General features: G+C 32.4%; 11 protein-coding genes and 2 long non-coding RNA genes across 23 annotated transcripts; 6 read left to right on the forward strand and 7 right to left on the reverse strand.

The window, feature by feature from the left end:
- The first annotated feature begins 255 nt into the window (after positions 1-255).
- LOC103501852 (uncharacterized) lies at positions 256-2,643 on the forward strand. 2 transcript variants are annotated; one of them, XR_007822644.1, is made up of 3 exons: positions 256-296; positions 766-799; positions 1,879-2,643. It is a non-coding gene; the product is annotated as an uncharacterized LOC103501852 (long non-coding RNA). The 2 variants fall into 2 exon arrangements; XR_007822643.1 differs by lacking the exon at positions 256-296 and adding an exon at positions 393-679.
- A 3,731-nt stretch (positions 2,644-6,374) lies between these two features.
- Positions 6,375-9,437, forward strand: LOC103501777 (uncharacterized). Of its 2 annotated transcripts, XM_051087973.1 has the most exons (4): positions 6,375-6,897; positions 7,347-8,592; positions 8,740-9,047; positions 9,153-9,437. In XM_051087973.1, exons 1-4 carry the CDS (start codon positions 6,841-6,843, stop codon positions 9,216-9,218), a joined length of 1,677 nt encoding a protein of 558 aa, XP_050943930.1. In that variant the 5' UTR covers positions 6,375-6,840; the 3' UTR covers positions 9,219-9,437. The 2 variants fall into 2 exon arrangements, with proteins under 2 accessions (XP_050943930.1, XP_008463691.2); XM_008465469.3 differs by having other exon boundaries at positions 7,347-9,047.
- A 301-nt stretch (positions 9,438-9,738) lies between these two features.
- On the reverse strand, positions 9,739-15,665 carry LOC103501776 (uncharacterized). 2 transcript variants are annotated; one of them, XM_008465465.3, is made up of 8 exons: positions 15,209-15,665; positions 14,943-15,026; positions 14,110-14,250; positions 13,497-13,562; positions 12,361-12,528; positions 10,922-11,209; positions 10,481-10,681; positions 9,739-10,122 (listed from the first exon to the last, which is right to left on the reverse strand). In XM_008465465.3, the coding sequence occupies exons 1-7, from the start codon at positions 15,455-15,457 to the stop codon at positions 10,568-10,570; spliced, it is 1,110 nt and encodes a 369-aa protein (XP_008463687.2). In that variant the 5' UTR covers positions 15,458-15,665; the 3' UTR covers positions 9,739-10,122; positions 10,481-10,567. The 2 variants fall into 2 exon arrangements, with proteins under 2 accessions (XP_008463687.2, XP_008463688.2); XM_008465466.3 differs by lacking the exon at positions 13,497-13,562.
- A 920-nt stretch (positions 15,666-16,585) lies between these two features.
- LOC127150337 (uncharacterized) lies at positions 16,586-22,639 on the reverse strand. 4 transcript variants are annotated; one of them, XR_007822647.1, is made up of 7 exons: positions 20,271-22,639; positions 19,074-19,257; positions 18,795-18,953; positions 18,491-18,716; positions 17,973-18,411; positions 17,431-17,766; positions 16,586-17,331 (listed from the first exon to the last, which is right to left on the reverse strand). It is a non-coding gene; the product is annotated as an uncharacterized LOC127150337 (long non-coding RNA). The 4 variants fall into 4 exon arrangements; XR_007822648.1 differs by having other exon boundaries at positions 18,920-18,953; positions 20,271-22,638; XR_007822646.1 differs by having other exon boundaries at positions 18,491-18,953.
- A 1,565-nt stretch (positions 22,640-24,204) lies between these two features.
- LOC103501773 (PRA1 family protein H) lies at positions 24,205-26,967 on the forward strand. 2 transcript variants are annotated; one of them, XM_008465464.3, is made up of 5 exons: positions 24,205-24,454; positions 24,540-24,969; positions 25,475-25,611; positions 26,332-26,403; positions 26,480-26,967. In XM_008465464.3, the coding sequence occupies exons 2-5, from the start codon at positions 24,542-24,544 to the stop codon at positions 26,548-26,550; spliced, it is 708 nt and encodes a 235-aa protein (XP_008463686.2). In that variant the 5' UTR covers positions 24,205-24,454; positions 24,540-24,541; the 3' UTR covers positions 26,551-26,967. The 2 variants fall into 2 exon arrangements, with proteins under 2 accessions (XP_008463686.2, XP_008463685.2); XM_008465463.3 differs by having other exon boundaries at positions 24,206-24,969.
- Positions 26,968-27,615: 648 nt separating this feature from the next.
- On the reverse strand, positions 27,616-43,216 carry LOC103501772 (uncharacterized). Of its 4 annotated transcripts, none has more exons than XM_008465458.3 (21): positions 42,942-43,216; positions 42,265-42,560; positions 41,538-41,594; positions 38,084-38,111; positions 37,889-38,011; positions 34,284-34,395; positions 34,018-34,055; positions 33,872-33,925; positions 33,391-33,459; positions 33,118-33,234; positions 32,940-33,008; positions 32,223-32,302; positions 31,818-31,946; positions 31,460-31,709; positions 30,902-30,994; positions 30,653-30,820; positions 30,113-30,240; positions 29,902-30,034; positions 28,631-28,755; positions 28,381-28,560; positions 27,616-27,922 (listed from the first exon to the last, which is right to left on the reverse strand). In XM_008465458.3, exons 2-21 carry the CDS (start codon positions 42,357-42,359, stop codon positions 27,883-27,885), a joined length of 2,088 nt encoding a protein of 695 aa, XP_008463680.2. In that variant the 5' UTR covers positions 42,360-42,560; positions 42,942-43,216; the 3' UTR covers positions 27,616-27,882. The 4 variants fall into 4 exon arrangements, with proteins under 4 accessions (XP_008463680.2, XP_008463683.2, XP_050943931.1 ...); XM_008465461.3 differs by lacking the exon at positions 42,942-43,216 and adding an exon at positions 38,211-38,562 and having other exon boundaries at positions 42,265-42,332; XM_051087974.1 differs by lacking the exon at positions 42,942-43,216 and adding an exon at positions 38,211-38,562 and having other exon boundaries at positions 37,889-38,022; positions 42,265-42,332.
- A 12,414-nt stretch (positions 43,217-55,630) lies between these two features.
- On the forward strand, positions 55,631-58,267 carry LOC103501770 (protein RICE SALT SENSITIVE 3-like). The gene is made up of 7 exons (XM_008465457.3): positions 55,631-56,150; positions 56,240-56,290; positions 56,387-56,515; positions 56,680-56,785; positions 56,957-56,998; positions 57,089-57,145; positions 57,323-58,267. The coding sequence occupies exons 1-7, from the start codon at positions 56,020-56,022 to the stop codon at positions 58,061-58,063; spliced, it is 1,257 nt and encodes a 418-aa protein (XP_008463679.2). The 5' UTR covers positions 55,631-56,019; the 3' UTR covers positions 58,064-58,267.
- A 3,849-nt stretch (positions 58,268-62,116) lies between these two features.
- Positions 62,117-63,145, reverse strand: LOC103501769 (probable membrane-associated kinase regulator 1). The gene has a single exon (XM_008465456.3). The coding sequence runs from the start codon at positions 63,051-63,053 to the stop codon at positions 62,274-62,276; it is 780 nt and encodes a 259-aa protein (XP_008463678.1). The 5' UTR covers positions 63,054-63,145; the 3' UTR covers positions 62,117-62,273.
- A 3,367-nt stretch (positions 63,146-66,512) lies between these two features.
- LOC103501768 (probable galactinol--sucrose galactosyltransferase 1) lies at positions 66,513-71,913 on the reverse strand. Its single transcript, XM_051087975.1, has 13 exons — positions 71,232-71,913; positions 70,865-71,115; positions 70,492-70,582; positions 69,245-69,293; positions 68,988-69,079; positions 68,791-68,898; positions 68,574-68,708; positions 68,078-68,488; positions 67,850-67,991; positions 67,696-67,763; positions 67,458-67,592; positions 67,155-67,372; positions 66,513-67,070 (listed from the first exon to the last, which is right to left on the reverse strand). The coding sequence occupies exons 1-13, from the start codon at positions 71,660-71,662 to the stop codon at positions 66,700-66,702; spliced, it is 2,502 nt and encodes an 833-aa protein (XP_050943932.1). The 5' UTR covers positions 71,663-71,913; the 3' UTR covers positions 66,513-66,699.
- Positions 71,914-86,473: 14,560 nt separating this feature from the next.
- LOC103501767 (probable protein phosphatase 2C 39) lies at positions 86,474-89,585 on the forward strand. Its single transcript, XM_008465451.3, has 5 exons — positions 86,474-87,164; positions 88,075-88,323; positions 88,439-88,715; positions 88,885-89,039; positions 89,193-89,585. The coding sequence occupies exons 1-5, from the start codon at positions 87,132-87,134 to the stop codon at positions 89,328-89,330; spliced, it is 852 nt and encodes a 283-aa protein (XP_008463673.2). The 5' UTR covers positions 86,474-87,131; the 3' UTR covers positions 89,331-89,585.
- A 100-nt stretch (positions 89,586-89,685) lies between these two features.
- On the reverse strand, positions 89,686-90,905 carry LOC103501851 (squamosa promoter-binding protein 1-like). The gene is made up of 2 exons (XM_051087976.1): positions 90,211-90,905; positions 89,686-90,097 (listed from the first exon to the last, which is right to left on the reverse strand). The coding sequence occupies exons 1-2, from the start codon at positions 90,573-90,575 to the stop codon at positions 89,854-89,856; spliced, it is 609 nt and encodes a 202-aa protein (XP_050943933.1). The 5' UTR covers positions 90,576-90,905; the 3' UTR covers positions 89,686-89,853.
- Positions 90,906-97,858: 6,953 nt separating this feature from the next.
- Positions 97,859-100,891, reverse strand: LOC127150338 (uncharacterized). Its single transcript, XM_051087977.1, has 3 exons — positions 100,725-100,891; positions 99,793-100,000; positions 97,859-98,108 (listed from the first exon to the last, which is right to left on the reverse strand). The coding sequence occupies exons 1-3, from the start codon at positions 100,842-100,844 to the stop codon at positions 98,092-98,094; spliced, it is 345 nt and encodes a 114-aa protein (XP_050943934.1). The 5' UTR covers positions 100,845-100,891; the 3' UTR covers positions 97,859-98,091.
- A 40,752-nt stretch (positions 100,892-141,643) lies between these two features.
- On the forward strand, positions 141,644-142,636 carry LOC103501766 (uncharacterized). Its single transcript, XM_017047582.1, has one exon. It carries the CDS (start codon positions 141,644-141,646, stop codon positions 142,634-142,636), a length of 993 nt encoding a protein of 330 aa, XP_016903071.1.
- The last annotated feature ends 1,543 nt before the right edge of the window (positions 142,637-144,179 follow it).

The following is a 144,179-nucleotide window of genomic DNA, read 5'->3' on the forward strand; positions in this document are numbered from 1 at the left end:
CACTTGTGCTTGGCTTCATTGTTCGACTATTTGTATTATCTCTTTTCGTAGGCACTTTTTTTATCACTCTCCTTTCTCTTTCCATTTTTTGGATGTACTTTCCACGTTTTCCTTTATTATATTGATGTTTGTTGCAGTGTATTACTTCCCTCTCTTTTTTTGGTTTGTGTTCATTAAAGGCATCATAACTTCCCCCATCTTCCCCTATATATATACTACCTTTTCTCTTTTGATTTACCACTTCTACTTGCGTTTGGCTGCATTCTTCTCTCTATTCATATATTCTCCTTGGTTAGGTAATTTTTTTTCTCATTCTCCTTTTAATCTGCCTTCTTTGTATGTACTTGCTATGTTTTCCTCTATTTTATTCATGTTCTCCTTATATGCTTTTGTCCTCCTTTGTCATTTCCTTGGCTGTTTCTAATGTACTAGCATTGTCCATCTCGTTGTTTGTTATTTTCTATTTACGCGCATTCTTATTATTCGTATATCTTCCGTGTTTTTTCCATTGTCATTGATGTTTCAAAAACCATGAAATTCTATTAATTGTTTTGAATGGATTTCAAAAGAGGCTACCAATTTGTTAAAAAAATTTGCATTTTCTTATTCTTTCCATGTTAGTTATTAATGGCTTTACACATTCAATGTTCATTTGAGGTCGTATTGGTTGTCAAAGAAGGTATGTATACGTAATATTCTTTCTATTCTTTTGTTCCTTATCGTGTATTATGTAGAAATCTACCTAATGTTGTTTATGTTATGCAGGACGTCCCCATTCACGAAGATACTCTTTTAAGAGGTACTATTGTAATGATCGTTTGTAGGTCTTTTTTCGTTATTTTGATATTTTATGGTTAGTTAGCGTGAAGATTGTAATTTATTTTATATTGTTACAAACTTCTATTTTAGTTTTGCAATTTTTCTTTTAATGGGTTTTGTAATTTTATTAGTGCACATTTTGTTGAACAATTTTATTATGCTTCAGTATATGCACTATTTATTTTCAAAAAGTTGTTTACCTATTTTTTGATATGCACGATCAATTTATGTTTTTCGAAAACTACTATCTCCATACTATGAATTTAACAACTATGAATAAAATTAGTGTAACAATATTGAATGTACATATAACACAATAATCTTAACGCTGTATTGTTAAAATTAATTCACGTAAAATCCTGTAAATGACAAGTCATACCATGTTAAAAAATGAAACAAATAAAATTGCAATATGAATAAATAAATAAACTTTACACATGTTAGTTCTTCTTAATTATTTCATAGCATAAAACAAATATATAAAATGAATGTTCACATTCTAAAATTGAACCCTAATCTATTATTTTAATTTGTTTGAAACAAGTTTTTAGTGTAATTGTTTTCATTTGTTTCTACTAGTTTTCATAAACTCCATGAATCAAACATTTTCACAAGTTTAAAAGAAATATCTTCACAGTTCATTGTAATTGTTTTATTGTGAAAAAAATATTGCATTCATTATCAAATTTAATTGTATAACTATTTTAACAAATCTCGCCCGTAGGTTTTTTAGATAATTTAAAGTAAGGTAATTTCATTGAAACACAATTTAGTATAACTTTTCATACAATGTTCAAAATAACTTGTAACCAAGATAAGTTATTTGTTTTCGAGAAGGATTTTTACAATTATTCTAAACTCAATGAGTAGAAGTAAAAATGAAGCACTTTATATGTACTAAACAACAAATTGTTTTTTGATACATGATGAAACCTGTGTTGCCATGGTTTTCACATTATTCGTTTTGAAATATTTGTTCGTATCTTCCATATACTAACTTTATGTGCACTGTATATGGTCATTGTAATAACATAGTTAGTTAAATCTTTTTTACGACAGTTTAGGTAATTTCAAATGGATCAACAAACCCTTCTTGGAGTCCATTCACAATGGCCTAACGTCAGATGCTCTTCACGTTAGAGGCACTAATAAACGACAATAAGCATCTCCTACAGATACCGTACAATACAAAGTATAGAATTAGGTAGCTTGCATATTTTTGGATGATACACGAATCTGATCTTGTGTGTCGCGAAGGCACTCGCATGGACAGGCGAACATTCACAATTCTATGCCACTTACTTAGGACTGTAGCTGGTCTTTCATCGATAGAGATCATTGTCGATGTTGAGGAAATGATTGTGATGTTCTTGAGACCACAACCAAGTGGTCTCACTAGCATGAAGAATTAGCTGAAGCAATGTTCACAAAATGACAGTTCCGTAACGCTTAGCTAAAATGCATTTAAAATTAGAACCCATCGGTTGTATGCCAATTTAAATGACCTTTACTCCGTATTTTTTTTCATATGTAATGTAACCGTGCATACTTTACATAAATTATATGTCATAATATTGTTTCCCAGTCGTTTCAGTTTTGTAAATGTCGAAATGTAAAATTACTAACTGGTTTTATGTATTTTTTTTTGTCTTTTGTCGTTTGTCATTCTCAGTATGTCAACCTCGTCCCGTGCCCCGAAGCATGTATAGACTAAGGAGGAGGAGGACATTCTTGTAGAGTGTTTAGTGGACTTGGTGTCCATGGGATGATGAAAATCCGACAATGGTACGTTTTAGCCAGGTTACCTAGCCCAATTGGTAGCATGATGGCCGAAAAATTATTTGCATGTCGTGTCTGCGCTGTTGGGTTTTATGTCCTAAAACTCGTAGATAGTAAATATAATCAATTGATCATTATTAATAAAGTGTTTTATTATTATAATTTCAATAAGTGTTATTGATTATATTATTAGTTTTGTCTTAATAACCTAAATCCAATAAAGTAACATCCTAAGTTGTTTGATGAGTCTTGAACAGTATGTAGAGACATATGGGGATCAATGTTCAAGATCAGCTTAAAGGGTCTATAGTATAGGGTTAAGGTTCGATACCTTATCCTGTTAACACTATGGATACGGCTCACTTTGTATTTGATAAAAACACATTGATCTAATGCTTTCATGTATGCGACATGCAAGTGAGGGTATCCTATGCAATGAGTTTGCATAAGACTGGACCACGATCTAGTAATCACTAGATGTAATTCCGTTAACTAGTTGGATTTCTATTTCATTAGGATGACCTAGGTGACTTAGTCTTAATCTTGAGTGTATTATGAACTCCTGTTTGCGTTGGATTGTCCTTTGATTTGTACGGGTGAGAGTGGCCAGATTGCCGACTCAATATGCTTATCAATTTGGGGACAAGACAGAGTGGGGAGCTGGGAACATAATCACACAAGATGGAATTCACTCCTTCCTACCTTTAGGGTAAGTAGATAAGTGTTCCCTTAAATAATGTCTCCGAGACTTGAACAAAGGGTCCTACCCTCTCTATGGCACGAGAGGGGTTTTCTGTTTAGTGGTTGGACCATAAACATGTTGTTCATTAGAGGAGCATTAGTATTTAAGGACTAGAAGTAACCTAGGGGTAAAATGGTAATTTGACCCAGCTGGTGTTATGAACACTTGTGGAGAACTAACTTACTGGTATTAGTCTATATTCATGGATATAGAAATATATCTATAGTGAGAAGAGTTCAACTGTGAGTCTTTAGTAGAGTGTATACACAGTTAACGAATATTAATTAATGTGGTTAATGAGTTTAACTAATTAATCTCATATCGTTGTAGCTTCTAATCTGTAGGTCCATTAGGTCCCCTTCCTAGCTCATAAAGAATAATGAGATTTATTTATATTGGTTGTAATTTGAAATGTTTAAATTTACTTTGGGAATTAATATAATGTATATTAATACATTATAATATAAAGTTTATATTTTAATTAAACTTTATTATATAAATTTAATTTTGGATATGATTCAAAATTAAATTACGAGAGAATAAATTTTTTGAATGAGTTCAAATATTAGTTTAATGTGAATTAGATTCATATTAAAACTATAGGTTAAAATTTAATGTGTATGTGATACATATTAAAACTATAGATTATAAGAGAAATTTATATTTGAATATGATTCAAATTTTGGATTAAATTAAATATAAGATATTTAATTTAGAAATTAATTAATTGGAGAATTAATTAATAGTTTAGTTTAATTTGGTTTAATTAAATTTGATTTAATTAAATTAATTAAATTAAAATTATAAGTTATGCGAGAGATATTCATTTAAATATGATTTAAATAAAATATTAATTAAATATGATTTAATTAATTAATTAATTAATTAATAATTTTATTAATTATTTTAATATATATTAATTTAATATTTATTTATTAAATTAATAAGGAATGTGAGTGGTTTTCCCACGTTCTCATTTGTTCTCTCTAACTTCCCTCTTCTTCCGTCTGAAGAAGAGAGAGTTCTTAGCGTAACAAAAACACAGAAGGCGTTCTGTGATTTTTTTTAAGAAAAAAAGGATCATCACATTCTCTCTGGAAAAATTCCCTCAATCCAATTTTGGTTCCCACAAACCATCTCAATCAGATAATAGGAAGATATCCAAGTGGTGATGCCCAAATTGGTGATTGGTAGATTCAGAGTCGCCAACGAGCGTAAGTTATTCTTCTCTATATTTTTCTTGAAAGCATGCTTAGCCATATAAATTAATTTTATAATTTTGCAATGTATTGATATTTTTTAATGTTCCAATTAAAATTGGGTTTATGTAATTCTTCCGCTGTAAAAGGGTTTTCATCCCTTCAGATTTGACATGCCAGATGGGAACGAGGCATTCCCATCCATGTACAGCCAGGGGATCGACATGTCCCAGGAGGAAGTATGCGCATCACAACCTTCTCGCGCATCAGAGGGTAGGACCGAATCGAGCGGATCGAAGAGGAAGAGGGGAAGCCAGCAAGAGGGCGAGATTGAAGTCATACATATGGCCCTCGAGCGTACGAACGACCAACTCAAGACGATTGTGGAGTGGTCTGCATGCGCCCTTGCCAATGATGACCATGTGGGCCCACAAATTTTTACGCTGGAACTAACTAGTTTGGATAGGGCGTTGTTGCAAAGACACTTGTTCTCTCATATGGACGATATGTGGGATTTCATACAGATGCCTAATGATGAGAGGGAGACCTTTTGCCGAGTCCTCCTACGAGACATCTCTAGATAGTTTATGTCCCTACTTCACTAGCTTGCTTGTTATTTTGTTACTTCACTTGAACTATGTTATTGACTGTTATTTGTTTTCCTATTTTAGAAAACTTTTTTTTTTTGCATGTATAGTACTTGTTTATGCATATGTTTTATTTTTCTCCCTTCTACGTCCCTTCAATTCGGTTAAAAGTATTTCTTTTAAATTAAGACAAATAGTAACAGTTTAAGCAATATGACGTTTAAGTGGTACGTAATAAGTAATTTAATTAATGAATACAAATATGGACGCATGCGTTAGACCACGTAATTAAATATATTAAAAGTAAATGTATGATGCTATTGCTATTACAAATACGCAATAATTAGTTTATATTTGTAAAAAATGACTTAAAATAAAATTCGTAATATTTGTTAACAAATTATTTCGAAATTGGACAACTGTGTTTACTAATTTAATAATATCAGACAGAAAAAAAATTTGCAATAAGATCGACGCTTTCGTAAGAAAAAAATGCAATAATAATTTCTTTCGTATATCTACAATGTGAATTAAAAAAAAAATACTAAATAAAAAAAAATATTCATAATCCAACCCACGTAACCCTTCCCCAAACACATCTTATCATAAAATTCCTATCAACCTACCCACATAACTCTTCCCTTCAAATACATCTTATTCATAACACTATCATAACCATTCCCACACAACCCTTCTCCCAAACACCTCTTATCATAAAAATACATTTCTAAACCCTTCCCCCAAACAATGGTTATGATAAAACTAGGTTTATCATAACACTTAACCCTTCCATAACTCAACCATTTCCCAAAATGCACCCTAAAATATAACTAAATTACTGTTACTTTAGCGATGAAGTTGACCTTACTTAAGTTAGAAAAATCTTGAGTAGGACAAATATCTTTTTTAGAAAGCGCATTTTCGAGAAGATGATAACCAACGTCTCAAAATTGTTTCATCTTCTAACTTAAATAATTAATGGAGTGAGCTATAATAGTCCACTAAACTTTAAATATAACCGAGGTGTTTGAAATTATTTATAACCTATAATTATTATATTATTATTTCGATCTCTCATTATTAAAAACATATTATCATAACTTATCTATAAGAAATAGACTATTATATCATATAAACTAAAATAACCAATTTGATATTCAAAATGCTATAGGGATTGTTCATTGATCCATAGTGGAATAGGGATGTAATGTGATGTAACCCAAACTCCAGGGTTGGATTGAGCATTTGGACACAGTTGTAACAGGAATTATTTTTCTTACCATTTTTACACTTTATGGGTGCATTTTCTCGTTGTCTTCTATCCTTATGCATTTCAATACCCTCTCTAATTCAAATTAATCATAACTCCTATCTCTTCATAAGCTCCATAAATTCGAAAAGGAGCATTCATGTAAAAAAAGGAGATATGGTGTGGTTTAGTGACCAAAGCGAGAAAGTACAAAGGTTAAGGAGCGAATGGAAAGATCTTTAGACAAATTGTGAAGGAAGGACAGACCTCCAGTTTACGATGAGATCCTCCCGCAAAACAGAGCAAACCCTGCATTAACCAACCTCCATTTTCTTCGCTCAATTTCAATTTCTCAACCCTAATTCCCACATTCAAAATCGATTCTTTTTCTGTAATCTGTTTTGCCCTTTTCTTTTTGTTATCTGTTTTTCGTTCTCGGGGGTGGATTTTGCAGGTTAAATCCAGATGGGAAAAGCCTCTTCTTCTCGCAAGAAGGAGCGTTCCAAGACTTCTTCATCCCAGGTACCTTGTTTTTCATCCCTCGCTCGCTGATTGTTTCTTTTTCTTGATATCTCAATTGGGTCTTGGCTTTATTTCATTTCTCCCCTCTTTTGCTGGATGTTCTGTTTGGTCGCTGTGTAAATGTTCATTGATTAGGCTGTAATTTGCCATAGCATTTGACGAATATGTCTGGGTATGCTTCTCTTAGTCGATTTACATGCTTGAATTTTAAGTTTGGGTGAAGGAGTTTCTCCTTCGTCTTTCACTTTCTTAGTAATTTTCTGTTTTCTCTCGGTTGACAACTGGAAATTGTAATGTTCGTATTGTGGTTGCGGGTAAAATATGGATGTTTTCTCCCTCTTTTCCCCCTTTTGCCTCATATAAGTTTGCTTTGATGCCGATGCGAATTTCTTTTGCATCCGTTCTCTTTTTTTTTTTTGTGTTTTATTTTTTTGGGTGGAACCATGAAGAGAAGTAGGAGAAAGAGTAAGAGTAGTAGGAAATTGAAGTCCAAGAAGCAGCGGTATCGCCACGATTCTCCCTCTTGCTCTGACACTGATTTTGAAAGTTCAACTTCAGTGCCTTCTTCTAGCTCGGAGGATGACAAAAAAGTGAGAAGATCTCGATCCAAGACGCGGAAGAATGTGAAGCCTAGTAAAAAGAGATTCAAAAAGCAATCTCATGATCGTCAAAGTAGGGAATGCTCTCCTAATCCCAGAAAGAGGAAGCATTCAAAGAGAAATGACCGACGTGAGGTGAATAAGGCCAACAAAAAGAAGCGTAGAAGAGATGTGAGCGTTGGTCATAGTGACTCTTTGAGCTGCTCAACTTGTGGAAATGGGACTACAACCAGCAATGAGAGTGAAGTTGTTAGGCGTAGGGGCAGGTTTGCAAAGAGGAAAGGAAATATGCGAAAGACCGGAAGTGGTAGATACATGTCGAAGAGTCGTTCACCATGCTCTTTACATAGTGAAGGTAGTGATTATCAGAATGAGGTTGATGATGACAGTTATGTTGAAAAGAACTTTAGACGACTAAGATCCATAATTGTTGTAGTAGGGGAGGAAAATAAATTAAAGACGTTTGTTGGGAATGAACAACAAGAAGAAGTCACTAATCAGCTTAGTGATGACCACCCTTCTTCTGGAGAGATGGATAGTAAGGATGCGACGGGTAAAAGAGGATTAGACTATGTTGTAACAAAAGAGGCACTGGTAGTAGAAAATGAAAAGGAAGTGGATGTGCCTAACTATAGGAACTCTATGGTTGTAAAGGATGGTGGAGTTCAAAATGAAGGTAGCAACAAAAACCATGGAGGAGTAACTAATGATCATTCTTCAGATGAAATAAAGAATGGATGTTCTGATAATACTGACAGCATAAATTGTATTGATTTAGAGTCAATGTTACGGCAGAGAGCTTTGGAAAACCTTAGAAAGTTTAAAGGGGCTTCCCCAAGGAATGTGGAAACTATTGCTAATTGCAAAGTTGACCATAATAATGCTGCTAAGCAATTGCGTTCTCCTGTCTCTGACTCAGTTCATGTGACATCTCCTAAGAATAATGCTGAGATAAATAGCAAACGGTTCTCTAGACAGGGTGGAGGGAATGCGATAAATTCAATGATACTTAAGGAGAATGGTGTTAAATCTATGGATGCAATAGATTCAGCAGTTGCAACTATGCATGATCCTGTCTATTCTTCACAGAATCTGGGTAAGATTTCCAATGGAAGCAATGGTATGAATGAACAGAAGCAGGATATCTCTTCATTAGACCAGGAGGTTATAAATGATAATATTTGCCAGAAGGCAGATGCAGATATTTGTTCTACAACTAACAGAAGCAATTTGGTTATTGCAGCTTTGAGGCCTGAGCCAAAAGTTGATTCTCTTATAAAGCAGACATCTGCTGCTCAGGAATCTGTCCAAACAAAGCCATCCATATCTGACGTTGGTGTAGGCGAGACTGCTCAAACTCAGACCCAAATGAGGAATAACGATGATCTAAATATTCGTAATGGTTTAGGTTCTTCAGCTTACGAGCCTTCTTCTTCCCTTAATTCTATTTCAGGAGAAGATAGCTTGAATATGTCCAATCAAGAGAGTGGAGAAAGCTCACAGTTTGAACAGAAAACCATGTCTGTGATGCGGGGTGGTGAAATGGTGCAGGTGAGGATATTGAAATACCGACCAACTTTATATGTTCAGCAGTGAGTCTAATGATGGTAGTTTATTAAAAACTTCTAAGCATGGATCGATAATTATTCATTTCAGGTGAACTACAAGGTTTACATTCCAAAGAGAGCTCCCGCTTTGACTAGGAGGCAACTCAAGCGGTAACATTTTTGCAGCCATATAGGAAGATCCTGTTGCTTGCCATTGAAAAGATTGTAAAGTTCTGGAAGTGATTGATCATTCACTTTCTATGCCAAGGATCTATAGTCCTTAAAATATGAACAATAATTAGTGCGGTCAATTGTTAATATTTGTCTCTTGACATTTCCATCACAATGTTCCAAATGATTTTTTGATCAAAGGGGATTCCCTCGTGTTTACAAAGCCTTCTCTTGTAGTTTCGATTGTTATGACAAGCCTGGTATAGGTTAGTTTATGATCATTATTATTTTCACATTCTATTCTCTATCATGTTAGAGCAAATAAACAAAATCCTCTAGGTGGTGACTCTTAAGTATTAGTGTGAAATATCGAGATTGGTCCCTGAATATTTTTCTCTCCTTAGAATCCTAAGCAGACATAATTCTTCAGTTAACTTGTGAACTAAACATTGCCTTAAAACTTAAGCAACTTACCGAGAATCTCTCCATTGTTTAAAAAGAGTGTAGAAACTGGGACAAGGAAGTTTCAAGTCAGAAAAGATCGAACTTAGGTAGGTGGCATTCTATACAAAGTTTTCATTCAGCGTTACTATTTTAGTTTCAGTGAAAGTACTAAATAAATTATTTTTGCAAATACCAATTTTAAACACTTGACGACTACATTAAGTTACAAGTACAACATGGCTAAGACTAAAAGCACAAATTTTCTTGTCCTCATTTCGCCGTGCACTATGAATATGATTCTGTTGTTGAAGCATGGGAGGAGCTAGATCATCTTCTTCATAACTTCACATGATATTTCAGCTTTCAGAAGGAATAGTTGATTGCAGAATTTGGCACTTCGAACAAAATTTGGTTGTTGCCTGATCCTTGGAGCCTCATGAGAGTGAGTACAATAAGAAAATTTCCTGCAAGCATTGAAAACAGTGATGGCAAAATTCTTTACCTCTGCTAGTAACAAGAAAGTACTTGAAAAGAAAACATCATTTCTAGCTTAATGAGATAGTCTATTATTCCACATTCAGATTCCATGAAAGTGATTTCGAATGTCTGACGGGCCTACCTTGTTTCATAACTTCCTACAGTCCTAATACACGTACGAAGGACCGAATAAGGGAGGAAAGAAGGAACGCCCTTGGTTCATCTTAAATGTAAAATATGATGAAAATTTCTAGCACTTCCTAACAATAAATTATCCAATTATATTCATTTCATTAAACTCTCCATTGTAAAATTAGCGAGGCCAGTAGAAATTGCATGACTTACCCGATAATTACTAGGTTTCGTTGTGATGCTGCTTCATCAAATTAGTCATTATTCTGTGAAGGTTCTGGAAATATCTGAGTGAGACTATCATCTGCCAGAAAGCAGCCTTTTCTTTTTGCCACTCACACAAGCCCAATCATCCATAGTTGACACTGATATGCCTTCCAAGTACTGTGAATATCGTTCTATAATAGCTGGAACCTGTTAATGTACAAGAGCATAGCCCACTCAAACAATGTGTTTCCAGTAGGTTTCTGTATCCAATCGGACTAATTCCACACAATCACACACACACCTAGCATTAACGATTAACTGAGCAAATGTTACCCAGTAGAAAAAATTGTTTCACAAGCAGACCCTCAATCAAATTAGTGACTGGATTGGTACTTTACCAAGCTAAAATTTGTATTTTTGACCAATAATTCTAGTCCAAGAAGATACCTGCTCGGATAGAATACCAGAGAGAGCAACGACTGCCTCAGGTTTGGCATAAGAGACAACATAATCAGCCAAATCTAGCAGAGGATTTTGAAGTATATTAGCAATGACAATATCGAAGTTCTCCTTTCCAGAGATATATGTTTCACAATCTTTGTATTCTGCAAGATCACTAGGAACCAGATGAAGTTGCAATTTTTCAGGTTCTATATTATTCAGAGCAGCATTTTTGTGTCCAGATTCAATTGCCTGTGGGTCTACATCGATTCCAACAGAAAAGGCAGCCCCAAACTGCAATTGCAATCGTACATCAAGTTAAATGATCAACATCATTGGCTTAATAATATGTCACTTCGAGTTGAGGTGTGAACATAATAGAATCATGTTGGATGGAGAGAAACATAACAGGTAGCTCTAGATGTGTACAGACGTTAGTAAATGCATAAAAATGTAACCGAGGGGTAGCTTCTTGCTAATTAGGTGAATACCATGGTATTTTAGTGGATTTTCTTTAGTCCCCTCTTTTGCCTAGATAACCACTGTATCAGAACACTCGAGGGAAATTCTGTAGTTTTCTTTTTTTTTTTTAATAAAACAAGAAACCAAGTTTTCATAAAGAGAAATGAAAGAATGTACAAGTCAAACAGAAAACAATCCTACCAACAAAACAAACGTAGAGTAATTACAAGAATAACAAGCTGATAATAACAAGGAGTTCGATTACTGGATGCCTATGAAGATGAGTTAAAACTAACCAGACTTCCAAAGCTACATATCAAACCTTTCATACACTCTAAAGATTCTACTGTTACTCTTGCCAAATGTCCACAAAATGGTGGAAAAACAAGTCTGACACAAAACTCTTTCTCGCAAGGAGGGTTCAAATTCAATCTGAAAGAACACCCACTGTTATGAGCCATGTCCATTATCTACCCCCAAATGTTTTGAAAAACGTCCAAAGGGAGAAAGCCAACAGATAATACCACAGAAGATTGACTAGATCCTCCCTCCTGTTCCCTACAAAGAACTGAACATTATGGCTGCACAAAAAAGAGTCTTAACCCTGAGTTTTCCCTTTCATGCAAAACTTGTTAGGCAAAGAATTCCACTGTCCAAGGAATTTTAACCTTCTAAAGAGAGAAAATAGTGGCTCCTTGAAGGGAGGAGGGGCACAAAAGATATGGAAAAAAGAACTACAAGAGAATCCCAAGGAAATCTAAAAACTAGATCCTTTCTTCCAGGGTCATAATATGGTTGGAGATGATAGAAAGGAGGCCGAAAACATGAAAATTCTGTAGTTACGTAGATTTATTTACTAGCAATCTTCTTTAGAAGGATTCCAAGCCAGCTTAGTCCTTTTCTCCCATAAAAATCATGAAGAGCACCACGTGGTATTGGTATATGTTTTAAGAATGTTGGTTGAAATATTGTGGAAATTGTACCTTCAGTGATGCAATTGCAAGAACGCCAGTTCCTGTGCCATAGTCCAAGAAATATTCCCCTCCTTTCACTAAGCTGTGCAGTAGTTGTAGACACAACTTTGTAGTTGGGTGTTCCCCCGTTCCAAATGCCAGTCCAGGATGTAGAATAATATTTGTCGCATGGATATCCTGTACAAATAACGGAATGCGTAATTCTATTAGGATAGTATCAAAGAATCATACGTACTTTTTTCCTATTTCCAATCAAAGTTTGAAGTTTCTTTGTGATCAAAGGCTGAAATTCTATCCTAAAAGACTGGTTGAACCGTTGAAGGACATAGCTAACTGCTATAACACTACATGCAGTTTCTAAGTGCAGCTCAATTTGCTCATGAAAATTCTCTCTTTATGCTAAACATTGATTATAAAGTAAACACGATCTCACTCTCTAATATAAGGCTATCAGCTATTCTTTTGATCAAGGAAGACATAGAATTTGAATATTTATGAAGTAAACAAGATCGCAATACATTTTCTTTGAAATCTGTGAGTGTCCAAGACAGCTTAAGTGCACCTCGACTATTCTTAGGAGACAACCTACCTGATCCTACAACAATTTGGTACCAAAACCACCATAGAATGTACTCATTCCCCCTAAGTCTTTTATTAAAGCCATGACCTATATTGACCACTAGGTCAACAAGATGATTTCCGTGTACCTTCCATGCCCCTAGTATGAGCTCAAAAAACATGCCCCTGGTATGAACTCAAAAGAGAAATATACACACATTATTATCTGAAATTTTATAATGAAAGTTTGGTTAATATTGCAAGTAGAGACAAAGAACAAACACAAGTTTTGCGTGGAAACCTTAGTTTAGGGAGAAAAACCACGTCGCAAATTTTTCTTATTATTTTCTTATATCACTGGTGATATAGGGAAGCATTAATTTATAGGCAATAGAAGCCTAATTAAAATAATAAAACATAATTAGGGCAACATAGAAGACTAAAAAACCCTTGGGCTTTCAACATACAATAACCCCGCTAATTCTAATAATTAAAAATTAAGAAAAAAAAAACTGCAATTTAAGATTGATAAATATATGGACAGACAAGTGTGGAAAGCTTGAAAGAGAATGTTTAGATCATTATACCGAGGGAGTTGTCCACTCAGGCACTATCCAAAGTCCCTCCATAACCTTAACTGGCTTAAACGATTCCTGTAATTCAAGAAAGATATTATATTTACGTAGTAACTAAATTTAGAATGTCGAGCTTCATCACCACATGTGGAAGATGGAACATCTACCTTAAAAGAGTGCAGTGTTTTTTAAGAAAAAGGGGGAAATTTTGGACACTAACATTCAATATCTACGTTTCCACCCGAAGCATTAATATGTGATAGAAATGTAGATAATTATCCAACATTCCTATCAAAATTTAATCACGATACCAGGATTACTGAGCAAGCGAAATCAAGCAGGTAGACATCTCATACAATCTGTTCTACTCCTGAGCACTAAATATCACACTCCTAATTGTCACAATGATAAAAATCTCCCTTAGCTACTCATTGAAAGTTATTACAGTTAAGATCCAACTCAAAAATGATAGATTTTTCCTAAACTGGAAATAGACAATCATGTTCACAATGACATAACAGCTATAAGACTTGGTGAGCTTTGCTCATGGTCTAGAATCATGTTACATTCCAGCAATGTGCAGCCAAGTGTTACCATTAAAAAGAACAGACAGGTAAAAAAAAACCTGGGATTTCTTTAACCAATCATGTTGGTCACCAATTGTAACTTCGTAGAAAGGTAACTCCTTCAAGCCTACAGAATCAGCCGCATATGAGATGCATTTGCTTACATCTTGACCATCGAGGAATATTGAGTCAACATATATCTGCACAAAGCAAATTAGTCATTACATTTTGATCGCCAGGAACATAGTATCAACATATTTATCTAAATTACTCTTTCTACACATCCACTTCTATTTACCAACACAGCATCGTTTTCAGCATCACATGGACAAGAAAGAGGCAGAGACAGATATTCTTGAGACCTGAGTGTAACATTTTTTTTTTACACAATGGAAACACGATTTTTCATTGAAATAGTGAAATGAGTCAATTGCTCTAGGTACAAGATATGAAATGAAGCAAAAAGAATCAACAAACGAAAATAAAATGGCATAGACAATTAAAAGAGCATATAAAGTTGTGCGGACTTATCTGGAAAGGAATTCAGGAAGAGCATAATCATCAATCAAATACAAAAAATTCTATAGAAATTTACTGAATTGAGATTTGTTACACTTGTAGTTACATATGAATCACTATAATATGCATTTAGTTTTATCTACTTTGAGATCAACTTTTCTATATGTAAACCTCTGTTTTGTCCTACAACACTGTCTAGTTCACATACTTTGTTTCAAAACCTTTGTTTTTCTTTCCTTTCAGTTCCATATCATTTAAGAGTCTCTACGGTAATCAAAATTGTAAACATTCCAAATCAAGTAACAGGTAGAGAGATCCATATACCACTCAAAATTAGAGGGAAAAAAAACCCAATTAAGGATAAGAACCCCACCTCTTGAGACCTCCCACATGCACAGTCTTCATCAACACTAGTAGAGCTCGCACCAAAACTTAGCAGAGCTTCTGAAAGCAAATCCTGCATATCAGAAAAACAAAAATGTCAAAATATTTCCTCTTTACATTGCAACAGTAATCCAGCAAGCCCCCCCCCCCCCCCCCCCCCATTTGTTCCACATTTTCCATGATCTTGCATTGAATCAACGGTTTCAAGTTGTAGTTGAATTTTTGGTAAACTAAAAAATTGAAATAAAAGCTCACCACGATATCTTTCCCGCACCGAATGCGTACAGATAGGTATTTTGCAGAGTCGTAATGGGCAGGAGAAGTGGAGGAAGAAGAAGAGAAGTGTGAAATAAGTGAAGGGGAAATGAGGAGCTGACGTCTTTTGTGGATGGTAGAAGAGAAGGGGGAAATGAGAGGAGGAGAGAGAGGAAATTTGGGAATGCGATTGGCCGAGGCGAAACAGTGGGAAAAGGTTTTGAGGTATTTTCCGGCGTTGGCCGCCATTGATTTTGTCTCTGTGCCGCTGTCGTTTTGGAGGTAAAAGATGAACGGCCACTGTGCTCAGCCTCACTTGTAAATTTTGTAAAATGTAATCTTCCGGCGGTTTTCATTTTATACGGGATTTTTGAAAAGTTTCGATTTTTTACTCGTAGAAAACAAAAATGGAAATGATACAATTCTAAGCACTCTTTTCAATACAAGAATGGTTGGATGAGGATGCAAGCTGTCATCTTTTGTTAACTTAACTCCTTTTTTGTGATAAATTTTTTGAGAATGTTTGGAGGGAAGGGTTAGATTAGGAAAGAATTAGTATTCGGATAAAATTAGTTCATCATAAATCTTGTTTGAGGGAAGAGTTTAGAAACTTAGTTTTATGATAAGTGGTGTTTGAGAGAAGAGTTATGACAGTGTTATTAATAAGATGTGTTTGGAGTAAAGATTACGTAGCTAGGTTTATGAAGAATTTATGATAAAATATGTCTAGGGAAAGGCTATGCAGAGTTATGAATATTTTTTTCTTATGAATTTTTTTTTTTAATTCACATTGTACATATACTAAAAAACATATAATTGCATATTATTGTTTTATTACGAAAGCGTCCATAATTCTTATTGCATATCATTTTTTCCATGTCTAATGTTATTTAATTAGTAAATATTGTTGACCAATTTCTAACTAATTTGTTAACAAATTGTACTAATTTTATTCTAAGTCATTTTTTAGAAATAAAAACTAGTTATTGCGTATTTGTAATTAGCGATAGCGTCGAACATTTGTTTTATTTCGAAAGCGTCAAAAAATTCTTATTGCATATTTTTTTCCATGTGTACTGTTATTAAATTAGTAAATACAGTTAACCAATTTCAAAATAATTTGTTAACAAATTCTATTAATTTTATTCTAAGTCATTTTTTACAATATAAAGCTAGTTATTGCGTTTTTGTAATTAGCGATAGGTACATTTTTTTTTAACATCTTTCATTATGTACTCTAACGTATACATCCATATTTATATTCTTGAATTCAATTACTTATTACGTAGCACTTGAACATCATATTCTTCGAATTGTTCACTCACATACACCTTACAGATTGCCTTAATTTGAACCAAACTTTATAAACCGACCGTAGAACATTAAAAAAAACGTATGCATAAATGAGTAGAAATCATAACACATGGAAGTATCGTAAATACACCAAAAAAAAGTTTGATAAAATAGAATTACAAAGAACAGTAAAAAACATAATCCAAGTAAAGTAAGAAAAGATGAAGTAAGCCAACCAAAGGACATAAACTATCTTGAGACGTCTCGTAGGAGGACTCTACGAAAGCCCTTCCTCTCTTCGTCAGTCATCTCTACAAAATCGCGCATGTCGTCCATATGAGACATGAGTTGCCTTTGGCACAACGCTCTGTCCAAACTGCTTAGGTTAGGCATCTCACATAATAGACGTAAGAATTCATGGCGAACAAAGGTGTCATTAGCAAGTGCACGCGTAGGCCACTTGACAATGGTCCTGAGTTGGTCATTCATACACTCTAGGGCCATATGTATCACCTCAAGCTCACCTCCCGCTAGCTTCTCCTCTTTCTCTAGAGTCGCTCGATCCAGGCCTACCATCTGACGCGCGAGAAGGTTGTGATGCGCGTACATCCTCCTAGGACATATCAATCCCCTAGCTGTACATGGATGAGAACTCCATATCGTTTCCATCCAACATGTCAAATCCCTTATACCCGACAAGCTCGTTAGACCCGACGTCGGCGAACGTCTCTACAAAAGGGACCCGTCGTCCTATCTCATCCGAACACATATGCAAGTTCGTCGTAATATGGAAATGGTTTGTTAAAGAGGCCCTTCGCTGCAGGATGCAACTGCATAAAAAACAGGACCACTTCAAACTATTGATACGAAAAATGTAAAGTAAATGTAACCTGCACAAGTATTGTTACATTTTGTATGGTTTTTTTTACCCTAACCCAGTTCTCGAAGACTTCCTTCTTCACAATGATGTACTTTACGTGATCGTTCCATTTGAACCCACTATACGTTGGCTCCTACATTTCTGCGATGGCCTAGAAGGTCTGCTTAAGTGTCTTAATTCTGCAGTCTATTACAGTGGTTGCTCGGACACAACATCCAGCAACTTTTCACCCATCATGCAGACAAGTTGGGCCAGGTAACCTGGTCGAAACGTACCATTGTTGGACTTCCATGTACCGATGGATACCAACTCCACTAAATACTCGACTAGAGTGTCCTCCTCTTTCGTCCATACATGTTTGGGGGCACGGGATGAGGTTGTCATACTGAAAATGACAAATGAAAACAAATACATGAAACACTTTAGCAAAATGCCAAACAATATTAGGACTTATAATTTCTATTTTCCAATTCATGTAAAGCATGCACACATACATTCGATATTCAAAATAAAGAGTACATGTCATTTAAATTGTCATACAACCCAGGGGTTCTAATTTAAATTTGTTTTATCTATGCGTTACGCAACTACCATTCATTGAACATTGCTTCAGCTAGTTCGTCCCACCACTAAGACAACTCGTTTGTGGTCTCAATGTACTGAACGTCGTTTCCTGCAGTGGTCACCACGTTTGTGAAATCTGCCTCGTCAACCTCATTTATGTCTTTGCAATTTTTCATTTCTCCATTTATCAAATTGTGCAATAGGCAACATGCTAGGATGGTGTGACATTGCACTTGAAGAGGATAGTATGACTTCCCACAAAGTATTGTCCATCGACCCTTCAGAAGACAGAACGCGTGCTCAATCACATTCTTTGCTGATGAGTGTTTCATATTGAAGTATTTCTTTGCAATGGTTGGGGCATTTCCAGCGCTACGCTACTCTTGCAAGTGGTACCTCTGGCCTCTATATGAGGCGAGAAATCCCTCCGCGCTTGGATAATCCGCATTGCACAGATAGTAATATCCTATTACGAGAACTAATGGTTTATGCGTGTTCAATATGGAATTTTAAAACGACGTGATGAGATTAAAAATTGTAAATACCCTTTGGCACTTGCAGTCCGTTTGGTCGTGCAAGCGCATCCCAGAGAATCCACGAGTCTGCTATGGATCCTTCCCTATCGACCAGTACGTATACTAAATTTCCTTTTGTGTCACATACGCTTAGTACATTTATGGCAATTTCTCCCTTACGTGTTCTGAACGTAGGGCGATCGATTGCGGACACGTTCACCTTTATGTATGTCTTGTCCAACGTCCCAAAGCAATTCTATAGTTTTATACAAACGAGCATACATTAGTGGGTTGTACTGATAGGTGACATACAGATGACTTCGACTACCCACACCTCGAAACACCTTTAGTGTGGATCCGTGCAGTTGTTTGTTACTAGCATCGGTTTCTTTATCAATTCATCGGGGAATTATACCACAACTAACAAGACGAGGTTGAAATGCCGCAATATAGTCTTACCGGATCGTACGAATTCCCTTTGAATAATGTCGTTCTTAACGTCGTGGACAAAAACATGCAAGAACATGACAGTCATTTCCTTAACATCGATATTTTCTGTCGACGAAAGGTAAGTGACAATCCTAAGTAAATAACATAGAATAAAAATGTTCACCTGTCCATTCGCGTGCTTTGTCGGCACACTAAATCAGACTCGTGTATCATGCGAAAATACTAAAGCTGTCTAACTTTATGCCTAGTATTGTACAGTGTTAGAAGCATCTGACATTGGGCCAGTGTGAACGGAGTTAGGGCTCCAAGAAGGGCTTGTCGATCCATTTCGAATAACCTAAAATTTCCTAAAAATTATTTAGTAAGTCTGTTAGTATAATGTCGATATACATTGTGAAAAAATCTCTATTCAGTATAAAGTTAGTATATAGAGGCTACTTACAACTATCTAAAAAAACAAATTTTAAAATGATGCACTTGTGTATTACATGTCATGTTTGAAAGAATAAACATAATTTGTTTTTCTTTTGAAAAATTGTTTACTTTTATTGAGAAACTATCGAAAATAAAAATTGTAAAAACAAATGAAAAATGTTTGCTTTACTTAGTCATTTATTTTAACATAAGACAAATAAGTTATTTGAAACCTTGTTTTAAGAGGGTGTAGCAGTTAAATTTAAAAAAAAAATGTAACTATAGTTCTACAAGTATGTGTCATAGTGAATTAACTATTTTAAAAATAGAATGTGCTATAATTACTACTTTACTATGTTTTTAATAAGTTTAATTTTCTTCACAACTTAGGACAATTAGTTAAACAGGTTTTAGAATGTGGTGAAATTTGAAGTGAATTACGTCTTAAATGTAGTTAATTTAATTACTTGGACAACTTAGGGACATATTTTAGAAACGACCATTTCAAACTTTTTAACTTAAAAAAAATGTGAAGTTCTCATTTCTATTATGTTTCAATCAGAGAAATTCACATTTTACGCCTATGATTGTTATTATGAGGTATTAGGAAAGTTTTTTGTAAAAAAATTTGTAGTAAAATAATTTGTTAAACTAAAGTGAGTCGTACTAGTGAAAATCTTCACATTGGGATGGTAATTTTTTAAAGAAAATGTATTGGCCGTGGATGTCAAAAAAGGAAACAAATTTCAAACTTTGTAAGCGTAGGATAAAACAAAATAATAAGAAATTTATTAAATAGATGAAATGTCCATAGAAAAAAATTACAAAATTACAAAATCGATAGTTTGTACGCTACAAATTGAAATAAATTACATAATTTTAATTGTAATAAAACAAAAGCAATAGAAATGGAACTTTGAATCTACAAACAATTAATTCGTAGTACCTCTTACAAGGTAGGATGTTCGCGGACATTCTACATAAAAAAGTAAAGAAGTTACGAATCGACAAACATCGAAAATAGGAAAAGTATTTTAAATGCAGCAGAAATGAAGAAAAAAAACAGAAAAGGAACAATTACATACCTTGTGCATAGAAGAAAGGACCCGAAATAAAGATTCAAAGATGTGCGTTAAAAAAAATACAAACATAAAAATAGTGTGTTAAAAAGAATACAAACATAAAAATAATTTTTCGAAATAGATGTTAAGCAACCTCAAAGTTTAGAAATCGGTTCGATAAGTTGAACCAGATTTCATTGTTGTGGAAACATCAATTATGAAGGAAGAAAAACAAACAACAAAGCATGAGGAGCCAAAGTAGAAGGTACAAAATGCCGCAAGACATGAAAGAAAATGAATAGCAATAAGTAAAGTTATCTAACATTAAGAGGAGATTCATAATGGTCAAAACATCACTGAAAAATAAGTAAGGTACAGTAATATGTAAATAAACATACATTAGAAGGAAAAAAAAGTACATAACATAGTAGCAAATCGGTAAGGTACATTTATATGGAAAGAAACATACATTAGGAGAGAAGGAAAGAAATCTTTTTACATAGACAGAAGAATTGTATAAGGAAATATGTAAATATGGAATGTACTTAGAAAAAAAGACAGAAACATACGTGAGAAAACACTAAAACATACGTGAGTACCAAAAAAGAAATATGGAATGTATGTAAGAAAACAAGGCAGAAACATACGTGAGAAAACAAGGTAGAAACATACATTAGAGACAAAAGTATGGAAAGCTTAGAAGCATTTACCTACGAAATGAGAAATTTTCAAAATAAAGGAAGAAGACAACCAATGACAAATCAAGTGGTAAATGAAAGGAGGAACTTGGGTTTATATAGGGAGAGATGAGGGAGTAAATAATGACATAAATGACCACACCAAAAAAGGAAGAGAGCATCTCTGCAAAATCAGGCTAAAGGATAAGTCCAAGCATAGTCAAAGGTAGATATTGGAAGCTACACAAAAAGTACGGTGAGAAAAGATAACTCAATATGTTGAAGGGACAAAACAATCTGCAAAGAAATGGTTTTTTCCCAAAGATATTAATGACTAAACTAAACTTGGAAAAAAAAATATTTTGATGACAGTGAAGCAGAGAATTCATAATTTTGAGACCAAAAAAAGTATATGTACAAAGGACCGAATCATCCCAACAGAAACAATACGAAAAATCACTTTGTCAAGTGCATAGATAAAAGATTAATCACAACAATATAAACCGAAATCAATACACAAAAATACAAAATAAATTAGTCAACGAAAATGTACCGAAATCAGTAAACCAAAGTAGAAACGAAATTAATGAATGGAATACATCTGAAATTAGTAGAAATAAATCGGTGAATCGAAAAGTAATGAAATCAGTGAATGGAAATCAACCACAAAATGTATGAGATGTAACATAAAGATTCATATGTATGTGCAAACAGATAAAGATCTACTCATCATCGACTTGTGTTTGAAAATAATAGGATTCAAACAGAAGAATAACTCCCTACCATACTCGACTTAGACCCATTGCCACCCAAGACCAAGAAGCACCTATTCTACATCACTGAACGGAAACCCGAAATGCCAAGTTTAACACTGAGCGGCAAAGGGGTTAGATCGAGCGGCAAGAAAAACATTCAATGGGAAAAACGCACATGCATGTTCACGGAGAACAGGCAAAAAAGAGAAAACTGAAAGAAATTTGGAGGCAGCGCCGATGGAGGGTCGCCTTCAACAAACTACCATTCGTTTTCGTGGAGTGAGAGAGAATGTAGATCGGCCTTGGGCATCACTGTAGGAAACCCATTTTCCATGTAAATGGGGAAATGGATTTTTCGGCGAAAAAATTCATACCGACCGAACTTCCCTTCAACGAATCAATGCAAAACGAAAATGGAAGAGAATAGGGAGAAGTAGAAACACAGAAATTGAAAGTGGAAGAAGAAGAGATAAAAATTTTCAACACGGATTGAGGGAAGAGTGAAATACGGGTTGAAGGGAAACAAATTGGAGGGGTTTTCAACAAAAAGAATCAACGGAAATTTCAACAAATTGACACAAAACAAAGATGGAAGAGAATAGAGAGAAGAAGAAACCACATAAATTGGAAGTGGAAGAAGAAAAGAATCCAAAATTTCAACACAGATTGAGGGCAGAGTGAAACACGGGTTGAAGGGAAAGAAATGGAAGGGGTTTTCGGCAGAGTGGAGATGAATAGGGTAGGGATAAAACGGAAATTACAAAAACCCTAAAACAAGGGTTTCCATAATCCTTGGACCCAAATGGGGGTTCGGGTTGTGATAAGCCAACCGCACAGTGATTACCCTAATCCCAAACAGCTACTTGAGTTTGGATTGATTTAAGAAAAAAATATATTATTTTTATTTAAACTTTTTTAAAAAAAAATTGTTGAAAATGTACTTAAAAATCTATTTTGAGTGGCTTTCTAACACTATAGTTTTTTTCAAAATAATTTATTTTAAAATTAAACATCTAAACAGACAATTAGTTAGATCAATCATTTGGTGCATGTGTTAGGATCGATTTTTTTAGCAGCCATTGTTAAAATCAATTTTTTCAACTTAGGAAGTCACATTTTAATATAACTTTAACCACTTGTAATTTAATATTTGATAATTATACTTTTCAACATGGTTTTCATATCACAAAAATCAATTTTAAATGATTAAAGGTCGAGTTATTGAATAACCTCCGGATACAAAGGTTAGGACTCAAGAAATGGAATATGAACATGTTTAAAAGTGGTTTTGTAAATGGAAAAAGTGACTTTAGTTATTGAAAAATCATGGGGTTTTTGTAAGGTTGACACTTTTAGAGGTTGTTTATATGATTGATGACCCACCTCTCGTAAAGATGATATATTATAAACTTTTGCTTACGTGATAACTCATTATTCCATTTTGTTAAGGTATTAAAAATGAATATCGCAATAGAGATGGTTATTGTGATGGGGCTACATGGTCACCCCTAGAATGTTTCTTGTGTTTTCTTTTTTTTCTTTTCTTTTCTTTTTCTTCGTATTTTGTTAAATTTGTCTAAAAAATGAATATCCCAACAAGAATGATCTCATCGCAATAGGATGATACATAAATCATCTCTAACATGATACGTTAAATAAAAAATAGAATAGTAAGTTATTGCGTAAACAAAATGTTATAAATACTAACTTTGTAAAGGGCGAGACATCAATCATAAAAACCATGTTGAGAGGGTCATTCGTACAAAAACCTCATAGAATCATTTTTAACATTTTGTTAGTATTTGGTTGTGTTAAAAAAGGATAACCAATGAATGTGTTTATTTGAGATGCTTGCAAAGGATCATAAAATTAACTAACTAATGTGTTTCTTTAATCAAAATGTTAGCTCACAAGGTTGGTGTGAATGTTGTTTAACAATCTTGGGACTTGAAGAGAATCAAACTCAAAAAACTCCTCAATGATTGTGATGGTAAAATCTGTATGACATGGTTCTTCATTCTAGCTAATCAAACTCCATCTAATTGGTTTCTTAGTTTTGTTTGAAGTTTTACATAGTATCACTATTCAATTTTTAAGCATTATTCAAACGCGATCTCTAGCCATACGTAATTATGCTTTATTATTGTTAGTGTCATAGACCCTTTCTTGACATTAATGTTAGGACATTTACTTTTATATTTCATCATTAATCAAACCACCACGTAATAGTATTAGAAGATATCAAAATATAGACATTAAACAACTTGTTTCAACCTTTTCAAATCCACCAATGTAGTTAATCAATCAACGTCTTCAGAATTGGATGTTGAATAGTTCAATTTGTTCTAATTTTATAAAGAGGAACATTGAGTTAGTCTTTGTCTCGTCATGCTTCATTAGTTACCAACACTTCTCTACGTCAGTTTTCTAGTTCTATATTGCAGTGGAATAAAGGGGGAAAAAAAAACTTTTTTGGGTCAAAAGAACCCAATTTCCCGGAGTCCGGGGCCCGCCGGGATCGTTAACGGTGGCGCTGATGATTTGATTGGCGAGAAGGAGGATAAAGCGATGTACCCACCTTCATCTCGACAACAAAACAAACACAACAATCTCAAATCAACAATCTTCAATCACAAGGCAATTACATTCAGCCTTTTTATATAACCCTTTTGTCTCTTTTGATTCTGAATTCGTTTTTGTTGTGTTGTGTTGTTGCGATTAGGAATGAGTTTCTCATCCAACCCACTTTCCCTCAGCGTTCCAGACGCCGCTTTCGATTCATGGCTTCGCGATTCCGGTTACCTTGAAATTCTCGATCAGCGGACCTCTGACCTCCACCGTCATTCCTCTGCCGCTCCCCCCACCAGACCCACCCCTACCGCTGCAGCTCCTTTAGCCACAGGTTTCTTCATCTCCCTCTTCTCTCGCATCGCGACCCTTCTCTCCATTTTTACTCTAAACCCATTTTCCAAGCTCTCTGCTGCTGATTTTTCTGGCCCGACTCCTTCCTGGACTTCTGGGTTTGTTGGGTTTTTTGAGTCCTACTCATTTCCTTCGTCGCCGGCTCAAGCTCGTCTTAGAGTCCACGAGAACGCCAAACGCTATGCTCGCAATTACGCTTCACTATTTGTTCTCTTCTTTGTCTGCACGCTGTATGTTCTTCTCTTTCTCTTGTTAATTGTGTCTATTGATGGGCTGTTCGCTGCGGATTCTGGCTTGACGTTGAAGTTGTTGTATTTCCTGGAGGTTGTGAATTGGGTTCTGTTTGGTTTTACTTGATGTGGATGGGAAGAGTACGAGTACATCCATTTGTTTAGCGTTTTGATTAAGTTATCAGGATGGGTTTAGTGATTTGGTTTGATTTTTGAAGCTTGTGGGGCTTAAAACTTTTGGAGCCTAATCGATTGCTGATCCCAATGTGAAACATATAGAAAGAATCGCTTGCATTCCTTTTGTGGATTTAAATGGTTTGACTGAACAGGGAACCACTGTTATTGTTGTTGGCGATTAAACTAGAATACTACTCTATTTATATATTCGTGTTCCTTTATCTGGGATGAATGAGCGTTTGCATGGAAATAAAAGATGTTGGCTAGAGATTTGTGACCTTTATTTTACCAATTTCTTAACTTTGAACTCTCGTGTGGATGATTGCAGGTACCAGATGCCTCTTGCCCTCCTTGGACTGATATCATGTTTAGCACTTTGGGATATTGTTAAATTTTGTTGTGATAGGTGGGGATTAGACAAATATCCTGTTCTTTGGCAGTGTTTGGTTCGCATTGCTCAATGTGGTATGTTACTGACGTTTTAAAACCGTGTTTATTTACACACCTGAGAGGTTCCTCCCAATTGTTTCCTTTAAGCATGTATTAATTAATTCGTATTCTGTTTCATTGTGGCATTTTCACATAGAGAACTTCGGTTGAAAAATGATATCGGTATAGATACAGATCACTATAGCATAGATCATCAGTGTAGATGTAGAGTTTAGATCTCAAATTGAAAGCATACCAACACATTCGATTTTTCTTTCTTTCTTTTTTTTACTAGCTTTTTTTATGCGGTCAGTGAGATATACACTGTAGTTCCTGCTTGTTGAATGGTTATTGTTTTGCATGTTCCATTTGGTTACAGATTTCAAGCCTTAAGGCTATTGTTTTCTCAATTTGAGATGACTTTGGATTGATAACTTTTGCGTAGTTGTCCTTAGTTCTTGTAATGGAGCCAAGCTAATAAGTTGACCAAGTGTGTAGCAAAGCCTAATTCCTGCCTGTTTGATGCTGGAAAAGTTTTACTTGGTACTACAAATGCCTTTTGGAATCTTTGGAATTTTTCAAAACCCTTCTTTTTGAGATAACTCTTTGGGATTATTGGACTTTAAAATTCGGATCCTGCTGTATGCATTTATTCGTTGTTTTCATGTAAATTACCATCCGTGAGTTCTGTTTGGACTGCTGTTGTTATTTAATTACATAGCATCTTAAATACATAACAAGTATAATGTTTTGCAGCGACTGCTATCATCCTTTTATTTTCCAACTTTCAAATGGCAATCTTCTGTGCCCTTGGCATTGGATATACAGGTGACTTCAGAATTCTAGGCCATGTTATAGAGTTCATTATCATTAGTTGTTCTTATCACCTTTGAAATCTTGGCAGGTATGATTTTGCATGCTGCATTTCGGAAGCTGACTCCCACCAAGCCCCCATCTACCATAAGTCGAAAATAAACTGTTACAGGCAATGGTATTCGTCCTCCTATACATAAGTTATGTTCAAGCAAGCCTAATGCAAGGTACCAACATCTGATTCAAAGACGAAAAGTTCTGGTAATGCTGATCGCAGACTTGAAAGCATGACTGATGTACCTCAGCAGTCACCGTGCCCTTGCTTGAAAATTCATATTATGGTGTGGGCACGGTGACCATCGTATTGCCCAAGAGTTTCATCTTCCTTTGTTAGAGGCTAGAAACAAGTAGCAAGTCAAGCTCAAATCTCGTTTAGTACTTTGTTCATTAGTTAATGAAATTAAGTATGGTTATTTTGTACTACACGATACTTAGTTCCAGCTTATGATTTGTACCACAAAGTTAGCATCTTGTGCTTTACATTTTCTATTAACGAGAGTTTATCAGATTTCAGATGAAGTACAGAAAGCTCTAATTTTTCATCAATCCTTATCCATTCTGTGTACTTTGAACGTTATCCTTTTGATAAAGGATGTAATTGAAAACCTCAGTTTTTTTTCAGTTATGCACCTTCCTTTTATTAAAGATGGCTTAAGGTTAAGCAAGAAGGATTTACAACACTTGTGATAAAGGATATTTTAAGGTTAATAGTTTCTAATTCCCAACACAGCTTGAGATAAAATGTCAAAATGTCAAGATGCAAGTGGGTGTATCAAGTCAACATTGTTCATGGTTTATAGATTAATTATTGGGTACTCTACAACATGACAGTTATGACACTAGTTAATAGTTAATAGTCATAGAAAATTGATTTTGGCTTAATTTTGTTTAACAGCATTTAGGCTTATGTAAGGGTAATAATAGTAGTACAAAATTCTTATGTCACGATTTTAAGGTATAGATTCATACTTTCTTCAAAGTTTGTTGTCGTTTTTCTTTTTTCTTTTAAAAAAAAAATTCAAACATTTATCTATCAAATGAAACCCAACATTCAAGTTCATTTACCGTCCAATTATCAATTATTAGTTATGATAGCAATTATTATCTTAAAAGTGAGTGGTTGGATCTCTCACCTAAAATATTGAGAGAGAAAAATACATCGACAAATGTTCAAAATTCAAACCCTCCTATAAACAGCATTTCAGTAGAAATTATTCATCAATCTCAGGTATTAATAATATTACAAATGTCAATGCAATGAATAGCAAGCACCCGTATTCAAAGAAATGCTGCTAGCAAAACAAAAATTTCATAAGGAAAAATCACAATTAATAATTAATACACCATTTCTTACAACGACGTATGTACATCAACTCAAATAATGCACTGTCAAGAATAAAAAATATCAAACAAATACACAAATTTTCTCCCCTTTTAAGCTGGACTCAGATCCCTTGACACCTGACCTTGCCATCTGATCAACAAACCAATTTGCAATTTAGCTCAAGGGCATTTGGCATTTACTCAGAAACAATGTCTGATGTCTGCCTTCAAAGAATTTAGAGAGAAAAAAAGAGTTTCAAACATTCTATTCCTATCCCTTAATTTTCTAATGTGTAGTCACTCCACAATAACTAAATTTCATATGAAAACTTCGTGCCTTCGTTCTTCCAGAATTTTCTTTAACAGATACATATAAAAAATTTATCTCATGTCACGTTTCTAGATTTTGTCAAGTTTTCTCTATGCTGGGAATTCTAAGTGTCCAAACAAGTGCGTGAACATGGACGAGGCTAAAAGAGATGGGTGGTTATGGATGAGCTGATGTTCCCCTAGCCTAATAATAGCAGACAAAAGTGGTGCTTCAACCAATTTGCGTGGAACCAAGTACTTCCTACCACTTGATACAAAAAGGCATTTCATAAAACAAACCTGGAGAGTAAAAATCTAGCAAGCGAGCTCAAATTAGAATTTGAATGAAGTTCCCTGTTCGGTAGCTTTTTGCTATTATCAGAATCTGTGACATTTTGTGTATCTTCAGGAACGGTCTTTGCCTTATTGAATAAGCGAGTTGCCAAGTCTTGTAAATCCTTCAGTGAAGATTCCTTGGAACTGCAGAAATGTTTCTCTGAGTAAATTTTGAGAACTTAAGGGAGTAGGTTAGGAAAGTAAAATAACTGACCTGGCCAATTTCTGGAGCAACTTAGTGGCAAGAACCTCGCATGATCCAGGTTTTAGGTGTTCCATATTTATAAGTGCATTAATTACAGTCCGAGAAGGTGATCCTTCCGAATCATCTGCAACTACCTGAGCAGGTTGCACTTTTAGCACATTGTACTAAGAAAATAAATGTCATAAAATGAACAGAAAAAAATATTGTTCCCGTTAGTAATCACTCTGACAGGATGATGTGCAAAGGAATCAAATCTGAAGCCCGTGAGATATGGTAAATGCATCACGAAAGGCCTATCTGAGATGAGAATATTGAGGCCCACGGATAAGAAGAAAAAGAAGGAGATGAAGAGAGAGAGAGAGAGAGAGAGAGAGAGAGAGAGAGTTGGGTAAGTACCTCGTCATGAAGTCGGTTAGCTAATTTGGGACAGAGTAAAAAGAGTAAGTTTATTAAGTAGAGGGATATCTAATCGTAGCAGGAGGGAGGTTGGATACCAATGAAGTGGCAAGGATCGAAATGATGGAAGACTCGAACTTTCTCCTCCGAACATTGTATTTCTGTTTCATATATTGTTAGTAAATGAAATTTTAAGTAGAACAGCTCTCTCATTGGTATCGGAGCAGTTTGACACCTGGGAATCGTTACTATGGAGAATGTAGAAGCAACATTGGAAGAAAAAATCACTTGGATCCAATCCCTTTGGAACAGCAGCTCAAACAGAGGAGAAAGATAGCATGATCACTGAAGAAGTAAGTCGAGCTAGTGTAAGAGTGCATTGCAGATTTTTTTTTATGAACAATTTGACTCAGATAGAACCAAAGGTGACGCAAAAGGGTAGGCAGTTGCGCATACATTGGCTGCTGCATAGGAAGAGAATTTTTTGGAGGCACGTTTAGGAGGAATAAGCCACCGTGTTTCTTCTTTTTGTTGGAAGCAAAAAACCAATTAACAGTATAGAAACTCTAGCAAAGACGTAGTAACAAAGGATCGGTCAAACAGGGAAAGGGAAAAATATGGTAAGCGTTAGCAATTGTGCCAATGCCAAAGAGTAGCAAGTAGTAACGGCTTTTCTTCACTCCCCCCAAAGCAAGGGCGATTTGACGTCTAACTCCCACTTCCTAATATAACGGGATAAAACAGATACCAAGATAGCAAGATGGAAACATTTCACAGAAGTATCATGCAGCTGTTGCAGTTACCATTAATCCAGACAAATTATTTGAAGGAAAAAAAAACAATCAATACAATGAACTTATGAACTCAATTCGGCTTCGACTTACCTCTTTCAAGGATGACATAAATAAAACCGATAACGGTGCAGAAGACAATGCTATTTTTGCACTTTCTTCCTCATCAAGTGATAGAGATGGTTTTACCAATGCTCTTGGCGCATCAAAGAATTCACGAGAATGCCTGGAGAAATTACAGATGTCAGGCACCAGACCAACATTCTGTGGAGCATAATTCATTCTGGCAATTACTTAGATGTACCTTGAAGAGTCAGAGCTACTCACTGTTTGCTCTGTTCTTCTATTTTCCTTCCTGTCGTTGAGTTTATTGATAGCTGATCTATCCCTTGCATTAGATTTCTTCAATCCTGCTTGTATTGCAGCCTTTGCCTACAACCATCAAATTGCAAATGAGTAGTAGTTGGACAGCACTAGAACATATTTTGATTTCTGGTAGTATGGAACCAACGAATTATTATTATGTAGGAGATACATTTAAATTCTACTATAAACCCAAAATTCTAAATAAAATGAGTGAGGATTCCAATCCTAAGTCATGTTAAAACTTCAACAAAAATTACTTATAAAAGGTGTATTTAAAAAGAGAAGATACTATGTCATGTTGAAATCTAACCTCCATGCCCCTCCTAGGATAACAAAACAACATTCATCCCAATCTTAAAATGCATGTCCCCGACTGAATTTAAAATGAACTAAAAAATAAGTGGCAATATAATAAAACTAACAGTAACTGCTACATTGAATCGTGATAAGAGCACAAATCAGAAGACTTAAAAGCAACCTCCGCAAGGTTTGATGCACTATCTTCGGGAGAAAAGCTTGAAGTCCTTTCTTGAATTCCCATTCTGGATTTTGGAGTCTGAGGAGAACCAGAATCATCACGTTGACCACGCATAACAACAGTACCACTAAAAGATGTGTCCTCAAAATATCCTTGTGCACTTCCAGACTGCATCACATGATTTAATTTCATAAACAAATATGTATCTCAAAACGATCAAGAGCATCACTATACTTAAGATAATTCTACCGGACTGCTTTCATTGTGAAATTGAGTAGATGCTTGAGATCCCCTCGGAGACCGGATCACAACGGTTCCTGAACCACTTACAGATAGCTCTTCCTGGAAGTTGTTCATGGAAATAAAATAAATAAATTAGTAGTAGAAAAAGAAAAGGTAAGAGAACATTAACTTCAACCAATTTTCGAACTACCATAAAGATAAATACAGCCATAATATTTGATTGAGTCATGCCGTTGTGGTTATTAAATCTTTTTGCAGGTTTCCGTAATAAACGTGGCTGCAATAGCTAGGATAATCTAGAACTTCTGGAACAAGTGTCTTTGAAGCCTTGCTATTGCAGTCAAATTTACTCTGTAAACCTCTAAACTTGCTCAATTTTTCTTATAAAAAAGGAGGTATCATTTAAGTCAAATCGTCAAGATGCACTAGTTTGCAAACTTCTAGGACAAGAGAAAGTCATTGAAGTCACAAGGATTGTTCTAATAATCTAGTTGATTGACAAGCTATCACGTGTGATTGTAAAAAGTAGTTGTAGCTAAGAGAAATGGAGTGAGGAAAATTTACATCTTCACTAGCATCTCCCATACTGTATGAATCTCTGGTGTTTTCTGATTCGTCGCGTGATGCATATCCAGACACAGCTAGCCAGTTACCACTCTCTGCAACTCTACTAGGTGCACCCTGACCATAAGGAATTTCTGGTTTTCTTTCCCTAATTTGAGGTGGTTTTACTACACTTCGAACAGTACCTGTACTATGTGGTCCCCCAATACTAAAGTCCCATCCAGCATTCTTTGGAGCTTTACTCTGGTTGCTGCAATTTTAGGTAGTCAGAATGCAACCCAGCTCAATGAGTTAGCATCAACAACTTTTGGGGTGTTCTTTTAACAGGAAACTGAGCTATATATTTGGTTTTACCCACCTGGCACGAACAGTTTCCTCCCTCACATTTCTTGATACTTTCACAGTGTCTGTCGTTTCACCCATAGCTCTAGAACCATTTGTTGGTGTTTCTGCATCTTCTTCCTTTATTTGGTACTTTGGGCGCTCTCTATCAATATCAACAAATAAGATAACTGATAAATCACCTTATACAAAGACATTTATACTATTTAGCTTTTCGATTCTTCAGACACATTAACACATAAATGTAGGAACGGTGTACAAATTAGGAAATAATTCACAAACTCAAAAGGAACACCAAATTCCATATCCATGCTTAGGGCTGAGAACAAGTAAAGATGAAAGAGAAAAAGAACGACAACATGAGAGCACAATTATTAGAAAACTAGCACTAAAGTAACAGAATTCGAGTGTCCTGACAAACCTTATTCTCTCCAGAAGCCTAGGACTCTTCCTGGCATTCTTAATGAATCGGTGCTTCAGAAGCTCTTTGGCACTAGGTCTCTAGTAGAAAGATAGAGACGTATTAAACCGATTTGCAAACAAAAACTGAAAATATACCAAACAGATATAGATATATCCGCACATCATAAAAATCATAACTTCAAAAGGGCAGGACACATGAACAATCTGAATGCTTGCATCAAGTTTGAACAAGAAACAATCACAAATAAATAACACATGAATAGAAGGAAGAGTGTGAACATTAGAGAGAACAAATAAAAGATGAATTACCAGGAAATGAAATAATCAATTTAAATCCCGTGAACCTTAATAATAACCCTAAGCATGCCCCAACTTTTCATACCTTTAACGAATTCTGGGTGCTCACTTTTAACTTTCAAGTAGCTGCCTCATTTCTTATATTGACTCTTAAAAAAATATTTTTAAAAAAGAAAAAAGGGGAAGAAGAAGAAACTGTGAATCCCAACCGTGATCAACCAATTGCAACATATCGACCTACCAAATAAGCACTGTAGGAAAGTACCTGAAAATCACTATACAGATGCTCACTGCATCATTCATGCTCTCTTTTCACAGAAACAATAATTTGCGGCCCGCAACCATTTGAATTTCAACAACATAAAAGAATTCAACTAAAACATGGAACCAGAGCTCAGGAGAAGAACAATGCTTTTACCTCAGCAGGTATTTTCTTCAGACATAGTGACACTAATTCTTTCATTGGCCGAGAAAAATGTTCATCCAACTGCTCATACATAAAGCTAATATGTCACAGGAAATAACAATGCACCACTTCATACTTGGAGTTCAATGTCTGTCATTAAAAGTGTCCAATATAGAGTTGTTAAGTGAACCTGAGGTGGATTTTCCCGAGGTATGATAAAAAGAACTCTCATGGGATGAAGATCAGCAAGTGGAGGCTCCCCTTTTGCCATTTCAATAGCAGTGATTCCTAGAGACCAGATGTCTGCCTGCACAAGTAAAATGTGATAGGATTGCAATGCTTGCTCTAGATTTGAGATTCGTAAACATAGTGAACACAGAATCAAGTATTGAGAAGTGTGGTTATCTTAAAACCAATCAAAACTATCAAAATGCTAAAAACAAACATGGCACTGAGTAAATACCTTTTCATTATATCCTTCAGAGTTCTGAATTACCTCTGGCGCCATCCAGAATGGAGTTCCTACAAATGTCTGTGGTCAAGAAATCAGTGGTAGGCAGGCGATACAAAATTCAGAAGATCTCATCCATTGGCATTAGAAGACGAGTTAAGAAAAAAAGTTCCTCCAGAATAATAATAATTCAGCAAAAATTTGCACATTAGAAATCAACAAGAAAGCAATTGTTTACAAGTAAAATTTTGAGAACAGAAAGCATTAACCAAAAGGCAAAAACTGCCATATTACTTTAAAAAATGATTATTTAAAAAAAATTATGGATCTAACAAAGGAAGGATAGCAGGAGATGAAAACTTCTCCCCGACAACCAGAGCTGACTAAGGGTGTTAAAATGTCCAGTTGAGCAAAAGTTTCAAAATTTCAAAAGACGTGGGGAAAAGAACAAAATAAAAATGAACAAAGTCTAATATTTCACGTCTTACTCTACCTTTCTCCTTGATATTGTCCTTGTTAACTGAGCAGAAACACCAAAATCTGCAACCTATAGGGATTAAACTGTTAGCCTTTTAAAGAAAAAACCAGCAAATTCTTAACTTAATCAAGCCCACACGGCCTTATGCCAGAAAATCCTACCTTAACATCACCATTTTCACTCAGTAAAATGTTTGCCGCTGCAAAGCAAAAGTACAATATTTCATTAGAATAACATAGAAATGAAATTCATTTATAGGAGTTGCCTATTGACTCTGTAAACTCCACTCCACTTATTTTTCTCTTCCATTTTCCCCTTGCAGGAGAGGTGGGAGGCTAGGAGTGGGCAATGTCACCATCTTCATGGATGATATGAACTAAGTAGTTAACTTGTACAAATTCATTGAGTTATGAAGAAGAACGATAACCTTTAATGTCCCTGTGGATTTTTCCCTCGGTGTGCAAATAATCAATTGCATGCAGCAAATCCCGTAGAATGCATGCAATTGACATTTCATCGAGCGGTGGCCCAGACTGAAGCTGCAGAACCAAGCGTTTGTTGTAAGTTTATACAAAAAGTTCGCCAAAATATTTGAAGTTCTTGCAATAAATACATGGTATAACGAATTAAATATCAAATACAAACATTACTATATTGACAGAGGAGAAGAACGAAATAAACTTTTACACTCATTGTAGAGAAATTTCTTTAACACTCATAGTAGTGTTTCCAAGAAAATTTTGATGGATTGCAATTATATAGAAGCATCGAGCACGCCAAGAAGAATTTCTAACCTACCATATTTCTTTAGAGGTGCTCAAAAAACCTAATGACCTAGTCCCCAGGGGCAGCCCTGTTGGCTAAAGCTCGCGGTCTCCCTGTAGCACCAAAGTGTTTGGACCTCAGGAAGAGTGTGGACTTTTTCTAAGAAAACTAATACCCCAAACGATTAAGTCAAATCAACCAAAACTCTATGGGTGGTGTTGGGATCAAATAGATTGAAACATTAAGAATTAATTTGGTTTATGGACACTTCCAATATTAATGTGGGTTAAACTAAATTCACCCGAACTTCTTATTAATTAGAAAGATATCAGTTTTACTCGCAAAAAATAACATAGCCACGTATTTGTTACTTTTATTTCATTCCTAAGTAAATAAATGCTCAACCCAAACGTTTCATGATTTGGTTTCCTGATCATACCATCCATCTAGTTGGGTATTTTAGCTGGCCAAACTTGCTATTCAAATAGTTGGGTTGAGTCTACAAAGTCTCTTTAAGTCACCCTAAACCATTTATATCTAGTTCATATTTCATAAGATCAACCCAGCGAACGGAACTTGTTTTTTACTGCTTCTCATTAGATATTAGGGATTTCTTCCATGTTAAAGAAATATATGACAATTACATTATTTTTACATACGTCAGAAATTTGAACTCTAGAAGGAAATTCCAAACCAACTCTAAGCTTTGCCAGTAGGGCTTTCATTGGTGGACATATGCCAGTTATCTTAAACAGAGGTAGTTTTACAGTCACAAATTTAGTAATCTCATTTGTTTAGCTGGCAGGTTATTGGGCGCCCTGTGAATCAGGGAGGGTTAGAGATTGGTAACTTAAGGCTGTGTAACAAAGCCTTGTTGGTTAAGTGGCTTTGGCATTTTTTCCCTTGAACCCAAATCTTTGTGGCATAAGATCATTGTGAGCAAGCATTGGTCAGCTCCCTTTGAGTGGGTGGCAAAAGGGTCAAACGCACACATTGTACTCCCTGAAAGGACATCTCTCTTGGGATTCCCTCTTTCTTTCCTTGGGTTAGATGCACTGTGGAGGATGGTAAGGAGGCGTTTTTTAGGGAAGATCAATGAGATGGGGATAGCCCCCTTTGTTCTGTCTATCTCCTCATCTTTATCATCTATCCTCTCTTAAAAATCATTCAATCTTTGATTTTCTGGTTTGGGCAGAGAACTCAGTGTCTTTTTCTATTGGGTTCCGTCGTAACTTATCCAATAGGGAAACAACAGAAGTGACCTCTCCTCTTTTCTTGCTCAACATGTGTGACTTTAGGGAGGGGAGGAGAGATGTTCGTGTTTGAAAGCTCTATCCTTTGGAAGGCTTCTCTTGTAAATCTTTCTTCACGTTGTTGTTAGACCCCTCCCCTGGTGTTGCGTAGGTTTTTGGTGGGATAAAGATACCAAAGAAAATCTAGTTCTTTATTTGGTAGGTTTTGTTAGGTCGTATGAAAAACTTGAATAGGCTTGCTAAGAAAATGCCTACGCTTATGGAACCGTCCTGCTGTATTCTCTGCTGGAAGGTGAAGGAGGACCTGGACCATCTGGTTTGGGACTGTTAGCATGTGAGGTTTGTGTGGTCTTGTTTCTCTCAGGAGTTCAATTTTCCGGTTGCTGGTCAGAGAAGGATCCAAGCTATAATCGAGGAGTCTCTTCCATCCGCATTTCAAAAAGGAAGGCCGACTTTTGTGGCTTGCCAAGTGTGCGTTGTGGTTTGGGATATTTGGGGTGAAAGGAACGAGAAAGTTTTTAAAGGTTTATAGAAGAGTGCATCTCATGTTTGGTCCTTAGTAAGGTTTTGTGTTTCTCTTTGGGATTCGGTTCCAAAGTTTTTTGTAATTATTCCCTTGGTAACATGTTACTAAGTTGGAATCCTTTTTGGTGGAGGGCTTGTTTTTTTCGATGACTTGTGTTTTTGCCTGCCCTTGTATTCTTTCATTCTTTCTCAATGAAAGTTGTCTATTTCTATTAAAAAAATCATATTTGTAGTGTTTCAAAGTCCAAGGTTCTTTAGAAGGCTCACACTCATTGCTCAAGTTTTCTTCTCTTCGCTCTCTTTTATTAAGACGTTGTCTAGACTCTAGACTAACTAATATACTTCTAAATTTGTTCCCCATGACAATTGCCTTGTTTTACAACATATAATATTATGAAATGTAGAGGACATTACCATCTCTGATGGGTTGTTGATGTAAGAAGACTAAGGGTTAATTGGGTAATTAGGTAATATTCTGGGTTAATTCCATTTTTACCCCCACTTGTAATAGAACCCTATAAATAGGAGTCTTCTCCTCTTGTATGAAGCACATTATTCATTCTAATAAAAGACCCACAATCTTGGTTCTTGGAGGATTTCTCCTTGAGGTTACTTAGGCTACGTCCACAATCTGCCTACCTATATAGCATTTAGGTGTTAAGGAAATTAATTCCTTGGTAGGAGGCTATTATGAATTGAACTCATGACCTCTTAGTTAGTTATTGAGACCGTCTCCTTTTTTACCACCAGACCAACCCATGACAGTTAAAAAAACTTTTGGTTCCTCAACTTCATGAAAGTAACAATTTAGTCCTTAAACTTTCATGGATGACGATTTAGTCACTATACTTTCAATTGTATCAATTTAATTTCTGTAATTTACACTTTTTAGCAATTTAGTCCCCATCGTGAAATTTATTGTTAAGATCTAACAAATTTCTTACACATAGATCAATAAACTGACCCAAAATCAAATTTATTTACAAACTGTAAAGAATAAGTTAATTTAGTAACCAATTGTTACAATTTTCAATGTATAGGAATTAAATTATTATTTATTAAGTTTTGGGGCTAAAGTTTGAAAATTTGAAAATTCAACAACTAAATTAATTGCCAAAGTTAGAGGACTAAATTGTACTTCTATGAAAGATTAAGAACCGAAAGTGTTTTTTAACCATAAAACTGAAACCATCTATAAGTTATGCTAAAGTTTCTCCAAAGAAATGTGATCTGCTATGGATGTATTGGGGCTGGATAAGACTACTTATGTGGGAATTGATTTTTCTGGCTGGATTGGATATTTCTAGTTAGGTATAGGAGCTTTAGTGTTGAGTTTGAACACTTCATTATTTGATTTTGTAGCCATTTTTTGGTACTTGCATCCTCTAAATTTGGGCAATTTTATAGCCCAATTTTAGATGTTATATACATTAAATTTTGTGTAGTTTTGTATTAGGTGAGGAGCAGAAAGCAAAATACAAACTCTTACCAGATCTGCAACAGAGCCACCAGCCATATATTCCATTATTATCCATAATTTCGTCTGGTGTAGATAAGAACCATAGTACTCAGTAATGTAGGGTGATCGACATTGTGACAAAACAGAAATTTCCTGGCACAAAACTGAGGTAGATTAGCACCTAAGCATTCACCTAATTCAATTTACTCAGCAGTTAATTTATACCTTTTGAATATCCTCAATTTCATCCTCACTGCAGAAGAAAGAAAAACAAGTTTAATAATATTGCAGAAAAGAAAGTCCACATAACATTGACAGCTTAGGACTAAAAAAGGAATAATTGAAAAGGTACCCATTACTAAAGTGTTTTCTCAACTACTCTCTAGGAGGACATCCTTTCAAGAAGGAAAACAAGACTCTTCGCGAGAACTTCATCAGAGCCTTTGGCTAGAATGTAAGCCAATAAAGCAATAGAAGAATCTTTCCAGATAAGGAGTGTTTTTTATAGATTTTTTGATGCTATAGTCCATATGGCTTTCTTGATGTAAATTCTCTACCCCTTTCCGTCACTACAGCTTTTCTTCCCTCCTTTCAAAATTGGATAGGCCTTCTGTATATATGTTCCTTTGGGGTTTCCTCTATTTTCGAAATATGTAATTTCACAACATCAATGAAATTGTTTCTTTTCCGGACCCGGAAAAAAACTGAAATGGAGATATGGAGATATGGAAGAAGAATCATTTCATCGCATAAAGAGTTCCAGTTCAAGGATATTAAATGAATCAAGAGTAAAAAAATACAGCATTTAAGTAGGCTACACATATTTATAGTAAAAGTGTTGCACATGCAAGATACTGTAACATTGAGAACACAGAAATATTTTGTGGATAATAAAGTCGCCCCTGACAGTATTAACAATTCGCATAAAGTTTCGTCAACAATAGCTAATTTCAAGCAAACTGACATATAAGATTACGAGAAGAACAAAGTTACGGTGGTGGAGCATGGTCAATGGTTTCATGGGGCAATTTCCCAGTCAAATCCCTTTTGATCCATCTTTCCCCATCTTCTCCGATGGACAAAGCTATCTATAAAACCCTTTGGAAGACCGGCAGCCTAAGGAGAGTCAACATTTTGTTTTGGATTATGGAGTTTGGTCTACTAAACTGATCCCTGACCCTGATCATCCAAAGGAAATTCCCCAACGAGTGCTCGTTACCTTCGATGTGCCCTCTATGCCTAAAGGACAGTGAGGATTTATTACATCTATTCATATCATGTCCCTACTCCTTTAATTGCTGGAAAAGTATTTTCTCTATCCTTAAAGTGGATTGGGCATTCGACGGATCCTTAAGTTCCAATGTTTTTCAGTTGTTGAGGGGCCCATTTGCTGCCAGAGAAACCAACACTAATTTGGATAAACATGGCAAAAGCTCTGTTGGCAGAAATATGGTTTGAGCGAATCAGAGCATTTTTCACGACAAAGGAAGGGGTTGGTTTGATACTTTGGACACATCAAATAGGAACGCAGCAGCCTGGTGCTCTTTGAATGTAGAATTCAAGAATTATTCAATTCAAGATATATGTCTAAACTGGTCAGCTTTCATCCATCAACCACTTTAATGGGGGCTAATTTCATGCTATCCTCAAAAGACTCAAGCCTCAGAATCTTTACATCTTTCGCTGCTGCTGCTTTTAGAGGATTCCTGACCAGCTCTGCTATCTATAGAAATTTTCGTATTTGGGGACCTTTGAGGTTGTATCTCCCCCGTAATTTTCTTTGTTAATTGGGGGCCTTTTTGTTTGTGTTATTTCCCCTGTGGTCTTTCTTTTCTTGCTGTTTTGTTTTGTTTTCGTTTTCCTATGGCTGTATGTCTTCTGATCTATATGGTACCTATGTGTTCTCTTTTTGTTTATGGGATATGACGATGGTGCTATGGAGTGTCAACCTAATTGAAATGTCTAAGTGCACCTCCTAATCCTCTGTTTCTAATTTTATTTTTTGGCTTCTCTATTATTCTCATTGTATAATTCTCTTGTATTACGAGTTTTATAATAATAAAGAAACTTGTCTCCGTTTTAAAAAAAATTATGAGAAATCTTCTCCACAAGTTGCCTCACCACATCAACATGGCAAAGTATAACACAACGATGAAAATGAACATAGAATGTTGTTACTTCATTCTGGGCACTTCCAGGAGCGGCATGGCTCTTCCTAACAAGACTACGTTCTTTCCCATACAATATTTTTGTGAACACCCTTACAAAGAGAAAAAGAAAATCCGTGGGCATGGCATTATAGGGTGTTCTTGTGGAAGATTTATGGTGTGTTTGGATTACATTTTCAAGTGTTTAATTTAAAAAATAAGTTATTTTTTTAAAAAAAATAGAATGTTTGGAAGCCACTCAAAATAGTCTTTTATGTGTTTTTTAAACAATTTTCACAAAAATGAGTTTAAACAAAAATGATTTTCTTGAAAAATATTTTTCCCTTAAGTCAATCCAAATGGACCCTTAGGTACACCGGGATAACCATTTTTCAATCATTTAACACCTTTTTGAACTCCAACCTTTAGTAGCCTATATTGGTGTAAACACAAGCTTCTTCCACGACAGTCCTAATATTCTTTTAGTCAAGAGGAAGATACTTTTCTGATTCCAACTGGCTTGGGATTTCTCTTATTTTGAAATTTCATTTATCAATGAAATATAAGTACCCTTTAAAAGAAAATAGTCATTGCAAATGCTTGGGGGAGCCTAAAAGGTATGATCATATCACTGATGATCTTGCAGTGACTAATAATGTTTTTCTATTAAAAAAAAAACCTTAACTTTCATTGAGAAAAAAGGAAAAAATACAATGGCATAATAAAGAGGAAAAACCCACAAAATAGAGTCAACCACAAAAGGGGGATCTAGTCAAGAGAAATAATACCAAGCAACTATAAGGAACGAGCCTAAAAACAGAGATACAAAGAGTAACAAAAGAATCTAACAAGTGGCCACACATTGACAAAAGAACTCTTACACCCCCTAAAGATTCTATTGTTTCTCTCTCCCCAAATCCCCCACAAGATTCTAAGACCAACAATTTGTTGTCAGAAGTATAAATCATCATAGTCTGATTATGACACATGGAAACCACCAAGTACATAGAAAGAAATATCGGAAAGATCTAACGTACCGATGCAACACTGACCAATTGGAAAAAATAAATAGTCGTTTAAAGACCAGAAGATAAATAAATGAGGATTGAGGACTTAACAATTCCTAATTTTACATTAGTAAACTTTCATTAAATAATGAACTCACAAACGAAAATCAGTGGTTTTCCACTCAAAAAAAATCTTTTATCTTAAGAAATGAAAAGTGGAATATTTAGAGAAAATAACCGGAGTTAGCAATTGACTGGTTCGGATCCGGATCTTGAACTTAGAGACCTTCACAATCAAACACTATTAACACGCATGAAGGTCAGACTTTTCGTTATTGGAAGGTTCACGTAGCAAAGAATGTGGTAAAACTTTAGGCCACACTACCATTTTAATTATTATGTTTTTTTTAATCAAACCAAAATTAGGGCAGTTCATCATGTTCTTCATCATTGAGACAAGAGAGCTCTGAATTTGAGTTTCAACATGATTATCAGTGAAAAATATAAAGCAATCTATGTACTTACGATTCTTCCAAATCAATAACTTTGATAGCAACTTCTTTGTTAAGCTCCTTGTCAAACCTGCAAATGCAGAAAGGCGTCAGGAAACTATATCAACGAGTGGTTCCTGTTCATTTTCTGATTGATTGCATAACAAAAAAGCCTTGGTAACACACTCCCATCCAAAAAAAAAGGACTGAAGACCGGCACCTTAGGTCGCAGAAAGGTTTCTTCAACTTTAAATGAATTTGTTTTTTTATATATGAGATTTTAACCGAAATAAAAAGTTAAAATGATGCAGCTAAGAAGTATAAACCGGCACCTCAGTATCAAATATTTGTTAGCACAATAGGATAAACTATGCATGACACACCACTATACCTTCAACTTATTAAGCATAATACAAAAGTGGGCTAAAAATTGTATATTTGGAGGGCATAAATTCATAATGCGTGAATACTTTTTTTACGCATATATCTTCTCAAATGTATGTTATTATCATTTTCCCCTGCCTTGTCCTTGTTTTAGGTTTTTTTTTCAATGACGTGTGTCCATATCCATATCCTTGTTTCTTAGTGACATAACATGGAAGTGCATACTGATCCAAATCCACGCTAGTTCAAAGATCACTCACACATAACCATGCTGACTCACCAGTCATTTATTTAATTGATAAGCACACCAAAAGATCAAGGGTGTAACAGATTTCACTGCACTGAATCATATAAATAGTAAAAGAATTGAAGCTTACCCCTTGTAGACATCACCAAAAGATCCTCTTCCAATAAGCTCCAAAGAACTAAATCTTGCTGCCACTGCCTCTGCTATACTCGCCACATCAGACATTTCGTTCTAGCAATCTTTTTCACTTTTCACCGACTTTGCACACACTAGATTGCCAAACTAAACCACAATTTAAGAGCAACTCAACCATCTCATCTCCAGATTTCCCTCATTTTTTGTAAGAAACAATCCAACCAGCAACCTCAAATCCACGACCAAAGTATTTGTCTTTACCAATCCCAGCAGCAGCCACGAATATCAAATCTGGAATGGCATTGGCAAACACCAAAAAAATACAAAATTATCCGTACCAACCAAAACCCATGAATTTGACAACAAAACAGAATCCAAATTCATGAAAACAACAATTGATATAAACATGAGATAATGCGCAGCAGCCCTTGGACCCGAAGTAAAGCAAGTGGGTGTCAACATAAGACATATGATGGGTTGGAGGAAGTAAGATACGCAATGGCGACAGGCTAACATAATGAGAAACACTAGAAAGGGGCAAAAAAAAAAAAAAAAAAAAAAGTCAACATCGAAAGTGAAACAACAACAAAGAAGTGGCTTCCAAATGGGGTGTCCAATTAATGAAATTGAATTAAAATCCATTTGTTGACAGATTGAGATTCGGAGACTTACCCAAGAATGACGATTCAAAATAACATTAGGATGAACTGATTTCTTCTGAACAATAACACCATAGATCTCTTCCTCCTTTGCAACTCCAATAAAGAAGGCTTCCTGAGAGCCTCGAAATCAAGAAAGAATTTTTGTTGTTCTAATGGAACTTCCCTTCGCTCTTCTCTCTCTCTCTTTTTTATTTTTTTTTTTCTTTTTCTTTTTCTTTCTTTATCGCACTTCGCAATAATTCTACAAGGAGGCTTTCACTTTGAACTGAGACCCCGAGATTTGGACAAAAAATTAAATTGAGAAAATTGGATGACATGACTGAACCAAAACGCACCGTTTCCTTAAAATAAATGTTAAATCTTCCCCTCAAACACCAATTGGATTCGAACCCTAACCTCTTGATCGATAATATATATAATAATTGATACCAAGAATCGTATATATTTTATGTTTTTGGAGGTGTTGTTCGTGTTGATGTGATATATTAAGTATTAACCCAAAACTATTATTGTATTATTAGGTTAGGTGCACATTATTTCCTTTTAAACATGATTGTTTTTGGAGGAAATGGAAAGGATTTGCAATGAGAACTTAATGTATAGATAGATAAATAAAAGAGGCATTATTTGCAATTATACTTGCTTGGAAGAAAATAAAAGCACTATGTTAGGATGTTTATTAATTTTACATAAATGCATTTATTTTTTTACCACCATTACTACTGCAATTATTCAAGAGTGGCCCAAATAGGAAATTGAAAAAGTTTTGGGTCAGTTTCAAGATATTAAGAAAATTAATGGGCCTTAATAAGCCACCCATTAAATTCATTATTTTGGTATAAGTTAGGCCCGATCAAAAAATGGCCCAATAATAAAACCTTGGGAAATTGGGATGAACAAAACTGAAAAATAGCAAACAAATGTTTCTTTTTTTTTTGCATTTTTTGTATGCATTGTTTATATAAGAATCCTAGATTCTTAAGTTTTGATTTATTTGACGTTTATTTAGTTGATTTTACAACTTGTTATATTTGAAAATATCTCGGAGAGGTGTCTTTTTTTTAGCTTTTTTGGAACATGTTTGATAGAGAGTATGAAAACATAAATTCAAAAACAATGGATTCCATAAAAGTAAAGTTGGTATTTTATGTTTTCACACATGTGTTTTCTGACCAATCAAATTTTGGATTATAGTTTAAATGTATTTATAATATGTATTTATAAATCATAAAACTAGTTTTACTTATTCATTCAGATTTAATGAGATGTTAATAATTTATTTATAAATATAATTTATATTTAAAAAGTTGATTGTTAAACTGTAACTTTAGTTAATATTGTTTGGAGAAAGTTAGAGTTTAGAGTTCTTATGATTTGATAACCTCTATAAAAGTCTGAGTAATATTATTTTTGATGATTTTATCAAACCAAAGAACTAAATTGTAGTTATATACCATAAAGACTAAACTATCCTATCATTTAAAGACCATAAGTACCAAATTTGTAGTCACCTAAAAATTTATACAATCATTATTTTACATTATTTTAGAATTTACAATATATTATATAATACATATTATATTTTTAAAAATGGATCGAGTTTATTACACGACAACTGCATTTCTAAATATTTTTATAGGTATTTAATATAACCATGCCTCTTAAAACGTAAAATTCAAATTTTGAATACTTTGAAACATAAAAAAAAAAAAATTGTTTTAAAAATTTATACTGTTTAAATCATATAATTCGAAAACAAATTTTAGAAATAGAATCTGAATCATTTATCAAACGCATACATGTTGAACTCGATAAGTTTAGAAACATCAAACAAAATTTGAATTCTTTATCAGACATATTCTCAATAATTAACTTTATTTTTCAAAACAAATATTTGAGTTATTAATCGACGGTGAAAAATACAAACAAGTACTTTTTTTATAACTATTTTCTTATAAGTGTAACTATAGATGACGTGTCAAATATTTTGTTTGTTTTTAATTTTTGCGCACATCTTTAAGACTTTAGGTACAATTAAAATAGGAATTTATATATATAGATAAATGAATGAGATTATTAAACTAAAACGTTCACGTGTATTCTTTACCCTTTTCACATGTTTCATTATGTTTAGTCAAAAAAGGAAAGTCATGCATCTACTTCTACTTCATTTTGTAATATATTATATGTTTCTTCAATCCATTTTTCAAACACAATTCATGAATTCAACTTCAATTTGTTTGATTGCTAATGTTTCGATTTCAAATTATAGTTTTAAAACGAGTTTCATTTTAATTTTAATTTTCCATTTCGATTTGAAAAAGATTGTAATTCATATCTTTTTAAAATCGAAATAAATCAAAGTAAAAATACACATATATATATATAGTACGAATAAAAGCAACAATCTTTTAAAAAAAGGTTGACAAGATAATTTAAATGTAAAAGTTTAATATATAGAATTATAAGGGTTTAAACACGTGTTCACAAGCCAAATGATTGACCTAAAGATACAACAAAAAATTTGGAAATTTATTCATACATTTGATTTCAATTACAATTTCACCTAACTTGTCGTTCCAACTAGCTAGCTTCTCTATAATGTTTTCTATGCAAGACGGTTTAACCTTCGACATATAATTGAGATGGGTAGGTGAACACCTATCATTTGTTTGAATGCACTAACGATTGAAGAGGTTTATTACATTATTATTCGTGTAACGTCAAATTTCTTACTTTGTTATTTGTGTTAATTTATATTTCTCATCTCGTTATTCACATCAACTCTTACTCTTATGATTAATCTCTCCTATAAAATAACTATCAACTCAACTCCCCTAAAATAAATGCAACCAAACACCCCCAGTAAAATTTATGTTACACACCAAATTTTGGAAAATGTTTACTCCATATGTTTTCTCATTGGATTACAAACATTCAAAGATTTGTATCATCAACGCAACCCTGAGTTTTGGAGGGAGACGTGAATGAATTAATACTTATCTGCACGAGCAGATTTAGCATATGCCCAAGGACGAACCCCCCTTTAACTTTATTGTCTTTATATAATATATATAAAGAAAACTACTAAATTATTAATATTTATCATTAGTTTAGTAGTTACTCTAACTGTCAGTCCCCTTCCTACCCAGGTTCAAATCCCACCCTTATCTGTATGCGAGAAATCATGAGAACATAAATGTATGATTAAGAAAGATACTTAAGGTTATTATCTATACCAACAAAATGCGTTTAATTTGGACGAACTTCTTAATATTTTTTTAGGAAATATGTGACTAATGACAAAGACATGTCGAGAGAATTCATGTGGTTTGTGGAGACCAACTTCCATTCTTGGAAGCATTTAAGACAACTAAGGATAATGATGTCAAATTGCAACGAGAGGAGAGGCATCGACTTTCGTTGTTGAAGCTTTACAACTTTTTTTTCTTTTAAAAAACATCCATGATTCTATAAAGAAGGTCCAACTTTGTAATTATTTCAATTTTTTGTTTTCAAAATTATATTTTTAAATTTTTGTTTATTAAAAACAAAAACTATATATATTTGATAATTAATTTTGTTTTATTCTTTTTTAAAAAAAACTTAATTATTTAAAAGCTTCTTTTTTTTTTATTATTTTCAATTCTTTGTTCGTAATTTTAAAAACAAGTTTCTGGTTTAAAAAATAAAAAATTAAATTAGTTACCAAATAAATTTATTTTTTAAAAACAAAATTAAAAAGAAAAAAAAAACCCAAATAGATTACCGAACAAGTAATAAACTATTCAAATTTGGTTTATTTTGTTTTCTTAATAACTTATTTGTAAATTTATAAATACTAAATATATAAATCAATACTTAATTGGTTTTTGTTTTAAAATAGCATACATGTGTGTGAAAATGAAATGAGATGTTTTTCTCAAAGATTGTTTGGGACTTTTATTATTATTGAGTGAAATCTTTTTTCTTGATAAAAGCTTTAATCTCATAATGATATGATAGAGACTAAAAATCTTCATAGAATCCTAAAAGAAGATTGCACATTCAACCTTGCATTGTCTTATTCATACAATACAAAATACTAACTCCTCAACTAAAAGTCATCTCAATTGCTAACAGTTTCAAAATTATCTATCCATCTAATTCAAATCCTATTAAATTGAATTACTAATTCTTCGTCCCAACTTCGAACACTCCATAACCAAGTTGATCCTTAACTTATCTGAATGTTATTAGCATAACATCAAGAATTACAAAAATGTGATGATAACATTCTGTCATCTATCAAAGAATTTCTATTCATGGAAAAACCCTAAAACTTCAATTATTAAAAATTAACTTCAAATAGACCTAAAGACAAGACTTAAATAGTCTTTCAATAAAACCACTGTCATTTTGTATTGAAAATTTGTTACATTATATATTAATCAATACATTATAATTTTACAAATGAGAATAAAAATTCATCAACGAAAGAACACGATTGAAAATTTGAAAATATAAATTATCAAAGTCGTAATATTTTCTATTTTTTTAATTCAACCCCGCAATCATAAAATAAAGTAAAAAGAAACTTTGTCTATTTTTTTTATTTTAATTGTCTACTTTAATTACCTAGCTCCTATCCATGCATTTACGTTGTAGTTTTACGTTACACATGATAAAATCATAAAACTACTGCAAAGCTGGCTCGTAATCATCAACATTATTAACAACAATAATAAAAAGAAAAGTTGAAAAGTGTATGATAAGAGAAAACATATGAAACATTTATTGATCTTTTTTCGCATGTTTATGTCAATGTCACGTAGCACATAGGAAAGCAACAAACATAGTGATTATGAAAATAATTTCTAAACTACTTTAAATCTCATAATTTAATTTCAACAATCTCATTTTTCTTTTTTCTTTTTAAATTAAATAATTTACAGCTGTTTCTTTTTCTCTTCATTTAAAAAATCAATTGAAATGACCTCATGTTTTATTTATTATTATTTTTGTATAATTTTGAAGAATAAGGACAAAAGAAACATAGACCAATTCAAAAGAAAAGTTAAGAGTGGTGACAAACAAATGGTATAGTCGGATAAATTAAAGTACAAATATCAGTGTAGTCAATTCTATCAATAGTCTTTCTAATTTTCTTTTTAGCATTTTCTATACCATTTTTTCCTCACAATTATTGTATTCAATGTACTATTTATTCAATTTTAAATATCATAACCATTTACATTAACTATTTTTTAAATTTCAAAAAAATTACTTTCGCTCTTTGCTATTTGTCTCAAATTAACAACATATAGTCCTCCAGAGTTTAGCTCACAACTAATACATGTATGTATAAAAAGACTAAGAAGTCTCGGAACCATAACTTGAAATTTGAAGACGATCTATATTGTCGCGCGACAATTTATTCTTTTTTAAAATATAATTTATTTTCTTAAATTTTATATTTCTATGATAAAAAATGAAGCTCAATCATTATTCATAAAAAATAACTTTCATTTTTATAATTAATAAGGCAAAAAAAAAAAAGATAAAACTATTTACCAAAAAAAAATATCAAAATCAAACAAATTCTCGTTTAACTTATTTTTTTTACAATATTTTATAAATAATTTCAATTTTCTTTCTTTCTTTTTCTTTTATATTTTTTTTGGTGGGAACCCCATAACCATTTATCTTTACAAGACTTTGGTTTATGATATATTACAAAAAAAATAAAAGGGAAAAACGTTAAAATTAAGGATTATTCAAAATAATTAATTAATTAATTAATGAAGGAGGAGAGGGAATTTTGAAGATTCGGACGTGGGTCCCACAATAGATACGGTCTCTATCTTTTTTTTGTTTTGTTTTGTTTTGTTTTGTTTTGTTTTTTGTTTTTCCTTTGCTCTTGAGATGAAGTGGGCCATGGGCCGGTCAATGCGGAGGCTCAGCCCAGAACTTAAGATCTATGATTAATCGAATACATATTTAACGTAATCCGTCATTTCCAATCCCCACGCGCCGTAGGAAACCAGAGAAAATGAGAGACATTTGTTCTGGAAATAACTATAATTCATTGGAGGTTTAAGCTCCTACTCCAGGATATGTCACATCATCTCTAAAGTTCATTGATATTAGAAGTGTGTTTATATGGTTTCACTTATAATATTTTTGGGTCCAATATAATTTTTTGCATGGTTACTTTCTGCGACAGGACAAAGGGCTCGGAACGAGAGAAAGAAAGTCTTTACCTACATGTAGAGTAAGACACGCGGGGTGACAGTGGAGGTTAAGGTTGAGGTTCTTGTTGTGTAATTAGCAGTTTCATATTACAGTATCTCTCTAGTAACATCGTTTTACTGCCTATAGCTTTGACATATTTCTTAATCAATACATAAATAGTCCAATTATAAAATAGTTGAATTAGTTTGGTTCGAGTTGCTCGTATCACTTATTTAAAAAACAAGACGTCATTATGTAAAAAATCATATAACTTTCTTTTCAAATATTGAATTGAGAATAGCATCTCAAATTTAATTATCATATTACGGATATTTTATTTCCATACCGTAAATATAATATTTTTAATAGTGGTTGAAAAGTAAATATTAAAATAAATGCATAACCTAATCCAGCTCAAACTATGCAAATTGAGTTGATCGAGTTGTTTGTGTTATGGATTGTTTTAACATATACTCATTGTTTATAGAAAAATAATTAAAGACCCATATCATCTTTTTTTTTTCTTCTTTCAAATATGTGTATATAACAATGGACATCCCAAAGTCCGAGGCCAAGTCATAGAACAACAAATCATACTAAACAAATACTACAGAACAAGTCAAAGTTCTAATAAAGCAACTCATAAAAAGATGGTCTCTAAAATAATCCTGCGTAGAAGTTGTTCCTAATCGAAAGATAAAACGTATGTAATAAATAGTTTGAAAAATAAATTAAGTGGGAGATTAGAGTCACAAAATTAAGGTAATGTTGTTGTCATGAGCAAGAATGACCTTTTCCTTGAAAAGAAAAATATTCCTAAACTTTAATAGTGTATTTAACTTTCATTTTTCGTTTTTTGTGTTATTAAGTCATTAAACTATTAAACCTATGAGTCAAAACTCGGTGGGATACCTTTTGATGCAGAGAATCCATTGGACATAAAGATAAAAGTGTAAATATCTATTAAGTTATTATCTTAATTCAATATGTTTTAGATAGCTTTTCAGAAGTTTTAGTATCAAACGACTAATTAATTCAATATCATATTCACAATTTTATTTTGAGTATAATGAATTCTTGTATTTAAGTATCCAAACCCAATAAAAATGAGTTCATATCAATTGTTAATAATTTACTTTTATGAAAATATTATATATATATATATATACACACCTCGATATTTTAAAATTTGATAGGTTGTTCAATAACATTAGTAAAGTGTATATACAAATTGGCTTGAATATTCACACAAACATATTTAATCGACCTAGCAGTAAATTAGTCGTTTAACACTCAATAGACTCATGGTTCAAGCTCCCTCTAGACTCAGGTAATAAACTTGTATAATTATTGGTGAATTAGACACTAAGTGAGTTTTTTATCCACCCAACTTAACTCAACCTAAAGAGTGTTTAAATACCCATAACGAGATTGAAATGCATTGTAATGCAATTGAGAATTCATGGTTGGACTGAACGTTTTGAGCTCTAACTTTAATGTTAAACTCATTTCATTATGGCATGCAGTTTTCAGCTAAACTTTATTTTAAATCATCTTCACTTTTCACGATTTTGTTATTGTTCCGACCACAAGTTGACATGCATTCCAACACTCTTTTGATTCCTAGTAATCATTTAGATTACATTTTAGCTCTCTAAACCCTCTACTAGGAGTCGTTTCTTTCACGAACATCCTAGATTTCAATGGACTAACATCTTAACTACCATGATTGTTCTGAAGTATTGTAAGATGTCCTGACATCTAGAAATTTTCAAGCATCATAGAATACCTAGACGAAGGGTGTCTCGAGAGTCAGCCATATACTTATTTTCTTTTATCATAACATTTCTTATCGTTTCTATCGAGATACTAACATTTGAATATAAATTAATATTTATATAATAAAAAATCTTAAAATATGATATATTATCTTATCAAAGAAAATAATATCAATTGTGTTAATTTAAGAAAAAGATGCTGTATAAGTTTAAATTACATCAAATTAATTATATGAGAGGAGCATTCTCAAAACATTTAAGACATTTTCAAGTAAAAATTCAATAAAAGAAATACAATAATCAAAATAATCTTAAATACATAAAAAAAAAAAAAAGAAATATCCCTACAAAACACCATAATTCACAATTTAAAGATGACATATTTATTGATTAATGCAGACATTTAAAAATCCAATTATATACATTTTAAAAAACAAAGTGGGCAGTAATATATGGTTAGATATTTTGTTACTTGGGTGATATTTTTAGAACATATATAATAAAATAAAAAAAAGGTAGGGTATAGACCATATGGGGGCGCGTGGAGCGTGGCTTTTTAGAGAGCGAGTGGTCGTAAGTAGCGAGAACCACTGCCCCGCAATTCGTGCGCTTCAACTTTTCTTTATTACAAACGATGCACCGACTCACTGCCACGGCACGTGCCCACGTGATCCCTATATATATATATTTCCCCAACACATCAATCTAATCTAATTTTATTAATTAATTAATTAAGGTTTTTCAGTAATAATTTACCCCTAATGTGTTTTCTCCCAACTCTACCCCTCTTTTCTTTTTGATAAGCGCACCCCAACCCTCGAACCAAAATTACCATACTACCCCCCCCTCTCTCTCTCTCTACATTATCATTTTATTTTACCTTATGATTTCACAAATCAAAGTTTTGGATTTGGGAAATGAATGAAAGCTTTATTTGCTTAATCATGTTTAATTATTGTAATGAGACTCCAAAACAATATGTATCTATAAGATTATCATTTCATATAATTACATTAAGATTGCTATATATATATATATATAAAACAATAGTGATCATTTAGTTGAGAAATTAATTTTGATTATTATTTGATATGTGAAAAAAAGTAAATAAATACATGCAATGATTGATTGATTAAAAGTTAAAATAGATTTTGAGACTATTGAGTGAAGTTATAATTTCTTTTTGATTTGACATTGTAATCCCATCATTTGTTATATCAAGTGGAAACTTTTTGACATGCAAAGATATTAGGAAATTTTCATGATTAATTAGTTTGATAAATATGTTGATCATTGCTCCATAAAGTATGATTTAAAGCGAATACCAAAATTATGTGGCATATAAAATGTCTTCTCATTAACAATATAGGGAGTCCAGGTTTCCAATGAAAACCGATGTTGATGCGTGGAATTCAAAAACAATTTGATAAATATAACAAATTTATATATATCGATCAACTAAGTAGACGAAAAATTGACGATATAATTATTAAAAAAAAAAAAAAAGCAATTTTATCAATATTTTCTTTTACATCCTTTAAATCGCAACGTCACATCATATAATTACTAAAATTGATACAGTAAACGAATATTAAAAAGCATAAATCAATGAATATGATGATAATGACTTGTTAGAGCATAATATTTAAAATCTGTAAACAAAATTTACTTGACAAACTAACTTAAGTAAATTTATCCACAAAATTTCAAAAAGTTAATCTTACTTTATACATTACCAATGTTTTCGTTAAAAAAAAAAAAGGAAGAAAAAAAAAATCTCAATCTTATCTTAAAACAAAATTATTAATAATGAAAGTAAAGCAACCGAAGTCTACATATTTAAAACAAAAGGGTAGAATTGGGTTTGGACATAAATGATAGAGAAATGAGGCGGGAGAGTGGAGTACTTGGAATGAAAAAAGCCGTACAAACATGACATAATTACCCCTGTGAGTTCGTACAACTTATAATAGAAAAAAAAAAAAGAAAAAAAAAAGAGAGAGAAAAATCTGACATAATAAAGAAAATGATAATAATAATAATAATTGGTAAATTAATAGCATAAAAAAATGTAGAAATTCAGAGCTTGAGAATCACACCCTCACCCTTCTTTCCTTTTGACTGCAAAGATTCTTTGTGCCAAATCCATCTTTTCTTCCTTCTTGGGTTTGTATTAATATTCATTATTAAACTAAGTAATACGAAAAAGCCAAAATATAAAAAAAATAAAACAAATAGCTAAGCTCTTTATGGCGGTGTTTGGTTGCATTGATCGGAAATTGGAATTAATTCTTGTGTAAAGTGATCATCCACCTATCAAAGTTGGTTTCTCAATTAAATTATCACAAAAGTCCTATTTATCTTTGAAAAAACGGGTACATTACTGTTTACTATATATATATATATGCCTTAATCATCTATCTATGTGGCTGCATGCTTTTAAATGTAATCAAAATTGAACATATTGTCATTAAGATAAAAGCATTGTGTTTATATTAATATTAGTAGTTCCTATCGTGTTGGTTTTTCAAATATATCACTAGAGATTTTATTTATTATAATTTCAAAAGTATATATATTATTAAAAGTTGAGCATAATTCCAAGAACAAAAATTATACACTTCTAAAGACTACCCTACAAAAGAGAGAAAAAAGAAGAAAAAAAAAATAAAAAAGAAGTGTATTAATCACATGCATATAAAATTGAAAGATATATCTGTAAATGTATAAATTATATGAATGGTAAATAACGAGAGCGTGATTTGTAATTATTTATAAAAGAAATTGAGAATATTAAATTACGTACATGGGAAGAAGGATATGACAGTATCATATAAAAAGTTATAGGTAGAGAAGTTGTATAATGAGTTTCGTACTTAGTATAATGAGTTTCGTACTTAGTAATTCTAACATTATTTGAATAGTAGAAGTTAAAAGACCAAGTGAAGTAGTAACATAAAAGTAGAGTGGAGAAAAAATTGTAGAAGGGGATATGAGACAAGATGGTTTTCTTTTTCCTCTAAATTTAAATTTAGAAGAAATCTTATGGCAAACACAATTTATTTCTCCTAAGTTGTAAGTAAAAGCTGAAAAAAAGAAAAAGAAAAAGGAAAGGGGAATATTGAGTGATCACACACTTCCAAATATTTGAGACAAAACTAATGCTTACCCATTACTACTAATTTCCTTCTTTTTCTTAATCCCCTAACTTCATTCTAATGTAAAACTTAGTATCAACCAACCCAATTTATCAACACATAAAAGCGAAGGTTCTATTGATTTGTCCCAATTTAAAAAGTATACAATGAAAATACTCTTAAACACTTTATCCTATTTTTCTTTCAAGAATTATAAATAGATTAGAATAATGATTTTGTTTGATGAATAAGGGATATTAGAATTGACTATGAGTTTTTACTTGGTTGCTTTATACATTTGATGTTATCGACAGGTTTTAGTACGTTTTTTATTATAAGATTTTGAAGGCTTCAAATTCAGTGACACATAATTTAGTTTACCTCAAAAGCTTATTTGTTACTTTTATTGTTTTTTAGTTATATGTGATTTTATTTATTAAAATAATAATAATAATATTGTTATTTTTCTCAAGATAACCATTAAATTACCCATCAAGATGATCCAAGAGAAAGCAATATTCAAATTTGAAAACTCAGAAAACCACCAAACAATTTTGTTGTCTTCATGCACTTTCATCCCTTCTACCCAAAAGTGGGATTCTTAAAGAAAGAGAAAATAATGTTTTATTTTTGAAATGAAGAGGAAAAAAAAAAAGGAAAAAAAGAAAAAGAGAAAACCCAAATGTTAAAATGGAGGCATTAATATTATTAATAAAATAAAGTTTAAACTTATAAACTCACAAACAAAAATAAAATAAAGGTTCACAAAAACAAGAATGCGTACTTAATTAATCCTTAAACCACCAAACGATCCAAAAGTTCAACTTTATAAATAAAAATAAAAGATGAATATAGTATTATATCGTATAATACTATCATAAATCACTAATTGATCAAATAATTTAAATTTACAAGTGTAGATAAATTTAGTATTACTGTCATTCAACATTAACTTTGTTGAAATTTACGAATATCAACTAAAATTTAGTTCTCACACTGAAACATAGACAATATAATGATATATAATATATATTTTATGATTTTGTTAAAGGAAAACGATCAAAGAAAACAACTTAGATTAAATGCTTATCAATGTTTAGAAAGGAATCCATCCAAAGTGATTGTTTTTCTCGACAAAGCAATGTTGGACAATGCTACGATTTTGATAGGTAAGTTGGTACTTCACAGAGTTTAAAATACATTTTTTTTAAGACTTTCTAAATTTCGAAAATTGGAACCACGAATTAACGTAAGCTTGATAATACTTGGCTGCCTCTCCACTTCCCCTAAATCACTAACTCAATTAATAAATTTGTCGCATAAGGAATTATAATAATTTGATGAATAGGGTGAGATGAAAGAAATAGAGAATGTCCTATGGACAAATAAAATTATCCCACAAGAAAATATGGAGTAAAATTTGATTTTAATTTTTAATTTTCCAAAAAAGAACAAAGCAAAATTTCAACCCTTCTCTCTCATCACAATCACAACAGTCTCTGTGAAATGGTTTAGAGGAAGAGAAAGAGAGAAAGCGAGAGCTTTCAAAAGAGGAAAAAGCTGTCCCACTATTATTTTGCATAGTTTAGTTACAATCATACAAAGACCAAGCCAAATCCCCTTTTCCTCCTCTCTCTCTCTCTCTCTTCTTCCCCTTTCTTTTTTTTTTTTCACCTCATCGGTCTCTATCTGCTAAACATTACAAAACCTGCTTATTTGGGACAAACAAGAGGAGAACAGAGTAGGAAGAAGAACACCTTACTACTTCAAATCAAATGGATGAAGAAGAAGTATTCTAGCTGGGAATTCTCTCTACTCAAAAACCCAACATAGATTAATATATAACTTGGTTTGATTTAGAGTGTGTTTTTCAAGAGGGGGTTTAGTGGAGTGAAATTTTGTATAAGAGAAAGAAAAAGGAAGAAAAGGGCCATAGTGTTTGTGTGACAGAGAGACAGAAATGGTGGGCTCAGGAGCATCAGACAGGAGCAAAGAAGCTGTAGGGATGATGGCCCTTCATGAGGCCCTCAGAACCGTCTGTCTCAATTCAGACTGGACTTACTCTGTTTTCTGGACCATTCGCCCTCGTCCGTATGTTCCTTTTCTTTTCTCTATTTTTCCTCTTTTCCATTTCGTTTTTGAACCATTTTTCTGTAATGGGTTTCTTCCATTTTCATCAGACGAGTCAGGGGAGGCAATGGTTGTAAAGTTGGAGATGACAATGGCAGCTTGTAAGTACTGAATAAACACTGAATGACTAAACCCTTTTGTGCTTTTGTGTTGAAATTGTGGGATTATTCATGATTGTTACAATGAATTTTTTGAAGGATGTTAATGTGGGAAGATGGGTTTTGCCGAGGGAGAGTTTCAGAGTGCTTGGAAGAGATTGATGGGGACGATCCTGTTAGAAAAGCCTTCAGCAAGATGTCGATTCAGTTATATAATTATGGAGAAGGGTGGGTACTGGGTAGGTGTTTGTTTGTTTGTTTTGATGTTGTGGATTCTCCATTTTGTTTGTTTGTTTTTTCTTTATCTTTTCTTTTTACTCTCTCTATAGGATTATTCTTTAGGCTTTTTGTGCTTATGTTTTTTGTTTTTCTGATTGGATTGATTCGGACAGGCTGATGGGGAAAGTTGCATCAGATAAGTGCCATAAATGGGTTTTCAAAGAACCTACAGAATGCGAGCCAAACATTTCAAATTACTGGCAAAGTTCATTTGATGCTGTATGCAAATAACAAAGAAAAAAGAGAAAAAACAAACCTACTTCTGATACATTTTGATAATCCATCTAGTTTGTTTTTGAGTTTCTGCCGTTGATTTTGATTTTTTATTCATCATTCATATCAGTACTTTAATGGGTTCGTCTTTGTTTTTCTTTGATTGCTAACTTGCAGCTTCCTCCTGAGTGGACTGATCAGTTTGATTCAGGAATTCAGGTGAGCTTCTAACCAATCTTAACGGTTTTTTATCTGTTATAACTTTCCATTTTTGCTCATTCCTTTGTAAACATCATTTATTTGGATCAGACCATTGCTGTTATTCAAGCTGGACATGGTCTCCTTCAACTTGGTTCATGCAAGATTGTTAGTTCCTTTTCTCTTATTTCCCCCACGGCTTTTATTTTTTGGTTGCTGTTTTAGACGTATTAGTACTCGATCACACGCGTAGGATTGAGATTGTTGAGAATATATTATATATGAGTTAATGGCAATCCTTAAGGTTTAATGCTGCTGAGGGTATTTGTTTATATTTGTATTCAGATACCAGAAGATCTACACTTTGTGCTGAGAATGAGACATACTTTTGAATCGCTTGGGTATCAATCTGGTTTTTATTTGACTCAACTCTTTTCTTCGAATAGAAACTCATCCTCTTCTCCAATGGCTTCAAAGCAATCTGCCATTCCCATTCACCCTCCTCCCAACCTCCTCAATTGGGCACAAAGGCCAATTCCATCTGCTCCAACTTCTCTGCTTCCTTCACCCAATTTCCACTCCTCCAATAGGCTTGGTTTCCCGCAGTCGAAAGACGAGACACACATGTTTTTATTGCCACATTCGTCTGAAGCTCGAATGGAAGATGTGATGGGGGATCATGAGAATGATATCAAATGGCCCAATGGGCTGTCTTTGTTCAATGCACTCACAGGACGTGCTGATGACGCCAAACTTTTGTTCAACCCGGAGAGCTTAGGAACTAAACCTGATCAAAGTCATATTCCTTTAATCCTCGAACAGAAGAATGCAAATCCAAACTCCGATCCCGCAACTATGCATAACATGAATGGAGGTAACTCGAACGAGTTCTTGAGCCTAGACAGCCAATCTGAGAGTGCTAGGAAGATGGAAAATAAGTTCAAGCGAAGCTTTACTTTACCTGCAAGAATGGCTTCCTCATCATCTTCGACTTCGCTCGACCACCATCCACATCAATCAGTCGAATATCGAAACTCAGAGCAGGCGGGAATGTACTCGGATGTGATGGAGACGTACTTGGAATGAAGGTGGGAGAAGAAGGCTGCTAGTTTAGTAGAAACATAAGAGTTATAAGTTTGTATTTAGGCAAAGCTTTATGGTTTCCTTTTATCATCTGCTGCACCTCATTCTGTCCAGTTGTTTCTGCCATTGCCTTTAATTTCAGTTAGTTTTTTCATGAACTTGAATGTTCTTTTCTTTGTAGTTTCATCTATATACATGTCTTTCCAACTCCTCACTACTATAATACCAAAACAATAAAAGGGTTTAATTACGCATTCGGTCCACGTGGATTGAAGTAAGTTAGGGTTTAGTCATAATTGGCTTGATAAAACTCCTTGAATAGTCTCCTTTTATAGTCATAAAATCATCACAAGTGCGTCAACTACTATTTGCGAGGGTTTTATCAAACCGTAGATAATTATTTTCAAACTACAGGATCAAAATTTTCAATTTAACCACGTAAGAGCTTTTGGACGACTTCGAACGAGATTTTCACACTGCATATCTTTGATTTGACTCACAAATAACTATCCAAATACCACAAATTTACATTTCTTCATTCGACTCAATTTATTACATAGCATGATAAAATTGACTTGGTGTGATTTTCAATCATGTTTGTCGATACATTTGTTTGTTCTTTCTTATTAAATTAGACATCCTACCGACACTATTAGAGTATGATTCAATAGATAACTTAGGGATCGTAGATTACAATACTCCTTTAATTTATAAAAGAAAATTACAGGAAAAATAAAAGTGGTTGCCTCTCTTCAAAGTTTCACTTGGTCAAAGCTATGCATATAAAAAGGAGCCCTGTCTCCAATTTTGATTCTAACTTTTATGTCAAACTTGTCCTTTCAATTAAATATAGCTAAATAAAATTTAGTCAATATACACTAAATTTGAAAGTATTTGAATTAATCAGATTTCTTTTGATAAATAATTTTATTCAGAAGTAGATCTCTTGAGGCAACAATTATTTCTGATTTAAAAATTTTAGCTTCTTTATTTTTAATAACATTTTTCTTTTTGCTTTTGAAAAATACTTTATTTGGGATTCCATTTGATTTGACAACAATTTTAGTACTAATTTTACAAAAGAGGAAAAAAAAAATCAGCTTTAATTTTCTTTTCCACCTTATAATAAAAAACCTTTTAGGCCTAATTTAAAAAATGTTAAATAGGTCTATTTTTCAAAATTTGGTGGAAAAAATTGGATCACTTGTAGCAAACACTAATAGGATTTCAATCTTCCACATTTCTCTAATATTAATCTATTAAAAAGTTAAACATCTAATTGAAATCATTTTCGTGTCTAACGAATAAAATCTATTTACAAATAAAAGGAATATAAAAACTTATCAGAAACCTTATAAATTCTTCAATAGGACAAAATTAAAATTTTCAAATACCAACATTTCTAAAAATTTAAAAACATATTTAATACGACTAAACTTGTAGTTCAATCACAAACATATACGTAGCCTAAGATAGTAAAAAAGAAAAAGAATATATCTTTCCTTTTCTCCCAATTAAGAACCTTAATTTGATCTTATTTATGATTTCAAACACACTGCTTCACCTTCAATTGACAGAATCATTAGATCTTCTCTTTGGACAGATAATAGGAAATAAAATTACAATATATATATATATATATATATATAGAGAGAGAGAGAGAGAGAGAGAGAGAGAGAGAGAGCTGAAAAAGTAAAGCAAAGGACAGCAGAGAAATTGGTAGATATTTAATTTTAAAGAGAGAAGAAATTGGTTGATTGTATAAAGATAAAGAAAAGGATAGGGAGATGATGGGGTTTCATAGGTATAGTAGTAGTAGTGTGTGTGTGTGTGTGTGTGTTTTGTAATTTAAAAAAAAAGAAAGAAAGAAAGAAAGAAAGAAACAACAACATTAGTAGTTTTGATAATGGTCCCTAAACCTACCAATAACTCTACTCTACTCCTACTAATAGCCTTCTTTCATGGAACCTTCTCCTTCAAGTTCAATCATTTTAATTTTTGAGCTTTCTAGTAATAGTATTGATTTCTTTCTTTTTTTCTTTTAAAAAAAAGAGAAAACTATATATCACAATTACAATTACTATATTAGGTGAGGTTGACTTGGTAATTATGGAACCAAGAGTTTAGATTTTATCACATAATCTATGATTATTATAGAATATTGATTATAATTATACGTGGTTAGAAATTAAATTTAAATAAAACTATAAAAGAGTTTACTAAAAGCGAAAAATTATAATTTTTTTATGATATGTAAAGAGAACCAAACTTTTAATCTTAAGATTGATTGTACAAATATTATGTCAATTGAATTATATTTATTTAAATTTTTTTAACCACGTTATTATGAACTCAAATAAAAAAAAAAAAAAAAAGAGAGTATGCTTTTAAGTGGTATTTGTATTGCACCATCTTTACTTATCTCAACGTTACTCAACCAAAAAAAAGTGCCAAGTAAGTTTTTATTATAGAAAAGATTAAATTAATATTATTGCATTGTTACAAAAAACTAAAGAAAAGGAAAAGAAAAAAAAAATGGATATATGAAGTAGAGGCAACCTAGGCTGTCTTAATCTTTGGTCTTCTTTGTCTACACAATCTTGCAATTTTTATGCAGAAAAAGCATTTAGTCTCTAACCAATTTGGAGTCTGTTTGGACACTTACAAAAAAGACATTTTTAAAAAGTTTTGTTTTCATTTAAGCTCAGATCTATTGATTTGTATATATCTAATATAAAATTGAAAGACTCGTTCTGAACTTATATTAAACCTCAGCTAATGCTTTTAAGGAATGTTTAAAATAAAAGTGTGTTTTTGACATCTCATTCTCGAAAGTTTTTTTTTTTTAGTATCTTTTTTTTTTTATTACAAGTTTGCTTAGTTCATTATACTAAGATTGCTTTTTTTTATGTATATCCAATATAAAGTTTGTTTGTGACGATTGATGATAGCCACGATAATATAGTGGAAGTGAGTTATATATTTTTTTGGAGGTTTAGGTAATTTTAAAAATTATACAAAATTAGAGAGAAATAAATTATGCATTTAAAAGTCATTTTTTAAAATTATAATATATATCTCTTAATAATATAGAAATTTGAGTTGGTCTGGGTTAACCAAAATTTTTTAAATTGTAATCCGTACCCCAAATCAACAAAAGAAAAAAAAAAAACACACAAAAATAACTAAAATGAGTACCAATTTTAGGAATAATAATTAAGTGAGATTTAAAAGATAATACAAATAAAGCAAAGTTTATTTCAATGGCTCATAGACTTTATAGCTCTACAAGTAATGAACCAATATTTGATCTAATAGTAATAGATTTTAACAAAGTTTGTTATATTTGCAACTATCTCAAGAAAAAAGTGTTTGAATCCAATTCAACTCAAAATTAAAACTAATCCGATTTTAATTCTTAGGATTTTTTTTTGTTGGATAGCTCAGTTTATGGAGTTATTTGATAATAATTCATGGTAAACTCAAAAGGACAAACCACGTTAAAAAGTGGAGAACACAAATATGAAGAAAAAAATATGGAGTATTTTAAAGAGAGGAAGACAATTAATTACTTTGAAATTAAGAAAGAAAAATGTGTTGAAGAGAATGACAATTAAAGAGAAGATCGATCATCAGAGACATCATTTGAATAATGGTAGAGACAATATTAGATATGGTGTTTATGGGACTAAAATCCCCTATAGACGAACAGGTTGCAAAAATTAAAGAAGGGTGAGAGCTCAAACGGAAATGCAAAGATATGATAATTCTCCAACAAATCTTTATATTTTGTGTGCACTTTCACACTAATTAATGATCACAAACAATAAAGAAAATCATTGTTTAACGATAATCAGAAAATTGAATGAAATACCACTAATTAAATATCGATTCTAAGTATTTTTCAATTCAAAACTCTTAATTCTCTCTTTTATAATGATTTGCAAGTTGTAAGTTCAAATCTCACGTTAAAAACTCATCATATAGATCATCTTCAATTCTTATATATCATTACAAATTATTAACAAACTTTAATTCTCTGCTACTCAACATTGTAAAGAGAGGAGAGAGAGAGATCATATTCATATCAACAAAAAAACGCCAACAATTGAAGAAAAGAAACTTCCCGAAATCAAGAGAGAGATGAAAAACCAGATCATATATCATCAGCAAGAGGCAAAATCCAGAAGAAACTATTAATCAATAATTAAATTCAATTACTCTGCGGCTTCGTCGTCGTTGTCGTCGTCAATTTCGACTTCCTCGCAATCTCATCCTTCCTCGATGGTTCGATCGCATGACATTCCTTACAAACCAGTATAATCCACCGGAAAACCTTCCTTCCGAACCACATATTCTTCTTCTTCTTCTTCTTCTTTTTCTTCTTCCTCGCCGTCGATGTTTTCTCCGTCCGCCTCTTATTCCTCCTCAAATCCGATTTTCCTCCAATTTTCTCCACAGATTTCTTCCTTCTCGAATTCTCCCGACTCAGCGACGTCGGTACAGACACCGATGCAATGAACTGCCATCTCTGACACGATCCGTACACTTGAGCGGAAACAGAAGATTTCTGCGATTTCTTCTGATACGAAGAGAATCTCGAGGATCTGATTTCCAAATTATTATTACTATTATTATTATCGCTCGAACTCGTCCTCGCGCTAGTACTGCTACCGCAACTGCTACTGCTCCTACTATTAGTGCTATTACTTCGGGACGACAAGAACGAGTCCTTACTCCCGACACTACTCGTTCTGCTGGTCTGACGAGAAGCAACATCAACAGCGTAAACACTAATCGGCTGTGGAGGAAAAGAGTGCGGCAAGAGACGGCCATTGACGAACAAATGATCAGCAGGAGAATTGTTGAAAGTGGAAGGAGAATCAGGAGTAATCGATCCAAATTCGAAATCGTCGGAATCCTGATCCTGAACTGGAGTGCTCGGAAAGGAAAAGATCTCAGCGGAGGAGCCATTTTCCCGGCGAGACTCCATCGTGGAGGGAAATTGAAGGTAAAAAAACACAATGAATTTAATTCTATTTTCGTCTACATCGTCATTTGGTTTGCATGAAGTGTCCGTTAACACATAACATTTGTGTGAGTGTTGTATATATAAGGAGGGTGGGGCAGGGATTGGGTGTGGTAAAGAGGATGGAAAGGGGGTGACACGTGGAATGATCTGGAGCGTTAAGTGCGAAATAGTGATGTGAATGATGGAGATGTGAAAAGTGGATTAGCAATGAAGATGTGGGGAGACAATATGTCTAAAACAAGTTTGCAACAACAAATTATGTGTACTCATCATTAGGTCAAACCCTTCCTTACAACAAACTTATCTGATATCATTATATACATTTCTCATTACATTTATTAATTTCTACCTCTTATTCGCTTGTATAATCATAGTTTATCATTTAACTTCAATTTATAGCGGTCAAATTGATACCATTTATAATTCAAATTAAAAGAGTTTGTTGATGGACCAACTAACTAATCACACACATTAAATAACTAAATTTGTAACTTATTAATCATACAACGAAGAATGTCAAAAGAAATTAATTTTGAAAAGATGAAAGGAAAAGTTTGTTTAAAATTTCAATTGTGATGCCTATTGATTTTGGGAATATATACATTCTCATATTCATAATATGGAATCACATACCTTGAGAAGAACAAGAACAAGAGATAGTGGAGATTGAATTAGATGAATATATGATCTTATGAAACTATATTTTTTTGAAAAATAAAAAGAGGAGAGAATATTTTATTATAGTACTATGACTTAATTTGCTCCCATTTCAAAGAATATAGCTTTAATCTTTGACCCACATGTTGATTTTTGTAAGTACACAACTCCCAATAAAATTATTCTCTTTTTAACACCAAAGTAAAGCAAAATTAAAGAGAGATGAAGAGAGAGCTCTTTTTAGTTTTTAATTGGGTTAATATAATAGAGAAGAGAAGAGAAGAGAAGAGAAGAGAAGAGGAGTGGACCAAAGGGCACTCAAGTAATGGCATATTGGGTTGTTTGGGCTTTTATAAACCCAATGAATGAATGAATGTGAGGGGTCATAAGGGAATTTCCTTTAGCCTTTTGTGGGGTTTAGGAAACCCTCACTTCAAAGACTTAAAAAAAAAAAAAATGATTTTGAAGTTAAAAAAAGAATAATAAGGGTTGAGTTTGATTACTAAAGGGACAAAGCAAGAGTTAGACAAATAAGTTTGTCTCCCATATGGGTTTCTAAGCTTCAACCACAGTGTCTATTTAGGGACCATTTCTTTCCCTCTCCAATTTAGTATAATGTATATACATTTCAATTAACTCTATGAAACAATTGGATGAATGATTCACACTTCTTTTTTTAGTTTAACATGTGGGCTCGAAGTTCAAACATCTAACCTTTTAATTGTGAATGAGATTATAATGTCTTAATCAATCGAGTTATATTAAATATTTAAGTAATTAAGCATAATCTATCATATAGTACAAACATATCATTTCAAAACTCAGGGGATATTTGGAGGGTTGAGTTGGTTATTATTGCATGTGGTATATAGTCTGTAGATTATAATTATTTGTGTTTGAGATACACACGGTTTAGTTTGGACTATAATAAGGAGAGATGACAATTTAAAAAAAAAATAATGACCACTGTAGACAATAATTAAGAACATAAAGTATTATTATATGAGACTCAAATAGCGAGTAAGTTATAATATGTAGCTAAGTACTCCACTCAAAGCAAGTTGGGACGTTGCTATAGTTATTTTATTATTTTTCATAATTTTTTTAGAAAAAGAGTAATAGTAGTCTATTCATTTCCATTGGTTAGTACTCCTTGTTTTATATCATGTGGTTAGGGATCAACAAATAATCATTTAAATTTATCATAAAGTTTTCTCAAAGTACTTCTCTCTCTCTTGTTTATCTATCATAGCACTTAGCTTGCTTTATGTGGTAGACAGAGAAAAAGTTGTACTCAATTTAGTGCTTTTAAAAACTTTGAGTACATAAAAATGCTTTTTTTTTTTCTTTTTTTGCATTACAAATTTGCTAATTGACCTTTTTGAGGCCCAAAATGCCATGTGGAAGAAGAAAAGAAAGGATCTTAGTTAGAGTAAGGATAAAGCCTGTCCAAACCTCATCTACTACACATAAATAATAATTATTATTTTTCTTGTAGTAAATAAATAAAAAGTAGTATTTTAGGTCGATATTATTTACTTTTGAAAAAAATGATAGAGAGTAAAATAGTAAAATTTGTAGACGAAGGTTTTTTTTTCTAAAGAAATTATAGTAAAATAGTATTTACTGTAGTTGATTGAATACCTCTTAAATAGTACTTACTGTAATATTTGAGATAAATAATAAGACGTTATTATTATAGTTGGAGATAGATAATTCTTATCCCTCAACGAAAAGAGAAATACAAATTTTCTTTTTTATATATAAAATAAAATTTAGTTTTTGATAATGTTATATCAATAAGTGCTATAAAGATAAATATAGGGTAATTGTTTTAAATAGTAAATTTGTTGAAATTATTTACAAATATAGAAAATTTCCATTGTTTATATCGATGATAGTGGACAATACTATATATTGACAATTTGTTATATTTATAAATAATTTAGTTTATTTGGGTAGAAAATACTTTAGTTTTTAGTTTTAAGTATAGAGAAAGGAAATAGAATGTTGTATTAGGATTTGTGTAGTTGATTAAGAAGTGTAATAAAAAAGATAGTTCATGTTGGACCCAGTAGTGATGTATAATGACATCTTAATTACCTTACAAGTATTGATTAGTAATACTGCCTTCCATTTACACTTGGGGTTAAAATCACTTGGTGACATTATCGATGACATAGGAATTTGAAGTGATTTTGGTATTTCCAAATTCACTTTTGTTCTTCGTCAAAACTATATTTTAGAAGGTAACATTTTGTAACTACAAAGGACAAATAAAATTCAATAGAAGGATAAAAGTACATGTATAATCCTAATATAATTTAAGATTGTAATGGTAAATCTACCATAGGTTAAGTGTAAAAGGGAAAAGGAAAAAGAAGAAAAAATTAAAGTGTGAAAGAAAAAAAAAAAGATCCATACATTTATCTCATCTCATGTATTAGCCATCTTTGCCGAAATTTAGATTATGTGCTTTAGCCTAGGGTTCATTTCGAATATTACACGCTAAAAAAAAAATTCTAGTGAATAACTATTTAATTAAAACAATTATATGTGATTATGTGATTGTCCCGTTTCATTTTATAAAATGTAAAATCAAATATATCGATCTCTTATTTTTAGTAATATTATTCTTAGACATATTGTCGTAAAGTATCATTTATTTTTTAATCTATAAATTTTTAACCCAAACAATTAAGTAACTCAAATTTGTGCGACATATGAACTATACATTAAGAACTTTGGCGAGTAAACTAAATATAAAGGTTCATAACTCAAACTAAGAGTGTGGTTTAATTTTATTAAAATTATTTTATTCCCATTATTAAATGGGTTTACAAGAGGAGTTACATAATGGAAAAAAAATCATATAGGAAAGAATATTTCCCATCCATCCAAATTCTCAGAAATATTCAAGAAAAGAATCATTGTTTTTCTAATTTTGTTCTCATAGTTCAATTCTTATATCCCAAAGGTACAACTCTTTCTCTGGTACCTTCAAGTCAATGGTGATTAAACCACCCTCATCATACATGAACTCTACCTCCTCCGAGTCGACTGCTACACGCTTCGGTTTGCTCGAGGAATATGCCCCGAATGGCCCAGAACCCCGAACTTTCAGCGACACATTCGAACTTCCAGGTTGATGGTTCATTTCTTTCACTGCTCCTCCAGAGTTGAACATCTTGATCAAACCTATAGGAGCAAACTTGATGTCATTAACTAGTTCCTTGACAGGAACAACCGTGAAGACGTCGAACTCTCGAGGCTTCAAGGTTATTGGCATCGATGCATCTTGTGGCAGGTAAACAACTTCTCCTGCAATGCGAGATCATACAATGTAAGTTCACGACACGTCCAGCATAACTGATTAAAAGGATATCTATATGAACAAAGACTCACCAGCAAGATGGGAGAATATCACTGCATCCCCTGTCCAGGACTCGCCTGCAATCTTCCATAGATAACTAACATCTTTTGCTCGAATAACCCCCGTGATCGTGTCTGGATTCTCGTCGTGAATGAGGTTTTTCTTTCCAACCTTACACCATCCTGCTCCTTGGCAGTTAAAGACCCCAACAACTCCAGATAGATCATTCAAATTCCAAATCTTCAATAGACTGCAAAATTAGAAGCGCTTTAGAATATAGTTCTCTACAGTGAAATCTAATCAACCCGTTTATATTGATGAATCAATAATCGAACCTTTTTCCATCTCTAGCAGGATCCGTAAATAGGCAGTCCTTTGTCGGCCGTCCGGGGAGCTTAGCTCTCAGAATAGAACCATCAGGGAGGACAAGCTTCTTCAAAAGATTGAAGTCATGTTGACCAGGCTTGTCACTGTACAATAATGTTTGTTAAAATCAGAAAATCAGAGTATAAGAATTATTTCCTTGAAGTTATAAGATGGCTTTGCAGATTAATTGATCTTGACAAATCATACCTGACATATATAGCACATCCTCCCACGGCACGAGCTGCTCCGTGATATTCGGCCATAGGATGAAGACTCTGGAAATCAATAATGTTTTCAAGTTAGCATACAACAAGTCGCCGATGAAATTGACATTCAAACAACTACAATAACTTGTCCTTACATGAAACATATCCCAATCTGGCTGCATAAACTCCCCAAGAAATAAGGAGTTGTAAGCAACTGATGCTATATGAATCGTGTGAGATGCTGGATCTCTAGGCCAAAAATCATCCGATGCTCGAATAACAGCATTTCTCTTTGAACTGATGAAATTGTAAACATCAAACTGTTAAACCTTTGAAACAAGTACATCTATACATGATTATCAAACATGAAACATGAAATTCACCTGTATAAACCATCGGTATTATGACTCATACACGAAATGATTCCGTTATCTTGAAAGTTTCGGGAAATCGATGCCTCAAGAGCCTGATGGTATTTTCTAGCAAGTTTAACTCTTCCACCATGACCTGCTCCAAGCGTCTCAAGAATGTTTTGAACATCAACTTTAACTCCATCAACACCAGCAGACGCAAGATACGAGTGTTGTTCATTGTAGAAGTTGAAAACCTTTTCAGGGTTCACAAGGCCAAGTCCAGTTTTGGTGATGCTATTCAAAGCATCACATGGCTCATTTGATTCGACCCCAGGAGATGCAACCGGGTACGCAATCTTGGACTCATATTGTTCCATCTCTTTAACTCCAGCACTCACACCACCCCAGTAGCCTGTTATGGCATGCCAAACATAAACATACCTGGTACAAATAATCAAGAAACACATAAGCATCTCATTCTACAACCACTGTAAACTACAAAAGCAATCGATTTCAGACGACATACTTGGTCGCATGCTTCTCTTTCATGTAGGACACAATATGTTGAAGACCCAGTGCAGGGTTCTCAATTCTTTCACCCTCTTTGCCATCTTTTTGAAATTTGTAATTCTCTTTTATGTGAGTTAACCTGTTTGCAAAGCTGAATAAAGAACACTCGAGTTAGCTCGACTACCTGTTGACTAATGAAGAAAACCAAACATCATTCAAAATCAACAACTTACTTTGCTGTGTTATCAGCTTTGCAATCAGCACTAGTAGCATCCTTGGCAACTGATTGCCATCCATCATCGATAATGACAAACTTGGGAGGAATTCCTCCATTCTCAAAGCTGCAAAATTCAAGCGTTTGTCAATAATTGTTTGTCAAGGTTAAATTTAAACAGAGTTAAGAAATATGTAGTCATGTTGAAAAATTAACCTTTCAAGACCCTTCTTGACGCCATCTGAAGTGACATCAGTGTAGAAAGCATCCCATGTGCACCAGCCGAACCAGTTCAAAATATCAGGCATCTGTCAACATAGTTAAATGATATAGATCCATGAGTGGTCTGAGTGCTTGAATTAAGGAAATGTGTTTTATTTGTGTTAGATGATATAATATTCAATTTGTCTTCACTTATCAACTTAAGCTTTTGAGTTAATTTATGATATTACGAATGAAAATGATGGAAATACCTTCTTTCTTTCGCGATGAGCAAAAGTTTGCAAATGCTTTTCAACAGACCTATACAATGAAACAAAACAAAACTTTAACAACCGAAAAAGGAGATCTAGTCCAAGGCCATGTTTGATTTTTAAACAAAAGTCAACATGTAATCATTTTTGGTTTCTATTTTTTATTTTTTAAAAAGAGAACAAAAAATATTTTTGTAATTGTTTTGGTTTTCTATTTTCTAAAAACGAAAAACTAAAAAGAATGTTTTTGTAATTGTGTTTTTTGTTTTCTATTTAAAAAAAAATCAACAAAAGTTTCAGTGACTTTTTTAGTTTGTTTTATATGAAAAATAAAATCAAACTATTTTTATAATAAATTTTCATATAAAGATACTTGAAATCAAATATTTATCTTCGTTTTTTTAAAAAGGCCATATTGATAAATATATATATATATATATATATATATATATATATATATATATTCAATATTTAGAATGCATCAATTAACCACAAATTTTTTTAAAAAAATTATAAAAATAAACGATGGACAAAATATAAGAAAAATTTAAGATACGTTGTTATTTGATAATTATTTTTATTAAAAAAAAACGTGTTTTCTTTCAAAGGTTTGGACCCATTAATGTTGCGTAATCATTTTGGCATCTGCCCCAGTGGCGTGCTAGCCGGCCCAAAACATGAAGCTTTGCTGAGATCAAATCCAATTTCAAGCATTTTTTTTCTTCTTAATTTTATCTCTTTACTTTTTACATATTACTTTTACAATATCCATATTTATCTATTATTTCTATTTATTCCATATATAAAATTTAAATTCCTATTATGAAATTAATTATAAATTTTAGTACTATTTTCAAAAAATTTATAAATAAATATAGAAGTGTTTAATTTAAGTTTTATACTGAAAGAGTTAGAAATTCTAGAAGATAAAAAATATAAAAAAATAAAAAGCCGGGAAAGGAGGTTAAAAATATTTTCTTAATATCTCATCAATGAGTAACCCTAGAAGGACACATGTGAAGCCAATAATAGAGAAAACAAAATACATATAAAGACAAATTATAGACAAGATTAACAAATAATGACAATATTAAGAACGGCTAATCTGATTGTTTAACCTACGTAATTATGCTCGTTTTTACTTTTATTTTTCAATTAAGATTTTAATGACAAAATTGTTAAAAATATATTTGCAATTTAGACTAGGAGTGTGTATCTAGAAAGTAATGGAAAGAATTAAAACTTACTTGACTGCATAAGTAATGGTTTCAAAAGGATCTGATCCAGCACCCACAAACACCAAATGGCTACCCTCAAACCCATCTACACTTGGATCTCCTGCAACCAATCAATTTTTCAAATCCCATTAAATGAATTTCAAAAACAATCTTCATCGACCTTTTTTTTTTTTTTTTTTTTTATGCTTTTTGTTCTTCCTTTAATTTTGGAGTAGTTAACTTTACTGTTGATCTGATCATGCGCAGTCCATATTGAAGAAGAAGATCCATAATTCAGTTCAGTGTTCATGGCTATTATTATATTATTGGGTCCATCATTTCATTTAAATTTCTGTTTAATCTGATTTTTGATTTTGAATGAAATTTCTTATTTAATTCTTACCACTTTCTAAACAGATTTCAATTTCATTATTATCATTCCCTTGAAGAACAGCTCTGAAATCGCCTTCAAGAATAGGAAGAAAAACAGTATAAACGGCATCGCCTTCCTCTCCATTTCCGGCAATGTTAGAACCATCACGTGTTTCCACCACAAGAAATTGTGTCTCGAATGGAACTTCTTGACCGGAACACCCCATTCTTTGAGTCATCCACCATAATTTGAATCGAAAAGCACATAAGAATCTCAACCCTCTGTAAAATCAATCAAACACACCAAATTTCAATTTCCACAGAATTTAACCTAAAATCAATTCCAAAAACAAAAAAAAAAAAAAAAGGAAAAGAAAGAAAAAATAAAACAAACATACATCAATTTCCCAATAGGAAAAACTCGGCGACTACCGATCTGATCAGATTGAACTCCTATGAAGGCGCCGTTCATCACACCACCACCCGGCGCCGCCGTGAGAGTAATGTTATTATGAACATCGGATAAAACACGATTTCCCAACACCGTCAAATTCGCATCGGAGATAGTAATTCCAGCACCAACCGTCATGTTGTTGTTGTTGTTGTCTTGTAATCTCTTCCTAAGCACCGGCGACGCAACTGGAAGAATCTCCCTCGAGAAACCAGCAGTAGAAGAACAAGAACAAGAAAACAAAGAAGAAGAAGAAGAAGAAGAAGAAGAAGAAGAAGCACGAACAGGGGAAAGAAGAGAGAAACGGAATAACAGAGAGGAATGGGGAAAAGGTAAAAGGGGTGATGAAAAACGGAGGTGGTGAAGTAAAGACGACATGGGAATGGAGTATTTATAGGAGAAATGAGGGAAATCTGTTGAAGAAGAAAGAGGAGGCAAAAAGGCGTGCAATGGTAGTTGGGAAAAGGAACAAGAAATAAAATAAAATAAAAAAAATTAAAAAAAATACAAACAAAAACCCTAATGGGGCTTTTGGGGAAGAAGAAGAAGAAGCAGAAGGACAGAGGAGGGGTTGAGTTCACGGGGTGGGGATTTCAGCCATGTGAGTTGCTTCGCTGATGAGATCGAGTGAATCAGGGCCGTTGGTTTTTTAATCAAAGAGAGATAATTAATTATTTAAATTTGTGTTCACGTGGAAAGTTACTAAACAAATATCTTAAAGAACCTGACCTGGCTGGCTAGTGGGTAGTGGCTATTCCTAGATGGGTTCAATTAATTCACTGTACTCAATACCACGTGAGCGCTTTTTTTTTTCTTTCTTTCTTTCTTTCTTTTAATTACTCCGTTAAAAATATTAAATAAAAAAAAAAATGCAACTTTCTTATATTCAATCATATACCAAAATTACACACTTTTTTACAACCATACCAAAAATGTTAAATATATCCCATTCTTTTTGTCCTTTTCCTATATTATAAATTGTTTAGAGCTTTCTTTGTTTAAGATCAATTTTTCTTTACTATTATATCTATTTTTTTTTTGTCTTTTGTTAGCATAATAATTGTGAAAATAGTTGTAGGATAAAAAATCGTATTAATTATTAAGAAGATCGTGTTAATTATTGAATATATAAATTTATGGTATTTTTTTAGTATATTTTAAATATTTTTTAAGCAAGTTTGAAAAAGAGTTTCAAAAGATTTTTTCTATGTATTTGATTAGAAAGATGAGAATCATGGTAAAAAATAATTCTTTGTTATTTTAGAAAATTATGTTTAAAGTTGTTTAAAAATGAAAAACTCTTGAAAATATTTATAAAATATAGCAAAATTTCAAATTGTATCAATGATAGATATTGATACACTAATAAACATTGATAGAAGTCTATCAGTATCAATAAATATTTATCATTGACAGAATATGAAGTTTTGCTATGTTTTATAAATATATTGATTGACGGTGCTATATTTAAAAATGTTCTTACAGTATCGAAACTAATTTTAAAAATTTAAGGAGTAAATGTAAAATAACAAGTAGGATAGGGACCAAAAGGTAAAAAAAGGAGAAGAAAAAGAAAGGGAGTCGGTAGGTAGTAGATTTTGACTCACCAAGGGGCAAGGAAAACGGTGTGTTTTGAAAAAGATGGGGGAAGTGAGTAATTATATTTTTAAAAAGAAAAAAAAATAATTAAATGTAAAAAATAAAATGATGATAATTACGAAAAAGAAAGTTAGTTGGAGATGAGAGGGAGCCACGTCAGAGTAGAAGAAGAGGCAGCTCAGATCCGAGTTGGCAAATGAATTGTGTCCAAGTTTAAAACCGAATGGGGGGGAGGGGAATGAATGGGTGGCGGACGAAGCAATAACTCTTTTTTATTTCTAATTATTGGTTGTGATGCAATTCTCTTTTGTCCCACTTTCACCAACTCATCATTTCACTCACTATATCTATTCTTTTTTCTTAATATATTAATTCTTAATATTATATTCTCATTTCATTTCAAATCTTCAACTCCCATCCATATAATTAATTTACCTTCTCATTATACAATTTCTAGGAAGTTCAAATATAATCACCATTATTGAAAATCATAGGAATGTTGGAGTATATGTTAAATTAAGAGGAAACTAGAAAAAGAAAAGAAAGAAAGAAAGAAAAGAGATGGTAAAACGTGAAAGTAATAAAAAATATGTTTAATTAAAAATTGTTGGAACGAAATAAGTTTTTGGTTATAATTCAGATTCAAAAGGTTCGATGAATTTTTTATTACAATATATTCCATTCCAATGCAATTATGGATGTCCAAACACCATTACCTGATTTCAAAAGCCATATATATCTCCATAAAAGTTTTAAATGGACTCATGGATCATAATTTTAGAATTTTAATAGAAATAAGGTTGAAGTCATTCAAACAAAATCTAAATATGGATGATAGATAGAGTTTAAATTGATACAATAATTATGAGTTTAGGGCTTTAGTTGATTTTGCAATAAAAAACGTTTGAGTCCAATTTCATTAAATTGTCAAATCATAGTTTACCATGGGACGAACTTTTACTTTTATAAAGAATATTTTTGGACTTTTTTTATTAAGCAGCTATGAGAGTTTACAAAGATATAGATGCAGTTCAAGATGCACCGAACATTAATCTTTTTTAATTTTTTAATCAAGGACTTTTTTAGCATTTTTTTAATTACTATTTTCAACTATTCCCTAATTATTACTTCTTGGTTTTCTATAGGTTCTGTGGTCTCACACATTATTCAACACATGTTTTCATAGATCAATATCAGCTTTGATTTTGTGTGAAGGTTATTTAAAGTGTTGTTGTCAACTTTTGGAATTATCGAAAACTTAAAAAAGTTGGATCGAGCTATTCAAAATGTATTACTTGTTTAAAGTTATGATGGTAAAGTTAGATACTTTGATGGTTGGAATCTAAAAGATATTGTTTTTCTTGTGGAACATTATATTATAGGTTCTTTTAATAAAGTTGTACTAAGGTTTCTATAGTTAACATAACACTAGCCAAAACAAGCTTTATTGGATGCAACATATGTTTGGTATCAATTGAAATAATACGTTGGTAAAGTGAGTTTAGTTCAACAGTAATTGATATGATCTATCATTTTTCAAGTGAAAAGGTTCGATTATCTATCGTACAATTGTTGTATTGAAAAAAAAAATTAAAGTAACATGTTGAAGTGAGTCGACCATACCCTATTCAGAGATTATAATATTATTATAGAGTGTATAGAACGATTATCTCAATTATAGATAGATCGGGTGAGACTAGGGTTTAAAGGATTCGAGTTGGTAAAAACCTTTCTTTCTTTTTCTCCTACATGTGTTTTCTATGACCATTTTCTTTAATTGAGAAAGAAAATTTAAAAAAAAAAACGTTTTTCAAACTTAATGAAATAAATTTGGAAAACAATTTGGTATTCAAAACAAGAAATAGAGAGTTAGGGTGGGCGTGGGAGCAGGGAGAGGACGGTGCTCGTGAGTCTCATGTCACGCCATGTCATCTTTTCTTAATTTCCTTAATTTATTTAATTCTCGCTTGTCTCACCCTAACATTTTTATGTTAATAATTCTCGGAAATTTTTTAAATTAATTAAAAAAATCTAACTATTACAAGAATTCATGGACAACCGAAAGACAAAAATTTATTACGTTTGATTTTCATATAGAAAGCATAAATAGTTGACCAATTTTACTTTTTTTTTTTTTTACAATTTTAATATATTTTTTCAAATGTAATTAATCCATTATACTCCATAATCATAATTGATTTTTATCTCTAAAAATTTGTAGAGAAAAGAAATGTAGTTTTTAAAGAAGAATATAACACTGCTTGCATATATATGTACGTGCTAATATTGATATTATATGTCTAACTTATATTTTAAGATGATAGTTATTAAAATTATTCAAAATAAGATAAAAATATAACATCTTTTTTAGCTCTAACAAATGTGGACTAACTAATCAAGAAATGTATTGATACAACATCAAGTAGAATCATTATCAAGAGTGCCATAGGCTATCAAATTATGATCAGTCCAATTACAAATTCATTTGACGTCCATTATTCTGAGGTAGTACCAGCTTGTAGATCTTAGCATAAAGAACCATGTAAAAAGAGCGGACACAAGGATGATGAATGAAGTCTCTTCACAACAACTTCAACATCAAATTCAACTCACAAAGAGTCACTCAATATCTTTGGCAAATCTTAAGCTTGACAATAAGTCCATAGCTTTGATCACTTGCTTCACCTTCCACACATACCGAAAGCATCAACTTAAGCAACTACCAATGTCACCCTTCACATTCTGAACCTACTTAGACGATATATTTAATTTTAGGGCGTCCCACTTTACATGACCTGGGATGCAAGAAGTTAACCTTGCATTACATAAAGAAGTGACATACAACCTTTGATCTCATCATCACCATTAAACCAATTACTTTGTTTGTATAGGCGAAAATTTATTCAATTTCTATTTCGATCGAAGTAATTACAAGATAATTTGTTTTTAACGATTTTGGTTCTCCCACATAGTCTAAAAAGTCACACCAAACTCTAAAAACTCTTTAGAACTCAGATAACTTGACATCCTAACAAAAATGTTCACAAATTAAAAAACGAATGCATGAACCTTTTAAACACGGATAATATATTCTACCAAAATTTTTTAGTTCTTTTACCAAACCCTCCTCTCCGGTCTAGTTTCTCTCCCGAGAATCAAATACTATTCCGAAAAACTCTTTTGTAAACTTTGAAAAATTCACTTTTGTTTCTCTCTGATAAATATATTTTTAACTTTTTAAAATCCCTTTAAATATTCTCTTTGCCTTTTTCCTCATTTATCTTTAATTACTTCTCAAACATATCTCTTACTATTAATTGAATTTAAACCTTGCAAACACTCGTTTAAATATTCCATCCTATTTGATAAAATTGAAAGCTAAAATTTTAAAGGGATACAATTTAACTTTTTTGTGTTTATAGAAAATTACTACATCTTTATTTGTTTTTATTTAAAAACATGAAAACAAAAGAATAACCCAAGTTTAGTTTTTTGTTTTCTAGAAACAAAAAATGAAAAATAGTTAATGTTTCTTTAAAAAAAATAAAACTACAAATAAAAAGAATAAAAAACTCAAATTAGTTACCAAACATGCTCTTAATTATTATCATTATAACTTGAGCATAACCGAGATAATTGGTGTATTCTATCTCCATTAAATCTCCCATCTTTATTTGTTACTAATAAAACTCATCTTCAATTATTATTTATTTTGACAAGTGATACATAAGATGATACTTTTCAATTACATGCAATCTATACATTAATTCGTGACAACAACCACTAAATCATATGGGAGCTGTGTTAGTTAACAACTAGCAAAATAGCTAAGGGAATATAATCATAAATAACGCATAAACTTTGTTAACTCAATTTGGTGAAACTCACCTATTGTTAGAGAACTTTTATAACTCACATAAATAGATTTTATTAAGATTCAAATTAATATGACACTTTAACAATCTAGATTTAGTACTTTTTTTTTTTTTCCAGTTATTTTCTGTAAACTAAAAATAATCAGACTTCTCTTAACTGTATTTGAATACAATGAAGGAAGGTAAGACTCTCCCTTTAAAGTATTTGACCCTATAACGAATTACTAAGTTTCTTTAAATCTCTTATCATGGATACACTTTGAGTCGTCTTCAAGATATCAAACAATCTTCATATAATATCTAAAAAAGGCAATGACTTACTACATATTATATTCTTCACAAACTTGGAGCTTCAAAGGCATCTTCGAAATGTCTTGAATAGCAACGATCTTCCTTTTTATAATGAAGCTAGTTACTAGTTGTTTTAAAAATGTTGTCCATGAATGAAGGAATCTTCTAAAAATATCCTTTAATTTATTTCTTTTAATTCATAAATTTTTCTCTTTGTAAGTTTTAGACCACGTATATATACACTATAATATTTGTTAATCTAAAGTATGTTGCATGCGCTTAATTAAACACTTCAAATGTTTATTTATTTATTTATTTATTTTATCATAGACACAACTCTCACCTAACTACTCAAAATACTTATACAAAATACTTATACACTATGTGTTGTGGATTTATTTATAAAAAAAGATTATATATGTTAGGTTGAAAGATAGATATGATAAGGAAGAAGAAAAGGTAGGATGTGCAAAGATTATATAGATTTTGTGGATGGTTTGGTTGGAAGTTTTCTCGAAATGAGAATAGATAGGGACAAAGCTAAACCCATATTCGCTAAGTAGTTTTCAAAGCGCTTTTCGTGGGAGTAACTTATTCTCCACCCTCATCTTTCTCTCTCTCTCTCTCTCTTTGCTCTCACAAAATTAATCGTGAATTTTTATCTTTCTTTCTTTTAAATAATATTTTTTAAAAATAAATAATCAATTAACTAACTAATTCATATTAATTTTCAAAACTAATTTAATTGTTTATTTTAACAAATCATCCTATTTACTTAATTTATCTTTACCATTAAAAATTTGTTTAACGAAACCAATTACTAATTTGCACTGCCACGATTACTTTCATAAAATAAGGGAGAAGCGTAAAAAATGATAAAATTGACAAACTATTATCTTTTGTGGCAAAATCATGGAGAATGAATTTTTATCTTTTAGTTGTTTTTAGTATAAACGATAAATAGTTTATATTTTTTTATTATTGTTCACACAAGATTTTCGAAGAAATTTGATTCGTGGAGTTGAACTTATGATGATGTTGTATTTATGTTGATTCGATGTGATGTGGTTTGATCTCTAGAATTTGATCCTCTAATTCTCTCTCGACTGGATGCTTACACTTGATTTGAGGAAGCGAAGCACGTGATGTTCTTCAATATTCGAGGGTGTTCTTGAGGTTGAAAACTTGGAAGAAAGCTTGGATCTCTTCAAAGGAGCTTCAATCTTCGAAGGTGTTCTTGAAATTGGAGTATTTGAAGAAACTTGTATCTTCAAAGGCTTCAATTTCGAGAGTGGTCGGCTTCTATGTCTTGGGAGAATTCTCTAGACCTTCTGGAGCCAAAATTTCCAACCGCACAAATGAAAGAACTCCTCTATAGAGTTCACTGGTGGGCTTTTATGGACTTGAGCCTGTTCTGGTCCATGGACCATAGCCATGGGCTCAATCACATGTGAGTCATATTTTATTTTAGACTAAATTAAACTTATTTTTGGGCTCAATTGAATTTTATCATAACTAAATAATATTTAATTGAACCAAAATAATTAATTTGACCCAATTGTCCTCGTGACATCATTAAAATTGTGCGTCTTTAAATTTAATTTGGGACACATGCCAATTTTTAGTTAATCCAAAATATAATTATTTTAGTAAATGATGTGGCAATTTGTGATTGATTCCAAAATTTCTTATTCAACAATTATTTTTAAAAAAAATCCCTAAAATAGATATAAAAATAAATTTGTTCTTTTTTTTAATGCTAATCTAGAATATATTCCTCAAATCAAGTTTGAAGAAAAAATAGGAAACTCATTATTATTAGACTTTTAGACTTTTAATTAGGAGAATAACCAAAATTTAAATTTTGATGCTTACTTTTTGAAACAAAATAATTCTATACAAATTTTATAAATTTGTTGATATGAGTTACCTATTAGATAATTTATGTGAATTAATTTAGGAAATTTGCATCAGATGACAAAAAATTTAGAGAAAAACAACCTATAGTACCTCTTTTTTGCATATTGCGAATATGACAAATATGATAAGTAATCAATGATATTAGACGGTTATCAGACGACTATTGAAGGATTATCAAAAGACTATTAGAGGATTATGCACCTTTAAATTTACTATTTTTGCAATTTAGAAAAATATAGTGACATGAGTTCAATTATCATAAATATTTTTGCTATTTTTTTAAACGTTCCATTAATCTATAGTTGCATGTAATTGACCTAAAAAGTAAGTTTGTTAACACTAAGTTCTATTAATTGTGTAACGAAATTCTATCATATTGTATACTACATGCTTTAAATATTTTGGCATTCACTTTAAGATAATTGGGCTTAACTTGATTATATTTTGAATTTAGGCTATGATTTACATTATTAACATTTGTCATTAATCAAATAATAAAAATACGAATCGAGATTTTATATGAATTTCAAAATAAAAATTTGTCATAAATAGTAAAATATTGAAATTAAATAGAGAAAAAAAAATTAAATAAACTATAAGGATTTGATAAATTTTACTGTATTTTATAAATAGTTTCTAACGTTTTGTTATTTGTGAAGATGTCTTCTGGAAATCATGAAAAATATTTCTAAACTTTTAAAACCGTTCATAATATGTGATACTCATTATTCATGAGGGTGAAAAGTTCACTTTCTGTTGGAAGAAAAAAATAGGAAAAATGGTATATTAAAAAGACATTTAAAGGGGGAGTTGGGTATAATTTTTTGAAAAGTTAAAAAGAACTTTTAGTTACTTCAAAAAAAAAAAAAAAAAAAAAAGTTGAGTCGATTAATTTATACCAATTGATTAAAGAGTTTAAATTGCTTTTAGCCCCACAAAATTGGAAAATTTTCATGGATCGGAAAAAAATCTATTTACAAAATATAACAAATATAATACAGATGGATTACAGTAGAAAAATACATCTAACCAAATACAATTACTTAAAATCAGATATATCCATTAAATATAAAAAAGAACATATTATTTTAGGAAAGAGTAGAAAAAGTAGTTTGCTAGAAGAAAAAGAAAGGGAAATGCATTTGCGTGGTTTAGTTGAATTTGTGTGCTTTATTTGAATTTTTTTTTTTTTTTGTATACTTTTTTATGAAAAAATTTTAAGCAAAAATAAATAAATTTATATCCTCTTCTTTTTATTTTTTTTCTTATTATTATTCTTTTCATAATTCAATCAACTTTTATCCTAACTTTTCACTTTGATGAAACTGAATGCTACAATTACATCTCATAATCGTTGCCTTATTTTAGCTTTTGTGTGTGTATAATCTAATCCTCATATGTTTTCCCATTTGCATGTTATGATTTTTTATCTGCGTTTCAAAAAATAGGTCAAGTGTGTTGCTTCAATTGTATGTGTGTCTTGTTATAATTTTTTTTATTTTTTATAAAAAAAAATAATAACGTAGGAATTGAGAATTGAATGTATGATTTTGGAGCTAATAATACAAGCATTAATTAAGCTACATTGGTTTTGGTTGTTGTAGAATTGTTTAAATAATGAAATTATATCTTTCACTTTAATTAAAAGGTTCCATTTAAAAAATAAATAGAGATGATTAGTTATATCTATAATCTACAACTATATTAAAAATGAGGGTGTCATTTTTAGACATTTTATCTATTAATTCATGATTAAGAGTAGGTAGTAAACTAGTTAGTTAATGTTAGTTACTAATGATAAACTAGAATAACGCTTTATCGGTTTTTAAGACTAAAGGAATAAAATAAGAAGAATTATTATACATTAACAAAATCTTTAAAAATATTTACAAAATATAGTAAAATTTGAAATTATATTAATATTAAAGATTGACGAACACTAATAGAGTTTTATCGGTTTCTATCAAGATCACTAATAGACATTGATATATAAGTCCATCAATGTTTATCAAAATATTAAATTTTGTTATATTTTGATTTATTTTATTATTTTTAAAAGTGTCGACGTAATATAGAATTTAAAGAAAATAGAGCAAAGTGAATTCAAATTTGATGAGCCAAAAATTTAGCAAACCGTAGCTTTTTTGCAAGGTTTTAAATGATGATTGAATGTACTTACAAAAAAAGGACGATGATTGAATTTATTATAGATAATGTACACAAAGTATTTATTAGATAATATAAAGTTCTATCTCAAAAACTATTTATTACGAGATTAAATAATCTATTTGCTTACACGGTTATACTATTTTAATGTCGTGCGTGACGTTATAATAAATTGAGGTATTATTTGAAAGGAAAAGAAAAACTTTTTCGTATATTGAATATATGAAATCGATGTCATTTTAGTCTAATTTGAATTTCGAATTATGGTTTAAATTTAGCCAAGTTGAATATCTTTGAGAAATCCGTGGAAATAGAAAATATCATAATAGAAAATAAAAAAATAGCAAACTATTATATTTATTTATGGAAAAAAGTAACTGCCAGAAATATTTTTATACTTTTTTGGCTTGAAATTACCCCTCCACGGATTATAATTGTTCGTATATAAATAAACTTGAGATCAAAAAATAAAAAAATAATATCACATATCACGAATATAATGTATTTGTAAACACACCCACTTATGATAATTATTAACTAAATCAAAAAATTATTATATTGTTTCAGAGATCCCTAAACATATTCAATTAGTTTCAATATCCCCTAATTATTCCGATAAAAATCAACAAATTAACGAAAAATAACTTTAAATATTTAATTTTTTATTTTTCGAATTATATATTCAAAATTATATAATGCAATAATTAATTATTATGATAAAATTAAGAAATTAACGAAAAAGAATTTCAAATATTCAATTTTTTTTTTTGGAATTATACATCCAAAATTGAATCCCTCCTTAAAATCATGAGAAAGATAATGCAATAATTAATTATTAGGATAAACATTAAAAAATTAACGAAAAATAATTTAAAAAATTCAATTTTTAAACACGTACATACCAATCATTCCCCAAAATCATGACAAATATAACGCAAATAATTATTTTTGGTAAATTAGTTAGTTTAAATTCAAAATTCAACCCAATCTAAAATCATGTCAAATACAATGCAAATATTAATTATCTATAATAAAAATGTTGGAATTAAGGGAAACTAAATTAAAAGATTCCTTGGGAAGCAACGCGTGGAAAACAATATTCACAATCAACCGGAACAAATGAAACAACGCAGATGACCGTAGAAATGAAAATTTGAGGAAGGAACGGTGGAAAGGATATTGTTAAGAGGAAACAACAGTGGAAAAACCAACATCATTTTTTGTTTTCTAAATTATTTACAAAAAAAAAAAAAACACACATAATAAATTAAGTTTATTCTCTTAATTTTAACATTTTTATTTTCTAAATTTTTTATAAAAAATCATTAATTTTGCCTTCTTAAGATTAGATTCATAAGATTATGTCATAACATCTTCTTCTTCCGCCCTAGTCTACCATATCTTCTTAATACCCGACCTTACATCAAACTAAAATGTGAGGGCTACATAAAAAAGAAATGGAGTCCATATAATATATGAAACAATAATTTAATTTAATGTACATCCCTCTTATATAAAATCTATCAGTTTTTGGACTACTCAATAAACGTGTTTCTTGTGAATTTTTTTTTATAGCTTTACAATGGGTGAATATCGTATTCGATGGTAGATGGATTGAGTCCTCCCGATATATTGAATATCGCATCCTTGATGTATATGTTCCAGTTTGATCGTCGTTCCAAGAATTTGTAAACTGCATCAAACATAAACTTTTTCCAAATTCATAACTTTCTGTCTCTACATTGACCGTTTACTAGACTAACTGCAACAATTCGAACCTCATTCGGATTGTTGATGATAAGCATGTGTGTTGGATTATGTTAGGATGTTATTTTAGTCCAATGTGAATTTCGAATTATGGTTTAAATTTAATCGGGTTGAATTTCTTTTCTAAAATATAAAGAAAAAGGGTGGTTCGGCTGCTTTTCAAATAGGCCCAATATTATTTTAGCCATATGTCCGTTTGGCCCAATAAATTGTAATCAACTACAGAATCCAAAAAGGTTGGCCCATTACGAACCCAATTAGATAAGCCTGTATTTATGAAATGAGTAATGATAGATGTAATTTTCAGAATAATAATTAGGTTAATTTTCATAAATATAACAAAAACACAAACATATTTATGGCTATGTAATAAAATTAAAAAATCTTTGAAACTGGTAAAATATTTACGACTTGCAGATGACTCGTCACTTCTTATTTACGATTTATTTATTTTCTCTTCTAGACTTCTTCAACTTCTCTTCTAAATTTTCTTTCTTCTATTTGTAAACGAATTATTCTTTTGTTTAAATCTCAAGAATATTCAATATTGTTTAAAAAGAATATTAAACTTAATCTAAATATTAACTTAATCTTCCTCATATTCAAGAATATCAAGATTGTTTAAATATCACTTTGACATGATCTAAAAGATCAATTATCTAGCCAATTCGCTCATTTAGCATGGTCAACACAATCGTTTAGATTTGAAGTTTTTTTTTATTGTTTAAAAAAAACCTATACAACCGTGTAGATGTGATATAAACGATCGTTTATCATAGTTAATACGATCGTTTATATTTGAAACATTTTTTTCCATTGTTAAAATGAACTACATGACCGCGTACAATGAAAGAAGAATTACATGCGTGTGTATTATCGATTAATTGTGTATTAATTAGGACATTTTTGGTATTTACCATTATGGAGCAGTGAGTTTTTTCGTTTTCAAAATTGTTAAATATTTTGTTGGTTTGTTATGTTTTTGAAAAAACCCTTAATAATAACTATATAGCAATATTTTACAGAAAAAATTTAAATATAACAAAACCGGTCAACATTTTACAAAAATTTCAAATATAACAAAACCTACCAACATCTTACAAAAATTTCAAATATAACAAAATTTGTCAAAATGACAGATTTTGTTATATTTGGAATTTTTGTAAAATGTTGCTATAAATGCTAATATTTTGAATATAATAATTATATTTACAACTATCCCTAATGAAATTTGAGTTTGTTTCAATTTTGATTAATTAACTTGTAATTCTCGATTGTAGGTTATCAATTTGGCATAAATACAAATATAGCAATTGGAATCAAAATATTAACATATAACAACATCTTTAAAAAAATTGTAAATAAAGCAAAATTTATAACTGATAGACTTTCATGGTCTATATAGTGATAGATCGTATAATTGGTTGTCTAGTACTCATAAATCATATAAGTCTATTAGTGATAAACGTTCTCATACTTACCATTTTTTTAAATGATGCTATACACTTTATTATTATTTTTATAATTGCTACACGTTATAATTAATATGGTAGAAGCTATTTTAATCCTTGGTCAAATCTAAATTAATATTTAATTTTAATGTTTGGTCATTTACCTAATAAAATAGTCATTTGGTCATTTATAAAACCTTATTTTAAATTTATACAAAATTATGATTGGTAAAACTAGAATATAAAATGTTGAAAGACTTAAAAAGTTTGAAAGTTACAACTTATACTAACATGTTTCATTTTTCTTTTCAAACTCAATCATAGGAACTTCAAGATTGAACTTGCTTTATTTGAAAAATAATCCTATATTAGATGACTTAGCTGTTAAGAATTCACAATAAGGGGCCGTTTGGCCCAAAGATTATCACTATTGGATTGGGTTATGATAACTCAACCCTTGTTTGGAGGAAAAGTTAACATAACCTTTGCTTTAGGGTTATCATAATCCTTCTTCCCTCTCTCTCTCTCCTTCTTTTTAAACATTTTTCAATTCCCCATAAACCCTATCTCTTCAACTCCCTCATAAAACTACCCTTTTAAACCCTTTCCCCAAGCACATATTAAGATAAAACTAGGTTTATCATAACACTAGTTTTATTATAACATTAACAACAATTAAGTCACATTTGATAACCATCTATATTTATATTTTTTTTTAGTTTCTAAATTTTAAAAACAAAAAACATATATAAAGAAACAAAAAACTTATTTGGTAATTATTTTTTGTTTCTTGCTTTTTTTTTAAACTAGAGAAAAATCAAAATTGAACGATTTTTATAGAAATTAGAATTATTTACAAAATTTTTTCCTGCATCTTCAAATCAAGAGACTAGGGGTGAACATGATAGATTGAAAAACCGAGTGGACCGAACCAAAGGTGGTTGGTTGAAGATAAGAAGAAGTTTGTTCGATGTCTGTTTAAGAAACAATCTAAAACGATAGTATTTTAAAAAAATTTCAAAGGTTAAACAGACCTAAATCGATCAATAGACCGATCAATTGTTGGTTTGCACTTCTTTATGATCAGAGTTGGTTTAAATATTACTAAATCAATCATAGTTAGTTTGATATCAATTTGGTCAGAAAACAGACTACGACTAATTGATGCTCATTAGACCATGATAAATATTACACGCACAAATACTCTTTTCAAAGAACAAATTATTAACTTTGTCTTTAGATAAAGTTTATATAAAAGGTAGCCATTTTATAATGGAAATCCAAAGAGGAAATTGCTTTTGTTCCTTAAATGATAGCAAATATATGGCATAGCCTCCACCATCAATTGGATATATAATATAACCTTCTTTATGTGATTAACACTTTGCCTTGTTGCTATTTTATTGCTTTTCCTTTCTTCTCCTTTCTCTTTTCATTTTTTTTAAAGTAATAAAAGCAAATCCAAATTAAAGTGCTTTCAATAATTCATTCACAACCTTTTTCACACCTTCTCTATCTTCCAAATTAAAGTGCTTTCAATATATGAAATGGGAGACTACATTTTTTACTTTATAGATAAATAAAATATACCCTAACATTTTTGTATAATTTAACCTAATTAAGGGTTTTTCTGTACATCTCCATTTATTAGTCTTATTATATTTTTACATTTTCGTGTTGAGAAGTAGTTTATAATTACTTTTTAAAGAAAATTGTCTACCGTAAAAAAATTGATAAGATATTTACACTTAGTAAGAAAAATTATGATACTGAATTTTATTTTTTAGTAGTTTTTTCTTTTCTATTGAGTATAGATGTTTTTTAATATGAATATTAGATTTTAAAAGAAAAATTATTTTAAATGACAAATACTACCATTTATTTGTGATAAATCATAATAGACTATTATTTGTGTCGTGATATTTTTCTATATTTTATAACATTATGGTTCATTTTGTTGTATTTAAAAATAATCATATTTCTAAATTTTATTGAAATTTAGTTTAGAAACTAAATAATTAATATAGCTTACCCTACCACTACACTAGGCTAACTTTGTTAACAAAACGTTTAATACTAAATAAATAGAGTATATACAAGTAATATGTGATATGAACAATCCAGGTTCATGGTTGAGGTGAGGTTATATGTTCTATGCTAGCTGATTTATGCCCATGTTGACAAATGTAATTGTTAGTTTATTCAAGATGCAAGATACAAAACGATAACTTAGTGTGATCTGCAAGAAACCACTATGTCAAAATTTTCATATAGCTTCGACGAAGATTGTGTTGAACGAATTAACAAGGAAAAAATATATATACAAACTGATGGCTTTGGGTTTGGGTCATACGAAGATAGAAAGAAGTAAAAATTGGTCCAAGAGTTCGTATCGCCACTCCAATCGTCAAGATCTTCTCACCGTCAAAATAGAGTGGATGTTGAGATCGAGAAAAGAATACGACGAAAAAGGAAAAAAGAAGTATTGAGAAATTCATTCATTGTATTTTTTGATTAAAGTTGAAGATGAAAAAGCAAAAGAGAAATCTGTTTCTTCTATCCAACACGTCCTCCTCTTTGGGTTTGCACAAAACGCGGCCTTCATCTTGTGGCGTTGACGATTCATTCATTCATTCATTCTCCTCATCACATTCTCCTCTCCTTCTCCTTCTCCTTCTCCTTCTCCTACGATAATAATTCACCCCACTTCACTTTTCCTTTCATCCTCTCTCTCATTTCTCCAATTTTCCACTCCTTTATTCAAATTCCAACAAACCCATGACTGGAAAAGAGATTCTCCACAAGATGAAGGTATATTATTGTTTTTTTCTCAAATGGGTCTCTTACTTTTCGCTTGATTCTTTGCTGTATGACCATTTTGAGAATTGGGTTTCATCTTCTTTTTTGGTTTAATGATGATTCCTTCCAATTCTTGTTGTTTTTCCAACCTCCTTAAAATTTGAGATCCTGGTCTTCACATTGTTTTGTGCATTAGCTAGAACGAATTAGTGGACTATCTCTGACTTTTCTAATCCGGGGTGGATTTTTCACCTTTCCCCTGTATTTTTACAAAGTTAATTTAGTTTAAATGCTTCCACCTTGATTAGTATATGTAGACTCCCCCCAGGGCTTCTGGTTTCTGGAACATCCAAGTTTGTTTCTTCCTTGTAGGTTTACCATTGATTATATAGTTTTGCTCGCTTTTGTAATGAGACTTTTATTGGATCAATAACAAATCAGTTTGTAGTGATGGGATTTCCTTTTTTTTTTTTTTATTGGGCCATGGCTCATTGTTTCTGTAGTATCGAAATCTTTGGCATTGAAAACTTTAACTTATTTTCATTTGAAATATTGACGATTGGTAACAATGGACGTTGACCATTTTTAAATCACTTTGTCGCTTCCTCAATATTTAGGGAGAGCGATCAGACTGTTTAGAGTTAGGAAAAGGGACCCTACAGAAGTTTGGTCCTAGCTAGATTTCGCGTCCTTTTGGACTTTGATTTCGAAGACTTTTTGTAACTATTCCCCTTGGTAATACTTAGTTGGAACTCCTTCTTTTAGCTGGGGTGTTTTGGTGGGGTTTTTTTTATGCCCTTTGTATTCTTTCATATTTTCTCAAGAAGGTTGTTGCTTTTATTAAAACTATGAACTGAGTATTAGACAATTGTTAGTGTTTGAGCTTTGTATAATGGTTAGAATGTAAATTTGTTTGTTTCAGGAAAAAGTTGGGCTGTGCTCGTCCGATCCAGACTCGGGAAAAGGAAAGAGCAAGATGTCCAAGCATGTCACACATGGCTTTCACCTGGTGGAAGGGAAATCAAATCATGCCATGGAAGATTATTTCGTTGCAGAGTTTAAGCAAGTTGATCATCATGAGCTTGGTTTATTTGCAATCTTCGATGGCCATTTGAGCAATTCTATTCCTGATTATTTACGGTCACACTTATTTTCTAATATAATAAATGAGGTGCAACGGCCCCTTCTTTCTTCCCCTTTTGACATTATTTTCATGCTTTTATCAATTATGGGTATAGTTGATATTAGTTTTGTTAACTTATTTCTCATATTGTATGCTCAAATAGCCCGATTTCTGGACCGATCCAAAGAATGCTGTTAGGAAAGCATACGAGCAAACTGATGCTTACATTTTAGAGAAAGCTGTTGATTTTAGTCATGGAGGTTCAACCGCTGTCACAGCCATATTGATTGACTGTAAGACACTAGTAGTGGGCAATGTGGGGGACTCCCGTGCCGTTATTTGTATTAAAGGAAAGGGCAAACAATTATCAATTGATCATGAGCCAAGCGTTGAAAGAAAAAGCATTGAGGACAGAGGTGGTTTTGTATCGAACTTCCCTGGTAAGTTTGAAGCGAAGGATGGGATCTTAAGCTGATACAAGTAAACATGTTCCCAAACTAACCTAGCCAAAATGCTCTCTAGTGTTGATGTGGTTCCTGAAAATTGTATTGGTTTAATCTGAAATCCGTTCATCCATTTCATTACAACATCCATATTCTGAACATCCAGGAGACGTTCCACGTGTTGATGGGCAGTTGGCGGTTGCAAGGGCATTTGGTGATAGGAGCTTAAAGAAACATTTGAGTTCAGAGCCTTATGTGGTAGAGGAGACAGTAGATGACGATACCGAATTTGTTATCTTAGCAAGCGATGGATTGTGGAAGGTTGGTGTGGATCTTATGAAAGTTTTTATGGAACACTAGCATAGCAGACATACTAGTTCTTCTGATATCTTTAACTACACCGATACTGGGAAATATAAATTTTTTCTTCTTTGGCTAGCTTTATCCGTTGAAAAGTTTAATCTGCGATTTCAGGTCATGTCAAACGAAGAAGCCGTGGAGTCAATCATGCATATAAAAGACGCCCATGCAGCTGCGAAACACCTGACAGAGGAGGCCCTCAAAAGGAAGAGCAAAGATGATATCTCTTGTATAGTTGTGAGATTTCACTGAGTTTCATCATGGATTTGTGGTTCTGTCCCAACAGCTGAAAAATGGAAGAACATAAAGAACTAGTTCCAAAGCTCTTTTCTCTCTCTCTCTCTCTTCGATGTATTGGGAATCCCAAATAAACTTAGTTGTGGATTTTAGTCAAACATGAACTTATATATATCCCCTGTATGGCTGTATCAAATGCTTCTCTGCGGTTGATGTTAAATCTTCTGAACTTCTGTTTTATGACCTACCACAAATCTGTCCATTTTTCAACCTTTCTCCTTTATGGGTTTTGGAATGCTTTAAAAATAAAGCTTTGCATATTAAATTTTATAGCCAGAGGATGCAATGTTTTAGTAGACAAGGGACCACAAAACAAGAAACAAACCAGTCTACAATATTTGAAAATTAACAGAAAAAAACAAAGCACCCAACTGAGATGTTGGTTAAGCCAAATTCAAGAAAAACATGGGATTCTATGAATGTCTTTCATTTCCTAGTGACAGAAGAGAGAGAGCAAAGATTCATAGATAGTCTCCTTTTATCTGATATGCAGGTGCTTATAACCAGAACTTCCTGGAGGAGCCATCTGAATTCTGCTTCTTTGATCTTCCACCAACTGCCTGCAATGGCTTTCCTTTGACTGCGCCTGTGGAGCTGATCCTTTGCGGCTTGTGCTTTCCCCTTGGCTCTCTGCTGAGTTCTTACGTCGCCGTTCGTTGTGCCCTGCTAGCCTACGACGACAGCTCCTTTTTGCTTCATCAAACTCTGTTAACTCATGGAACCTGATCATCACTCCCCAACAAACAAACAAACATATTACCAATAGCTAAACATAAAGAGGAAAGAATGTTAACTGAAAGTGTTGTTGCTTATATCGTTGAGGAAGATCTAATACCTGCTGCATTGCTGGCAGAAACGCTGGCGAATTCCAGCAACCATGACGATGGCTGCCTTCGAGTGAAACTCGCAGACCTTATGGCGGCGGTGATACCTCTTTGCTTCACTCAAATCTGCTGCACAGTTATGCGCTTGGCAACTCGGCGAAGAGACACTTCCACCAGACTTTCTACGGCCGGAAACTGCTGCCCCCCTTTTCCTTTTCTCATTGTCAAAATAACCCAATGCATTGCAAGCATTGCTATTGCTACCTCCTCCTCCTCCTCCACCAACCTCCTCCTCCTCTGTCTCATATTCGAAATCGTCATCGACCACCGTCTTATCTTTGGAATTATGCTTGCCTTCAAAGCTCTTTGCATCCATTGCCAACTCCGGCAGCTCGGTCGCTCAGTAGCGGTACGTACCAATGGTGGTGGTGGTGGTGGTGTTGAGTTGATGCTTGTTGTGGAAATGGTTGGAGCAAAAATATAGGAACTTAAAAGAAGTTACATCAAGAGTATGAGACTGGAAGGAAAAGGTAGGAAAGAAAAAAGTGGTGAGGACCACAGTTTTTTCTTGTGAGTGCCAGTTTGAGTGATGAAATAGCGAAGGACAGAATGTCCAAAGTAGGATTTAATTATAAATTTTATGTTTCCTAACAAACTCAAATTATATGCTAACTTAAAACCTCTAATCTTTTGGTCGATAGTTTCAAAACTAAATAAGATCATACTCTTGTGCTGTAAAACTAGTTAATTTATAACATCCAAGTCATTTACATAACCAACCATTTACCAAATTTGCTATAAGGATTTAATTTATAGATTTTTCCTTATACATATGGGTGGAAATTAAAATAATTATTGGGGTTGATATGAGTATTTAAACTTTTCAGTACCTTGAATTAAATCTGCATACTTCATTCAGGAGGGCTGGTGGGTGGTACAGCTTCCCTGCTTCATGATAATTTAATGAGACCACTATTTCAGAAGATAAAAGAACAAAAAAACAATTGAAAAATAACATTTTTTTACACCTAAAACTAATTCAAAACATGTTTAAATTTGAATATAACTCACAAACTTTGTTTATCTGAAAGTAAACTTCTTTTTAGAAGTTCAAACTTGAGATATTGAAGATTCTACTAAACTTCTTTTTAGAAGTTCAAACTTGAGATATTGAAGATTCTACTAATATCCAGTAAATATTTTATATTACTTGAGTTATACTTAACTTTAATAATTTATCATAATAAAAGTGCGTAGAAGAGGGAAAAGAGTGATGTAAAGTTTTGTTATATAATGAAGAGGAAGAGGGACATATCATTTTCTCAAAGGACAGTCCAACAGCAGCATTTTCTTTTATGTTTTTTGGGTTTGGAATTTTAACTCAAATACAAGTTTGGAAAAATTATTATTTTTAGTTTGTGAGTTTTGATGAATATGTGTCTTTGATTTTTTAGTTTCTTTAAAAATATCATTTTGACCCTCGCATCTATTTTCGATTTTTTAGTTTTTAAAATATATATTGTTAGGCTCTAAGTTTTAAAAAATAGTTTAAAAATATCCTTTTTTTTATTATTTTTTTTAAAAATAATTGTATGATATTTAAAATTAAAAAAAATAGTTATAGAGAGAATATAATTTTTTTAGAAATTATTCTCAAAATTATTAATATCATATGATTATTTAAGATAAATTTAAAATAAATGTATAAATTTATAAACCCTAAACTCTAAATATCATATGATTATTTAAAATAAATGTATACATTTATCCGAGAAACCTTCTAAACCTATTTTAAAAAAAAAACTCTTTTACTCAAACTCGCTCTCCATATTTTGAAATAAATCAAAGACAAAGTGGATCTATTTCCTTAAACTTATAGACTAAGAAAAAATACATTTTTAAAATTAAAAGACCAAACACACATATTCATTGAAACTTGATGGTTAATTTATTATTTTTTAAAAAATAAAATTACCTGTTTTGTTTTTACCTTACTGTGCATCTTCTGAGCTAGCATGAAGTGGCTTTCCATTCTTAGGGTTTTGCTTTTATCTCTTTCCATACCTTGGAAAAAAAATATTCTTTATTTTTTTCTAAAAAAATTTAAAATTTATTATCATGGGAATAGAAATATAAAGAAAAAGAAAATAAGATATTTATTAATTTTATTTTCTTAAATTGGTGTGTAGAAGATATTTATGAGTTATTGTACCAACAATGACACTATAAGTTACACATTATATAATATATTATGTCATTAAATTACTGATTTGACACACCACCATCAGTTCACATGCCTCTGATTTTCTTTTTCCTCTACAAACTTCCTTTAATTTCTTGTCACCAAGCACCCATGCATTTCTTAAACTAACTTTACTATTGGTTACTATATAAGAGTTAAAAAAAAAAAAAAAAACTATGATCTTTGTCACGTATGGATAGATTAATTAAATTGACAAAAAAGATAGGTAAGTTTACTGGTACTTTGAAACTCAAATGCAAAATTAGAACTCAATGAACTAATAAAAGAAAACAAGAGATAGATAAAGAGAATTATAAAATGGGAATGTGAAATGTTGAGGAGTTATGTTCGTGTTGAGAAATTAGAGTTGATTAGAAAGTAAAATATGGAGAGCGAGTTTGAGTAAAAGAGTTTGAAAGTGGGATTCCGTGGTACCTAACGATGACATCAAAGTGTGTGTTCGCCGCTTCCCGAAAGGCTTTTAAGACGGCATCCCCAAACCCATCACTCTCTTGCCAACCTCATAAAACACACACTTGAATGAATCAGAATAAAGTTCCATTTTTTTTTCTCTTTACTTCATCCTCTCTGTTATATTTTTTTGTCTCTTGCAATGTTTTTTGTCAACTCTATCCTCTTTGTTAAGCAAGACAAAGAATCTCTTCCTCCCTTTTGAAAGTTGAGTTTGAGAAAGACTTTTTCTTTTGTTCTTATTGCTAAAATTTGTTTGGTTAGATTCCAACTCAATCTTGATTGATTGTCTGTTTGACACTAACTATTGACACTCAAGTCTCGGTATCAACGGTGAGTTTATAACTTTATTGAACAAACAAAGATACTCTACACAATAGAAAAACAACTTGCACTACTAGTATGTGGTGTTTCACCACAAATGCTCTAACAATTCAAGTCGTAGTGATTCAAAAAGTTGGAGGGTAGGAGTTTAGGATGTATTTTAGCATACCTTAAATGTCACAAGCTCTTTTGACTATGTGGAAATAAGTTTTGTAATGGTTACTCGTGAATTTACTTCTTGAGCCATTAATCGGATTGTTATTGACTATTGTGGACATCGAATTTACTATAATTGATCACTCAAATATACGTGCAAAAATACAACACGTAGCATAATCCCTACACTTAAAAGTTAATTCCAAACAGGAGCCTCGTCTTTGATCTTGAGAGCTATTTTAATTTTTAATTGGTCTATATTGATAGATAGTGGTTTGAACAAGTCTTCGAGTAGAGTTGACAACGGTTGATTTTCTTATATATATATATATATATATATTTAAACTAGTTTATAACCATCAATTGATATTAATTGTTGATACCGAAAATTGATATCAATGATAAATTTATAATTTTCGAAAAAAAGATCAAACAAAACCCTGCAAAATAAAGAAACTCTCATTGATGTGGTGTTCGACAGCCAAACTTTTCGACGATCGAATTGTTAATCGTTTAGAGAGACCTAAAGGATATAAAAGTTAATATGTGTTTCAACGTACCTCAATGTCATGAGTCCTTTTGATTATATAGAAGTAGTCTTAATTTCACAACAATTATTCACTAATTAACTTCTCCAAAAAAAAATTAATCAAGTTATTACTAACTGTTGTGAATTTTTGGATTTATTTTACTAATCATCCAAGTCTGTGTAAAGTACAATACTTAGACATTATCTTTTTGCCCTCAAAAGGTCAATCGGCTTCCTCTCGAGCACTACGGTCGTCCCTATGACTCTAGGCATTGTGGCTTGACAACTGACCCTATAAGTTGCTTTCTATATGTATACTTAACCAAATAAATTTATGTTTAATGGTCAATTAATTCTATAGATCGGTCGTCTCTGTACTTAGCCAAATAATTAAGCTTATGATATCATAATGAGTCCACCAAATTCAAGTAGTTATTCATATTTTGAGCTAAGACGATTGACTCAAAAGTTTTACTTTCAAATTATATTATATCTTGACTGGCCAGGGAAAAAGTATGTGTATATATAGAAGATTGGAGACAATGATTTAGAATTGTGTACAAGTGTCTTCACATACTCTTGAGAATATATTTATAAAAAAAGAAAACAAAAAAGAATAATTTTTCCTAACTTTTACGAACATTTTAAAGGAACTTATTCCTTCCAATTTTCTTTTTGAATTATGCCCCTAAATAAAACATCCTTTGCAAGGTTTTGATATTGTCCACATAAATTTTCAAAAAACCAAAGAAAAATAAAACTATATGAGAAAATTTGTTTACAAAATGTAGACAGGGGAATAATATCATACTATCGCATCCACTGTTTTCTTTTAAATTTATTATTATTCCATCGAATTTTTAAGGTCTGTGGAATGATTACTGTGCCTTGAAAGCAATTGTTGCACGACCTTGGTGCTAATCGTCTCATAATAATTGCTCTCCAAGATTAACACAACACTCTTGACAAATTAGCACTCGTTGAAAAAGAGTTAGAATCAAGAGAACACTTTTGCTTAGAAAAAAAGTTAAAAGAGATCGAAAAATAATAAGGAGAGAAAAGAAAGCGTTTCTAATTCAAAATTAACTTCGGCTTTTAATTAATTAAGGAACAAATGATTTGAAAACAGACGTGTAATTGTAAAAATCTTTTTTTGAAACATTAAGAATGCGTTTGAATTATCTATAAAAAGAATTTTCTTAAAAAATACATTTTTTTTTTTAAAATGAATCTAAAATTTAACAATTACATATTTGGTTAGATCTTGGTATAAGTATTTATAAACATAATTTTCTTTAGTTTGTCATATAAAAAAATGTTCATACTTGATTCAAATTACCAAATTAATTTTGTAAATAAACACATCTATCTTGATTTTTTTTAGAAAGAAATATATTTTAAAATTAACTGCAATATATCTTGAAACTATTGATATAAGGTAAATTCATAATCATAAAAGCTAACTAATCTCCTGCAACAAAACATAATATAATAACTTAATAATTTATGAAAAATCTCAAAAAAAATCCATATTCCAAATTTTAGAACTTGATTTTGAGAGTTTTCTTTAGAATGGTTATTTTTCAATCTCGTAACGTACACTCTAAATTCATAATTATTAAACGATTACAAAATTACAAAATCTAGATCTATAATTATAAAAGAATAAGTTTTTTCCCAATAAAAGAATCGATATTTAACGGCCATACAAAATAACTTGAGAAAAGCTTTTAAATTTTATTTGAATTAGTTTTTATTCTAAAAAATCTAAATGGACATAATTATTTAAAAACATTTTTTCTCATCGATCTAAATATAACTCTTCAACCACTTTTCAATTTCTAGAAATTTCATGATTTCTTAAAGGTTCTTTTCCCTATAGCATAGTATATGACAATACAAAATTTATAATATGCCATGTGGTCGGCGATCCAAAGAAAAACTTTTATGCAAGTGCTTGGCAATCGAAAACAACTGCTTCTCATGTGAAAATGGTAAAGAGCGACCATATTTACAAAATATAACAAATTTTTAAATTCTTTCATTCATAAATACCGATAGAAGTCTATAATTACTTATCATCAATAGAATTTAAAATTTTGTTACGTTAGGTAAATATTTTGGTTTATTTCACTATATATAAAAATGTCTTTTCTAGTATGTGATTTAAAAACGAGCAATTTCAAATATATATATATATATGTATATATGTATATATATAAAGACTTTTTACAAAAACATAACAAAATTTATTGAATTTTCTAACATCCATTTAACTTTTTTTTTCTTTTTTTTTCTTTATTTTGTAAATACTTTCAATTTTCTTTGTTATCCATAGAAATTTCTAAGTTTGGACATAACAAAATGAACTAAAAATATGTATAAATATAATAAAATATTATCGTTAACTTTATAAGATAATATCAAACATTAAGACACCAATACTTTCCTTTAAATATTTCAGCAACCTTAACATTAATAAACTAAATTATAAAAAAGGACGTTGAATTTTATCTTTTGCATCAAAGATACCTCTAAGCTTTTAAGAGTTTAAGAGGTATTCTTAACCTTTCAAAAAGAGTTTAAAAAACACCATTACCTATCCAACGTTTTGTTTCATAAATATCCTTAAAGTTAATATTATGTAAAAAAAAAAAAAACACTCTCGCAGCTAATATATAAATTATAAACCATTAATATCTCTTTAAAAAATAACTCTAAACTAAAAATTTGTGCAGTCATAAATTTCTTTTTGAAGTTTTGTTACAGTTTAAATTTAAAAACAAAGTATATTACCATTTTATTGTTTATATAGAAACCCTCATCTTCTCCTATTTTTCCAATCATTACATATAATTTTGAAGCTCAAAATTTGAAGTTACAGATAAATTCCTTTCAAAATCGTACCATTTCAAAATAAAAATTTCATCTAATAACATATCCAAAACGATAAAGAGGAGAAAAAACAAAAACAAAAGAGATACCCTATTGAAACTTGCAATTTTATTTATTTTTATTTTATATTGAAAAAGAAGAGAAAAAAATAAAAACAAAAAAAGTAAAACAATGCTAAAGTATATCTTAATACAAAACTAGTGATAAAGTTTATTCTTTAATATATCTAAAGTTAGAAAGTATTTTCTAGTCCAAAATTATGATATTTTTCTTTTAGATTAGTTTTATAAACATGGAAAAATATTTCATTTTTTTATCGTCTTTCTTTTTTTTTCTACGTTTTTTTTTATGATCGTCTTTTCCTCTTTCTTTTTCAAACTGTTATTTGATGCCAAATATAAAAGATATAAAAGTCTTCATATATTGGATAACCAAATAATGTGTACCAAATTAAAGAAAAATAAAATAAAATTTGACTACTCAGATTTAAACAAATCTTGAAAACCTTATTTAAAAATGGTCGTGTTAGAGACCAATTAATCATGCATTTTTGGTATTTCCAATGATGCATTTTTAGTATTTCACGTTTTCAGTTTTTCAAAATTGAAGAAATAATTTTGTTACGTGAAACGATCTTATAATTTTTAAAAACTATATTTTCTCTTTTTCCATCCTTAACATTTTTAGAACTTTTGTTGTGAACGTTGATTTTAAAAGCTGGAAAAAGAAAAACTTAAACATTTCTAAAACTAGCTTTAATTAACAAATTAAATAATCATTAATAAATAAACAGGAATACTACAAGTGTACTTAATTGCCAATAAATATATCTACTTTTATAACAATATACTCCTTAAGTTATTTCAAAATCTACTTTTTAGTAAAATATTTGATTTTTGAAAATAATAATATGATATTTAAAATTCAAAAATAATTTTAAGGAGATATGATTTTTATCATTTATTCTTCTAATCTAAATCAAATATACTATTTATAACAAAAATATGAAATTATTTGAGACCTTTTAAACCGGATCAAAAAATTACAAAAAAATGAAATTATTTGAGACACTTTAATCTATTATAACAAGTAATAAGATCATCCTCAAAAGTGTCTTCCATCCACAACCAAAATGATATTATTTTATATATTTATAACCAAATCAAATTCATATATATACCCCATAACATTGAGAGGTTTTAAGAAGATGATGAAGAAATTTCATCCCCTTTTTAATATTTGCCAAAAACAGTTGGAAGCTAAAAAGCCATAGAACTATTGCTTCTGATCATCTGCATGCAAGAAAATATACGACACATTTTCCTTAAGCTTCTTCATCAAGTAGATCATCAAAAGCTATAATAATAACATCTATATTTTCTTTCCAAAAAAAGAAAATGAAATTCTCAAAAGCACTTCTTAATCGGAACAAAAATGTATTTGAGTATTTACTCAAATTTTCTTGATCTACATGCATTAGGGTATCAGATTCATTCCACACTTTACTTAGCAATTGTGTTAAGAAAGTGCTTTAGGATTGAAACATGCTCATGTGTGTTTATCTTTGTTAAGTTAATTTAGTCCAAGTTTGTTCCTATTTCTTAGGAATTAGTCATTCATGATTTGTAATCATGGAGAAAGTCTAGGGTCATGTTGATTAGTGGAGAAAGTTTAGGGTCATGATGTTAGTGGAGAAAGTTTAGGGTCATGATGTTAGTGGGTAGTTATTTTTAAGACTTTAAATACTGTATTTTTCTTTGAATGTAATCGAAATGAATTTGTCTTCAATTTGCCATTGCAATATTTATTTTTACTCTAGAAAATAACAATTGGTATCAGAGCTCTCTTCTTAAGGGATCTGTGAGTGTGAGTTGTTGTGTCATGGACGCCATAACAAGTTCTAGTTTCACTTCAATTTCTCCATTGATATTTGATGGAGACAACTACCAAGTTTGGGCAGTTCGTATGGAAGCTTTGGATATTTGGGAAGCAGTGGAAGAGGATTATGAAATTTCTGCTCTTCCAGACAATCCTACCATGGCACAAATCAAAGCGCAAAAGGAGAAGAAGACAAAGAAATCCAAGGCAAAGGCATGTCTGTTTGCTGCAGTCTCATCTACTATCTTCACTAGAATTATGACTCTGAGATCAGCATATGAGATATGGAATTATCTCAAGTCAGAATATGAGGGAGATGAAAGAATCAAAGGAATGCGTGTGCTAAATTTGATTCGAGAATTCGAGTTGCAGAAGATGAAGGAAACAGAATCAATTAAAGAGTATTATGTTAGGTTATTGGACATTGCAAACCAAATCAGATTACTTGGTTCTGTGTTCAAGGACTCAAGAATTGTAGAAAAAATTCTTGTATCAGTGCCTGAAAAATTTGAGGCATCTATTTCTGCCTTAGAAAATACCAAAGATTTGACTCAAATCACTCTTGCAGAGATACTCAATGCTTTGCAAGCGCAGGAACAAAGAAGAGCCATGAGGCAAGAAGGTGCTGTTGAAGGAGCCTTGCCAGCGAAGCATCATGAGAACGTTAGGAACAATAAGAAGAAGAAGTTTTTCAAGAAGAATCAAATTTCTACTAGAGAATCTTCAACTTACAACAAAGCAGGAGTCAAGAAGGGATCCTATCCTCCCTGTTCACATTGCAATAAAGAGGGTCATCCTCCTTTTAAATGCTGGAGGAGACCAAACGCCAAGTGCACCAAATGTAACCAAATGATTATAATCAAGACTACTTACTCATGTTAATATTTTTTTTTAAAAAAATAAATTTGAGTTTAAGTCAAGTTAAGAAAAATAAATAGTTAGTTTGAATTGAATTAAAATAAAATCAAGAAGAAAAGAGTTTGCATGTGAATGGCTTCTTGAGCAAATTCTAGGCTATCTCATCTGTGTGCGTATCACCCAATTGTGATAAATAATATATATATATATATATATAAAAAAAGATGTTTTGATAGTTACCCATATTCTCCATGCTTCTGTACTCAGTAGTGTCCATTACATTTTCGTTTGCCTCTGCAATTACGGTGTCCTTCACCTTCTCCGTCGTCCCTTTCGTTGCATCATAGGCCACCTCCACCGTACTTCCCACCGCTCCATCTTCCACCATCTCTGCTATCACCTCTTCCGCTTTTGCTCCCGACACGTCGCTTTCCTCGCTCGTATCAACCTGAATTGAACACAAATCTTCTCACATTATTATTGCGAGACAATGGCCCCCCCAGTTGGACGAGAGCTGGACACGTTGTCTACAAAAATAGCTTATTTGAATCTAACTCAATTGGTTAAAAACTACTTTTTCTTTCTTTCATAATTAATACCACGAAAGTTTTTTATTTGTATATCCATTAGGATTGGAGAGTCCTTTATGGACACATAATCTCTATAGGTGAGTCCTTTATGATATTTAACCTTTTAGTCTCGGTGAATTTTCAATTTTTTAGGCAATATGGTCATTCGATGTGATATATGGTCCATTTCGGGTATAAACCCTAAAAAAAAAAGTCTCACACCTGATGAGATAGGTGTGATGATCACTTCCTCTTTCCAACCAATCCTAGGTTTATCACTTACATTGGAATTTTGTTTTATAACCCCTAACAATATAGGGTGAAGTAATCAATGAGAAAAGAATCACTCACTAACTTATGTATTTCTATTTCTATTTAATACTGTTTGCTCTAACATACTACTAATCGAAATTTGATTCTCAAAACAATGTTATTAGGATCGGGATCTGCCCCCTAATAATATATAAGCAAATGAACAAAATAAAAAGAAAAGAAAACCATTCAATAGATATACTAAATGAAGAAAAAAAGAAAAAAGAAACATTATATAACGGAATATTAAAAAGTAAAATTTTGGTTTTAAATTCCTAGGAAATTAGTTACCTTATAAGAAATAAAAACGGCGGCAGCGGCGGAGAAGGGAGGAGCAGCGGCAGCGCCATGGCGGTGTTCAAACAAAGCTTTTGAGAAACGCAAAGCAACAGATGGGTTGGAGTAAGCCATTTTTCCAATTTAACGGTAAACTTCAATCGGTGGATATTCTTCTTCTTTTCCTTTACCTTTTAACTTTTAAGAGTCGGTGTTTATGAACAATTATTGTGATATAACGTGGAGAGTTGTAAGGTTAACACGTGGTGAGTGTCAGAAATATGATGAGTAATATGACTTTACTGCTGCTGATATTTTAATTTTTTCTTTCGTCTCCTCAAAGTTTTATTTTGGCATAATTTAAAATATAACATTACATTTCAAATGATTAAGTATATAAAATATATTTATAATACAATAAAAAATTAATTGATGGACGGAAATATTGATTTACTGAGGATAGATTTTGTTTTATTTATAATTCTTTTAAAATTTTTGTTATATACTTTACTATTATTCTTGAAATTGCTATTAATTAGTTAATTGGATAATTATTATTGATGGTAATTTTAGAAATAATAATTAAAATATAATAATATTTAAAAAGAAAACTTATATAAATGTAACAAAACATCAAATCGTCCGTATAAGAAAACTTATAAAGTTAGTCATGTTTTAAATATTTCAGATTTGTCTTTCTATATTTTTTTTTTGCAATTTCTTTCCATCATCTTTTTTATTTTTCAATTCTTTATTTACATCGTTTAGTATTTCTATTGTTTTTCTTATTTTTTTTCGCTTTTCCATCGTCTTTCTATTTTTCCTCTTTTTTTACGTTCGTGTACAAAAAATAGCAAAATCTAAAAGATCGTGCATCAAGAAGTTTGAGAAAAATCATTTAGATTAGAGTAGCCAAATGAAACTATCGTGTAAAAAAAAGTAAACAATCGTGTAAAAACGTGTATAAAGAATCTTGATAAACAATCGTGTAAAAAAAAATAAAAGATTGTGTATAAAGAATCTTGAAAAAAAAATCATTTAAATTGAAGTAGCCAAATGTAATGTAAACGGTCGTCTAAAAAAATCTAAACAATCGTATAAAGAAATCTAAACGATCCAAAAGAATTAAAAAAAATTCAAATTTTGAAAAAGAAAAACCATTTAGATTTGGGATGATGAAATTGAAAAATAAATTGTAGACATATCTAAACGATCGCGTATAAAATCTAGCCATATGTAAACGATCGTGTACCAAACAATAGCCAAATCTAAACGATCGCATGCGCATTATTGACAGCGTGGTTGACTGAACATTTTTTGTATTTTACATAGTGGGCTATTGAACTTTTTTCGATTTTGAAATTGTTCTAAATATTTTGTCGTTTTTTTATATTTTTGAAAAGACCTCCGTTTTAAAAAAATTAAATATAAAAAAAGTCTATAAATGATAAATTAATATTTACGGTACCGATAAATTTGAGTATATTTAAAAATTTTGAAAAAGTTTATTATATATAGTGAATTATTTTGGAAGATTATTGTTGTTTGTACCCAGTTAAGTAATAGCCCATGAATTGATTGGGCCTTCCTATGGGAGCCCATGAATACTTGAAACAAACAACATATCTTCTAATACATATATTTTGGTACACACCTACCTGTTGTTACTTAACACACTGCCGTAGTGCTTCCCCATATACCCTCTGAGCCTACAAATTTAATTTTCCATAAAATGATATGACCAAACTTTTTAGGAAACATCATGAACTCAAGATTTCTTTTTATCCTTTTAGCAAAATGACTCTCATATATCATTCATATTTTTAAAAACAAAATTTTTAACGGTTGAATCACGTGATTCGAAAGTGTTAGATAGGAGTTTACCATAAATAGGTTTAAAGAGTTGAGTAAGTTGGTCGTGACGTGTCAGGCTAATTAAACTATATGTTTTTAATTGGTTGTGTTAGTCAAGTGACCCTATTGCTTATCGCATCTCTTATGGGTTTATTTCGTGCATAAATAAACTCAGACGTGCTAACTTTTTTCATTATTTCTTTAGATTTATTTTCTCTCTTTTAACGTTTGTTGCAAGTTTGAGATTACTCACAAAAGATGGTGGATAAAGTGATTCTTTTTAGTGATATTTGAAATGCATATGACTTATTACACTATTAATATTTTAACATCGATTAAATAGTTAAAAGTCAAAAGTGTGTAAATCGCAACATCACCATACTTTAGGGGTGGTGTTTAGTTAGGTAAATTGCGAAAACCACCAAAAAAATATGATGATTTTACAATTACATTTTCAAACTTTTAATTGCTAAAATCAGACTCTTAAACTTTTAAAATGTGTTAAAATTGAGTCAAATTAAACCTTCAAACTTACATAACGCTATATAAATTGTAATATTTGTATAAGTTCATGGGTTCGATATTATCACTTATGAGTCCAATTTCTACCATTATTATAAGCTTTATGTGATCTAATTTTAGTATTTCAAGTTTGAAGGTGCAGTTACAATTACTCCTACCGTATCAATAATTTTTACAATTTAAAATAATCATATTTAAGATGAAATTATATATAGAAAATTCATTAGTCTAATGTGCTTGAAAATAAAATTGAGAGAGAGAGAGAGAGAGAGAGAGAGTATAGAAAGAAGTGAAGAAAATAAGTAAAAGAGAGAGAAGAAGATCAGAAGAGAATTAGGAATGAAGTTCTTGTTTCAATGTCCTTGTTGTTCTTGTTTTTAATTGCTTCATGAAGCCTAAACAAGGCTAGCCAAAAGCAGCTCAAGATCATCAGAATCAACCCAAAAAGGAAGCCAAGAAAGAAGACCAACCAGCTCCACCACCACCCAAGGAAGACAAGAAAGAACAATAATAATGAAATTTCTCTAATTTTATTATTATTATTATTATTATTATTATTATGATTATTATTATCATCAATTTTCCAACTCCATATATAATCAATGTATGTACTCTCCAAACTTTATGGAACAATTTACTGATCCATCTGCATTAGATTTCCCTTTCTGCAATTGCAGACACTGTCTTGGCTAAGATTTGTCTTTGGATTTCATTTTTCTGTCTCAACATTATAATTATAATATTTGTAATAAATTCTGTGCTCATCATCTCATCCATCTACATATGATATCATTTTGGTTTCATTTTTGCACATTTTAATTAAGATCGATCGATCAATTATATGTTTTTCTCTTAATTACTTTGGTTTCATCTCATTAAATAGTGGGATCGATCTAGGTTTTGTTTTACATAATTCAAATTATAATTTCAAAATATTCTGTTAATTAACTAGTTTTGATATCGTCTTCCTATCCATAAATTTAAGTGTGGGTTACTTTTTCTTTTTAATTTTTTAATTAGGGTTGTTCTCATAATTGTTCTTTTTTGTTTTTTGGTAGCTATTTATATATATTGATGTTGGGTTTTATTCATTAATTTATTTTTTCCATGAATTTAGAGGTTGGGTTTGAATTGATCATATTTTTCATAGTTTTGAACCTCTACTGCTTCAAGAAAATGGATTTTTCTTTTTTACTTTTAGATGAGGGAGTTATATATATTGATCTAGTTGGTTTATATTAGTTAGCATTTGGGTGAATTCTTATTCCAAAATATATAATCTATATGGAATAATTTAAAATTTCATTCCAATTATAGAAAATTAAATTTGAGTATGGAGCAAAAGAAACTGTTCCTTTTACCCAAAAAAAAAAAAAAAAAAAAGTTTCTACTTTACTTGTTTATTACTTTTTATCTATTGTTTAGCAGAAAATTTTGGAATATGTTCCACAATTTCTTAAAATCCTTTTTTTTTCTTCTTTATAGAACTATAACTTAATTAGCATATTGTTAAAAATTGAAAGAATGCATATGCCCTTTTGTCTCTGTAAAATTTTATTTACCATTTTTAAAATATATATACTGTATATCACTTTGAAAAATAATAATAATACTAATAGAACAAAAAGAAAAAATGGTCCAAATTAAAATTTTGATAAAAGTAAGACTCCACCCTTTCTTTTTAAATTTAAGATTATTTTTTTCAAAACAATTTTGAATTTTTTTTTTCTAGTTTTCTATTTTTGGAATTTATATTTGTTGGCTCGTTTCTTTTAGTTATGTATTTTACGTTTTGTTATGAGAATAAGAACTCAAATCAAATTCTAAAAGAGAAAACGTTTTTAACCATAAAACCATAAAAACTGCTGAATCTAATTACTAATGAAGAAATAAATAACGGATTTTAACTCTAAACATTTTACTTTTGAATTTTAAGTGTAGTGCCGTCCTTCAACAATTTAGAATAAAATAGTTTTTACGATGAATATTCTTTTAAGTACAATAATGAGGGATGAATGATATTATCTCAATAACTATCGAATAAGTCGCACTAGCGATTTAAGATAAAAGTTGATAAATCTCAAAAAATTTAAAGGGTAAAAAGTTAATCTCTCATTTTTTTTGTGTTGAATTTAAAAGTTGATTTTCATCGATATCTAAATTTGTTAGGAGAAGCCAGTTTCATTCATGAAAAACAAGTGGGTAGTTGATATAGTTCGATCACATTTATTATAAGAGGAATGTTACATCATATTTGCCAATTATGTGGCCACAAGGGACTTTCAAAGATGTACATATATGTCTTTATATTTATTGGATGAATAGAACATTTGGGGACAATAAGTGAGTTATTAAAGTCTACATATACAAATATTATAATCTGAGTTATTATAGTATGTGTTTGAAGCTATTATAGCCTGTGTTATTATCCTATGTGTTTGAGGTGAAGACTTATAATAATATGGATTTTTCATTATTCTTTTTTGGCATGCATATATATACTGTATAAGATATACATATTTTTATTCAATTGATTTTATTAAATTTGATTAATTAGGATGTTCATTTAATAAATTTACTTTCAAACTTGATTTTTTACTACTTTTTTATGCAATACATATGTATAGTACATCAAATACACATAAATCTTAAATTGGATTTTATTAAATTTTGTTAATTAAGATGTTCATTTGATAAATTTATGGTTAATCTCCACAAAGTAATTTTAGGCATACATCTCTACAATTTGGCTACAGAGATACTGAGGTAAGAAAACAAGACAAAAAAATATTTTCAATACGTTCATAGCCAAATATAAATTCATTGAGGTAGATAAGATTTGTACAAAAATGGAATACAATACAATAATAGATAAGAAAAAATGTCCATCAAGTTCAACAACCACCTACACGTGAAAAAAAGAAAAGTAACCGATAACCGATCAAATGTTATCTTTCAACATAACAATGTAATACTCCAATTTGAGCTCCGTAGGCATTGACAGGAATCCCTCTATGTCATCCACACCGAAGAATATGATGTGCATATAAGGTTCACCCTCTCCCATCTACTGTATAAGTCATATCTCACACCTATTCGATTATTAAAATCGGGGTTAATTTTGAAAATATAGTATTTTTTAAAAGTATTGACAAAAATAGGGTAGGTTGAGAAGAAATGGCAAAAATGGTGCAGTTGGGCAAACTATTGTAAAAAATAGGATGAAAATTTGAATTTGGAAGGAAATCGTGTACCCCGTACATGACTTTCGCTGAAGGCGTGTACCCGGTACACGCTTACCATGGAAGTCGTGTACCGGTACACGACTTCCACGTCAACACTTGGACTTTTGACCGTTCGACGTGGAAGGCACAGTGTGGAAGTCGTGTACGGGTACACGACTTCCTAAGTTTTATTCTTTTATTTATTATTCTTATTATAATTAATATTATTATGTTTTTTTTATTATTACATTTTATTATTTTATTTATTTATTTATTTATTTATTTATTATTATTATTATTATTATTATTATTATGTTTTATTATTTTGTTTATGATTTTTATAATTATTAGTATTATGTTTTATTATTATTATTAATATGTTTTATTGTTAGTATTATTATTATTATTGTTAGAATTAGTATTTTTGGAAAGAATAAAATATAAGATTTTATTTCCTAAATATTTCCTAAATCTTTTCCTTTCTTATTCCTATTGTACTCTATTTATTCTCCCTTTGTACCTATTGTTTTTGTTCATAAGAAAAATAATAAAAACTAAAGTATCGTGGTTTTTCTCCCGGTTCTCGGGTTTCCACGTAAATCTCGGGTTGTTGTTAATTGCTTTCAATATGGAATCAGAGCAAAGCAATAACGAAACCCTAGAAAATAACCTAGGAGAAACCCAGATCGAAACTGAACCCGTCGTCGCCGCCGCCGCCGCCGCCGGAATCGCCGCCGCCGCCGCCGGAATCGCCGCCGCCATGGAGAAACTGCTCCAGAACCTACAGAAACCGCCGATCTACCCAACGGGAGTGGTTCTGCAGCCGTACGCGCCGCCGTCTGACCAGAAGACGATTCACGCGCCGCTCGTGTCCGGCGCGTGGGCCCACGCGCCGCCGCCGTTTCACGTCACCGCCCATCCCGTTCCCTTCTACGCGCCGTCGGATGTCCAACCGTCAAACCCTTCCAGCCATCCGCATCCTCACGGGCCGTCTACGAGCTCTGGACAGCAACCCTCAACCGTAAATCTGTCAAATCAGTACAGTAAGCAGCAGCTGTACGTTCACTCTTTACAACAACCGCTGTTTTCTGGTAACAGAATTGATCAACCCCAAAACAGATCGGACATTGAAGCGGGCGAATCTTCAACGCATTCCAAACCAACCGAGTTGCCGATGTATTCCAAGAACCCAGTAACTTCGTTCCCTAATTCACAGTCAAATTATATAACTGGCTCTTTCGGTTCGTCTATAGGGAATTTTTCAGGCGAAAAATTAAATGGTCAAAATTATTTTTCTTGGTCCCAATCAATAAAGATGTTCCTCGAAGGTCGATACCAGTTCGGATTCTTAACTGGAGAGACTGTACGTCCTCCACCAGGAGACGCCTTGGAACGACTCTGGAAAGGAGAGGACTCACTTATTTGGTCCATGCTGATTAATAGTATGGAACCACAGATCGGCAAGCCTCTACTATATGCAGCCACAGCAAAAGTGAAGGGATGAAAACCCTTTACAGCGGAAAATATACAGAAACTCAATTTTAATTAGAACCTTAAAAATACCAATACATTGGCAAAAAATATTGATTAAACATGCTTTAAAAAATTACAGAGAATAAAACTTACGCTCGTTGACGACTCTGAATCTGCAATCACCAAATTTTTGGGCACCACCACTTGAAAACCTTCCTATTCTCTGATTGAGATGGTTTGTGGGAACCAAAATTGGAATAAGGGAATGGAGAGATTTTTTTTTTTTTTTTTTTTAGAGAGAATGGATAGACTTCTTCGCAGAACTCTCTCCCGTTTGAGAGAAAAATTTGTTACGCAAAAAAATTCCCTCTTCTTCAGTCGGAAGAAGAGGGAAGTTAGAGAGAATAATTGGGAACGTGGGAAAACCACCCACGTTCCTTATTAATTTAATAAATTAATATTTAATTAATATTAATTAATTAATTAATTATATTAATTATATTAATTAAATAAATAATTAAATAATTAAATCATATTTAATTAATATTTCATTTAAATCATATTTAAATGAATATCTCTCACATAACCTATAGTTTTAATTTAATTAATTTAATTAAATCAAATTTAATTAAATCAAATTAAACAAAAACTATTAATTAATTCTCCAATTAATTAATTTCTAAATTAAATATCTTATATTTAATTTAATCCATAATTTGAATCATATTCAAATATAAATTTCTCTCATAACTTATAGTTTTAATATGTATCATATACACATTAAATTTTAACTTATAGTTTTAATATGAATCTAATTCACATTAAACTGATATTTGAACTTATTCAAATATTTTATTCTCTCATAATTTAATTTTGAATCATATCCAAAATTAAATTTATATAATAAAGTCTAATTAAAATATAAACTTTATATTATAATGTATCAATATACATTATATTAATTCCCAAAGTAAATTTGAACATTTCAAATTACAACCAATATAAATAAATCTCATTACTCTTTATGAGCTAGGAAGGGGACCTAATGGACCTACAGATCAGAAGCTACAACGATATGAGATTAATTGGCTAAACTCATTAACCACATTAATCAATATTCGTTAACTGTGCGTACACTCCACTAAAGACTCACAGCTGAACTCTTCTCACTATAGATATATTTCTGTGTCCACGGATATAGACCAATACCAGTAAGTTAGTCCTTCACAAGTGTTCGTAACTCCAGCTGGGTCAAATTACCGTTTTACCCCTGGGTTACCTCTAGTCCTTAAATACCAGTGCTCCTCTAATGAACAACCTGTTTATGGTCCAACCACTAAACAGAAACCCCTCTCGTGCCATTGAGAGGGTAGGGCCCTTTGTTCAAGTCTCGGAGACACCATTTAAGGGAACACTTATCTACTTACCCTAAAGGTGGGAAGAAGTGAATTCCATCTTGTGTGATTATGTTCCCAGCTCTCCACTCGGTATTGTCCCCAAAATGATAAGAATATTGAGTCGGCAATCTGGCCACTCTCACTCGTATAAATCAAAGGACAATCCCTCGCAAACAGGAGTTCATAATACACTCAGGATTAAGACTAAGTTACCTAGGTCATCCTAATGAAATAGCAATCCAACTAGTTAACGGAGTTACATCTAGTGATTACTATTTCGTGGTCCAGTCTTATGCAAACTCATTGCATAGGATACCCACACTCGCATGTCACATACATGAACGCATTTGATCAATGTGTCTGTATCAAATACAAAGTGAGCCGTATCCATAGTGTTAACAGGATAAGGTACCCAACCTTAACCCTATACTATAGACTCTTTAAGCTGATCTTGAACATTAATCCCTGTATGTCTCTACATACTGTTCAAGACTCATCAAACAGCTTAGGATGTTAGTTTATTGGATTTGGGTTATTAAGACAAAACTAATAAAATAATCAATAACACTTATTGAAATTAAATAATAAAATACTTTATTAATGACGGTCAATTGATTATATTTACTATCTACGAGTTTTAGGACATAAAATCCAACAAACTCCCACTTGGACTAAAACTCTAGTCCTTATGGGATGTACATAGTAGAGTAATCCTCAAACATTGGAAATGGTAAAATGTACAAGTATATTACATAAAACGGGAGAAAACCCTTTACTTGTACATTTAATGTGTAATGGGTATGATGACCCAGCTGGAGTTACGAACACTTGTGAAGGACTAACTTACTGGTATTGGTCTATATCCGTGGACACAGAAATATATCTATAGTGAGAAGAGTTCAGCTGTGAGTCTTTAGTGGAGTGTACGCACAGTTAACGAATATTGATTAATGTGGTTAATGAGTTTAGCCAATTAATCTCATATCGTTGTAGCTTCTGATCTGTAGGTCCATTAGGTCCCCTTCCTAGCTCATAAAGAGTAATGAGATTTATTTATATTGGTTGTAATTTGAAATGTTCAAATTTACTTTGGGAATTAATATAATGTATATTGATACATTATAATATAAAGTTTATATTTTAATTAGACTTTATTATATAAATTTAATTTTGGATATGATTCAAAATTAAATTATGAGAGAATAAAATATTTGAATAAGTTCAAATATCAGTTTAATGTGAATTAGATTCATATTAAAACTATAAGTTAAAATTTAATGTGTATATGATACATATTAAAACTATAAGTTATGAGAGAAATTTATATTTGAATATGATTCAAATTATGGATTAAATTAAATATAAGATATTTAATTTAGAAATTAATTAATTGGAGAATTAATTAATAGTTTTTGTTTAATTTGATTTAATTAAATTTGATTTAATTAAATTAATTAAATTAAAACTATAGGTTATGTGAGAGATATTCATTTAAATATGATTTAAATGAAATATTAATTAAATATGATTTAATTATTTAATTATTTATTTAATTAATATAATTAATATAATTAATTAATTAATTAATATTAATTAAATATTAATTTATTAAATTAATAAGGAACGTGGGTGGTTTTCCCACGTTCCCAATTATTCTCTCTAACTTCCCTCTTCTTCCGACTGAAGAAGAGGGAATTTTTTTGCGTAACAAATTTTTCTCTCAAACGGGAGAGAGTTCTGCGAAGAAGTCTATCCATTCTCTCTAAAAAAAAAAAAAAAAATCTCTCCATTCCCTTATTCCAATTTTGGTTCCCACAAACCATCTCAATCAGAGAATAGGAAGGTTTTCAAGTGGTGGTGCCCAAAAATTTGGTGATTGCAGATTCAGAGTCGTCAACGAGCGTAAGTTTTATTCTCTGTAATTTTTTAAAGCATGTTTAATCAATATTTTTTGCCAATGTATTGGTATTTTTAAGGTTCTAATTAAAATTGAGTTTCTGTATATTTTCCGCTGTAAAGGGTTTTCATCCCTTCAATTGGTATCAGAGCCATCTCAGTTTTAATTGAGAATTTTAAAAATTTGCATTGGTTAGGTGGGATCTCTGCATTATGAATGTGGTTTTTTCAATTGAATGTTTCTGTAATTTTGGCCATAGATTTACTGTTTTGATAAGATCAAAATGTAAAGGCCCCTGCGTTTTTGGGCATTTTAATTTGTAAATCTGTAATTTAGAGTCCAATTTTTGGATTCGGGGTGTTTTTCTGAGTTTTTTGACACCAAATTTGCCCAAAACGGACACCCGGAAGGCCATCAACGAGAGTTTTTCGATTCTGTACGGAAACCGAAAAAAAAAAAAAAAAAAAAAAAAAAAAAAAAAAATCCGCGGCTGGAGGTTGAAGAAGGGATGACGTCATCGTGACGTCACTGGATGTACGGACGGCTCCCGCGGCTCGGCTCGGCGGCACTTGTACGGACGGCTCGGCTCGGGGTGTACGGACGGCTCGGCTCGGGATGTACGGACGGCTCGGCTCGGCTGTACGGACGGCTCGGTTCACTCGGCTGTACGGACGGCTCGGCGCGGTCGGCTCGGTTCGACTCCGATTTTTTCATATGGTGCCGGTTCAAGGGGTTTTGGGCCGGTTCTTCCTATTTTAGGCCGGTTCAAGCATTTTTTAGCCGGTTTGAAGTTTTTTGAAGGTTTTGAGGCCGGTTTTGGAGCTTTGAAAGCACTTTTAGGATTTTTTAAGGCTTTATTATTGTAATTATTGCTTTATTTTATCCTAGAGGCCAATTTTACAGGTTCAATTGTTATTTAATGCTTTATGGATGTCATTTAGATGAATCCCACCTTAGGTTAAGCATGTTCATGCATTTTTATATATTATAAATGTTATAATGTATGGTTTTAATGCATGATTATGAATTTCATGAGTAATTTAAAATATGTTGATATTTTAAATATATGAAATTGAATAAGCATGATGCATGACATTACTTAGTTAAATATAATTTGTTATATTTAAATTAATGTATTGTGTATGCTTGATTGTTTTTCATATTTTTTTTTAATATAATTGTTATATTAATAAAAGATGAAAATTAATTTGCATTGTGCATATTACATCCATAGTTTAATATAATTGTTATATTAATATAATGTATGCATGTAATATGGTTTTATTTAATTATAATTTGATTTTAATTATTTAAACCATAGTATGTATGATTATAGGGCTAATTAACTAATTTTATAATAGTTATAAAATTTGATTATTAGAAACCGTCAACCTATAATAAAGAGTTGGATGCAAACGTAGGATCTTAGGATTAATTTGGTTTAATTTTAAATTGTTTAAAATTAAATAGACCTAAGATCACATTAATTCTAATAGGATTAGAATTAAGTCTTATTTTTAGTTTAATGAAACTAAATAGGACAAATAGGATTTAAGGTTATAAGGGAACTCCACCGGTAAAATTCTGTCTAAGGCTGGGATACCCACTCTTATTCCTATAGTTCTTAGCTATCGTTGTTCGGTCAAGGATTCATTAACTAACTTAATTCATCCCGTAAGTGTGACCCTACCATTTTCAGATCCCAGAGGTACGCTTCAACAGGCTACCGTTTAGGAAAGACAACTGTTGAAGATTAACCTAAGAAATCCTATCCATTTCTGGAGTTTGCGATGTTCCGACTTATATGATCAAGCCCTCCGAAGGGATGGTCGCTCCAGGACGACACGCAGGCGGATCATAGAAATCTCACGGTGCAACCTAATGGAGGAGACCGTAGGATACGTTGACACGCGTCCTTCTCCCACTTACTATGAACATTTCCCCTATTCACCTTGTTATTGACCCATACAAACACTTTCCGAAAGGAGGCCGCGCCCAGGGCGACACGAAGCCGAGTATGGATCTCACGTGTGAACTCTTAGGGACGTGAAAGCAAAAATAAAAATTGATATATCATATATACCATTTTTCTCCCACTAAAATGTTCTATTAATTTAGGTTTAGTTGCACTTAGCTAAATTCCGGCTAAATGAATCTAACTAAGTCTATTCTTATTATAACACTTATAATAAAACTTTACACTAAAGTTTCTAGGTGTATTAAACCATTTAATTTACCTAGTGACATCTTATGCTAATAGGAATAAGGTTAATTCAACGCCGGTTCCGGGTCAGTTCCCAGGTAGGAGGTGTTCCGTAAACCGTCAACTTAAGTACCCCCAGCCTTAGACAGAATTTTACCGGTGGAGTTCCCTTATAACCTTAAATCCTATTTGTCCTATTTAGTTTCATTAAACTAAAAATAAGACTTAATTCTAATCCTATTAGAATTAATGTGATCTTAGGTCTATTTAATTTTAAACAATTTAAAATTAAACCAAATTAATCCTAAGATCCTACGTTTGCATCCAACTCTTTATTATAGGTTGACGGTTTCTAATAATCAAATTTTATAACTATTATAAAATTAGTTAATTAGCCCTATAATCATACATACTATGGTTTAAATAATTAAAATCAAATTATAATTAAATAAAACCATATTACATGCATACATTATATTAATATAACAATTATATTAAACTATGGATGTAATATGCACAATGCAAATTAATTTTCATCTTTTATTAATATAACAATTATATTAAAAAAAAATATGAAAAACAATCAAGCATACACAATACATTAATTTAAATATAACAAATTATATTTAACTAAGTAATGTCATGCATCATGCTTATTCAATTTCATATATTTAAAATATCAACATATTTTAAATTACTCATGAAATTCATAATCATGCATTAAAACCATACATTATAACATTTATAATATATAAAAATGCATGAACATGCTTAACCTAAGGTGGGATTCATCTAAATGACATCCATAAAGCATTAAATAACAATTGAACCTGTAAAATTGGCCTCTAGGATAAAATAAAGCAATAATTACAATAATAAAGCCTTAAAAAATCCTAAAAGTGCTTTCAAAGCTCCAAAACCGGCCTCAAATAGGAAGAACCGGCCCAAAACCCCTTGAACCGGCACCATATGAAAAAATCGGAGTCGAACCGAGCCGACCGCGCCGAGCCGTCCGTACAGCCGAGTGAACCGAGCCGTCCGTACAGCCGAGCCGAGCCGTCCGTACTGAAGGGATGAAAACCCTTTACAGCGGAAAATATACAGAAACTCAATTTTAATTAGAACCTTAAAAATACCAATACATTGGCAAAAAATATTGATTAAACATGCTTTAAAAAATTACAGAGAATAAAACTTACGCTCGTTGACGACTCTGAATCTGCAATCACCAAATTTTTGGGCACCACCACTTGAAAACCTTCCTATTCTCTGATTGAGATGGTTTGTGGGAACCAAAATTGGAATAAGGGAATGGAGAGATTTTTTTTTTTTTTTTTTTAGAGAGAATGGATAGACTTCTTCGCAGAACTCTCTCCCGTTTGAGAGAAAAATTTGTTACGCAAAAAAATTCCCTAAGTAAATTTGAACATTTCAAATTACAACCAATATAAATAAATCTCATTACTCTTTATGAGCTAGGAAGGGGACCTAATGGACCTACAGATCAGAAGCTACAACGATATGAGATTAATTGGCTAAACTCATTAACCACATTAATCAATATTCGTTAACTGTGCGTACACTCCACTAAAGACTCACAGCTGAACTCTTCTCACTATAGATATATTTCTGTGTCCACGGATATAGACCAATACCAGTAAGTTAGTCCTTCACAAGTGTTCGTAACTCCAGCTGGGTCAAATTACCGTTTTACCCCTGGGTTACCTCTAGTCCTTAAATACCAGTGCTCCTCTAATGAACAACCTGTTTATGGTCCAACCACTAAACAGAAACCCCTCTCGTGCCATTGAGAGGGTAGGGCCCTTTGTTCAAGTCTCGGAGACACCATTTAAGGGAACACTTATCTACTTACCCTAAAGGTGGGAAGAAGTGAATTCCATCTTGTGTGATTATGTTCCCAGCTCTCCACTCGGTATTGTCCCCAAAATGATAAGAATATTGAGTCGGCAATCTGGCCACTCTCACTCGTATAAATCAAAGGACAATCCCTCGCAAACAGGAGTTCATAATACACTCAGGATTAAGACTAAGTTACCTAGGTCATCCTAATGAAATAGCAATCCAACTAGTTAACGGAGTTACATCTAGTGATTACTATTTCGTGGTCCAGTCTTATGCAAACTCATTGCATAGGATACCCACACTCGCATGTCACATACATGAACGCATTTGATCAATGTGTCTGTATCAAATACAAAGTGAGCCGTATCCATAGTGTTAACAGGATAAGGTACCCAACCTTAACCCTATACTATAGACTCTTTAAGCTGATCTTGAACATTAATCCCTGTATGTCTCTACATACTGTTCAAGACTCATCAAACAGCTTAGGATGTTAGTTTATTGGATTTGGGTTATTAAGACAAAACTAATAAAATAATCAATAACACTTATTGAAATTAAATAATAAAATACTTTATTAATGACGGTCAATTGATTATATTTACTATCTACGAGTTTTAGGACATAAAATCCAACAAACTCCCACTTGGACTAAAACTCTAGTCCTTATGGGATGTACATAGTAGAGTAATCCTCAAACATTGGAAATGGTAAAATGTACAAGTATATTACATAAAACGTATATATACAAATACAATAAACTAGGGCATCATCATACCCATTACACATCTCCCACTTGCCCTAGGTTACCTAATGTACATATCTCGTAGACCTAGACTTTCTAGATGACCCTCGAACACTTTAGCCGTGAGAGTCTTCGTAAATGGATCAGCAATGTTGTGCTCCGAAGCGATCTTGGTGACGATCACATCCCCTCGTTGCACAATCTCCCGTATCAGATGATACTTCCTCTCTATGTGTTTCCCTCGTTTATGGCTGCGAGGTTCTTTAGAATTGGCTACTGCCCCACTGTTATCACAATATAGAGTGATGGGCAAGTTCATATTTGGAACAACTTCCAAATCATGTAGGAACTTCCTAAGCCAAACTGCTTCTTTTGCTGCTTCACAAGCAGCGACGTATTCAGCCTCCATTGTAGAGTCTGCAATACATCCTTGCTTGATGCTACGCCATACTACAGCTCCCCCATTTAGGGTGAACACTGATCCCGATGTGGATTTCCTAGAATCCTTATCGGTTTGGAAATCAGAATCAGTGTATCCTGTAAGGATCAAATCCTTAGCTCCATACACAAGCATGTAGTCTCTCGTTCTCCTAAGATACTTGAGAACAATTTTAACCGCCGTCCAATGGTCTAACCCTGGGTTGGACTGATACCTACTGACTATTCCCACTGCATAACAAATGTCTGGCCTAGTGCAGAGCATAGCATACATTAAGCTGCCCACAGCTGAGGCATAGGGAATACGTCTCATATCCTCAACTTCTTGAGGTGTCTTAGGACTCTGTTCCTTAGACAAGTGAACTCCATGCCTGAAAGGTAATAAACCCTTCTTAGAGTTCTGCATCGAATATCGAACCAACAATTTGTCGATATAGGTTGCTTGAGACAGTGCTAGCGTTTTGTTCTTACGATCCCTTATGATTTGGATCCCAAGAACATATTGTGCCTCTCCTAAATCTTTCATTTGGAATTGTGCTGCTAGCCAAGCTTTAACGTCAGTAAGGTAACCCACATCATTCCCAATGAGGAGGATATCGTCCACATAAAGTACTAAGAAAGCTACTTTTCCTTTGTTGATTTTCTTATATACACAAGGTTCATCAACATTCTGGTCAAAACCATAGGATTTGATTGCAGTATCAAACCTAATGTTCCAAGATCTTGATGCTTGTTTCAACCCATAAATGGATCGATTCAGCTTGCAAACTTTTTGCTCTTGACCTTGGGTTATGAACCCCTCGGGCTGAGACATAAAGATACTCTCTTCAAGATTGCCATTCAGAAAAGCAGTCTTGACATCCATTTGCCATATTTCATAATCATAAAATGTGGCGATGGACAAGAGAATCCTTATAGACTTTAACATAGCAACAGGAGAGAAAGTTTCCTCATAGTCAACCCCTTCCCTTTGGGTATACCCTTTTGCCACAAGTCTAGCTTTAAAGGTCTGTACCTTCCCAGCTGAATCTCTCTTTCTCTTATAGATCCATTTGCACCCTATAGGTTTTACCCCTTCAGGTAGATCTACAAGCTCCCACACTGAATTGAAGTACATAGACTCCATTTCAAGGTCCATGGCTTTGACCCATTGGTCCTTATCTACATCATTCATTGCCTGTTTATAGGACAATGGATCCTCAACACCATCATCTGGTATGACAACTTGAGTTTCAGTTAAACCCAAATAGCGGTTAGGTTGTGATACAACCCTCCCACTGCGTCGAGGCATTCTCAACGATTGAGAAGGATGAGATTGACCTGATGTGGTGGTTTCATCAACCCTTGATGAGGGACCAACTTCATCAACAACCCTTGTTGATTCATCAGTAGCTTCACTTAATACTAATTTGCTTCGTGGTTTATGATTTCTCATGTGGTCTTCTTCCAAGAAAGTAGCATTTGTCGATACAAACACTCTATTTTCTTGTGGATCAAAGAATAGACCACCTCTCGTCTCTTTAGGGTAACCAACAAATTGGCATAACCTTGAACGAGGTTCCAACTTCTTGGGATTTGTCACTAATACGTGTGCTGGACAACCCCAAATTCTGAAATGACTTAAACTAGGTTTACGTCCTCTCCATAGCTCGAAAGGTGTTTCAGAAACACTCTTCGAGGGAACATTGTTCAAGATATGAACTGCAGTCTCTACTGCATACCCCCAAAACGAGCTAGGCAATTGAGCGTAACTCATCATTGAACGAACCATGTTTAACAAGGTTCTATTTCTCCTCTCTGATACACCATTTTGTTGAGGTGTACCAGGTGCTGAGAGTTGGGATTGGATTCCATGTTCTATCATATAGTCCTGAAATCTCAAATCCATGTACTCTCCACCTCGATCAGATCGAAGTATTTTAATCTTTTTACTTAATAGATTTTCAACTTCAGTCTTATACTCCTTGAACTTTTCAAGAGCTTCAGACTTATGCTCCATTAAGTATAAATAACCATACCTAGAATAATCATCTATAAAAGAGATGAAGTATTCAAAACCCCCTCTAGCTTTTACATTCATCGGACCACAGAGGTCTGAATGTATAAGTTCTAAAGGCTCTTTGGCTCTATAACCTTTTCCAGTAAAAGGTCTCTTTGTCATTTTACCTTCAAGACAAGATTCACATGGAGGTAATGAAACATCTTTTAACTTGTTTAGAAGTCCATTCTTTACCAATCTCCCGATCCGATCGAGATTTATGTGACCTAATCTTAAATGCCAAAGATAGGTATTGTTATTTGGAGAAATTCTTTGCCTTTTATTTTGAGTATTAGCAGTTCTAAACATCTCATGATTTAAAACTGCTTTTGCTTCATTAGGTCTTAATACATACAAGTTGTTTTCAAGCTTAGCTGAACAAATATGTACACCATTCTTATAAATGAACGCTTCATTCATAGAAAAATTAATTGAGTACATATGTTCAATAAGACAAGAAACGGAAACTAAGTTCCTTTTAATTTTAGGAACTATGTACAAGTTTTCCAAAAACATGAATTTATTTCCGAAAAACAACTTAGCATCTCCCACTGCACGAGCTGAAATGACATCTCCCGTTCCAACCTTGAGTGTCATCTCACTGTCCTCAAGCTGCTTGAAGGAACTAGTTTCTTGTAAAGAAGAACAAACATGGTTAGTGGCCCCTGAATCAAGTATCCAGGCATTTTGGTCATTTTCCACTAAACATGTTTCCAAGACAAGTAAATCATATTTACCTTCCTTTTCTTTCTTCTTAACAAGGTACTTAGGGCAATTTGTTTTCCAATGCTCATCAACATTGCAGTGAAAACATTTCCTCTTGATGGCTACCTTAGCCTTCCCTTTGTCCTCAACAGCAATAGTAGGACCTTTCCCTTTCCCTTCTTTCCTCTTTTGAATTTTCTCAGATCCAGAAGGTGAAGGTACAAACCTCCTCTTAGAATGGGCAACATTTACCTCTTGTTTGATCTGAATGGACGGTTGTCCAAACATCTCTCTAAGAGAGTCCATGATCTGACGTGCAGTGACCATGATCTCATGTTTCTTGCTTAGGATGTCAGACATACTAGCCAAGATGTGGAGGCGAGCCTTGTCATTGGCCTTTGTCCAACGGTCATATGCATCCCTAACACTTTGGGATGCATGTTTAGTGGGGAAAGGAGGACATTCCTCCATTAAGACGAAGCTTAGATCAACGATAACTAAAATCATATTCAGTTTCGATTTCCACGTCGCATAATTTTCACCGGTTAATTGATCTTTTTTAAGCAATGCAATAATTGAGGAAGACATGCTGAAATAGCAAACAATTGACCATATTAGTTATCTTTGTCTTAACCCATTACATAAAACAATCCAATCAATTCAGCAAAAACAAACAATCAAAGAACCCTAATAAAACTAATGATTTAGTTTTTGCAACAATACTTCAGAAGTTTAGAACAAAAATCACCGAAGGGTGATCAATTACTCTTCTTCTGAATTGAGACAATCTCAACTAATTACTAATACCAGAATAACTCTTATTCCTATAGTTCTTAGCTATCGTTGTTCGGTCAAGGATTCATTAACTAACTTAATTCATCCCGTAAGTGTGACCCTACCATTTTCAGATCCCAGAGGTACGCTTCAACAGGCTACCGTTTAGGAAAGACAACTGTTGAAGATTAACCTAAGAAATCCTATCCATTTCTGGAGTTTGCGATGTTCCGACTTATATGATCAAGCCCTCCGAAGGGATGGTCGCTCCAGGACGACACGCAGGCGGATCATAGAAATCTCACGGTGCAACCTAATGGAGGAGACCGTAGGATACGTTGACACGCGTCCTTCTCCCACTTACTATGAACATTTCCCCTATTCACCTTGTTATTGACCCATACAAACACTTTCCGAAAGGAGGCCGCGCCCAGGGCGACACGAAGCCGAGTATGGATCTCACGTGTGAACTCTTAGGGACGTGAAAGCAAAAATAAAAATTGATATATCATATATACCATTTTTCTCCCACTAAAATGTTCTATTAATTTAGGTTTAGTTGCACTTAGCTAAATTCCGGCTAAATGAATCTAACTAAGTCTATTCTTATTATAACACTTATAATAAAACTTTACACTAAAGTTTCTAGGTGTATTAAACCATTTAATTTACCTAGTGACATCTTATGCTAATAGGAATAAGGTTAATTCAACGCCGGTTCCGGGTCAGTTCCCAGGTAGGAGGTGTTCCGTAAACCGTCAACTTAAGTACCCCCAGCCTTAGACAGAATTTTACCGGTGGAGTTCCCTTATAACCTTAAATCCTATTTGTCCTATTTAGTTTCATTAAACTAAAAATAAGACTTAATTCTAATCCTATTAGAATTAATGTGATCTTAGGTCTATTTAATTTTAAACAATTTAAAATTAAACCAAATTAATCCTAAGATCCTACGTTTGCATCCAACTCTTTATTATAGGTTGACGGTTTCTAATAATCAAATTTTATAACTATTATAAAATTAGTTAATTAGCCCTATAATCATACATACTATGGTTTAAATAATTAAAATCAAATTATAATTAAATAAAACCATATTACATGCATACATTATATTAATATAACAATTATATTAAACTATGGATGTAATATGCACAATGCAAATTAATTTTCATCTTTTATTAATATAACAATTATATTAAAAAAAAATATGAAAAACAATCAAGCATACACAATACATTAATTTAAATATAACAAATTATATTTAACTAAGTAATGTCATGCATCATGCTTATTCAATTTCATATATTTAAAATATCAACATATTTTAAATTACTCATGAAATTCATAATCATGCATTAAAACCATACATTATAACATTTATAATATATAAAAATGCATGAACATGCTTAACCTAAGGTGGGATTCATCTAAATGACATCCATAAAGCATTAAATAACAATTGAACCTGTAAAATTGGCCTCTAGGATAAAATAAAGCAATAATTACAATAATAAAGCCTTAAAAAATCCTAAAAGTGCTTTCAAAGCTCCAAAACCGGCCTCAAAACCTTCAAAAAACTTCAAACCGGCTAAAAAATGCTTGAACCGGCCTAAAATAGGAAGAACCGGCCCAAAACCCCTTGAACCGGCACCATATGAAAAAATCGGAGTCGAACCGAGCCGACCGCGCCGAGCCGTCCGTACAGCCGAGTGAACCGAGCCGTCCGTACAGCCGAGCCGAGCCGTCCGTACATCCCGAGCCGAGCCGTCCGTACACCCCGAGCCGAGCCGTCCGTACAAGTGCCGCCGAGCCGAGCCGCGGGAGCCGTCCGTACATCCAGTGACGTCACGATGACGTCATCCCTTCTTCAACCTCCAGCCGCGGATTTTTTTTTTTTTTTTTTTTTTTTTTTTTTTTCGGTTTCCGTACAGAATCGAAAAACTCTCGTTGATGGCCTTCCGGGTGTCCGTTTTGGGCAAATTTGGTGTCAAAAAACTCAGAAAAACACCCCGAATCCAAAAATTGGACTCTAAATTACAGATTTACAAATTAAAATGCCCAAAAACGCAGGGGCCTTTACATTTTGATCTTATCAAAACAGTAAATCTATGGCCAAAATTACAGAAACATTCAATTGAAAAAACCACATTCATAATGCAGAGATCCCACCTAACCAATGCAAATTTTTAAAATTCTCAATTAAAACTGAGATGGCTCTGATACCAATTGAAGGGATGAAAACCCTTTACAGCGGAAAATATACAGAAACTCAATTTTAATTAGAACCTTAAAAATACCAATACATTGGCAAAAAATATTGATTAAACATGCTTTAAAAAATTACAGAGAATAAAACTTACGCTCGTTGACGACTCTGAATCTGCAATCACCAAATTTTTGGGCACCACCACTTGAAAACCTTCCTATTCTCTGATTGAGATGGTTTGTGGGAACCAAAATTGGAATAAGGGAATGGAGAGATTTTTTTTTTTTTTTTTTTAGAGAGAATGGATAGACTTCTTCGCAGAACTCTCTCCCGTTTGAGAGAAAAATTTGTTACGCAAAAAAATTCCCTCTTCTTCAGTCGGAAGAAGAGGGAAGTTAGAGAGAATAATTGGGAACGTGGGAAAACCACCCACGTTCCTTATTAATTTAATAAATTAATATTTAATTAATATTAATTAATTAATTAATTATATTAATTATATTAATTAAATAAATAATTAAATAATTAAATCATATTTAATTAATATTTCATTTAAATCATATTTAAATGAATATCTCTCACATAACCTATAGTTTTAATTTAATTAATTTAATTAAATCAAATTTAATTAAATCAAATTAAACAAAAACTATTAATTAATTCTCCAATTAATTAATTTCTAAATTAAATATCTTATATTTAATTTAATCCATAATTTGAATCATATTCAAATATAAATTTCTCTCATAACTTATAGTTTTAATATGTATCATATACACATTAAATTTTAACTTATAGTTTTAATATGAATCTAATTCACATTAAACTGATATTTGAACTTATTCAAATATTTTATTCTCTCATAATTTAATTTTGAATCATATCCAAAATTAAATTTATATAATAAAGTCTAATTAAAATATAAACTTTATATTATAATGTATCAATATACATTATATTAATTCCCAAAGTAAATTTGAACATTTCAAATTACAACCAATATAAATAAATCTCATTACTCTTTATGAGCTAGGAAGGGGACCTAATGGACCTACAGATCAGAAGCTACAACGATATGAGATTAATTGGCTAAACTCATTAACCACATTAATCAATATTCGTTAACTGTGCGTACACTCCACTAAAGACTCACAGCTGAACTCTTCTCACTATAGATATATTTCTGTGTCCACGGATATAGACCAATACCAGTAAGTTAGTCCTTCACAAGTGTTCGTAACTCCAGCTGGGTCAAATTACCGTTTTACCCCTGGGTTACCTCTAGTCCTTAAATACCAGTGCTCCTCTAATGAACAACCTGTTTATGGTCCAACCACTAAACAGAAACCCCTCTCGTGCCATTGAGAGGGTAGGGCCCTTTGTTCAAGTCTCGGAGACACCATTTAAGGGAACACTTATCTACTTACCCTAAAGGTGGGAAGAAGTGAATTCCATCTTGTGTGATTATGTTCCCAGCTCTCCACTCGGTATTGTCCCCAAAATGATAAGAATATTGAGTCGGCAATCTGGCCACTCTCACTCGTATAAATCAAAGGACAATCCCTCGCAAACAGGAGTTCATAATACACTCAGGATTAAGACTAAGTTACCTAGGTCATCCTAATGAAATAGCAATCCAACTAGTTAACGGAGTTACATCTAGTGATTACTATTTCGTGGTCCAGTCTTATGCAAACTCATTGCATAGGATACCCACACTCGCATGTCACATACATGAACGCATTTGATCAATGTGTCTGTATCAAATACAAAGTGAGCCGTATCCATAGTGTTAACAGGATAAGGTACCCAACCTTAACCCTATACTATAGACTCTTTAAGCTGATCTTGAACATTAATCCCTGTATGTCTCTACATACTGTTCAAGACTCATCAAACAGCTTAGGATGTTAGTTTATTGGATTTGGGTTATTAAGACAAAACTAATAAAATAATCAATAACACTTATTGAAATTAAATAATAAAATACTTTATTAATGACGGTCAATTGATTATATTTACTATCTACGAGTTTTAGGACATAAAATCCAACAAAAAGATTTGTGGGATACAACTCAGACCCTTTACTCGAAACGACAGAATGCCTCTCGGTTATATACACTGCAAAAACAGGTCCATAATTGCAAACAAGGGACCCTGGTCGTAACTACCTATTTTAACAAGCTCTCTCTCCTCTGGCAAGAGATGGATTTGTGCAGAGAGACAGTTTGGGACACACCAAATGACAGTACACAATATGCTAAACTTGAAGAGGCTGACCGTGTTTATGACTTCCTTGCAGGACTTAATCCCAAATTTGATAATGTTTATGGTCGTATACTCGGACAAAGACCTCTTCCCTCCCTAATGGAAGTTTGTTTTGAAGTCCGCCTGGAAGAGGATCGCACTAATGCCATGGATGTATTGACTACCCCTACCATTGACTCCGCTGCCTTTAGCGCTCGGTCCTCAAATCATGACAGTGACAAGAATAATGGGAAGTCAATTCCTGTGTGTGAGCACTACAAGAAACAATGGCACACCAAGGATCAGTGTTGGAAACTCCACGGTCGTCCCCCAGGAGGTAAGAAACGGTCCTCCAACGAGAAACAGAACTCAAGACGTGCCTACATTAGTGAGACTACGCCTGCTAGCACTTCTCAATCAACGGATCCTACTGCGAGCCAGACCAAGACTCCGACTCTGGGTGCCATTGCTTAGTCAGGTATGCCTCAGTCCCTTGGGCTTATTAGCGTTGATGGGAAGAATCCCTGGATCTTAGACTCAGGGGCTACAGATCACTTGACAGGTTCTTCGGAACACTTTATCTCATATGCCCCGTGTGTCGGTAATGAAAAAATCCAAATAGCCGATGGCTCTCTAGCTCCGATCGCTGGCAAAGGACAAATAGTTCCCTTTGACGGTTTTGCTCTCCAGAATGTTTTGCATGTCCCTAAACTGTCTTACAATTTGTTATCTATAAGCAAGATCACTCGTGAGTTGCATTGTAAAGCTATCTTCTTACCTGAATCGGTTTATTTTCAGGACATGAGCTCGGGGAGGACGATTGGCACTGCCCGGCATAGCAGGGGACTTTACATCCTTGATGATGATACCTCATGTAGTAGTTTGTCTAGGGTTAGTTTACTGTCATCCTACTTTAGCACTTCTGAACAAGACTGTATGTTGTGGCATTTTCGACTGGGCCACCCAAACTTTACATATATGCAATATTTATTTCCCCACCTTTTTTCTAAACTTGATGTCTCTTCTCTATCTTGTGATGTTTGTATCCGGGCTAAACAACATCGAGTCTCTTTTCCCTCACAACCATATAAACCTACACAACCGTTTAACCTCATCCATAGTGACGTTTGGGGTCCTTCCAAGGTCACCACCTCCTCGGGAAAGCGGTGGTTTGTAACTTTCATTGATGACCATACCCATCTTACCTGGGTCTACCTTATCACAGATAAATCCGAGGTTCCATCCATTTTCCAAAACTTCTATCATACTATCAAAACCCAATTTCATACAAAAATTGCAATTTTTCGAAGTGATAATGGTCGGGAATTCCAAAATCATAACCTTAGTGAATTTCTAGCCTCCAAGGGGATTGTTCACCAAACCTCATGTGTCTACACTCCTCAACAAAATGGAGTGGCCGAACGAAAAAAACCGACACCTTGTGGAAGTAGCCCGTTCACTTATGCTTTCCACTTCCCTTCCATCATACCTGTGGGGAGATGTTATTCTTACAGCTGCTCACTTAATCAATAGAATGCCTTCTCGTATCCTCCACCTTCAGACTCCCTTAGATTGTCTTAAGGAGTCTTACCCCTCTACTCGTCTTGTTTCTGAGGTTCCTCTTCGTGTGTTTGGGTGCACCGCCTATGTCCATAATTTCGGCCCTAATCAGACCAAATTTAACCCTCGGGCTCAGGCCTGTGTGTTTGTTGGGTATCCCCTTCACCAACGTGGTTATAAATATTTTCACCCGCCGTCTAGGAAATATTTTGTCACTATGGACGTTACTTTCTGTGAAAACCGACCCTACTTTCCTGTTAGCCATCTTCAGGGGGAGAATGTGAGTGAAGAATCTAACAGCACCTTTGAATTTGTTGAACCTACTCCTATTACCGTGTCTGACATTGATCCTCATCCCATAATCTTACCCACAAACCAAGTTCCCTGGAAAACATATTACAGGAGGAATCTCAGAAAGGAAGTTGGGTCCCCCACTAGTCAACCGCCGGCTCCAGTCCAAAATTTCGAACCTCCTCGAGACCAAGGTATGGAAAACCCTACAAAACCTTGTACTAATAATACAATGAGTGAGAATGACAAGTCTGATGTTGCTGTTCTTGAAAATATGGAAGAAAAGAACCGTGATGATGAGACTGAGGTTAGAATAGAAACCAGTAACGATGAAGCTGAACAGGGTCATACAAGAAAACTTGATGAGTATGATCCCTCTCTTGACATTCCAATTGCATTGAGAAAAGGTACCAGATCATGCACTAAACATCCCATTTGCAACTATGTTTCCTATGATAATCTCTCTCCACAGTTTAGAGCGTTTACAGCAAGCCTTGACTCTACCATAATACCGAAAAATATCTACACTGCTCTAGAGTGTCCTGAATGGAAGAATGCTGTTATGGAAGAGATGAAGGCTCTCGAAAAGAATAGAACTTGGGAGATCTGTGCTCTACCCAAGGGACATAAAACTGTAGGATGCAAATGGGTGTTCTCTCTCAAATACAAAGCAGATGGTACGCTTGATAGACACAAAGCAAGGTTAGTTGCAAAGGGGTTCACTCAAACCTATGGTATTGACTATTCAAAAACTTTTTCTCCAGTTGCTAAATTGAATACTGTTAGAGTCCTGCTATCTGTTGCTGTAAACAAAGATTGGCCTCTATACCAGCTGGATGTTAAGAATGCTTTTTTGAATGGAGACCTTGTGGAGGAAGTCTACATGAGCCCCCCATCAGGATTTGAAGCCCAATTTGGTCAGCAGGTGTGTAAACTCCAAAAATCTCTATATGGTCTGAAACAGTCTCCGAGAGCATGGTTTGACAGATTCACTACCTTTGTCAATTCCCAAGGGTACAGTCAAGGGCACTCTGACCATACTTTATTTACAAAGGCTTCCAAGACAGAAAAGATAGCTATTCTAATAGTTTATGTGGATGACATTATTTTGACTGGAGATGATCAAACAGAAATCAGTCAACTAAAGCAAAGAATGGGTGATGAATTTGAAATCAAAGACTTGGGAAATCTGAAATATTTCCTTGGAATGGAGGTGGCTAGATCAAAAGAAGGTATTTCCGTGTCTCAGAGAAAATACACCCTTGATTTGCTAACCGAGACAGGTATGTTGGGATGTCGTCCTGCTGATACTCCTATTGAATTCAACTGTAAACTAGGAAACTCTGATGATCAAGTTCCAGTTGATAAAGAACAATATCAGCGCCTTGTAGGTAAATTAATTTACTTATCTCATACTCGTCCTGATATTTCCTTTGTTGTGAGTGTTGTCAGCCAGTTTATGCAGGCTCCTTATGAGAAACATATGGAAGCTGTTAACAGAATCCTGAGGTACTTGAAAAATACACCTGGTAAAGGGTTGATGTTTAGGAAAACAAATAGAAAGACCATTGAGGCATATACTGACTCAGATTGGGCAGGATCTGTTATTGATAGAAAGTCTACCTCCGGTTATTGTACCTTTGTTTGGGGCAATCTTGTAACTTGGAGGAGTAAGAAGCAAAGTGTTGTGGCCAGGAGCAGTGCTGAGGCTGAATACAGAGCTATGAGTCTGGGAATATGTGAGGAAATTTGGCTCCAGAAAGTCTTGTCAGATCTTCATCAGGAATGTGAGACACCATTGAAGCTTTTTTGTGATAATAAAGCCGTTATTAGTATTGCTAACAACCCCGTTCAACATGATAGAACTAAACATGTTGAGATTGATCGGCATTTCATCAAAGAAAGACTTGACAGTGGAAGCATATGCATTCCGTACATTCCTTCAAGCCAACAGATTGCTGATGTTCTTACTAAGGGGCTTCTCCGACCACACTTCGACCTTTGCGTTAGCAAGTTGGGACTCATTGATATTTACCTCCCAACTTAAGGGGGAGTGTTAGAATTAGTATTTTTGGAAAGAATAAAATATAAGATTTTATTTCCTAAATATTTCCTAAATCTTTTCCTTTCTTATTCCTATTGTACTCTATTTATTCTCCCTTTGTACCTATTGTTTTTGTTCATAAGAAAAATAATAAAAACTAAAGGATCGTGGTTTTTCTCCCGGTTCTCGGGTTTCCACGTAAATCTCGGGTTGTTGTTAATTGCTTTCAATAATTATCATCATCAAATTTTGTATATTTACAATTTGTTTACAAAATTAATTATATTTAGCAAATATTATGTTAGTTTTCTTTATCAATAATTAATATAATCTCCGTGTAATAGATGCATCGAGAAGTCTATAAACGATATGATCTAAATTTCAATTGAATAGAGAGAAATTGTCTTGTACATTTTAAATTGAAATTTACAATAATTCAAAATTAATTTACAAAATTTTAATTATCTTCATCATCGCCTTGTCGTCGTCGTCTACGTTGCATGCGTCTACGATCTGTATCGGTAACATTGAGTTGTCGAGTTTTCTGTATAATTTGTTCTACAACTCCCGTGGTTCTGTCACATATGTTTCCCAAAGCTTTTATGTCGTGTTCCACGAAGAAAGCTTGTACTTCGTCAACAAAATCATACTGAAAGATTGCAAATAATACAAACCAAATTAATGTTTTATTATTATTAAATATATAAAATAAAGCATATTAAATCTTTACCATGCAATGATAAAAAGCACCCTCTTGGGTGATGAAGCGTTTGGTAATCGACTTATACTAAAGAAAATAGTTCTCTGATACTGTCGGTTGGCTTGTCGTGGCTGCTTCAACCAGAAAATTATATCGCGAATTCTACATCCCGATATGTTCCGCATAAATCCGACGCCAATCCTGATCATGCTTACCCCTCAAATCTATTTGATGCAGGCTCGGATCTGTGTAACTAATTGCAGGTGGCATTTGCAACATATTAAACTGTCACAACACACAGTCTGGTTGATGCTTCTCGACCAGATGAAAAAAAATCAATGGACCCACGTAAGTCCACACCGCTTGACCACTACGACATCTAAGAGGAAGCGATGCCATAATGTCGGGCGTGTACGGTGTCCAATTCATCTGTTGAAAAAACAAAAGTCAGTAGGCAACAAAAAATAGAACTATAGAACATTGGTATAATATTTTACTACCTGAGACTGTCTCAACTGATCAAATGTTCATCGATATGTCAGCAACATATTTGCTAATTGTTCAGATGCAGCTAGAACACCGCTCCATCTATTTGTGAAATACACCATTAATAAATTATAGATATTGAAAATTCTATTAAAAGAACATGTATATGAAATAGTACCTAAAACTCAGAAGTTGACCATCTGAATGTTGTAGTGGTCTTTGTGGCGCTACAATGGGGAATCTGTCGTATGCTCAAACTTGTAGTAGCATTAATGGGTCTACGATCTCTAAAAACTGTGCATTACTTGCACGACAGAGTTCTCTATACAACCATGCGAGGGTCGCAGCGCCCCACGCATATGTATCAGCTTGGTCGAGTGTGTTGAAGAAGAAGATACACGTTGAGGACAAGTACGTCGGTTTTGTCCTTCTACTTTACAAAGAGTGCATCTAAGTGAGGACCAGACTCTTTCCAATCCATTTCATTATGGATTCTGGTAGTTCTTGGTCGACCGGGTCCTTTAAGTAAGTTCGCATTCGGGCGAATTTCGGTGAATGATAACTCAGGCCAATAGTCTGGGTGTTGGATTGTATGGAATCGACCGACATAACATCGTTTGAAGTTTGAAAATAAGTAGCATTCATCAATGTATGCTACATACGTCAAGTGCATGTAATTACAAACTGCAATTACATGGGAGCATGGTACCTTAAATGATTGCCACTTGTTGTACGAACAGGTCCTTTCCATCATACTCACTACTTGCGTGTGTTGGCCTTTATATGGAGAAATCATACTCATACTCGTGTGAACCTCGAACGTCTGGGTTTCTCTATCAATGGATGTCATTGAATGTGCGGAAACCCATTTTTCCACCTCCTTAGCTTTGTCATCGCATATTCCGTATAAATTTCGTCACGATGAACTGCTTCACTTATCTCATCTCTTCGACGTTCGAAATACAGAATTGTGCGATAAAATGTTAATCTAACCAAAAAAGTGATGGGTAACATACGAGCTCCTATAAATACCCCATTCATACATTCAACAGCGTTACTTGTCATCCATCCATATAGATACCCATTATCATGAGATTGATTCCATTTTTGCAGGTCAATATCTTCAAAATACTCAAGACACTCTGGGTTCAATTGCTTTAGTTCTTATAAGTTTGAGACTTTGGTGTTGATTACCTGCCTTAAACACCAAATCTTTCAGTTGCTTCGATTTGTACTTATTATTGAAGTTGCTAGCAACATGACGAAGACAATATCGATGGAATGCTCGAGGTTCACTCCAACCTATCTCCTCATTATTAATGGCAACAAAAATACCCCTATACCTGTCGGAGATCAAGCAAATACCATCTCCATCAGTAACGTACTGGCGCAATGCATAAAGAAACCATGACCAACTTGACGCATTTTCCCCTTCCACAATAGCAAATGCAAGAGGAAATATATGACCATTTACATCGATAGATAGGGCAGTTAACATTTTGCCTTTATACTTTCCATACAAATGGGTTCCATTGATTTGAATTAATGGCCTACAATATTTGAACCCTTCTATTGCAGGACCAAATGCCTAGAAAACTCTTCCAAAGATTGTTGTCCCTGGTACATCAGATGGAAGAAAAAACCGATCAACTCGAGTTCCCGTATTATAATGCACAACGACACTCAACCAGTACATGAGCTCGTTGTACGATTTTTCCCAATCACCAAAAACAGCAACCAGGGCTTTCCTCTTCGCTTGCCAGACCCGTCTGTACTTAACAGTGTAACCATACGGTTGTTTTATCATTTCACGAGCACAGGCACACTGACACTAGGATCAACTCTCACTATGTTTTGAATTTCGACACTCATGAAATTAGAATCTAGCTGTGAGTGATCTTGTGTTAGGTTTGAGTATAGACATGAGTGCTCTCCTTTCAATCGACGGATTTCAAACAATCCGTGGCTTTTACGCGTACTTCTACGTAACCTCCAGTTGCAACCATTACTCCATTGTTTGCATCGAATAGACCAAATATTCTGGTTCAATTCCACTACAACAATTTCGTAGTGTTACGTCACACAATACTTTTTTACGGCTAACTGAAGTTTTTTTTTACAATCAAATAACATTCTCTTCTAAATTAAACAATATGTGTTTACAGAATCATTCCTATTTGCCAATGTAGACCCTTGTTCATAAATAGAATTCGCAATGTCCCAATCTATTTGTGTAAATATCTTAGAAGAGATCCTTTCATTCTCTTCAATATTTTCTTCGTTAAATAATTCATCAACTTCTACATTTATATCATTGTCTCCATGATTAACAAGTTCAAGAATAACTAAATCTACAATACAATAAATAATTAATAACATACCCCAACTATTTATTATTAAACCTACCTACCCCACCCTAAAACCATAAATATATAATTAATATACTAAATTTAAACAATAAACCTAAATTTAAACAATTTTTCTAAAAATAATAAAAGTAAATAACAAATCTAACCTAATATATTTTAGGAAATTTATATATACTTTTGTAATGGAGATTTTGGGAAACCAAATGGAAGATTTTGGAACTAACTACAACCAAAATTAAAAGAAATTTAACAAAAAAATACAATAACAACGTAATAAAATTTAAATAAATTTAAATAAATATACCTAATTAATGGAGAAAATGGTGGAGAAAATAAATGGAGAATATGGTAGAGACGACGAAGTTGAAGATAGGATATATGGTGGAAAAAATGAAATAGAGAAGGGAAGAGGAAACTTTGAGAAAATGGTGGCCGACCAAGAGAGAACACAAAGAAGAACAAAAGCAATTTTATTTTGGCTTCGGAATGAATGAGGCAGAGGGGAAGGTGGGGGATTATAAAGGCAGGGAAATCGTGTATCCCATACACGACTTCCCTGCATGTAGTACACATGGACAGAGCACGTGAATGAAGTCGTGTACCGGGTACACGACTTCCCCGGTACATGAAAAATTAGGCAGTCAACGTTACTGTTGACTGCCACCTGTTGCGTCAAGTACGGAAATCGTGTATCCAGTATGCGACTCCAATCACAAGTCGTGGACCGGTTCCAAGATTTCAGTCACATGTCGTGGACCCGGTCCACGACTTAGACTCGGGGTACACGACTTCACTACTCTATTTTTTACAATAATTTTCGGTCCACCCTATTTTTGACATTAATTTTAGAAAATGTATTATTTAAAAAAAATCTTAAAATGGGTAGCTAAAATAGGCCAGTTAATGTGTGGGCCAAACATATTTAAATGTTGGGCATATCTTAAGTAAGGAAGGACACTTTTTTTTTTTTTTAAATGTCTACTAAGAGTGATCTAATATTATTTATAGAAAAAGTTCTTACCTTTTTCTAAATAAAAGAAAGAAAAGAATCTGTGGTTGGACAAAAACTTAGGGCACACATCTCAACACTAAGGGGGTGTTTGGGGTTAGGGTTTGGGCTGTGGGGTTGGGTTAGCCCAACCCTAACCCCCGTTTGGGCCCAATGTTAAGGAAACCCTAGTTTTAGGGTTTCCTTAACACGATTTCATTTCTCCTTCGAACGCCGATAACGCGTGTTCGTGAATCCGGTTTCCTCCTTCAGCGCAATCCGTCTTCGATTCATTCTCAAACCGATTTCATTTCGTCCTTCAGCGCAATCCGTCTTCGATTATTCGTTGAAATCTATTTCATCTTCTTCTCAACATCAAATTCCTCGATTCGATTCATCCTCAAACCGATTTCATTTCGTCCTTCAGCGCAATCCGTTTTCGATTTTTCGTTGAAATCGATTTCATCTTCTTCTCAACATCAAATTCCTCGATATTTTTCCTTTTTCTTTGTTTCTGTCATTTCCCGCATGGAAACCACGAACCGTTTCGTCTTCTACCTCATGTCTTCTAGGGTTTCTGTAGATTTTACTAATGTCCGGTCGATTTTTGTTTTCTTCCTTTCATCCTCTAATACACTCGTTCCGAAAGGGTTTCTCCCTCAAGTTTTGTATGGTTTCTGTTCGTAATATTTTGTCCGGTCGATTAGGGTTTTTTCCGTGGAAATCCTTTAATCCATTCGATGGTTTCGTCTTCTCCCTCGATTAAACCATTATGCCCTTGCGTTTTCGCAATGAAACCGGATTTCGTTACGCCGAATCTCTCTCTAAATCTCTCTCATCCGTCTCTCTCACTCCGAAAGGGCTTCGGTGTTCGTTGAAGCCGACGAATTCGTTGGCTCCGAACACGATTTCCTTTTTGGAATCGTGGCTTTTGGCTCCTTGAAACCTTCTTGCCGCCGTGGTGTTCTGTATGCTCTCGGGTCCTTCGATTGGCAATAGGACAGATTCTTCACGTACCCATTGGAGCTTGGTAGGGAGGTTTGGAGTTCTCAATCCACTTTTTTTTAAAGCCGATGATGAGTAATACTTTTCTATGAATTGTTCTCTATTGTTTACCAATGTCTTATGTGTTCTGTATTGTTACCTATGTCTTATGTGTTGTTCTGTATTGTTACCTAGGGTTTCTGTGTTGTTCTGTATTCTTACCTATGTCTTCTGTGTTGTTCTGTATTGTTACCTATGTCTTCTCTGTTGTTCTGTATTGTTACCTATGTCTTCTGTGTTGTTCTGTATTCTTACCTATGTCTTCTGTGTTGTTCTGTATTGTTACCTATGTCTTCTCTGTTGTTCTGTATTGTTTACCTCTATTGTTGTAATACTCTTACAATTGTTGAGTTCATGATGAGTTCAAATTTCTGTACAATTGTTGAGCTCTATTGTTGTAATACTCTTACAATTGTTGTTACCTATGTCTTCTGTATTGTTTTGTCCGGCCATGATGAGTTCAAATTTCTGTAATACTCTTACAATTGTTATTTTTTGTTTACAATTGTTTTAGTATTAGCTCTCTGTGTACAAATGTTTAATTTCAAATTTGTTACATTAATTTTCAATTCTTCTATTGTTCTGTATATGTATTCTTTCTATTATTTTGCCATGTCTTATTGCTTTACTGTTGTCTCTTCCATGTATTTTTAGTCTATGGATTTGACTTCACATTTCCTTACAAAATTAATTTCACTCTTCTATTCTATTTAATTGTTCTGTTACAAAATATATTTTAATCTTCTCTGTATTCTTTCTGCCCAGTGTTGTCTCTTCTTCCTTTCTGTCCAGTGTTGTCTCTTCTTCCTTTCTGTCCAGTGTTGTCTCTTCCATGTTTTTGTAGGGTATGCTTCTGTTATAGGTTTCAGTATATAGGCTTTGACTATGCTATGCTTTATGTCAGTTGGTCTTTATATTTTTGTTGACCTCCCTCTAAGTCCTATCAACTTGCCCCATCTTTCCCCTATATATTGGCACCTTTCCTCTTTTCATTCACTGCATTCTTCTTCCTCTTTGTATCATCTCTGTGGTTTTAAGTTACATTCTGTAAGTTCTCTTCTTCTTTACTGTTACCATGTGCCTTTTGTACCCTCTATGTGCTTGTAACTTATCTTTTTAGTCTATGGTTTTTGCTATATGTTTTCTATACATTTCTGTCCTTTATTTATTTTCCTATAACTATGATGGAATTCCATTCATTTTTTTGGAATGGAATCAAAACTCTGAGGCTACTAAATTAAAATCAATCTTGTTTTTACGGTTTCCCGATTCAATCTTCATTTGGAGTTAAATTTTTCGTCCTAAAAAGGTATGTATATTTAATTTTTTTTTCATACGTTTTCTATTGTGTTTTAATTAGAAATAATAATCATATTCTTTTCTTATGTAGGACGTTGCGACGAAGGAGTTGGAAATTATTTGAAGAGGTACTCTTGTAATAGCCGTTTGTAGGCTTTGATAATGTATTTTTTTTTCGTTTATTTCCGGTTTTGTATAATTTTATAATAAACATTTTGTATATAGAACATTCGGGTTAATTTGTTACATAATGTATCCTTTTAATTTTCTGTTTTTTAACAATTTTTTTCTATATAGTAATAAAGTTTGTACAAATGTGTTTGAAGATTTCAAAATTTAGTACACACGTTCCAACGTTTAATCACATTTTTTTTTTCGTAATTTATTCCAAACCGTTTTAAACATAAATTATAACTTTTATTTTTCTACCAACAAATAATTAAAAAGTGTAATAAAAACTATTGTATATAGAATTCAGAGTTCGTGGCCAAAACTTGTAAGAACTATAAAATGGACATAGTTTGAGAAAATAGAGATAAAAAATATTTTGTATTTTGTTAATTTATATTTGAAGATCAAATGTTGAGATTAGTAATTATGAGGAATATAGAAGTCATAAAAAAATTCCTATACATTCTAAATAATTAGGTTATGTAGCATATTGTGAAATAATTAGGTTAAAAAAAATATACATTGAAAATACGTTTTTTCCTAAAAAGAAAAAATAAAATACGTTATGTAGCATATTGTGACGTTAAAGAAAGAAAAAATGTTGGTGATTTTCAAACTTTTTTCCCATTTTCGATTATAATGTTCTTAAGCCTCATTTTAATAAATACCAATTTTTATATTTAATTTCAAAGTAATGAAACTTCAATTTTTTATAAAGTTATTTTATTCTCACACATTTGTATGAAATTGTATTTTAACAACAAAGTTATTAATATGTTTTGACCACGTACTTTTTTATTTTATTTTTACCTTATTTATGTTTCGTTTAATTTTGTTTTCCAACAAATTTCATTTCTATTTTTAAAATACTTATTTTACAACTAAAATAGATTGTAAAAATTGTTGAAATAACCTTCTTTATTGTTTGGATTTCAATTGTTCAAATAATCTAATTTTTTTGTTCTATGTTTATAGTTTTACTAAATAGGGATATTACTAAGTTTACATATTTTTTTACAATATATCGATATTGTACTAATTTTAAATAGTACATGTTTTTAGGGAACTTTACATACATTGTAATGGATGAACAAACACTTATTGGAGTTCTAACTGCATTCACGTTGGCCCAACGTCAGATTTTACTAACGTTGGAGCTATTAATGAACAACAATAAGCGTCTCCCACATACACCGCCCGATACACACCATAGAATTAGGGAGCTTGCTTACTTTCGCATGATACACGAGTCAGATCTTGTGTGTCGGCAAAGCACGCGGATGGATAGGCGAACATTCGCAATTCTATGCCATTTACTTAGAAATGTCGCTGGTCTTTCTTCAACTGAAATTGTCGATGTTGAGGAAATGGTAGCAATGTTCTTGCACGTCCTCGCTCATGACGTGAAGAACCGCGTCATACAACGAGAATTTGTACGCTCCGGTGAGACAGTATCTCGACATTTCAACATCGTATTGTTGGCTGTTCTTCGACTATACGAGGAGTTGATAAAAAGACCTGTTCCGGTAACAAGTAACTGCAATGATCAACGTTGGAAGTGTTTCGAGGTGGGCATCCTACAAGTTCACTATAATTGACCTTTAGGTACATCGCAGTTAATTCATTGTGTTCCTTTCAACCTGCAGAACTGCCTTGGCGCGTTAGACGGGACATACATAAAGGTGAACGTCCCCGCAGGAGATCGGCCTACTTTCAGAACGCGTAAGGGGGAAATTGCCACAAACGTCACACAACGTTAACAATTTACATTTAGTAAACAATTTTTTAATTAGTACTCATACGTCATATTTTTTTTCTGCCCGCAGTCGCATCCTGCAGCGAAAGGACTCCTGAACAAACCATTCCCGTATTACGACGAGCTTACATATGTATTTGGTCGGGATAGGGCGACCGGTCGGTTCGCTGAGACATTCGCGGACGTGGGGTCTAACGAGCCAGGTGGCGGATATGACAGATTTGATATGGGGGATGGAAACGAGGACTTCCCGCCCGTGTACAGCCAGGGAGTTGACATCTCGCAGGACGATGTACGTGCATCCCGACCTTCTCGCGCTTCAGATGGTAGGACCGGATCAAGTGGATCGAAGAGGAAGAGGGGAAGTCAGCGAGACTTCGAGCTTGAAGCGATACATGTGGCGCTCGACCAAACAAACGAGCAACTCAGGGAGATTGCGCAGTGGCCAGCACGCAACCTTGCAAATGACAACCACGTGCGCACGGAATTTTTCCGCATATTGCGTGAGATGCCAGAACTTACGAGTTTGGATAGGGCGTTATTGCAAAGGCATCTTTTGTCTCGTATGGACGACCTCCGGGGTTTCGTACTTATGCCTGAGGATGAAAGGGAGGGCTTCTGTAGAGTCCTCCTACGAGACATAGAGAGATAGTTTCTGTTTGTAGTGACCTGTGTTGCTTATTATTTCGTTACGTATTTTTCTGTATCATGTATTCGATGGTTTATGCATTTTGTATTGTCAAGAACTTCTTTTGTTCATTCCTAATGTTTATTTTAAATGAAAGAAACTAGTCAGAATTTTCGAAAAGCGTTATAACGGCTATTTATATAGGTTTAAAATTGGATGACTTCGCTATCGGCCATTCGAAATATTGAATAATTTTTTTATCTTTATAAGAAATTAATTGTAATAAATTTATCACAATATGTTCAGAAATTAATTTTAATTTGGCCAACTGTATATATTAATTTAATAACATTACACATACAACAAATAAAATAGGAGAATAATACGGATTCGAGGATTTCGTAAAAAAATATGCAATAATTTTTTTATGATATTTACAATTGAATTTAAAAATATTATACAACATAAAAAATTAATTAACCCACCCCATTTAACAATTTTCCCAAATAAAATTTATCACAAAATCCACATAAACCTACCCACTTAACCCTTCCCCCAAACACATTTTATCATAAAATTCCCATAAAACTACCCACCTAACCCTTCCCCCAAACACATTTTATCATAAAATCCCCATTAAACTACCCACCTAACCCTTCCCCCAAACACATCTTATCATAAAATCCCCATTAATCCTCCCCACCTAACCCTTCCCCCAAACACATTTTATCATAAAATCCCCATTAACTCTTCCCACCTAACCCTTCCCCCAAACACATATTATCATAAAACTACCTTTTTAAACCCTTCCCCCAAACAAGGGTTATGATAAAACTAGGTTTAACTTAACACTAGTTTTATCTTAACACTAACCCTTCCCTAAATCAACCCTTCCCCCAAACGCACCCTAAGATTTTGGATTTGGATTTGTCTACATTTTATTTCGATATTTTTCAAAAATAAAACAGCATAAAATGATATAATTTCTAACCAAAAAAAAAAAAGAAGAAGAAGAAGAAGAAGAAATGAGAAAAATAAAGGGGAAATTTTGAATGTACCTCTTATTTTTCTAGAATGATTGTAAATATATATTTTAATCAAACATTTTATTAACACGAGCAAAGCCTCTTAATTATCGAATGAAATTATAAAATATAAATTTAGGGTAGATATTTAGAAAATTGTTATCCACCGTAAAATATTGAAATTATTTACTATATATAACAATAATATTTAAATAAACTATAAAGAATTCAATAAACTATACTTATAAATAGTTTTAATAATTTGATATTTTAAACAATGTCACTAAATAAATATTTTTTATTTTAAAATATTTATATATTGTGGTTTTAAAGTTATCTATAAAAATATCATGGTTCAAAATATGTTATGCGTAAAAAAAACTCTTTTAATTTGGTCGATTTGGAGTTTGATCAAATATGTTTTTATTTATTTATTCTCTTTTGGGGGTCGAGATGAACATGTTTTTTTTTAAAAAAATTGATTAAGGTTAAAAAAAATTATTTATAGAATGATATATTTTGGATGCAATAAAAGTGTATTCATGTTCATTTTTCATTTGATGTTAATATTGTTTTGATTATTTCTTCCTCCAACAACTATCTACTTTTCTTCTTTTTCCCTAAATTAGATGGAAAAGAAGGAATTTTGATGAAAATTGTAATATTCTGCCTATTTATTTTTCATTTAATTGATACCTAATTTTTTAAAAATATTTTATCATTTCTCTCACAAATGAGAATTTCTCAAAATATAAATGAACATAAATACAAAACAAAGTTGAATTTATGTGTACCTAAAGTAATTTAGTTTATATATGTCTACTCCTAAAAAAACGTTTAAATTAACAAAATCAGATTATATATATTAAACAAAAGTATTATTTTTTTTTCTTTTTCTTTATTTATTATTAAATTTTATAAATTAGCCAATTGTCTCAAACATATGTTCTTACTCTTTAACATATGTGTATTAAATAATTTAAAATATCATCATATATTTTAGAGGTTAAATTACAATGATTTTTTTTTTCACAATTGAGTTATATTATAAATTTCACATATGAAACATATCCAAAAATACGGACGGATTTATTAAGTGACCAGCGGGACATGTGTCCCCCTCACATTATTGATTTTTATATTTTAATATTAATTTTGAAGTGTCAGACTATAATATATATTAAATAATGCTTGGATCTTCTATAGCCGAAAAGTCTCTTGGATAAAACTAAGCAAGTTGACTAAGTTTTTGTCTATTAAAAGCAGCAAATAAATTACTCGGATTCAAACAAACCATACAGAGAAGCAATTCAGTACTTGATTCAGTAAAACGATTATTCAATTCTTGAAGTTGCATATCAATGACAATATAGAAGATTTACACTGGATTGTTTAATATATATTATAGTCTGACACTTCAAAATTAATATTAAAATACAAAAATTGATAATGTGAGTGGGGGCACGTGCCCCGCTAGCCCCTTAATAAATCCGCCCCTGGTTTAAGGATCAAATAATTTTACAGTTGGATTAATATTTGATCTTAAAATCTTGATTTTTATGATTTTTTATAATTAACTTTTTTTTTTCTTCAAACTGTCCAAAAGATATTAAACTTTATAATTTAGTTTTTCTTTTTAAAACTTTTTTATAACATGTGAAGAAAAAAATCAACTTTCATACTTTGAAGTGTTTGTTGCAATTTGTGTTATTCTAAATATAAAAAAAAATGGTTGCGAACTATATTGATTAAAATCTTAAACTAATAAATGCATGGATTAAAATATAAGTCCTCAAAACTAAATTATTTTTTTTAGTCTTATTAAATACAAAATTAAAAGGGAAAATATCAAATTAAACAAAACTTCAAAAGTATACACATTTAAAACTCATTTAATATATTCCCTATCCAAAATCGAATCATTTATGACAAAGAAAAAAACAAAACAAAATATGTAATTCGACTTCTAAATCAATGTTTCTAACACACATTATCTAAACCTATCGTGTTCAATATTCAAACAACCCTACCTTTCTACGTCTCAAAATTGTGCATGCATTAAAGATTTTGAAACAAAATTTTAAGAAAGAATCTAACAAACAAAAATTTTGTATAACCTTTTCTTTTCGATTATTGTTATATCACAAACACATATTGTTTGCAAGGATATCACTCATATTGATATCAATTAATATGTATCGAACATGCTTTTGAATAATATATAAAACTTACTTTTATTCCAACGGTTTTTAATACAACCCTTTTTTTTTCCACTGGTGTTGAGCTTTTTGATTATCTCATTTTGATTTTGTATCCAATTACTCACGCTTCCCAACATTCCTCTAATTTTTAATAATTTTGTTTACTTTCTGGCCCTCCATACAACTATATATATAATCCTTAAGGTGTTTGAAAAAGAAATAGCTAACCAAAATTTCCAATGTTTAAACTTATTTTCAAATAGGATAAAGAAAAAATAAAACTAGTATAGTTACTATTTTAAAAAATAAATAAGTCGTATAGTGATCAACAATCTTGACTCGATAAAAGATGTTTTAAAAACTTTGAATTATTTTCAATATTCGCAGTGTGATTGGTAATAACTAAGTCATATCTTTTAAATTTATAATAATTTGGTTCTCGAGGTAACAATTTGATCTATTCATGTCCTCAAATTTGTATAAGTAAGTGCTAACAAAGAAAATAATAACCAAATTTTATTCTACAATGTTTAATGGATGAACAAACTGAAATATGTAGGGAAGGTTGATAATGATATTACAGCCTTTGAAACACTAATATATATATACACTAAACGTTTTAAATAAAAATGAGGTTTTTGATAGACATTGTTTATCAAAAGTTAATTAAAAAAATACTCTTTTAATTGATCGAAGAAAAAGAAAAGTAGATTCATAATAAATTGTCACAAAAATTCATTTTGATTCTTCTTCTTCCCGAGAGAGAGAGAGAGAGAGAGAGAGATGGATAGAGAGCAAGGAGCTCTTCAATTTCTGGGCTTCTTCGGCATCTTCACAGAATCCTTCAACATTGTTCTCTCATGGAGGAAGATCTTCAGCAAGATTACCCTAACCCTAATCTTGCCACTTACTATCGTCTTTGTAGCTCACATCCAGGTAACCGAGCTTCTCTTCTTCAAGATCTTGAAAAACGAAGATTCCCTCAATTCAATCCCTAAAAATTCATCCAAATACACCAAACTCTCCGATATCATCACTTCAGAGTGGATCTCTTTCTGGCTCTTTAAAGCTGCTTACTTCACTTTCTTTCTAATTCTCGCTCTCCTTTCCTCGGCGGCCGTCGTTTACACCGTCGCCTGCGTTTACACTGGTAAGGAAATCACCTTCAGGAAGGTTGTTGCCGTTGTTCCTAAGGTTTGGAGAAGGCTGATGGTTACTTTCTTATGGAATTTTGTTATTGTTTTGGTTTACAATGTCGCTTTTGGGGTTTTGATTGTCCTTTGGGCTGCAATTTTTGGATTCGGTGGAATTGGGATTCTCATAATTTCTGGGCTTTCGGTTTCATATGTTTTGGGGTTTGTGTATATAAGCGTTGTGTGGCATTTGGCGAGTGTTGTCTCTGTTTTGGAGGATGTGTATGGAATTCAAGCAATGTTGAAGGGTAAGGAACTGATTAAGGGGAAGATGGTGCTTTCTTGCGGTGTTTTCTTGACTTTTACTGTGTTGTTTCTTGGGGGTCAGTTGGTTTTTCAAACTTTGGTTGTGCTTGGAAGTTCCAAGTACTATGGATTGAGAATTGTTCTTGGAATTCTTTGTTTCTTGTTGCTGTTCAAAGTGTTCCTCTTTGGTCTTGTTGCTCAAACAATCCTTTACTTCGTTTGCAAATCATATCATCATCAAAATATTGACAAGTCCTCATTGTCTGATCATTTGGAAGTGTATCTTGGGGATTATGTTCCATTGAAGGAACAGGATGTTCAATTAGGGGAATTGTAAACTTGTTTGGCTTCTTTGGAATTGTAGAATTTGAATTCAAATTTATATAGAATGAACCCTGTATTATCAATCCTTTGATTGGAGTTTGATTAAATCGAATGATGGAAGTGATTGTGTAACATATATAATATATTGTTTGCTTAAATGTTCATATCCTCTTCTTCGTCATCGTCTTCTTCTTCTCTTTTCTTTACATTCATGCATTGCTTGCCAGATGGATCTAATGAACTTTAACTCAACGTTATGAATGTGGGTTAGAATCTTTGAGTGTTGTTTTGGAAGTATTGTGCAAATAAAGTAAAGATCCTTGAAAAGTTTGAAGCCACTATTTTACAAGTTCATAGCACAAAATGAGAATAATAAAGACGGGCAATTATTATATTAACATGTTTTGACAATGAAAAGGGGAAATTGTTTTTAGAACAGTGCAAAAAGACCACTTTTGTTCATTACCAACTGTTGATTTGTTCACCGTTTTAACTCGGTAGCAATCTTCCTAAACTCTTTTGGCAAATCATTTGATCAATTGAGAAGAAATTGGAACAAAAGTCTAATAATCCGATGGGACCAATTTAATGAATGGTTTAATGAATGCTTGTACGGAAGTAAATAACAAAACCAATAAATTCATAAAGGTTTTTAAAAATTGGCTAAGAACTCTGACAACCTAAGAAATATGAAAACTTAGAAGTGCGAAGGAAACAAACTAAGAAATAACTGCAAAGAGACCCCAAAAAGCTAAAAAAATTACTGCTAACACAACCCAAAAGCTATGAGTGACAAACAAAGAACAGAATTAAATCATTAAAACATGTTTGATAACATTGTTATTTTTTTTTTTTCTGTTTCTGATTTTCTAAAAAACAAACACATTTGATAACCATTTCCATTTTTCATTCTCAAAATTTAAAAGATGTTTCTAAAAATGGAGGAAAAATAGAACCAACGGTTCCATTTCATATATGATCCTATTTTCATTAAATCGTTAGTTAAATTCACTTTTGGTTTAAAGATCATGAACTCAATTCCCAACTCTAATAAATTTGTTATTTCTTTCTTTTATATTTCTTAACTTGTTTTATTTTTTACTTCCTTTATTAATTTTTCATATTCATATATTTAATATTTTTTTAATTTTTTTTCCTTTCGTATGTATATGTTTGATATCTTTTAATTTGTTTTTATTTTAAAACCACGAATTTTATATAATAATATGATTGAGTTAAATTTGAATCAACATCCTTTAGAAAAAAAAGAAAAGAATTGAATGAGAAATAATATTTGATTGAAAAGAATTGAATGAGAAATAATATTTCAAAATCTTTTTTTTAATAATATATTTTTTGAAAATAATGTCAAAAATAGGGTAGAAGATAAACTATTGAAAAAAATTGAGCTATTTGGAATGAAAATATATTAGAATTTGTAGAGATTGAAATTTGAAATTTGGAAAGGTATTTTTTTAAATTAAAAATTAGAATTTTGAAATATATTTAATAAGGAAAGATATTTTTGAAAATTGAAACTTGGAGATTTAAATATT

The sequence above is a fragment of the Cucumis melo genome, chromosome 7 (genome assembly GCF_025177605.1).
Source record: "Cucumis melo cultivar AY chromosome 7, USDA_Cmelo_AY_1.0, whole genome shotgun sequence".
Lineage (NCBI taxonomy): Eukaryota > Viridiplantae > Streptophyta > Magnoliopsida > Cucurbitales > Cucurbitaceae > Cucumis > Cucumis melo.

Excerpts from the sequence above, each read along its gene's own strand:
- LOC103501777 (XM_008465469.3), top strand. The coding sequence starts at position 6,841 with ATGGGAAAAGCCTCTTCTTCTCGCAAGAAGGAGCGTTCCAAGACTTCT. Across the intron at positions 6,898-7,346 it reads CCAAGACTTCTTCATCCCAG|AGAAGTAGGAGAAAGAGTAA; the intron begins GTACCTTGTTTT and ends GGAACCATGAAG. Across the intron at positions 9,048-9,152 it reads GGGGTGGTGAAATGGTGCAG|GTGAACTACAAGGTTTACAT; the intron begins GTGAGGATATTG and ends TATTCATTTCAG.
- LOC103501776 (XM_008465465.3), bottom strand. The coding sequence starts at position 15,457 with ATGGCGGCCAACGCCGGAAAATACCTCAAAACCTTTTCCCACTGTTTC. Across the intron at positions 14,251-14,942 it reads CATGTGGGAGGTCTCAAGAG|ATATATGTTGACTCAATATT; the intron begins GTGGGGTTCTTA and ends TGCTTTGTGCAG. Across the intron at positions 12,529-13,496 it reads CTGAGTGGACAACTCCCTCG|GATATCCATGCGACAAATAT; the intron begins GTATAATGATCT and ends TTATTTGTACAG.
- LOC103501773 (XM_008465464.3), top strand. The coding sequence starts at position 24,542 with ATGAGTTTCTCATCCAACCCACTTTCCCTCAGCGTTCCAGACGCCGCT. Across the intron at positions 25,612-26,331 it reads GGTTCGCATTGCTCAATGTG|CGACTGCTATCATCCTTTTA; the intron begins GTATGTTACTGA and ends AATGTTTTGCAG. Across the intron at positions 26,404-26,479 it reads CCTTGGCATTGGATATACAG|GTATGATTTTGCATGCTGCA; the intron begins GTGACTTCAGAA and ends AAATCTTGGCAG.
- LOC103501772 (XM_008465458.3), bottom strand. The coding sequence starts at position 42,359 with ATGTCTGATGTGGCGAGTATAGCAGAGGCAGTGGCAGCAAGATTTAGT. Across the intron at positions 33,926-34,017 it reads GTGAAAATGGTGATGTTAAG|GTTGCAGATTTTGGTGTTTC; the intron begins GTAGGATTTTCT and ends TAATCCCTATAG. Across the intron at positions 28,561-28,630 it reads TTGCTCCAGAAATTGGCCAG|TTCCAAGGAATCTTCACTGA; the intron begins GTCAGTTATTTT and ends ACATTTCTGCAG.
- LOC103501770 (XM_008465457.3), top strand. The coding sequence starts at position 56,020 with ATGGTGGGCTCAGGAGCATCAGACAGGAGCAAAGAAGCTGTAGGGATG. Across the intron at positions 56,291-56,386 it reads GGAGATGACAATGGCAGCTT|GATGTTAATGTGGGAAGATG; the intron begins GTAAGTACTGAA and ends AATTTTTTGAAG. Across the intron at positions 57,146-57,322 it reads AACTTGGTTCATGCAAGATT|ATACCAGAAGATCTACACTT; the intron begins GTTAGTTCCTTT and ends ATTTGTATTCAG.
- LOC103501769 (XM_008465456.3), bottom strand. The coding sequence starts at position 63,053 with ATGGAGTCTCGCCGGGAAAATGGCTCCTCCGCTGAGATCTTTTCCTTT.
- LOC103501768 (XM_051087975.1), bottom strand. The coding sequence starts at position 71,662 with ATGTCGTCTTTACTTCACCACCTCCGTTTTTCATCACCCCTTTTACCT. Across the intron at positions 69,294-70,491 it reads ACCATTACTTATGCAGTCAA|GTCTGTTGAAAAGCATTTGC; the intron begins GTAAGTTTTAAT and ends TTCATTGTATAG. Across the intron at positions 67,593-67,695 it reads GGATGTGCTATATATGTCAG|TGACAAGCCTGGTCAACATG; the intron begins GTATGATTTGTC and ends ATTATTGTACAG.
- LOC103501767 (XM_008465451.3), top strand. The coding sequence starts at position 87,132 with ATGACTGGAAAAGAGATTCTCCACAAGATGAAG. Across the intron at positions 87,165-88,074 it reads AGATTCTCCACAAGATGAAG|GAAAAAGTTGGGCTGTGCTC; the intron begins GTATATTATTGT and ends TGTTTGTTTCAG. Across the intron at positions 88,324-88,438 it reads TTTCTAATATAATAAATGAG|CCCGATTTCTGGACCGATCC; the intron begins GTGCAACGGCCC and ends ATGCTCAAATAG.
- LOC103501851 (XM_051087976.1), bottom strand. The coding sequence starts at position 90,575 with ATGGATGCAAAGAGCTTTGAAGGCAAGCATAATTCCAAAGATAAGACG. Across the intron at positions 90,098-90,210 it reads TTCTGCCAGCAATGCAGCAG|GTTCCATGAGTTAACAGAGT; the intron begins GTATTAGATCTT and ends AGTGATGATCAG.
- LOC127150338 (XM_051087977.1), bottom strand. The coding sequence starts at position 100,844 with ATGGCTTACTCCAACCCATCTGTTGCTTTGCGTTTCTCAAAAGCTTTG. Across the intron at positions 100,001-100,724 it reads CCGTTTTTATTTCTTATAAG|GTTGATACGAGCGAGGAAAG; the intron begins GTAACTAATTTC and ends TGTTCAATTCAG.
- LOC103501766 (XM_017047582.1), top strand. The coding sequence starts at position 141,644 with ATGGATAGAGAGCAAGGAGCTCTTCAATTTCTGGGCTTCTTCGGCATC.